The sequence below is a fragment of the Elgaria multicarinata genome, chromosome 3 (genome assembly GCF_023053635.1).
Source record: "Elgaria multicarinata webbii isolate HBS135686 ecotype San Diego chromosome 3, rElgMul1.1.pri, whole genome shotgun sequence".
NCBI lineage: Eukaryota > Metazoa > Chordata > Lepidosauria > Squamata > Anguidae > Elgaria > Elgaria multicarinata.
This window is the reverse complement of record NC_086173.1, coordinates 18790225-18933270: the sequence shown is the minus strand read 5'-3', so window position 1 is coordinate 18933270 and position 143046 is coordinate 18790225. Positions and strand designations below refer to the sequence as shown.

The window sequence follows — 143046 nt, the reverse complement described above, 5'->3', positions numbered from 1 at the left end:
TCCAGCACGAAGTTCCCAAAATGGCCATCCAGATACCTCCACAAAATTCCCTAGCAGGGCAAGAAGGCGATGGCCTGCCCCAGTTGCTTGTTCCCAGCACCGTGTATTTGGAGGTAGATTGTTGCTGAACATGGAGGTTCCATTAAACTATTCCAGCTAACAGCCCACCTATCCTCCATGAAGCAAGCGCATCTCAAGAAAGTAGCAATGAACATTCTTCTAGAGTGACCATATGAAAAGGAAGCCTGGGCTCCTGTATCTTTAACGGTTGTATATAAAAGAGAATTTCAGGAGATGTAATTTGTATGCGTGCAGCACCTGATGAAATCCTGTCTTCATCACAACAGTTAAAGCTTCAGGAGCCCTGCCTTCTTGACCAGATACAAAAGGCTGAGCCTGTGGAAAGGAGGACAGGGGCTCCTGTATCTTTCACAGTTGTAATGAAGAGGGAATTTCACCAGGTGCTGCATGCATACAAATTGCACCTGCTGAAATTCCCTGTTCTATACAACTGTGAAAGATACAGGAGCCCCTGTCCTCCTTTCCACAGGCTCAGCCTACTTCCTTCCAAAAGGTAATCATGCATGGTGTGAGGACGTTCTTCCCTCTTGTCAATCCCGAAGAAGCCACCCAGAAGATTCACTCAAGTTCTAGAATTCAGCTATCGCTCAGTATAGAAATGCAATCAATAGATAAATATTAGGAAAGAAGGTGGAAAACGTCCCTGTCTCTGCTCTTTGCAACAGGATTCCCAGATCGCCACAAGAGAGAAATCATATCTAGAAGGGTTAAAGCAGACATGCAGAACCTCCCCAGCCCTCCCTGGGTACCATTCTAGTCCTCTGGAGTTTCCCATGTAGCCACGCCCCTTTCCCTGGTCCCGCCCCTTTCCCATGACCATTCCCCCATCCCCATTCTAAAAGGCTGAAATGCCTCTTCTAAGGCTTAGTTGCAAGCAGTAAGAGCGTTAACTTAAAAGGTGCTCTTTGGGGGTGCTTTTGGCCCAGCCGCCTTTGCCTTTGACCCCACCCACCACTGGAATGGGACCCCTGAGAGCTTCTCCGAACCTGAACTCAGCCTTCAGGTTGAAAGAGGTCCTCCAACACCCTTGAGTCAGAGCCAGTGAAGTTTAGAATCCTTGATGGTCCCCGCACTCCTCTCCTGCAGAAAGGCCAGTAGCAATGGGGTAGTCTGTCCATTTCAGGTTTGCTCGGTTTCTTGTTTCAGACCCTTTCTGTAGGAGATTGCAAATTTGCCTCCCCCACCCCGCCCCAAAAAAACCCAACCTGTCAGCACAACCATTTGTATGTATTTTCGTGTGCATTTCTGCCTTTATACACACTTTTGAGCGCACTTTTCCTAGCATGTGCCCTTTTTGCATGCAACCTTCTCCCCCATACAATGGGCTTTTGTGCATACGTTCCCACAACATATATAGTTTTGTATGCACTTTTCCTTAATATACATTTATCTGTACACATCCAAAAAGTGTGGATTTCGGTGTGCAAGTGTGCTCCAGTTCGTGTAGAGGGTTGGAAGGTTCAAACTGGATACATTTGTATGAAATCAGAACCCAAAGGAATTCCTCCTTCATCCCTACAGGGCCATGCATGGCACTAGCCAATGCTATTGTTTCCCCATTACATAATTTCCTGTTTTTATAAGGGGCACTGATGGACAGCCAACATGGCACTGCACAGCACAGGCCTGACCTAAGTCTAGGCCAGTTGACAAAACACGGGCGCTCTTTCCGGAGCACCAGTGGAATGATGAACTCGCTGCAAAATCCCATCACCCTCTGCCAGACCTGTTGGCTTGCCCCCTTTGTCCTTCTGGATTTGCTCTTAAGCTTCACAATTTGTATCACAAAGTCAGGAGGAAAAAAACTCAACTGGATAGGACAGCGGCAGCGGGACCGGGGGGGGGGGGAGGCTTTGGGGAGACATCTGCTGTAGATCTGGTGTCAAGGTGCTTTGGGCGAGCTGCAGCGGTTGCGAGTCAACCCCAAAAGGTAGCGACAGCAGGTCGAGAGTTTGGCAAGGGCCTCTCTCTAGGTGGGTTGGTTCCTGCTCTTTGAGGGATTTGCCTTGACAATAGAGAGCCATGATTGCTGGAACCTTATACCAGGAGACAAGGCCTGGGGCTGCCACCCACAGAGGGCCTCTGGAGTGCTATCAGGCAGATGTCCCATTCAACGTGCTCTCAAAGCAATTGGCATGCCTGAGGAACTCAATGCTCACATACTGGTCCCAGGAAGGGACAAAACAGTAAGACACACAGGGACACACGCCCGAGAGGGAATGGTAACAAATTGATACACCTGCACACCAGAGCCACCTCCACATGCATGCAGATGATGCAGCAACTTCACAGCATATAGCCTGAGTATCTGCGCACATCTGTAACCTGCGTAAAAGACGGATAGAGTTGGACGTAGTCCTGCCGCACAGATCCATGTGCCAGGCTGCACACAGATTCCATCGCTGGGACTCTGCTCCATCCCACACGCCTTGGTCTTGCCTGGCCCCCTTCCCTGACCTGAAGCTCTGCACCTCCTCTCCCTCGTACTGGCGATCTCCACCATGGGAGCACCGCTGCGCTCTAGGCCAGGAGGTGGGAGGCGACTGGTAAAGCCGCACCCTCCACATACACGCGCACAAGTGCATACCCAAGAGAAAACATATTGACGTCAGAAATAGCTTAAAAGTTTGGGGGGGAAGCAGAGATCAAGGGAGATGGAGAGCAGACAAGCAGGCAAGAGGAAGGGCTCGGGGTTCACTGACACCTATCCTGAGACAGTCAGCTCCACAGCCGGTAAGTTGGAGAGCCTTTATCTACAGACACCAGAGTCACTGGGAGGGCATCTAGACCGAAGGCAGGTAGGGGAGAATGGAGTAGGTGGGATGACTGAGGTGGTGACCACCCAGTGTGAGAAAAGCAGCAGGAAAGAACATGTCACTGCACCAAGGGTTTTCTGGGTTGGGAATGTTGGAGCCATGTTCTGTTCGCCCAGCTCTGAGAGGGGCATGGAAGCTAACAATTAGCAGCCCACTAAAGCAGCCTTCCCCAAATTGGATGCTTTTAACGGACATGTTGGACTGCAACTCCCATCCCTCCCAGTCAACACCGAGCCATTGGGCATGTCGGGGATAATAGGAGCTGTAGCCCAACACATGTGGAGGCTGCCATGTTAGGGATGGTAGGCGTTATAGTACAACATAACTGGAGGGTGCCGGGTCGGAAATGATGGGAGTTGCAGTCTAACATGTGGAGGGTGCCAAGTTGAGGAAGGAAGGCTGTTCTAAAGCTTTCATGAAGCATTGGAAGACTTTCTTTTGAGAGCCGGTTTTTAACGATCACGATTAAGCGGGCATGCAGTGATTTTGGTTTCTATATTTTGTTGCTCTAAATTGGACATGCTGTCCTCCTTCTTCTTCTTCTTCTTCTTCTTCTTCTTCTTCTTCTTCTTCTTCTTCTTCTTCATCATCATCATCATCAACCACCTTGAGCTTTGGGGAGAAGCCAGATAGATTCCAGGACTGTGTATCTCTTTGTAAGGTGGGAATGAGGTTTGGTAGATATATTAATAACAAGAGAGCTTTTATCCTCCTCTCCTATCTGTCCCTCTGAATGCTGATCGCAAGCCTAGTGCGGACTCTCCAGCGACCCTACGGGCGCAATTCCACAAAACCAGCAGCAGATGGTGCCGCTTACATTTGCCAAGACTTTGCACTCCCCACGGCCCTGTGAGCCATCTCCGCAGGGCCAGGCCTGGGCCTCCTTGGTTCGCCCCGGAAGGGCCTTTCTTCCCTAGTAATGGGAGAGCAGCAGGGCTGCTGAATCCAGGAGTCCTGACTCCTGGGCTCGGTGCTTCGCTCTGACCTTGTTCAGTGTGATTTTGGCCTGGAGCTCCTTTAAGAAGGGAGACTTTGCCACAGCCTTGACAAAAGCAGGGAAGGGGCGGGGGAATTCATGTTCCACATGACAGCGCTTAAAGAAGCCAGAGGACACTGCTGAGGAGTGGGAGATTGAAATAGGCGGGGGGGGGGTCATAATCCCCTGGGGCAGCTTCTCCCAAACACCGGGACGCCCACACATTAATGAGAAAGCCGTTTGGCTTCGATCCTGGGGGCTCGAGTTCCTCCACGGTGGGGTCCCAAATTAATTAGTGTTTCAGGTGAATCCATTGTGCTCCCCTCGCTCTCACGATCTCAGGTTCTCCCAGAGAGTGGGGGCCGGAGCATCATGTTCCCCACGGTTAATCCTAGGGATTGTAGGAGGGAATTGGCGATTGGGGTGCTGGGGAATACTGTTACCATCATGGTGCTACATTTTCGGTAGGGCAGAAAAAGTTCACAATACCTGATGCTGCCAAAGGCTGCTTTTTCAGAAACAAAAATATTGAAAACACTCACAGAAGGGGCAGAACAAGAGAGCCTTCCTGATGAAGGGACAGTTACGGCACAGATTTTGCATACCCAAGTTGGGTAGGCGACCTGTTGTACTCCAGATGTTTTGGACTACAACTCCCATCAGCCCCAGCCGCCATGGCCAGATACAAAAGAGGGCCAAACTCCTGCAGGTATAACTATTGTGATGAGGAGGGAATTTCACCAGGTGCTGCATGCATATGAATGACATCTGCTGAAATTCCCTTTTCTATATAACTGTTAAAGATATAGGAGGAGCCCCGTCCTCCTTTCCATATGGTCACCCTATACTTATATCCTGCCTTTTTTTCCTCTTGCAAAAAAACCAAGGCAGCTTACACTGTTCTCCTCCTCTTCATTTTATCCTCTCAACAACCCTGTGAGGTAGGTTAGTTGAGAGTCCACGACTGGCCCAAAGTCACTCTGAACTTCATGTTCGAATGGGGACTACAGCCCAGGTCTCTCCACTCCAACACTCTAACCAATACTCTACGCCACTTTGAAGCACACGTACACACACACAATGTGACACCTCTGCTCACAATTGCCTTCTCCCATGGCTGCTTTTCTTTTTTTCTTTTTAAAAACAGCTATTCAGGCACAGTTACACATATTGGCTTGCAATATGTAGCAAAAGCCTAAGAGTGCATGCTGGCTGGAGAATACTGGGAGTTGTAGGATTTTTTTTCCTGTCTAAACGTGCATAGGATTGCACCCTAATAGACCAAAAACAAAGGGGCTATGCCTGGGATATCATGGGAGGGTAGGATAAAAACTACCTTCCAAACCCTCTTGTTCCAGGGGCTGAGGCTGCAGTTCTGCATAGAGTCATCCTGGAATATACTGAGGAGCACAGCTGGCCCTGGGTTTGAGAGGGCTCTGGGCAAAGTGCCTTCTGGGTAAGGCCCCTTATGTCAATGGCCTGGCAGTGGCAGCAATGGCACTCCGAGGGTGGCTGGGAGCTGCCATTTTAATTTCCCACAAGGCCTCAGAGTGCCAAATATAGTGCCACTCCACAGCATTGGGGAAATCAAAATGGAGGCTTGCAGACACAGCTGCCTTATGCAGAAGTGCCAGTGGTGGTACATCTGGCTGGGACATTACCAGGTGCTTATGTTGGGCCTGCTGAGGACAACCCAAAAGAACAGTTTAGTGGTTCCTATATCTTAGCCCTCCCCATGTTCCAAAACTGGGAGTCAAGTCTGGCAGCAGCACCCAACATGGTAGGGTAAATGCCAGAAGTCCTGGAAGGGCTCACCACCGCTGAGCGGCTATTGAGACCACCATGGCTACTTCAAGTATACCGAGCAATCCTAGAGCCCTACTCAGGGCAGCCACAGCCAGGCCACCTTTCAAGTCCCTGCTGGGCATCCAGGATGGCCTTGAAGGGATTGCCATGCAGTAGCGTCAAGTGGAGCTCTTGGCTAGCACCACTGTTGGCTGGTGTCATTACCTGGGCAGTCCTGGCCAGTACATGTGAGCTCAGTGGGCCTAACTGAAGCCCATCTCTGTTCACTGGTAAGTGAATGAGTTTCTGCTGGGAAGACCATTGTGAGCAACTTGCCCCAGGAAAAAAATCTGGAGATGGGCCTGACGGGAGTGGTCCATGGGAGGATTCCAGGGTTGTGAAAACAATGTGGGAAACAGCAGCCTTTCTGGCCTAGTCGGCAGGCTGACAGATTTTATAAAGAAGAAAGAAAGAAAAATGGCAGCTCGAGGTGTAGCATTTCATCTGGCTTTGCAAAGTTAATAGCCCAAAATAATATTTAGCCAAGCAGCTTGCCCACAAATAGATATGCTGGTGCTTTTGTGGTCTGAATGGAAAACAAATTGCAGATAATTATTTCGTCAATGGTAGCAGCAGCAAGGAAAAAGTACTGCTGGTGAAGGCTGTCCATTGCCTCCCCCAGAGAACCTTGTACAGATTAAGAGTAGTCTGCCTCAGGACCACTGAGCTGTGAGCATTGATTGGGGGGGGGGGGCAGGGGATTGGTGTGTGTGTGTGTGTGTGTGCAGGCATGAAGCCCTGACCCCCTAAAGCCAACATCACATGCGACCCTTGGGGCCAAAAAGGTTGTGTTTCCATGATTTACAGGGAACATAACCAAAGCCCTATGAAGAAAGACTGAAAGAACTGGGCATGTTTAGCCTGGAGAAGAGAAGATTGAGGGGAGACATGATAGCACTCTTCAAATACTTAAAAGGTTGTCACACAGAGGAGGGCCAGGATCTCTTCTCGATCCTCCCAGAGTGCAGGACACGGAATAACGGGCTCAAGTTAAAGGAAGCCAGATTCCGGCTGGACATCAGGAAAAACTTCCTGACTGTTAGAGCAGTACGACAATGGAATCAGTTACCTAGGGAGGTTGTGGGCTCTCCCACACTAGAGGCATTCAAGAGGGAGCTGGACAACCCTCTGTCAGGGATGCTTTAGGGTGGATTCCTGCATTGAGCAAGGGGTTGGACTCGATGGCCTTGTAGGCCCCTTCCAACTCTGCTATTCTATGATTCTATGATTCTATGACTGTGCACATTCTGCAGTCACATCACGCCAGCACAGAATCAAAAAATCTTATATCGGGCACAGCATTCAGCATCCTAAGAAACAGTTTTCTTTCCCCCATCTCTTTAAAAAATAAAATCAAGTTTCTGGTCCTTAAGGCTGTGCAGGTAGTCCGGAACATTTGTAGACAACAGCTGATGTAAATTCAGAAGGCAGGGGGTGGGGGCTAAATAGGCCTTCCAGTAGTCAATAGGCAAGAATTCAATGCTGTGCATGCATGACCAGAAAAAGCAGAATAAAATATAAGATATAAGCACATTTATGCAAACTGGATTGTTTTATACAATTTATATAGACTGCAGGATTCAACTTTTCTTGATACATTTTTTTTAAGAAAGCACAGAGTACATGCAGAGAACTTGACCACATTAACTGAGGCCTTCCAAGATACAAGCAGGGAAAAGGAGGAGGATTAAAACTAGGGCAGATGGATAAAGGGGATAAAGGGACTTGGATAAAGATTATGGAAATCTCAAGATTTGGATATAGGTAAGTTTGGGGTCAGAACACAGTGGATCTCCTTGTTTTCTTTCAGATGTTGAAGTTTCCCTCTATAAGAAGTTCCCCAATGTACCTGGACTGGCTGGGGGCTCATTGCTCTCTCCCGTTGCCGCTTCCTCCCTGCACACAGCCGCCACCCCTACCCGTCGGCGGCACCGGACTACCTTCAGCCAGGACCAGCTAGACCAGCTGGAGGCAGCATTTGTGAAAAATCATTATCCTGACATTTACTGCCGGGAGGAGCTGGCCAGGGTTACCAAACTCAATGAGGCTCGCATTCAGGTACCTCTTCCATAGAATCCAGAGAACACGTGGCTAATGGTTTTAATTTTTGTAAACCACCCAGAGACCTTCAGCTATTGGGCAGTATAAAAATGCAAGAAAGAAAGAAAGAAAGAAAGAAAGAAGCCATATTGGATACATTAAAAATGGCTTGCACACAGCTATTTCAGAGGAGCTCTATGGGCCATATTCCAGTAGTGGGCGTGGCAAAGGGGGCAGGCCCCCCAATTCCCAGGACATTGTAGCTTAAAGCACTTCCTACCAGTAACTAGGCCTTAAGAGAGGCATTCCAACCTCTTAGAATTGGGGAAATGGCACAACAGCCCAGAACCCACCAAACAATTGATGGTTGGGGGCGGGGGGCGGGGAAGGATATCTGGGGAATCCCAGAGGACTGGATTGGGACCATGGGCCTGAGATTCAACACCTCCCTGCTTTATAGCATCACAGGACAAAGAAATTTTCCCTTTTAGCCAAAATGAGAATCACATTCTTTCCTTTGGTATTTTGGGTTCCATCTGAATTAAATTTCCTGTCAATAAACCAATCTCTTATTAACTACATTAAAGGGCCTATGGATTTGAAGGCTAACATCAACTTACACTTAAATGTTCATGTGTTACTGGTAAAGAAATATATTGGTTTTCCATGAGATACTTAGGAACCTCCAAAGAAGGACGAAAAGGAAAGCCTATTTGGTGTGGAGGCAACCAATGATATTTCCCCCGATTTTTACAAAACTTTTTGCCAAAAAAGCTGAGTCTGCAAAATGCAGGCAGTTTCTAAGCCCCTCACATTTCCCACAATTCAATTCTATCAACCTCAACATACCTACACCCATATAGAAATGAGCAATACCTTCCTTGACACTGCCTTTTGTTGGTTGTGGCCATGATTCCTGTTGTATATTTTTTCGAAACAAAGTATAATTTGTCCAACCCAATACACTGTACAAGTTTATCACCGAATGACCTGCTTTCTGCTGATGTTTGTCTCAGATCCTTCTTGCTGATGGGCATGTTCTTGGTAATCCCATAAGGTTGGGATGGCCAACTTACATATAGGCACTCCTGTTAAAATACCTTGCCCTGGGCCTATCATTCACAATACACATTTTTTCTATCCTTGTCATGACAGGTCTGGTTCCAGAACCGGCGAGCAAAACAACGAAAGCAGGAACGGGCCCTGCCTAAACCAGGCACCCCCAGCGTCTTCTCTGCCTGCCCCATGCCTGCCCCTGCACCCCGACAGTACCAATATCCCCCCACTCTGGGGTCACATCATCACCTGCCCCGCTTCCCTTCCACCTACACCCTGCCACCCCCACCTCCCTCTGGGACTTCTGCCCAGTTTCCTTGTCCTGTGACCCACCACCCTCAAACCTCCCGTACGCATGAAGACTGGTACAGCCCATTGCGTGCCATTGGTTCCCCCACGACTGCTCCACCACCTGCCATGATCTCTCTGAGTCTTGACCCCAGCACCCACTGGAACTGAGAGCTTTTTGTCTGCAGGGGATGGAGAGGATCCAGCAACACAGCACAGGGGATGTGGTCATAAAGCTACCCCAAAATGTACCTCATGTCTTGTTTATTCTATCAGCCCTAGGCATCAGTGTGCCCATATACATCTCTCTGTGCACATACCAGGCTCCCTGCCCCTCTTGACTTTTGTCTTTTATCTTTCTTTTTTAAAATAAAAAAATAACTGGGAGGCTGGCATGCTGCAAAAACGAAATGCTGGCCTCCACTGCCATCTTTTTTGGGTTGAAAAGAGTGTTTTTGTGTTTTGGAGCTCACATGCAATTCTATCTTATACTTAGGATTATGGGACAGTCTCACCACTTTGCTTTCTGGAAAATGAGCGTGAATGGCTGCGCCAACCATGGCAGCCATTTTATGAATGGGCACTCCCCCATGGCAGCCATTTTGTGAGAATGCTCACATCATTCCCTCAAAATTCCAAACATGCTCACCAGCCCTAAAAGGTTCAAGTCACCTGGCATATGGGAAAGATGAAACCACCATCATCCTCAAGGCAACACATGGCTACCTCTGACAGCTACGTCAACTTATCTGCTGAGGAACACCTGCACATTTGCCACAGAATTCCTCTGCTTTTCTCAGAGGATTCTAGACTGTGCACTCCACTCACACAAAATGCTGGCCAAGCAAGTTAGGCCTTATTCACCCCACATGAATAACCTAGAATGCAACCTTGAATAAACCCCAAACTCCTCAGTGTCTGCACAGCAATAGACAATGATGGACAAACTTTCCTGAAAGACAGCTTGCCCACATATCAGTAATGGTGGGCAAGCTGTCTTTCAGGAAAACTTGTCCACCATTGAAGATATTCTCCTTGAATAAGCCCAGATAAGCATCTGAAGAAGCTCAGGGATTTGTGGGAGAACTTTGCATTTGTTTCAGAACAGATGAAAAGCTGAATCAAATAGCGTCTGAAATGAATGCTCAGAGGTACAAATGGATATTTGGGGGAACGGACAACTCCCATTCGTATCATACAGGGCTGGGTAGGGAACACATATCTCCAGCAGCAATGATGGTGGCAGGTGCTGAATTTAACCAGTATTCCTGGTAGCTGCCATTTCTTTTCCTAGAATACCCCAGATGTTGCATCTTTCCAGGGCATTCTGGCAAAAAAAAACCCAAAAGTGTCAGCTGCCTATAGGGGGCACCATTGGTGGGGGGAGATACTTTGTCTTTTTTGACTCAAAATAATGCAATGGCTGGCACAATCGTGAAGGTGATGGGTGACTGCCAGGAATGGCATTTTTAAAGTGTAACACCACTGTTTACCCATGGTGAGGTGGCGGTGCATGTGGGGGGCTTGTGGGCACCATTTTGTATATGCAGCCTCCCTGGTCTGTTTTAAGTTTATGCAAGGGGTATTTAACCCTTGCATAACAACTCAACAACGCCCAAGCTGGGGTTGGTTATGCAACCTGTAACCTGCAGGTGCTATGGCTCATCATGGGTTAAATAACCTACAATTGCTGCATGTTGTCCGAACTTGGTCACTGCCTCAGGGTGATTGTGCCCATCTCCCAGATTTCTGAAAGAGCAACGCTGCCTATGTCAATTTTGGGGGTTTCATTTTTTTAAAAAATGAACAACTTACTGTTTTACAGAATGCTTAATGTCACAATAGATGTGGTTGTTCCTATTACAGCCCAACTGCAACCCATTCAGGATCAACATTGATTATCTGTGGAGGGAAATGATGGAAGAAAAGCAGTACACTGGGATGTTATTTATTTATTTATTTATTACATTTCTATACCGCCCAATAGCCGGAGCTCTCTGGGCGGTTCACAAAAATTAATGTTATGTCTCTCTAGCAACTGCATGCATGCACCTTAAGTGAATGTATGTCCAGATGCATTCACCTACTTAATCAGAGATTACAATCCTAGACATATTTACCTGGGATTAAGTCCCATTACACTCAGTGGGGCTTACTTCTGAGTAGACATGTGCACTATTAACTTGTAGATATTTTGGGGGACAGGGTGTGTAAGAAAATTTGAAGAAGTGTGTTTATGTGTGCATACTAATACAATTTTGCAAAGCCATCCCCAAAAGGCAAATGGGCAGTGTATTTTCCAGGGACAAGTATGAGAAAAGAAGGTGACTGTTGGAATGCATGTATCTGGTCTCATGTGGGCCTGCTTGTAAAAATTGTATAGTGCACACAGATTGCCACTACTTCAGTGGGATGAGATTAATTTTGTTTCTGCTCTACTCTAAAGCAGCAAACATTTTTAAACTGGTGCCACCAGTCGTTGTCCCCAGCATAAATAAATACAGCATATAACAGATGGAGAAGACTCTTCAGTGATGGGTAACAGTATGGGGAAGGGGGTGGGGGCTCAAACAGAGGTCCTTGGTGCGAGATTAAGGGATGCTGACTACACAAAAACATTCCTGTAACACGTCTGTGTTATATTTTTATTAGCTGGGCAGTTCTGCCATCTCCACTCTGAGAGAAGATAAAGCCTTTTCCAAGCTGTCAGGGGTGGGCAACTTGTGGCCCTCCAGATGTTTGAGCCTATAGCTCCCATGATCCCTCACTATTGGCTATGCTGGCTATGGCTGCTGAGAGTCACAGGCCAAACCATCTGGAGGGCCACAAGTTGCCTGCCTACCCATATAAGTCTGCTACAGCAAACAAAAAAGTCTTGTGGCATCTTAAAGTATTACGCCGCAATCTCATGCATGTTTACTCAGACATGGTTCCCACTGTGTTCAATGAGGTTTTCTCTTTTATGTACATTTACTTAGAAAAAAAACTCAGTGGAACTTGCTTCCAGGTAAACACGCAAAAGGTTGAATTTACGGGGATGCAGTCCTAAACTCATTGAGCAAGGCGGGGTTTTTCAAGTAGGGCTAACTTGTAAGGGCCAAAAGATATTGCTTTGAATCTGTGTCCAGCAGCCACGGCTTTTTTTTTTTACTCTTGAGTAGGCACAATGGGTGCCATCGGGGAGGTTAAGAGCCCACCCTCACTACTCTAGGGTTCTAACCTAGATCGGGGGTGGGGGTGGGGCTGCACTTACTCGAAAGTAATGAAAAAGGCGGGCTGATTTAAAATGATGTCTGTTTTGGACCCAAGCAAATGTGCGTAGCTTCGGGCAGTATGGCACCTCAAGGGAGATGGGGGCGTGTGGCGACCCCCTCCCCCCCCCCCCCGCAGCATGGATGGGACAAATACATAGGAAAGTGTCAGAAGTCAAGTAACATGCACGTTTACTCAGAAGTAATTCATTGTGTCCAATGAGGCTTCCTGCCTATTATGAGTGAACTCGGTGGATGGGGCTTATTTTTGAGTACACACGAATAGGATCACGTTGCTGGCAGAGGCTCCCTTTCGTTGCCGTGCTTTGAAATAATGGTGCCATTATTTGATTTTTAAGTATACTGGAAAGGCAGATGTTTATCTGTTCAACAGCCCCCTTTCCATTTTTCTAGCCGAATACGCACTTCTCTTTCCGTTGTTTCCTACTGATTGCTCAACAATTACGTCCTCTCATTTCGCGTGGTCTGGCAAAACGTGCAGTTTGACTAGGGAGCCAAATGCATTACTTGGAAGGGACAGGAGCACTGGATTTCCAAACTTCTTTGTAAGTCTCTTAAAAACAAAAGCAAATTAAAAACACTCCCGCCAAATTCCTGCTTTTAACTTCTGTTTTGTCTTCCTTCCTATACCCAGTTCAGCCTAAGTATCCTTCCTCCCTTTTTGGGCTCCCGACATTTTTTCTTTCTTTCCCCTGAACTCTCCTCCCGCCACATTTTCCCCTTTCTTCCAACTGCCAAGGAAGGAGGGCGAGCTGAGCTGTGATCATTTCGAAGGACTGCAATGGAAGGGAGGCTCTACTGTTTCATTTACATTCCCCCTCCTCCTCCTCCTCCTCCTCTCCTCCTCCTCCTCCTCCATATGCATTTCCACCTCTCCAGCGCTGCGTGCACAGAAATCCAATCGCAACCGGAAGCGATGGCTGCATGGAACATGTTTTAAATATATATTTCTCTTTGTGAGAAACCGGCGATGGAGGAGGAGGCGGAAGCCTGCATGAGCGCGGGGAGGACCCGGATGCTACACATCTTTTTGGAGGGAGAAAGTTGAATAAATACCCGGATGCCCCAGTGAACGTTTTAGCTTCCCAGAGCCGCTAGTATTGAGGGACGCATGCGTACTACCCTATGCCCATAGAAAGGCACAGCGGATCTCACGTGATCACATGCGGTGGGCGGGCCTCTATATAAGCGTCGCGCGGGCGGTACCTCGGCCGCATTTTCAGCTGCTCCAGCCCTGAAAAGATCTATTAGTAAGTTAGAAATGCTGGTCTAAGGTTGTTGTTTTTTTGTTATGGTGGTGGTGATGAAGGGTTCTTTGAATCTTCTCGTTAAGTCTCGTGCGAAAGAGATGGTGGCTGCTGTTCTTTCATAGTGCCGGGGGAGGGGGGAAGGAAGGAAGGGAGCATGAGTGCACCGACGCGCCTTTAAAGCGCACGCGCGTTCTTAGAGCGGCCTTCAGAGTGAGTGGTGTGCGCATGCGGGCGAAGATCCGAATTGTTTCTCAAGCTGCGAAAGGACACGGGCGGGTAGTGCGCATGTGTAGTGGAGTGTCCGTAGTGCGTTGGGTGGGGGCGGGGAGAAAGAAAGCGGCGGCGGGGTGTGTGAAACGCTTCTGTCGGGCGCGCGGGAAAAAATCCTCGCGTAGGGTGCGAGGCCACTCAGTCGCTGCCGCCGCCATCTTTGGCTCTCCAGATGCCCCTCTTGTATGAGCTGGGGGTTAACAAGATGGCGCTTGAGGCGGGGAAATGGAGGCTGGCCTCGAGGCGGAAAGGAAGAAGCGCGCCTTCCTTTTCTCCCCCCTTCCTCCATGCCCGCCGTGGCCCTTGCACTGACCCCCCCTCCCCGGGGGAACTGGTAGTTTTGCCTTTCTTCCTAGTTAAGGTAGGAAGCGGGGTGGGGGCGTGTCTCCTCCAAGGCGACATGACTCAAAGCATGTAAGTGGCCTGCAGGAAGTACTTCAGCAGCGCCTTTGTGCTGGGACAGGCTTTCCTGGCGGCTTGGAAGAATAAACTAACATCCAGACCAGAGGTTCTCATTCTAAGGGGGATGCTCATGTGAGTTTCAGAGCCATGTTATAAACATTGATTCAGGTTGTGCAGTGTAGCATCCAGTGAAGGATGAGTACTCCATAGAGAAATGATCTGAGCAGTACTGAAAGTAACAGTGAACCTTTTAAGGATGTGCAGCCTTGAAAAAGTGTTACGAATTTGATGTACTGGGCTGTCTTAAACTAGACTTTCTAATTCCCCTTTTCTCATGGCTTCATAATTGAATAATTCAACACTATACATCCTATTTCTGATCTGTGCTACTTGTGTGTTTCTATTCTATAGACTCCTAAACTCTATCATGTCTTCTGAAGAAGGAAAACTGTTTGTTGGGGGGCTAAACTTTGATACTGATGAGCAAGGCTTGGAGCAGCATTTCAGTTCTTTTGGTCCTATTTCTGAAGGTAAGCATCTTTGACTAGTTGAGGGAAGGGAGTTGCTTTGGGGATCAATGTAAAGAGTTGGGTAATGGACTCCCCTTTTTCTTGTGTTTCTAGTTGTAGTGATCAAAGACAAAGAGACGCAGAGATCAAGAGGCTTTGGCTTTATCACCTTTGCCAATCCGGAACATGCATCAGATGCCATGAGAGCCATGAATGGGGAGGTGAGAAACTTCAGAATAGCCACACAATCATGTGGTTTATTTTTGCTCATTGTTACGACTGTTTCAAGCACATAATACAAACCAATAACGTTTAAAATCTATTTAGATATATCTTGTTTTTAAAGTGTTTTCTGAACAAGAATTACTTAGGCAAGGTAATTTTGCTTACTTACAATGCTCAGCCTAGTAGGCTTTTGAGGAGGAGTATTTTAGGGTATGTATGTGTCACCTAAATGCATGTGTGCTCACTAGGGTTGGCTTCTGAAGAGTTGGGTGATAAAGTGCCATCAGCCTGACCAAAGTATTACTGAACAGAGACAGCTACATTGGTCAAAGGCAAAACTGATATGGGGCTTCATTCCATGGTCCCAACTGAACTGCCTCTCTGGGGTTGCTGATGGTTCACATTAGTCCCCCTTGGGCTATGTCTTACCTGGCTATGTCTTTACCATTACCTCCATCCCTTAAACATTTGGCTTTTCTCCTGTTTCTTTCTGAAGCCTTTTGCTGGTCTGAGCACTTTCCAGTGTACTTTCAAGGGGCTGATAGTGCAGCCTTTCCCAATCCTGAGGCCTTTCAGATCTTTTGAACTTCAATTACCATTCACTTTTGCTAGCATGTTGGAAAGTCTGCTCTAGGCTGCATTTCCACCCAACCGTCACATTTCAGACAAGCTGTTTCAGGTTGTGTGCCACCTGCCTTTTCAGGATGAAGTCAGATCACCACCCATGGGTCTCTATGGGGATGGAGAACAGAAGAAGTAGCCAAGTATTAAGGAACTCTGGGGCTCTGTAGCGGGTGTTCAAATTTCAAGCAGTTGAAACTAGTTAAATACCTTGATTTCCTATTATGTTAAAGATCAGGGTTGGTGTGATTGTAATGGCTTGAAAATTAGTTTGTGACAGTTTAACCAGGAGACAGTAATAATTAAACTTCTTGTTCATTATTAGTCTGTAGATGGGCGCCAAATCAGAGTTGACCATGCAGGGAAATCTTCCCGTGGATCCAGAGGAGGCTACTTCGGAGGCAGGGGGCGAGGCCGTGGCTATTCCCGAGGTGAGTGTAAGGAGGTGGTGACAAATAATTACAAACATTGATCTAATGGAGGAAGGGGTGGGTTTCTGGTGGTTTAGCTGTCACTGAAACATCTTTCTCCACTGCAGGTGGTGGAGACAGAAGCTATGGGGGACGCTATGACAACCGAAGTGGAGGCTACAGTGGTTCTCGGGACTACAGCAGGTAATTGTGGTGGTGGTGTGCTCTGCTTTACAGTTCAATTTCAGTGAGCAGTTGTAAAACACAAGTGCTTTGTTTTCAGAAGTCAGGGAGGCTATAATGACCGCTACTCTTCAGGAGGCTCTTACAGAGACAACTATGACAACTGAGGTAAGTAGGTCTTGGGGAAAGGATTAAAAATGCTGCCTTGTCAATACGCCCTTACACTTTCAGTGTTCCGACTTATACTGGGTAACGGCAGAAACTACAGCTCCCTACTGAGTTGTTAGTATCAAAGTTGGTTTTTTTTGCGTATCTGCCATTGACTCAAATCAAAATGTTGCAGGTCTCCATTCACATTACTGATAAATAACTTAAATGCATGTTGGACCTTAAAGAGCTCTTTTTAACTTCAATTTGCAAAGTTGTCAAGAGTGCTAACTGGGGGAGGGCCTGAGATTCCTAGCAACACTAATCTAAAAAGTCTAGGAGTGGTGAATTGCTGCAACATGTCCATATGCTTGTGCCTTTATGATTGTACCTGCTTCTTGTCCTCAGCTCACACCGAGTAAAAATCCTTCCTGAATCAAGATCGTCCTTCCAATGGCCGTATTTATAAAGATTTTTGGAGCTTCGCTGAATCTTGTTTAGTTACCTACCTGTATCTTCCCCTATATAGCTTTTGTCACATGCAGCCTGAAAGCTTCCTCTGCAAGATGGCCTGTTTAGACTTTGCTCAAGAGTTGGTTTTTTTCAAGAGTTGGTTTTTAAGCATTTTTGAAATCGGTTTTATTTGTCTTGCTTTCTCAATCTAAGGTTTCTTTTAACTTGACACATGGGGCCCTACAACTTAAAATTGCTGGAAGCTGATCAAACTTTTTCAGAAAAGTGCAATGCACTTAAAGTTGAACTCTTAGCATAGCAAGGGAGGGTGACAAAAGACAAACCACCTTGGTATTACTAAAGAGTTAAATGATTCACGTTGGTCATTAGTAAAAAGCTATTTTACTGTAAAGTACACCCAGAAGTCGAATTAAACGCTTTGAGAGGTTCTTGAAAATGTTTGTTTATATTGTCCTTTTTTTACTGGAAGAAACATGCATAATTCAATTGACATTGTATTTGAAGTGGATAAGGAAGTTCCTGTACTGAGTTTTTGGCTTTACGAAGCTCATTAAAATCCCAACTGAAACAATTCTCTGCTCTTGACGTTTGACATCATATTGCACCGCACAACCTAGATAGCTTAGTGGCAAGTAAGCAAAAAGCATTTTGGGCCTCACCTTGGGTAAATTGCCCAAGTAATGAATTTGATATACACCAATACTTCAAAAAGTTGATGTGAAATGAAAACATTAGGAAAACCTGGCAACACAGGGCAGATAAATTGCAAACATTGTCTGCTCTTTAAACTAGTTGGTTAAGAGGTATCCTAGCATGACTTAACACAATCTGTAGAAGCATCTTGATGGTCATGTATCTTAAGTAAGCTTATAGCAAATGACTCATGGATTCTAAATGGAAACCATCAAATATAACCCAAGTGTGCATCAGCCAATGTTTCTCATTCCTTAGAATGTTTGGAGATGTCAGCATCAACATTACAGTGCTATCCTGGGGAAACTAATCTTTACTCATGTGGGTAGGGGCTGAAACAATTTCACAGCCCAGGGAGTGATGGTGGTGAAATAGCTCTGGAATCTTACGTTAGGTGGAGTTCCTCAATGCAGTAATAACCTGAAAACCTTGGGTTTTATGGCTTGCCCATGAAATTGTGAATTCTGTAACTGAGCCTTGATTTCTAAAGGCAAATCACCATTTTGTGTTTGGGAGTTTACCATAGAGGAACGAGACACAGGATGCTAAGCCCAAAGTTGTGCAGTAGGTAACACTTAGTAATGTGTCAACTCCTAAACCTTTAAATAATGAATAACCTTCCAGGCCTGGTGCCTCTTTTTGCAATTGGAATACACTGTAGTATTGCTGTTGGTAGGGAGGAAGACATGGGAAAGAACCTGCCTCACTTGTACAAATACTTGTAAAAGGATGTTTCCTACTTGGTTTGGAAAAAAAATGGTTTTGTTAGACGAGTTGGTGGAGAAGGAAGCACTTGAAATTGGGGGGCCTGAGGCTTTGTTCAGGGTTAAGGCTGAAATGATGGTGCCTAGATGGGCCTACCTGTAGTTAGATCTGTCCTGTTCTTACACTGTGAGAATTCTCTGCTAGCGTGTGGAAGCCAGTGTCCTTGGAGACCCCGAAGTGTGTTGTGCCTCCTTCAGTGCGATCCATGTGAGACGAAAGCTGCTCTTGGCTAGTTCATTTGTGGAAATAGTCCTGTATTTCGAGGTAACTCTTTTGCTCATGTCTGCATCTTCTCTCCCACAGAGCTCCATTCTTGTGGCTACAGCAAACCACTGATTCTTGCTGCTTTTGACAAGCTTACTGGGCAAATCTGGGGTCTCCTTGGACCCCAGGAGAACTTGGACTGAATCTGTTATGTTTTTATTCTTGGGGGGAGGGCCTGCCTGGCTCATGCGACTTGAGATCCTGCTTTCAAAAAATGGGGAAGGCAGTCAAGCTAAACAATACTCAGATTCATCCAGCTGCCTCTGCTGTCAGTTTTGTCCATTACTTTGTAATCGTGCCTTGTGTAGATCTCGGACTGTTACTTGGGAAGGTCTTTCCCAGTACAGCATGGTTTGGGTGTGTGGGAGGCTTTTGTTCCCACTTCATAAAGCAACTTTTCCGTTTCTTAGTATGGTTTTGGACAAGGATCTAAATGTGGGAGAAAAATTTGATCATTAACTTGGGGAATCTCCTGAGGGCAAGGTGAACAACATCATCTAGTCCTGGAGTGTCCTGTTAGGCCAGTATAATCTGAATATAAAGAGAATTTGAATGAACTTGTCTTAAGTGATACTGACTTCTTTTTGGCAGGTGAGAAATGATCGTGGTGGCTATTCTGTCCTGATCCTGCGGTGAAGTTCTAGAATAGGATGTGAGTGCTTCAGTTGGGATCCTGAATCCATGCTATGAAGTAAGCAGGTTTTCTCCCTCTCAAAATAATAAGTCTCATTCAGTCACCCTTAGCATGAGTCCCAATACAGCTTAAGCAGATAATTCCCATGTGGGTGGCAGGATAAGGGCCTTGAAGGTAAATTGGTTTCAGTAACCATGGGCACAGCAGAACTTCCCTATAGTTTCTTGGTAGTTGGTTCCCTATACCACTTGAAAGTAAGTGGCCCATCTTCCATATGATGCGTCTGGTGCACTAACAGATGTAACAATTTGGGAGCTTGTCACAGGCAAATGTTTTTTATAAAAATCACTCTGTATAACAAGGAATAGTGTGGGGAAAATAAATTTAAGATCCCTACAACTAGAAACTGTTACACCACTGTGCTCGCATCTGACGGGGGCAGCCTGTATAATGACTGACTAGCAGTTCCTTTTTTTCAGGGTTTCCTATAACTGCTGAAATATGTGACAAGGGGGCAAGAGGAAGGTGCCTTTTGACGAGACAGCTCAGCTGCCCTGACAGGTTTGTTTAAAGAAAATTGTGTGTAGATGTAACTGAAGGGGGTGGGGGAGATTGAGTTTAGGCAAGACTTTTGCACAAAAGTCCTCAGAACAAACTATATTTATAGTTAACTTGCTTTGCGCTTAACCAATGCCTTAATTCGGTATGCTAACTTAGTTTTTTGCATTCCATATCAGGTTGGTTGCACTACTGGAATTGACTTCTGTCAGAACTGACGCAACACCGTGGCAGCATAGCAGAGCGGTTTTGGACTGCCATTGAGTTGTGCTTGCAATGCTGTCGAAATATAAGCACTTATCAGATGGAAGAGCACCCAACAGCTTGCTGAACTTTGATAATTGTAGATGCTCATTTATGTCTTCCAGCACCTTCTGAAACTCTGAGAAGTGGGGTGGAGAATCATAGCTTGGGTATATATGTACCATGCTGGGATTTAAAACACGTTATTAAGCCTGCAATATGAAGAATACTGCAGTAGGCAAAGGTGTATAAAAATCTTAAACAGTGACTGCTTTAAAACCATAAGAAATGCAACTTCTGAAATATGATATTCTGCATGCCCCACGGCATTTCAAACTAAAGCTGTGAAGCTAGTATAGCTTCTAATAAAACTGATGGAAAAGTCGCTGACTTAGTGTTGTATTCTACTTGTTTTCATCAGCATGGCACAATCTTAGCACACAACCTCAGGGAAGGAAATAATGCACATTCTAAGATGGTAGGAATAACTGCTTTCACCTACAAGGAATTAACTTTTGGTTAGAGGTGATAGTTTGCAGTAAAATAGTGTCTATAACAAAATGTGAGGCTGGAGTTCTGATAGGCACAAAACAAAAGGCTTGTGATACTTTGAAAAATTAACAAATTCTGACACATGAAGTGTTAATGTCAAAATTGGCAGATTTAAATGAACATTCCCATCTACTAGTGGCCCTAAGTGGATCTAAAGGGCCTGTTCAGATGACACGTCAGGCTCTGGTTAACACTACCACAAGCTGTGCTGTCAACACTTTATGCCACGGTTAGAGTCGCTAACCCTGCTGCAGACGGTCGGACTGGTTAGTGAGCAGGGTTTATGCGCAAGACATCTTAAACTCTGCTGCTTAACCAAAAGCCTTAACCAGCAGGGCTTAAAAGTTTTCTGAACAGGCCCATTGAGTCCTAAATGCAAAGCCCTTGGCAGAAATGGCCTATTTCCTCATTCTGCAGCTTCAATACAAGAGGTACAGAACATATTTAATGGCAAAAGTAAATGTTTCCTGGCTTTATAAGCATGCCTCACATGAGTAAAGTTTAATAAGTTGTTACATGTCTTATTTTCTACTCATGAATGTGAAGGATCTTTAAAGTAAGCTACCCTTTTGCTTACTTATCACTGCAATAGTCCCTGTTGGTATCAAAAGCTAGAACATAAAATTGAGGATTTCCAGACTGCCATTCTCAGAGCCCTGTTAACAGATTTTAACTATGCTTCATTGAAAATCAAATGGGAGGAAAGAGTAGTAGTACACAAGTATCTTGCTTTCAGATAAAGAACTTTGTTTTATCAGTAAACTCCATTTACAGCTCTTGTGATCTCCATCTACTTTTCCATAATATCTTTGCTTTGGAAGTAGCTAAGCTTTGGGCCTGAGAGAGTACAGATAGGTTCTGTTCATTTCTTTTGTGGGGAGGGTTGTAAAATATAAATCCAGCATGTAAAGTTTCGTAAGTTATGTGAGAAGCACTTCGTCTTTTGAACAGAGGGTCACCAAAAGGTTTCACCTGTTGATAGCATTTATTAGGAGCTTTTGTTGAAGTTTTGTTCTATAATACTTAAAACTTTAAGAGTTCAGGTTGCAGTTCACACATCTATCTGACACACTTCAGTATATCATGATCCCTTAAATTTAGCTTTGATCCTTACTATTCTGCTACCTGACTGAATTTAATGCAAAAACATTTAGACGGCTTGAGTCAACTGCCTCTGAAACAATACATCACATGAAGAGGACAAAGAATGATGTAGTAAATGTATGTTTAAAAGATCAATTACCTGCAAGATCTCTGCAGTAATTTTATTCGCACATAAAGTGAGTGTTCTGTAATAGTTTACAAGGATATAATCCAAAGCATGGAGGAGGAAGGCCCTGCCGTTACTTTTGATGCCTTACATAATATTGCAGTCTAATCCATGCAGTGAGGGTGTTCGAACATGAAGATAGTTTCAATTTCTATGTATAACTAGCATATTTTTTTCAAGAACCTTGTGTTAAGCAGGAACTTTCACTGCTGCTTCCTGAGTGCAAGCTGAAATTTTCATTAAAAAAATGCAAGCTTTTGAGGGGTGGGTGAGTTATTCAAAACCCTGACTGAGTTTTGAATAACTTGAAAACGTGCTCACTTTTTAAGTCAGCTACCCTAGGAGTGCTATAGATCGCAATTCTAAAAGGCTCATCTGTGAGCAATGCACCAAGTACCTTACATGCAAACAATGGAAAGACCTACCTTTCTGCATTTAAGTAAGCATGACTACTTTCGTTTAACCCTCTTGCAAAGTCAAGTCACAATTCATAAAAGTGGAGAACAAGCTGCTACTGAGCCGAGTTCGGGCCTGGCACATGGCTGTTTGCTTTGATTCTCCTGGGACAGTTGGGATTCTTGAATCCAGGAGGGCAGAGCGTTGTTGTGCCTTTAGAACAGAAAGGAAGCGCTCTGGAAGCCTTTCCCCACATGGCGGGGGATCGAGGGGACTCTGAAACCAGCCATGGAATCTGGGGCGCCTTCCACGCAGGCCGATGCGTTTCACCAAACCCAAATGGGAAGGAAGCCCGGGCGAGGGAGAATGGCCAGACCGCGTAGATAGAAGATGCCCCGGATTCCATGGCTGGCTTCACCTCCTCGGATTCCCATCTGTGTTCGTGAAACGTGTAGGCCTGCTCCAACGCGTGCTGGCGCGGAAGCCCGTCTCGGCGGGATCAACACAGTGACTACTCGCAAGTCAGCGTCGATAGGAGCGCAGCTTTTGTCGGTTGTCTTTGAAATAGACTAAGGTGGTGGGGGAGGGGAGCACGCTGAGAGAAAGGAGGCCCGGGAAGATGAATGGGGATGGCGGCGAGGCGCAAGCGGCCCCCGCCCCTGCTCGCCTCTGACGGGAGGGGGATGGGCGTGGCCGCTATTGTGACTCACCCCCGCCCTTTGCCCCTCCAGCCAATCCCCGGTCCGAAGCCGCGTGGTGGGCGTGGCTTAAGCGCAGCCTCGCTTTCATTCTCCTCGCTCGTCTCTCTCTTGCCGCCATCGCGATACCCTCTTGCCTCAGTGGCTAACGGCTCTCCGCGCATCTCCTGCTCCAAGACCGGTTTCGGTGAGTGCTTTTGCTCCCAGGCTGCCCAGCCCGTTGCAGGAGTGTCGGGGAGGAATGCTGGGCTGACTAGAGCAGAGAAGTCTTAGGGCGGAAAGGTTCTTTTTACCCGGGAACGGTGGAGGAGGAAGGGGGAGAAGGGAGAGACGCTACACAAAATGGCGGTTGCGGTGGCCCATAAAGAACGAGCGCGCTCTGCGCGCATGCGCTAGTTTTAAAAAACCCCGTTTTTTCCGTCTCCTCCGTAACGGATAGTGTGTCCTCGGTGGATGGAACCGGGATGGGCAGGGAGAAACTGCCCTTAAGGATGGGGAAAGTTAGAAGAACAGATTAGTCGTTGTACTCCTTAATAGCAGAATAATGCGGGGGCGGGAGAGGAGGAACCCTCTACTTACTGCGCGTGCGCAAGGACTGTTCGCTAAGCGCGGGACGGCAGCGGGGCTGTTTTTGCGCATGTCCGTTTTTGTTCCCCTCTGAAGAACGTGAGACGCGCTGCGCTCGCCTTCCCGCATTCTGTTCAGACCACGTGCTCGCGGCCATTTTACTTGGGGGAGGAGGAAGAGAATTCGTTCGGGGAGGGTGGCAAGCTCCCTTTTCCTGTTCGTTTTCTTAAGCCATCAGGCTGTAACAATACTTTCTCCTAGTAGGCCCTTATCTTGGAAACATAGGATACAGTTTATTTCATTATGGTCATGAATTAAGGGTCCAGGTGGTTTAAATGTTCGCACACGGCTAAGTTTGTAATAGGTGATGCTCATCTGTTAGATAAAAGCTTAGGTTCTTGTGCTCATGTTACCAAAACTATTGGCCTTATACCCGCAAAACTTTATAGTCTAAAGTACTTTTCCCCAACCTGGTAACCTCTAGGTGTGTTGGACTACAACTCCCAGCATCCTCCAGCCATGTTTGGTAGGGGATGCTGGAAGTTGTAGTCCCAGTATATCTGAAGGGTAAGAGGTTGGGGAAGCGCTATCTAAAGATTGTGGCTTAAGTTGAGTTCATTGGATATGTAGCCCAATCCTGTGGTTGTTTTACTTGAAAGTAAATCTCACTGATACTTGTAATACCTATTTCAGCTAAATACACATAGGATTTTAGTTCCCCCCTCTAATATGGAATAATAAATACTTTGCAATTGTGGGGTTTAACAAAATGCTTCTTGAAATGAATCCATCAGTATAAAATAGGCTATAAACCTAAATGAATAACGAACTCATACACAAAAAATGATGTATAAGAGTGGGATCTTAAAACTGCAGTTCAGATTATTGCACTATGGTTGCAGAGGGTTGCATCCGTTCTTAAGATGAGAGAAATCTGACATAATGGATGTGGTTCCTTGAACAGACCCTCAGTTTTCTGAAACAAGCTTTGGAGAAAACGGGGGAGCCAATGCTTCCCAGGACCTACTTTCTGCAGAACCAAATCCCAAGGTCTATCTAGTACCTTATCAGATGTAAGTGAGGGAGACCTTCAGGTAGTCACTCTTGATCAGGTGAGGCAGGCATCCTCTATCTTCACAGTGTGATTAGCACAAAGAAGAATATCCTTGACCAATAAAGTTAACTACACAATTGAAGTTAATTCACTCTTCCTTGATTATAGCTACTGGCTCATGAATATATGGCCATCCTCTCAGTCAACATTACCTAGTTGTTTCTAGAAGGATTAAGAGAGGCTTATTGCTGTGTGTGTTGAATCTCCAATAAAACGCAACTCTACATCATAAGGAGACAGCCCCATACCATAGAAGGCACTGACCACAACTTGGAAGTTTGACTTGCTATGTTGAGGATGTTCTTTCCCTGAAGGGTGAGAGATGGACGCAGCCTTGAAAATCCATTAAAGTTACGAGCCACAACTCTGCATATGTGGATTTTCGAAACATTTTAAAAGTAATCTCATGCCTTGAAAAATTAGGGCATGAAAGCAGTTTCTCTGGATTTACAGTATTAAGAAAGGAAACACCAAAAGGGGGGTGGGAGGGAATAGCATTCCTTCTTTGTTTAGTGGTGCTTATTCCTGGCAAAGTGTGCACAGTTTTACAGTTAGGCTACAGTTCTGTGCACATTTAATTTGGGAGGAAGATCTACTGAAAACAATACTTCTTAAGTATACATGCATGTAAGGCTACATTCCTCTGCGTGCTCTGTTGGAATATGCACGATTTAACTCTTGAGGTTTTCTTCCAAGTAAACCTTTATAGGAAAAGGGGATAAGCTTGGAAATAAGCTGCATCCAAAAAGATTTTTTCAGCCTGTTGCGTCTGAAGTAATACATAGTTGTAAATACAAAAAAACAAACAGCTTAATCTTCTAGATTCCACATGTGCCTGCCTCAGGACATGCAGGAGAAAGTAAACATGATAAGTTTAGTAATAGTTTGTAATACAAAACTAGCACAAATAATTATGGACTTCAATTAGGTGTGAAATACACAGATAGTAAAACAAAGCAAGAGGTTTCAGGCACAAACATAAACCCCTGCCTGGGTGCTGGAAGCCAACAGGATATGTGGGTAATTCTTAAAAAGCCCTTTCCAGAAGAACTGGAAAGGGAAGATTTAGCCCCAGTCAACTTGGCTTTGCACCACATTATTCAGTGATTTAACCTAGTAGGGCAAAAAGAAAGAAACTGGTGTGTAAAAGCTGTTAGATGTTCTAGTGAAAAATCTGTTAATCCTTTATTTTGCTAGGAAATGAAAATGGGCTATTAGGTATACCTTGTTTGTCTCTAATGCAGCCTGTGGTCCTTTATTTCTAGCCCTGTACTTGCCATACCTAAATAAATGGTCATTTATCTACAGATCACCTGAACAATGGCATCAGATGAGGGAAAGCTCTTCATTGGAGGACTCAGTTTTGACACCAATGAGCAGAATCTGGAGCAGTTGTTCTCCCCCTATGGAGATATTGCAGAAGGTGAGGAAAGATGGCAGACTTGCTAACATTACAACTTCTAGAAGCCAGTTGGTTGGTTTTAGGGGTTTGTGATTGCACACAATCACATGTATTAAACTAGATAGAATACTAGCAACCATGCTATAACCAGAATGCCACAGGGCTTCTCAGTTCTGGGTCAAGGCATTATTCTTGCATCCACCTTCTCTTTGGGGCAGAAAGGAGTCTGCAATAGGATCTTAGAAACCTTTCTTGCATATTGTGCAATGGGGAACCATAGTTGTTTGCAAGTGAGGTTTATATGCTCATTCATGTTCCTGCACATGCAAAATGAGTGTGAGGGAGAAGGTTTTAGCTTAGCTTTCCGAGACATGCTAATTTTGAATGCACTGGAGTTGTTTCTGTTGCTGTTAACATGAGGGAGTATTTGATGTACCTGCCTGGCATTGTGCAGCATATTTTGCTATGCACAATATGTGTTACATGTACTGCTTTCTCCAAAGTGTGATAAAAGTATGCGTTCTATTATGGTGTATTATGATGCAGTCAATTGACACGCTACGACTTGCTCATCTTATTTTGTTTTAATACATACCTAATTATCTGAAAATGCAAAGCATACCAATTAGTCCCGTAACTCATTCTAAAAGTAGTCCCTCTGTACCCTGCCTAACCACACCAAATACATCCAAACAGCTATCTAAATACTCACGATAGTTGCCCGCTCCTATTCTGCTTGCTCGCTACCTTCTAACCCACTTCTCTTCCTTTTTGTTAATCTATCTTTAACGGTAGAATTGTTTGAGAACATCTAGAAGACCATTACCTTTATGTGCGGGGGGGGCTGGTTGATACAAGCTCCCTTACCTATAGTTTTGCATAATTTCTGAATGGAGCCTTATTCATTAAAACGTTTTGCTCTAACGCATTTTTTATTTATAGTTAGTGAAAAGAGATGGAAGGTGACAGAGTGGATTTGAATTGAACCAGTCCTAAATTATAGCTGGCTGCACCTCCCTCATTTTCAAACTTATGATTTTATTTGAAAACCTACAAACTCATATGTATTGATCTTAGTTGGGAGTTCCATGCTTTTATATTATGAAAGACTGACCTTTATTATTATTGCCTTTTTTTCCTCCAAGGAGCCCAAGGCGGCGTACATAATCCTCCTCCTCTCCATTTAATCCTCACAACAACAACCCTGTGAGGTGGGTTGGGCTGAGAGTCTGTGACTGGCCCAAAGTCACCCAGTAAGCTTCCATGACCGAGTGGGGACTAGAACCCAGATCTCCTGACTTCCAGTCCAACACTCTAGCCATTACACCACACTGGCTCTCCTTGAGCCTTCCTGGAAGCAAACTCTTCTAATTGAGTAACAACTATAAAGAAAGAACAAGGGGACAGGAGCAGGCAGAAGAAACATCATGGCCTGCTCCTGTTGGACACTTCCCCCACCCCCACAGGGCAAACTGTCATCTTGGCCCTGTGGGGAAGAAGAAAGAACAAGGGGACAGGAGCAGGCAGAAGAAACATCATGGCCTGCTCCTGTTGGACTCTTCCCCCACCCCCACAGGGCAAATTGTCATCTTGGCCCTGTGGGGAAGAAGAAAGAGCAAGGGGACAGGAGCAGGCAGAAGAAACATCATGGCCTGCTCCTGTTGGACTCTTCGCCCACCCCCACAGGGCAAACTGTCATCTTGGCCCTGTGGGGAAGAAGAAAGAGCAAGGGGACAGGAGTAGGCAGAAGAAACATCATGGCCTGCTCCTGTTGGACTCTTCCCCCACCCCCACAGGGCAAACTGTCATCTTGGCCCTGTGGGGAAGAAGAAAGAGCAAGGGGACAGGAGCAGGCAGAAGAAACATCATGGCCTGCTCCTGTTGGACTCTCTCTCTCTCTCCTCCCCCTGCCCCCCTCTCTTCCTCCTGAACTCCTGTTCCTTGTGTGTCATGTCTTTATTAGACTGTAAGCCTGAGGGCAGGGACTGTCTTTTTTGCTAAGTGTAAGCCGCTCTGAGAGCCTTTTTTGGCTGAGGAGCGGGGTATAAATATGATAAATAAATAAAAATAAAATAAACTATATATGCATTAATAATAATATCTTATTTATTCCAAAGTAGACAGTAGGGTCCATTTTCCTTAAATGGAACACTTAATTCTTGCATCTTGTTTCCAAGATGCACCTGAGTAGTTATAGTAGCCCTTCAAATTGTCTGGCTGATACTTAAGTTGGGGACTAGAGAAAGGGACCAGTGTCTTCTCACCTGTATGTAACTAGTGGTGGCATGAAGATTTGTGATCTAAACTTGACACCTTTTTTATCTCCAGTGGTTGTGGTGAAAGACAGGGAGACTCAGCGGTCCAGGGGGTTTGGCTTTATTACCTATTGCCGTCCTGAAGATGCCAAGGATGCCATGAGAGCCATGAATGGAGAAGTGAGTATTTTAGGTGATGCTCACAGAGATGCTTAACATGTATTTTATGCTTTGTTCCATCCATCTCCTTCACAACTGTTAAGAGTTTGGAGAGTTGCTAGTTCTGATCTTCCACCTCGAAATCTTGTATCTGTCTCCACTCTCTTTATGGGTTCTGTTGTATTGCCTGTAGTTCACAATGAGTACCAAGCTACCTAAATCCTTCATCCTAGTTTATAGCTCCTGGAATACTGAAGTGATCTTCTGTAGAGGGGCTTCCTGATGTCTCTTCAGAGTTCAGAAGCATAAGAAAGAAAGCTATATAGATAACTATAGAACTGCAGCCTAAATGTTTTGAGAGAGGCCTGTGAATAGCTTTGACTTAGTGGGGAAGATTGGTTCAAGGAGAAAATGTAGGACCTTGCAGAAAAGCCAGAAGTTGGATTTCTTGCCCTGGGTATTGCGCAGCGTACGACAGAGGAGGAGTTTGTTCTGCTTTTCTAGTTGCATACATAATCAAACCTTTGTTGGTATGCTAGGAGGACTTCTGTTGCTTTTTTCCTTGATAGTAGGTGAAAGTGTATGATCATTCCCGTAATCTTGGTTAGTTAAAAGCTCTAACTCTAACTTTCTCTTGTTCTTCCCCCAAGTCTGTGGATGGGCGTCAAATCAGAGTTGACCAAGCTGGAAAATCTTCCCGTGGCTCTTCTGGAGGCAGAGGACGTGGACGTGGATTCTCTAGAGGTGAGTTCTACCATGGCATGTGCTGCTTACTGCTAACTGCTCAGTTGTATGAGAGCAATCAGGCTTAATAAACCCTTGTATCTTTACCGTAGGAGGTGGAGGATATGGAGGTGGACGTTATGACAACAGAAGCGGTGGCTATGGTGGATCTAGAGACTATTATGGCAGCAGGTAAGCCCAGCAGAAGGAGGTGTGGCCTTGATAGTTGGGGTAGAGAGAATATTGATGGTGGGTGGTTTGTTTGTTTTTAACTGCTCTCTTAGTGTTAGCAGCATACTGTTGTTTGTGGATAGTAAGGTATGTTCAGCAAATATATACGTAGTATGACTCAGTTAAATAAAGCATAGTGGGTATAGACTTGCCTATAGTTACTGCTCACCCCATGGTGAATGTCAAATTACAAGATCCTTTGTGCATTTTGGTTGTCTTGACCTTTTTTTGTGGGGAGGGCAAGGAGTGATACTTGGAATTGCACTTTCCAACTGGCTTCTCTGCCCTTAAGGAATGCAAAAAATAAATAAATAGCATGAGCACTGTTTAGGTTGATACTATGATTATGCCATTTTATGATGCATAGTGGAATGGGTGCATGAATATGTTACTTTGCATATTGCAATATAAAAATATATAGCAGCATTTCTGTACATGGAACATTACGAAGAGCAGGTTTGACAGGTGCCCATCCCAAGATTCTTGCAATCTAAAAGAGGAACAGGGAATCAAGGAGATGGAGTTAGGAGGGTCAAAACGGGAAGATTATGACTCCATTTCAATTTCACATACATTGGCTTGGTTACAATATAACTTATAATTGAATATAACTTGTATAAACAAGAGCAAGATGACAAAGTTGGGGCTCCTCAAAAGATGTACCAAGTTACCTTCGAATCAGCTGAGTGTAGTGAATTCTGTTGCTTCACCCCATCTAATATAAACTGATGTGAGGATCTGCATAGCCTGCACAACATTAATGAAGGCCTCTGAGAAGCAATAAAGTAATTACAGTTTTGCTATTCTATAGTATATTGTACACACACCACTATCGCACATGTGGTAAAGTGATGAGTGAATGACCTGTCCAAAACTGGCATAGCTAGTGTATGTTCATAGCAAATAGGGATGAGGTTTACAGAGGATAAATTCTGCCCTGCATTTTGACATAATGTATAAAAACTTGAGTGTTGGCCAACAGTGGTCTAAATCAATCTTCTGTGCTTTTTGCCTCCAGGAATCAGGGAGGCTATGGAGACCGTTACTCTGGGAGCTCCTACAGAGACAACTATGATAACTAGGTAAGTATGTGCCTTTAAAAGGCCCCAGTGGGTTTAAGCACCATCTGCTCCTCAAATGTGGCAGCGCACACAGTCCTCTAACCACATAATCTGACTGTGCCAGCAGATCTCCTGGCATCAACAGCGGTCTAGCATAAATGTGGAGAACCAGCCTGCTGCTGGAGTAATGCAAAATGGGACAGTTAAACCCATCCACAAAACTTTTTTTTAAAGGGACACTGTTGGGCCTGCCTATAAAAATCATGACCACGGCCTTTACGCACGGGAACTTTCTCTGAACCGTAAGTTTGTGGGAAATTTAACCCCTGCATTCCTAATAGGGTCTTGCCTTTTAAACAAAAACAAAAGTATGTACAGATATCCACTCATTGTCAGATAATGTCTTAGAAGAATGAAAATACAGGAAGCTCAGCGTTCCTCCCCACCCCCCCACCCCATCCCTGCCCTCTCTCTGAGGTTAGTTCACAGCATCATCTCCAAAGGCTGCAAACACACTGTCCTGGGCCGGGAGGAGGGAAACTATTTTAGTTGAATGTACCAGTGTTCTTCAGTGTGCTTTACGGTTTATACCTGCTTCTTGTCCTCAGCTTGCACCGAGCATAAATCCTTCCTGAATCAAGATCGTCCTTCCAATGGCCGTATTTATAAAGATTTTTGGAGCTTCGCTGAATCTTGTTTAGTTCTCTACCTGTATCTTCCCTTTTTTGTAGTCTTATCACAAGCAGCCCAACAGCTTCTGCTACAGAATGGCCTGTTAGAGCTTTCTGGAGGAAAACATTTTAATTTGCCTTTTTTTTACAGGTGTGTCTAAGCATTTTGAATACATACTTTTATTGCTTTCCCCCCGGATTTCTTTTAACAAGCAAAGATGGGGGGTTCTGACCTATATTTCACCTATAATTCCCCAGAGTCTGAGCAAGGTGTGAAGATCCTCCTTGTTTTTATAAATGCATTAATACCTTGTAGTTTTGTAAAAGTCCCATGGTGTAGCGAGGAAGGGGTATGGTGGAAGGCAAACCCCCTTGATTACAAAGGGAGACTCGTGTGTTTGATCTTCAGAAATCAGAATTTATACTGTATGATGTACCTAGAACTGAAGCTTGCAGAACTTGCAAGTTGTTCTTGAAAAACCGTTTGTTTATATTTTTTTTTAAACTGGAAGACTCACATGTAACTCGATATTGTACTAAAAGTGGTTAAGGAATTCCTGTATTCAGTTCTTTGGCTTCACGAAGCCTATTAAATGCCCTTCTGAAAATGAATTCTGTTCGTGACATTTTAACGCTTCAACTATCTGCTGCCAATCTAAGGCCACAATATCTGGCACACATTTTAAGCAGCTGCATGGGTATTTAATCAACAGAAATATCCTTGAAGAGGAGGCATGGAGGGATTCCAGTGCATGGTTAGGTAGGCTAAAACACAAGCATTCATATTTGGATGCTTTCATATGGATACTAAAGTGGGTTTCAAGCTTTGTACCTAGAGGAAATCCTTTCCATATTGAATTGTCTGCCATAAAGCCTATTGTGTATTGCAGAGGTATTCCAGGTTGCACACCCAGGACACCAGCATGGCCTTTTGGGCCTCAGTTTTCACCCTGTGGAACTCTGTGCACCCCTGAATATACCCAAGAATGCCCTATGGATACACACTGATAATGCAGGGGAGATCAGTAGCAGCGGGCAAATTATCTTCAGGAGAAAAATGTTGCCATCGCTGTTCTTCTCACTGAGAAACACCCGATGAGCTTCCAACAAGCTCAAGTTCCTCAAAGCATATTATGACAATCATACACAAGTGGAGCGATGTGCATGCCACAAAAGTACAGAAATGGCTCAAATAGTACTAGCTAGCTGCACAGCATAGCTTCCTGAAAATACCAGATAGGTTTTTTAAAAGACAACAAGTCTTTAGCTTTATGGTTGTCAAAATATGCTTGGATGTATGGTAATTCCTGCTGAAATCTCTAGAGGCCCATGGTTCAGTAGTTTGGGTATGATTTCAGTGCTTTGCAGAGCTTGTCCTTCCCTGTGACTAGCAAAACTAAAATTATGCAATATAGTAACTATTGCACAATTAGACATAAGAACGTTCGCTGACTTCATCAATACGCATGGTTGATACTGGTTGTTCAGTATTCAGCTGTTTTTCACACAGTTGGAGGGGAAGGGAGCACACAACCCTCTGGAGGCTCAAGACTGACCAACCTGCTCATGTCACATTACAATAACACTTGTTTTGTGATGATCTTGGGGAAGTCTTGTGTGGTTTATAAAAGAGACAAGTGGGCTGCAGAGCCAATCCGTCCTTAATAAGGACTTTTGCTATGGCGTCAAGTGTTCTGTTCTTGCCTACTCTGCTGCTGGCTGAGCACTTGCTGAACTGATGGTGCCTGAGGCAGGCAGTGCCTCCTGCATCTCTCAGCCTTCTGCTGCTTTAGGCAACTTCTGCAGCTGCCATAAACCAATTTCCCAGAATTGGGTGGCGCTTTGGACATTGACCTGCTTCACATGTAATCGGTTTTTTTTCGCAACCCATGATCAGTTCTTGCTGCAAACTCAGACTGCAGCGTAGCTAAGGGGCTAAACAACCCAGCAGTGAACCCATGGTTGGGTTGGGTTAACTGCTGGGTGCAGCCCCTAAACAACCTAACATTCTGAGTTTGGACAAAACAAACGGTTCATGGGTTGCTAAACCAATTGTGGAATAAAGTGGAAAAGGAGGGTGGCCATGAGGCCCAATAGTCCATCAGTTTTTAAACCAATGGATTTTTACAGCAAAAAGCCTCTGTGTGTCTTTTAAAGGTTGTAAGACACTTATCACCATTCATGAACACGTATCCCAGGATGGCTTACAATACAATTTAAAATCAAAAACTATTTTTAAAAAATCCAATCAATGAAGTAATATAACAGAGTAAAAGTTAATATTTACAACTGAGCTCATTACAGTGCCTGATTGCTTTCTGGTTCCTCCGTATTCAGGCAGGATAAGATGACAAATGCATGAATTAAGCCTAAAGAATCTGAAGGGTGTTGTGTGGTATACATGACTAAATGAAGTATTTTTTGTGGATGTGAGAACACAATAAAACCATTTCAAAATATTGTCAAGGAAATCGGGGCTGCTGTATGTATAATACCATGCAGGTCTTGGAATGCAAATGGTAACCACACAGTCAATAATTAAAGATTTAAAAATCCACTCGACTTGTTTGGCTGACGATTTGGATGGAAGCTGCTGCGTGTTTACCGTTTTCGCCAGGGTGAGAGTAACTTAATTTTCAAGAGTCCAGAACGTCTTGTAAATGTATTGAGCGGCACAGGAGTGTGCTTAAAGATGCATTGACATACAATGCAACTTTTGTGTTTTCAAGTTACTTAGGTGGCTACTATAGGCTTAGCAAGGCACTGCTTTCCTGTGCTTCCACTATTTCAAAGATCAAGGTGCTGCCAACCTTTACCTCTGATCCTGTTTATGGGGCAGAGGAATACAATATCCTTCTCTTGGAGGGAACCTGGACACAATATTTAATATGGAATAACTAACAAGAAATTGGGGTTCATCTAGAAGGCTCAATTGGCAAAATATACCATGAATACTGAGCCAGAATTGTAACATGGCTTTATTTGGCAGGTGGAAGGGCACCTCTGGATCCTGGAAGTGAGTTTACCTCAAGGCTGGATTTGGGAACAGACTTTCCCTTTGGGTACCTCTGGAGCTTCTGTCTTGTGCGTATGTTAATGTGGTCATTCTCGAATATCAGGGTTAGGGCATCTAATAAAATTAGGCTGGGTGAGAGTACTAATTCCGTAACGCAGGAATGTGTTACACGACTCTTGCCAACTAACAAGAAGGGTAAGTCTTTCTAGGCAGGATGTGGGGGAGGGGGGTGGTATTTGATTATGTTGGTGGCTGCTATTAAGTTGCCCCATGGGTTACATGAAGAAAGCAGAGCCATCAATCACATCTCTGCAAGTTGATACACATGTAAGTCTCCAGCTGATGTCAAGATGAAACAAACGTTGCCAACCAGTGCTCAGGCAGTAAGTAAAAAGGGCTGCAACCTTTAATTGATTGGAGGTGGTTTTAAGATTTTTTATCTTGACAGCAGACTTTTAAAAAATTATTTGTAATAACTTAGTGCCTGCCATCTGAAGTATTTATATTTAAAAAGGGCATTCCCCCTTCATCTAAGGTAGTACCTGCTGTAGTATCTATGTTCACCATCTAAAAGCACTTTCATAATAAATTGAAACCAATTTGATTTTCAGTTTTTCAAATCAGGTGGAAACCACAGCATAAAGCAGAATTATTTCTCAGTATGTGCACAAGCAACAGCTGCTGAGGAAATGCTTAGCCACAATAAAACATCCCAACTAGCAAATGATTTACTCCTAATGACAAATTCCTAACTCTTCCACAGAGCTGGATAACAGTACCCCCACCAGCCTCTAGTGCGGCCTCCACTGAAATTTTGTAGTACAGCAGCATGCTGAATTTCAGCAGCAAGCAATAATGGAGGCTTAAAGGGGACAAATTTAACTTGAAAATAGGCTAAGTATATCCCTTTTAAATGGTTGTGATTTCTGTTAAATTTCCCGTCAAGATGTGTGTGGGGTTTTTTGGCCACTAACATGCTCCCGGCAGCATCAGGAGCAGAACCCTCAGGAGGGGTCCACTGGGTGGGAAGTCAGCCTTGGTCCTGCCAAAGCTGCAACCCCTTGCTCTAGGAAGGCCTCTTTAGCCCCAACCCATCCTATAGAAATACTACCTTTAGTTAACAATGACCTATTGAGTGGGAATTGAGGAGGACAGTTTACCAATTGCTGCTCTTTGTGTATTATTTCTCCTGTCCTGATTGGTTACATTCTACATTCTAAGTGTTCTGAAACTTCTTCCAAACTTTTTACAGACTGCTTCCATTGGATCTTGTTAGGAAGCCAGAACACTTAATACCAGCATGCAGCCAAGTGAGCAGCTATTGCTTGATAGTCCCACTCCATCGTAAAGGCCCTCTGTTGTCACACGTATTTTTTTACTGAGTATAGCCCCTATTTTCTGACAAAACTGTTCCCTATTTTTGCCTTTTGAGCATGCGTGCCTGACTTGTTAGTGTTATCATTCTTAAGGTTTCAAGTTTCTTCCCAGTCTTTCTCGAACTTTTAAGAGGGTGGGATGAGTCTTGTTCCCAAAGTACAAACACTAATATGCCATGCAGTTCACAACCTGCCATTTCACACAATAGTGAGGCTGATTTTGAACTGTTGATAAAAGATAGGTAGGTAGGGAAATGGAGTTTCCCTACTACTATAAGCGAACGAACAATCAGCCTTCTACAGGTACCCCAGAAGCATTTTTAAGTTAGGCTCAAAGCAGTCCAATATTAAAATTTAAATTAAGAATCTCAACTGTGCTGAGAAGACGCCATTTGCTAAAATTCTAGAATGGCAGAAGAACTAGAAGTCAGGGCTCGGCCTCTTCACTCACAATCTCAACTCCTTTTTTCCCCTCCACACATTAGCTCTTAGCTCAATTCTGCTCCGTTCTTCCCTCCTCAGCAAAGTTCTGCTCCCAAGGTGCAGCATGCAAGACATGGCAATCAGTTGTTGGATCCTAGAAAACAAGCTGCACTTTTCCAGAGCTGCATCAGCCCCCAGCATCTTTGTGGACCTATTGGGCCTCCAGCAGGGCCCACCACTGATGCATGCCCTGGCCCACCTTTAAAAAAAAAATCATGGCCAGTTTGAACAGCTCTGGGGTAGCTGGTTCCAACCACCATTTAATTTTTCACAATACCCCCAAGGTGACGTTCTGGGGCATTGTGGGTAGGGTGGTCACTTATGAACTGCCAAGAAAGAGGGCAGGACTTTGCATAAAATTCGTATGTGCTGAATTATCTGTATATGCAAATTTAGAAATTGCTATAATTTAAATAGAAGTACAGTATGTCTCACCGTAATATGGATGACTATGACCAGGAGAGCTGTCTGTTCTGCCCTCTGGTCAGGTGCCAACTTGATGGTTGCGGTTCTTAATCTTTAAACCAGAACTGGACCAGACAGCCCTTCAAACAGAGAACACCTTCAAGTAAAGATGGACAGAGGACTGTCCATCCTAAGCGGGATATTAAAATGGCAGCTAGATGGTCCAGCCATCCAGCACTGCCACATGCCAGAGCCCAGTGACAGGGGAGGGGGCCCACCAGTGGGCACTTTGCCCAGGGCCTCCTCAAACGTGGAGCAAGCCCTTTCACCTTAACTTCTTTATCAATTAGTGTGGACTCCCAAGATATGGGGCTTTTGTTCTGTTTTTTCCTAATCAGCCCGCCCCCCCCCCCCATCTGCAAGGGTTCTAGACCCCTTTGACCCTTCCCTCTCTTTCAGGGTCCCTGCTGTCTTAGCTTTTAAAACAGTCTAGGAGATGTTATCGCAGAGTAAATTAATACTGTTAGAGCAGGCAGACTAGAACGTTCAGGATTGGAATTGGAGTGAGGAATGGGACAATGATCTTTGGTATGAGAATAAGAAATGTTGGGGTGGGGGCAGCTCTCTTTCAGGCAAAGAAGTTCATCGTCTCTGCTAATGGAATTGGTTTCTCTCTTCTTTTTTCCTCCCAGCATGGCAGATCTCCCAGGATTACTTTTCTGTGGAGGAGACTGAGTGCCTGCTCTACCATGAGGCAGAGCAAGGTTGTTGCCTCGGGCAGCAGATGCTGGGAGGCAGCAGCAGTGGGTTGGAGGACAGAGCTGTGAGTCACATGGCCTGTTCCGTGGCTCCCCCAACTGCCCTCCAGTGTGGCAGAAGACGCTACCGCACTTTCAGTATTGAAGAAAACTGCCAGTCCAGTCAGTTTCTGTACATGGAAGGGCAGGGGACACCATCTTGTCTTTTGCCTCAGGCAATAAAATGTGGACCGGCACTAAGGGGAGAGTGCTGGAGACTAGGTGTGCTTGTGAAAATATTTTCCTTACCAATCTAGCTTTCCCCATCAGTTTTGGATAGGGCAACACTCCCCCTGAAAGGCTGTGTTCGCAGTTTGGGGGTGCTCCTGGATGCATCGCTCCAAATGACAGCCCAGATAGATGTGACAGCCAGGAGGGTCTACTATCAGCTTCGGCTGATACGCCAGCTGCGCCCCTTCTTAGAGTCAGAAGACTTAAAGACAGTGCACACGCTGGTAACCTCAAGGCTTGACTTCTGCAATGCGCTCTATATAGGGCTACCATTGCACCTAGTTCGGAAACTTCAACTAGTTCAAAATATGGCAGCCAGGTTGGTCACCAGTACATCTAGGGGTGAGCATATTACCCCAACATTAAAATCACTCCACTGGCTGCCAATTAGTTTCCGGGCAAAGTACAAAGTGTTGGTCATTACCTTTAAAGCCCTAAATGGTTTGGGTCCAGGTTACCTGCGGGATCGCCTTCTCCCATACAGTCCTCCCCGCACACTCAGGTCCTCTGGGGTGAACTTACTTCAGTCAGCTGACGTCAGTTTCCAAGAGGACCTTTTCTTCTGTCACCCCCAGATTGTGGAACAGCCTGCCGGAGGAGATTCATCAAATTAATTCTGTGTGATTTTAAGGCAGCTTTAAAGACTAGCCTTTTCCGGCAGGCCTATCCAGATCAATGTAAAATCAAGAATTTTTAAGATGTATTGATTCCTGTTCTAATGTTGTTCCCCATCTCGATCCAAAGGGAGAGGTGGGTAAGAAATAAAGAAATTATTATTATTATTATTATTATTATTATTATTATTATAAGTGGTAGCAGTAGCACAGAGTCTGATGCTAGCACCACGGAAAAATGAATGCAGGCCTACAAATTTTTGATAATTTCACTGCCATAGTGTTTCACGGCAATGTTTAACTGCCATAGCTTCCAAATAATTAGGAACCCAGAAACACTTACAAAATTGCCTGGGCCTTTAATAGAAAAGATTACCAAAGCGGCTTTGTGAGAGAAGAACATGATAGTTCCAGCTTTCAAATTGGTATAAAAATGTAATGTGTAAGAAGTGTGCATGTGTGTAGGTCACCCAACATAATATGCAGGCCAATCATAACCAGGTTTACTCACAAGTTTGTGGTAGCTAAATCCTCTTATGTTATGAGATCTGACGGGAAGGCTCTTCTTTTTGTCCTGGCTGGAAGGCATGAGAGAGCCTTCTATGTGACCACACCTAAATTGTGGGACTGTTTTCCCTATTATTATGTACAATGAGGTGGCCGCCTTGGGCAGCTGATTTGGAATGTCACAAAATGGAAGCAATTTGTTAGTTCTTGAAGTTATTATTGTGGAATTTTTATTGCCAGGGAGGAGGAGAAATGCTTGTGGACGTATGTGTGTTTTGCCTCAGGTGCTAAAATAACTTATCTGCCATGTGGGTTGTAGTTTAATCTGTTTTTAGAGACTATTGTTTCTGTGACTTTAAAATATGATGCAAGTCACCCTGAGTGTTGGTTTTAAACATTAGATGGGTGAGATATAAATTGTCTAAAATAAAATATTTTCTAAAAAAAAAAATGTCAAAGAAGCAGAAAAGACGAGAGAAGGAAATGAATACATTTTTTAAAAGATGAGGCCAAAAGGTCAAGCAAGGCATAAGATAGGTATGTCAGATTACTTTGCAGAAGACAAAAGAATTCTAGAATCAATGACATTAGTGCTCTGTGTATTTATTTATTAGATCTGGATCTCACTTTTTGGCCAGAGCTTTCAAAGTAGGGATGTGCACAGACCCCCCGATCCTCTTCGCTCCTGATCCGCAAATTGCGGATCGGGCCCGCCCCACCCCGCCTCGATCCGCCTAGGGTCCGCTCCGCTCCGGCTCCAAATTGGAGCCCCGCAGCGGCGGGGAGTGGCGCCAGGTAAGGCCCTCCTCCCCCTTACCTGTGTCCGTCATGGCCCAGCCCAGCTTTGCTAGAGTCCGTGGCTCAACCAGGAACTGTAGGCCCTGATTGCAGCCTACACTTCCTGGTTGAGCCGCAGGCTTTAGCTGGCGACAGGCCGCGACAGATGCAGGTAAGACCCCCCCCCCTCCTCCTTACCTGGCTCTGCGGCGGCAAGGTAAGGTAAACCCCTCTCCCTCCTCCCCCTTACCTGTGTTCGTCGGCGGACCTGTGGCTGCAATTGCGGCCTGGTCTTCCTGTTTGAGTCCTTGGGCTCAGTTGAAGCAGCCGCAGGACCGCGGACAGACGCAGGTAAGACCCCCCTCCCCCTTGCCCCCTTACCTGGCTCTGCCGCCATCACCACATGGGCGGCAGCGACAGCGGCAGAGCGAAGTAATCCCCCTTACCTTTTTTGCGGAGCTATGGATTGAGGTGAAGGATCCGCTTTCACCTCAAAATGCTCCGCAACGTTCCGCTGCTCCCCCGCTCCTCTTCGCCTCCGCCTTAAGGGGAAGCGAAGCCCCCCAATCCGCTTCTGCTTCTCCAGTCCGAGAAGAGGCGGAGCACATCCCTACTTCAAGGTGTCTCTCAATGTTCGTAAAATACAACAGCTCTGTTAAAAAAACTTACATCTTTAAAAAAAAAAAACACCCAAAAGCCCTACTCTCTCTCAGGAGAGTACTTATTGATGGGGTTTGCACAATCTCAGAGAGGGAAAAAAGCCACGGTGGCCTATTCCACCACCACCTGCATGCCCATGGCTTGTTTCAGGGTGGTTTGTAAATGACCCCAGCCAGCCATTCTCGATGGCTTCAGACATCATAACAACCCAAGCCCAATGATGGTAATTAGACAGCAAAGTGTGGCTTATTTTCCGTCTAATCGTGCAAACCTGGCCATTTTCTCTGATCTTGGGTGTGAAGGGGAAACAGTAGAGAGGGCGACTCTGAGGAGCAGGTAGCTGATGATATATTTGCCTGCATCCCTCCTTCCCTTGGTCCTCTCTCACACTCGGTCTCAAATGGGTATTGTGGGATGGGAGGAGGAACAGGGCTGTGATGATATTAACTGTTTTCACAATATCATACCTAGAATTAATGCCTGTAAGTAGGGAGAGCCGATCCCCACCCAAACCCATGAGTGTTCACTCCTCAGTCTGTACAGTCTCTACGTTCTTATTTCAGCGGGTTCCATTCCCCCCTCCCTTGGTTTCCATTCCTTCCCCATGCCCAACAGCCAGCCAGCATTCAGAGTCGTAATGGGGTTGTTTTGGGGGGTATGCCCCATCCTCTAGGGATTTTTTCTTCTTTTTTCTTTTCTTTTTCTTATTTTGAGTGGGGTACTTATGAGAACCTTGAGATTCCCCAAACCTGCTCATATTTCATATGCCACTGCTGGCATCCGGCCCCCGACATCCTCATCTGGAGTAACGCTTCAGCCCTAGGGTGGAAAAAGGTCCCTCACCCTTGGTATGTCGGATCTGACAAAGTGGGCTTTGGCTGGCCCACAATAAGCTTATGGCACTACCTCCATTTGGCATTGCACAACTCTGCTATGGCCCAGCAGAAAGAGATTCAGTCCGGCATGATTTCACCTCTACAGGAGTCTGCCTCCCCCTTATGGCAATACCTTGCTACTGCAACTCCACCGCAGTAGCTACTTACCCTATTTCTTCGATTCTAAGACACACTTTTCCCCCCATATAAACATCTCTAAAAATGGGGTGCGTCTTAGAATCGCGGGTGTGTCTTAGGGTTTTTTTCCCCTGTTGGTGGTACTGAAATTATTGTGTGTCTTACAATCAAAGAAATACAGTATTAAAACATTTCTATCCAGCCCTATATCAGTGGGATTTTAGGGCGGCGTACAGATAAAATCAATTCAAACAGTATAAAACCATAAATAATGTATACAGCTAAAAATATATTAAACTATTAACAAGTTAAAACCAGTAGAAAAATTAAAAACAGTTTAAAACTATGGGCAGCTTTTAGGCAAATTTAGCCTTTAAAGGCTTTGATAAAAAAGTCCCATTTTAACTTGGCACCGGAACGAGGCGAAAATCAGCCCCAGTCGGGCCTCGAAGGGGAGGGCATTCCACAACTAGGGTGCCACAACAAGCCCTCTCTCATGTCCCACCATAGCTTTACATAGGTTGAGGACCCTGCCACATTGTGTTTTGTCATGCTTCGTAATGGCATCTCCTTCACTGCAAACTGTATTCATCTGTAGTTCTCAGCTTTGTTCACATCACGACCACTCTGAAATAGTTGCACAAAATCATTGCAATAGCCTGTCAGTCCACCACCTTCCCACCCTACCCCCACCCCCATTCACAACAATTGTATTAAAAATGGGTTGTCCTATTGATGAGAAGAGCTCTTTCTGTGTGTATTGCTCAGAGGTGGGCAGCTTGTGGCCCTGCAGTTATCTTGACCTACATTTCTCATGTTCTCTCATCACTGGCTATGCTGGCTAGAGCTGATGGGAGTTGTAGGCCAATGCACCCAGAGGGCCACAAATTGTCCACCCTCAGTGCTGAAACTAATTTTGCCCTCCAGAATGTTTTGCCTGTAAATAGACATCTGGGAGCAGATTGTTACTTTGTGTCTTCCTCTAGATGTGCATGATAAATGCAAGTGCCTGATTGTCAGGTGCTTGAATCTTTACCAAAGTATAATGGACATTATGTGCCATGGGAAAATTAAAAGCAACTGCTAGGGTGAATTACTATGTATACTGTCAGCTGGTAGCCACTATTCCTTCAAGCTACAGGAGATGGGAAGGACATCAGCCCTGCTGAAACACCAGTTCCTTTGGGCTCCCCCTCTCCCTGAAGTGTTTCCTACTGGCATTATAAGGACTACCATTTTAATTTTAAAGAACTGGTGCTTGTGTTTGCTTTTTTTGATCTTCCCTCACCATGGTATTCCCCCCCACACACATTTTGGGGTTATAGCTTTTAGATCATACACCTCCAGGTAGGGACTGTCTTGTTTTATTGATAGTGTGGGAGTGTCTTTTGGCTGAAGAATGGGGTGAAAATGCTTTCAAGAAATAAAGTAGCAACAAGGTTTTGGATCAGTGGGCGAATCAACAATTGAATAACTGCATCAGCAGTTCATTATGAAAAAAGGCAACGATGTACAAGGGTAGTTTTCACACTGGACCAGCAATTATTCAGTAAAATATACAAAGGGGGGAACAAGAGAGAAGGCCAATATTGGAAGGTGGCAGTGGTGGAAGAAGCTGCTACCAAATAAGGAGACAGGAGGGTGATGGATGCTTTACTTAGCTGTACCACTGCTTTTTCTGGAAAGAATTTGTTATTATTTGTTGGTCACCAGTACATCTAGGGGTGAGCATATTACCCCAACATTAAAGTTACTCCACTGGCTGCCAATTAGTTTCCGGGCAAAGTACAAAGTTTTGGTCATTACCTTTAAAGCCCTAAATGGTTTGGGTCCAGGTTACCTGCAGGATCGCCTTCTCCCATACAGTCCGCCCCGCACACTCAGGTCCTCTGGGGTGAACTTACTTCAGTTAGCTAAAACTAGACTGACATCAGTTTCCCAGAGGACCTTTTCTTCTATCGTCCCCAGATTGTGGAATGGCCTGCCAGAGGAGATTTGTAAAATTAACACTCTGTGTGATTTTAAGGCAGCTTTAAAGACTAGCCTTTTCCGGCAGGCCTATCCAGATCAATGTTAAATCAAGAATTTTTAAGATGTATTGATTCTGTACTAATGTTGTTCCCCGCCTCGATCCAAAGGGAGAGGCGGGTAAGAAATAAATAAATTATTATGATTATTATTATTATGATTATGATTATTAAAACCTTAGGTTTAGGGATCAAAAGAAGGGGTGAAAAGATGCAGATGATGGCAGTAAAATTTAGCTTCCCTGCCATGGATGTGTATTGCGAAAAGGTGCAGCCTGCAGGAAGGGGATTGTGTGCATATCTGCCATGTGGGTTAATGGGTGGCAAAATACCTAGGATGGGTTTTCCAGGGCTTTTTGCATGGTGCTTTCCCTCAACAGAGCTCTAAAAAGGTCAATCGGTGGGGATCACTCTCATACACTGTACTAAGGGCAGACAGCTGGTATGTGCTTGCTGCTTTTTTTGCCCTTTATATCCAAGTCCCTGCTTGGTATCCCTGACAAAATTTAATTTTTAAAGTCAAGGTGCTAGGGAGATACTCAAGTTGGCCGCTCCATAACGAAGTGGCACAACTCCTGGGGCTGCATTTGGCCCAGGGTGACCCAGTTGCTGACCCCCTACTGGTACCAACTGCCCTGTGTGAAGGATTCCAGGCCGGTGTAGCCTGCTCCCTGGACTGTCCTCTCACTAGGCCCAACTACCACCATCTGTGCAAAACATCTGAGCCAATAAAAGAATCACGTGCCATAAACGGTGTCAAGACACAGCAAGCACATGCATGCCCTGGCTGATCAATTGCATTTCTGAAGTACAAGATGGTGAAGTAATGCATGGATTGGCAACTAGGGATGGGTGAGAATTTCATTAATTTTTTTTTAGATATATATATAAGAACTTGACCAAATTCACAAAGTTCTTCATAAATGGGATCGAAAGAACTTGAGATTTTAAAAAAAATGTGGGAGGAAATGAAGCCAGCAGATTCATCCATCCAGGCAGAGGGTTTTGAGTGCTGAGCTCTTAAAAGTCTGGCTTTGAATCCCTGTGTATTCAACTACGTTTGTGATGTTGAATTAAGGCTGCCACCTCTTTTTTCTGACAGGCTCCTCATTGTTAACAGCTACATGACAGGCAGGTACAACATGGTCTTGCCCATGCTGGGAATAGCTGTACCTGTTGAATTTGGCTGCATGGAGGTGGGTGAGCATTTTGTTCAGTTTGTTGTTTGATAAGAACTTTCCAAATTTCACACTTTTCTTCATGAACAGGACAGAAGGAACTTGAGATCAGAAAAAAACATTTGAAGGTGGGAGAAAGCGCAAGTGACTGATTCGTCCATCCCTATTGAAAGCCTACAGCTACAACTGGCAGAAGGAGCAGGAGGATGTAGCACTCCTGATCAGGAATGGATAGACCAAGGGCTTGGTAATGGCTCAAGGGTTCAGGTCTCCAGTGCAGCACTGCCACCAATGCCCTGGCTCCACACCTGCACAAGCTGCAGCCCACCAAGGCAAATGCAGGCAGGCAGAGAGTAAACACAGGAGGCCTATCAAGCCCCTGATAGATTTCTGTACATGACTTTTTGGTATGGATGGCCTTAAGTGCATTTAACTCTTGAAGCTACTTTGGTAGCCAAAGTGGTTTTGGTTTTGAAACTGCAGGACCAAGGGAACTGTAGGAGCAAGTGAACCAGCTCCTCTTCACCCTCCCCACACACCCAACTCTAGCCTACCCTTCCTCATTCCCTATCATCCAAATGCTACCACCCATTCACAGATGCAGCTACACCCAAACCAACCTCTCTCTTCCTTCCTCCTTTTCTTCTGGTTTTAAATCTTGACCACATCCAGGATCCAGGCAACACTATACATCAAGGACTGGCATCCCTGTGTATTCATTTAACCAAAGCAGATTACAGAGCTACATAAATACATGCATTATTTGAGCATTTCTTTTTCTGACCAAATTCTCAATTTAGCTTCCTTTCCTCAGCTTGAGTGTGATAATTCTTCCACACCTGCCTCAGAGATTGGCTTATTTTCTCAGGCTCCTAATAGATGTTACAGCAAATATCTGCCTGCATTTCCCCCCAGAAAGGTTTCTTTGGGGATTTTTGCAGGAAGAAGGAAAAGAACAGATCTGTATAGTCTGCAGCCTACCTAAAGACAGTCACCTCATGCTGCAAACTTAATCATTCAAAATGGAGAGTCATAAACATGCAGTTCAACTATAAGCCTTTCCATCTGGGCAAAATTGAAGTGCTGCAACACATCAGTTCATAGGCACTGGGCTCTGTTCCCTCTCACTGGACTGGATGTATGCTGCAGTGTTATGCCAGTGTAGAAAAGCCACAGATGCTGGTAATGGCTAGGAACCATAGCTCAGTCCTAAGCACATGCTTTGCATGCAGCAAAGTCCCTGTTTCAATCCCATAAGGAGAGCCATGCTGGATCAGACCAAGGGTCCACCTTGTCCATCCCTGTTGTATCCAGTTAAAAAACAGATTAGGAAGCAGCTGTTGGAAACATCTGCCTTGCCTGAGGCCCTGGAAGAACACCACCAGTTAGAATGGTCAATACTTTGACTAGGGCAGGATCTACACTACTGCTTTTCAATGGTTTTGACAACTGTTTGGGCCCAGGACACAATCCATATACCATTTTTCAAAGTGTTATATCCTGCTTGGTGTAGATCTGGGTTAGGTGTTGCTTGCTATATATCAGGGGCAGAAAGCACAGGTGGAAGCAAAGACATCCTAGAAGCCAGAGGGGTTTCAGAAGGAGGGTGGTTTTTTTAGTTTGGGAAGGGGGCTTCAATACTCTACATTGTTCCTGTTCCTTTCTATGATGAGCAAAATAAATTGTTAGCTAGTAAATATTAAAGAATAAAATTACACATGTATTTTTTAAAAAAGCTCTGCTTAGTTTGCCTAATTTGTAAGGGTCACGGAATCTAATTTTCCTTTGCAAAATTCTGAGTTTCATTCTTTTTCATACATAGCCTTCTTAGTATCCCCACCTTTGAGTCCTCTCCAAATAAGTCCATTTCATTCACTCACAATTTCTCTTCTGTTGAAATTCATCCTACAACCATTTGTACTCAGGAGCAGAAAACAAAGAGATCAAATGACAGCAAGAAGACCAAAAAAAATGTTGTGTTATGTATTAATTTTATTAGTCTCTAACTTTTAGAAACATCTCAACATGAAAACTGTTTTGGAGACATATATTGGACTAGGCTGTCTCTGGTGCTTGTTTTTTTTTTCTTTTCTTTTTTTAATAATAATTTTTATTTGTTTTCTACACTATATAAACATACAACATTACAATAATAAGAAGAAGAAGAAAAAGAAAAACATCAAACAACTGCTACATACATATTGAATAAATGTTGAGTACATATATGTTGAATAAGTATTACCTATACATTATCCTACTACAACATCATCATTCTTAACATAAACGTGCACCCCCCACCTCGGGATCTATTCCTGAGTCCAAAATCTGATCGTTTCTTCTGCTGGCAGTTTCCCACTTCCCTTAGTAAACACGAATATTAGGAACTGTTTCCAGATTCCTCCAAACTCATTTATTTTAGTTACGCCTTTTCTCCACTTAATATTACATGTCAGTTTATCATTAATGGCTATATCCCATACTTCTTTATACCATTCTTCAATAAGGTATTCCCCTTGAATCTTCCAGTTCCTAGCTACCATCAATCGTGCTGCAACCAGCAAACTCGATATCAGCTCTATAGTTTCTTTTCCACACTTTATATCTTCAAATAGTGACAGCAATGCAATCTTTGGTGTTTGTTCTATTTTCATTCCCACTATTTCTTCAATTTCTGAAAACACCATCTTCCATAATCTTTGTACATATTTGCATTGCCACCACATATGTAAATACGTTCCTTTTTCCCCACAACCTCTCCAACAATTTGCTGAATGCTGATCATTTATCTTATTCAATCTAATCGGGGTTAGGTACCACCTCCACAAAATTTTTAAATAGTTCTCCTTTATTCTCACTGATAAACTTCTCAACACTCTTTGTTTCCATAGTCCCTCCCAACTCTGTCGCCCTATTTGTACCTTCAAATCTGACTCCCATACCATTTTCTCTGAGTTCTCTCTAAACTCCTTTTCTAACAATATTTTATATATTTCACTCATTAACCCTTTTAAAACTATACTACCTCCTTTACCTTTTTCCTTATTTACTATTAACTCTTCAAACTTCGTCATCTTTCTACAAACTCTATTATCTTTAATCCACTTTTTATTCCATTGTTCTAATTGCCCATATTCTAACCAAGATAATTTTTTCTCCTTTAACAATTTTTCCATATCCTCTCTTGTTTTTATATCTCTTAACCAATCCTTTAGTTTCATTTTGCTTTTCTCTTTTAATATTTTACATAATCTACCCTTCAGATCCTCTGGGAAATTCTTTAACATTATTATCGGTGCTAAGGGAGAGTTACTCGGAAGCAGCTTTCCTTTAAATTTACTCCAAATTTCCCATTGAGTCCTCAGGAGTGGATTATCTATACTTCCAACCCACTTTCTCCCTCCATCTTTAAAAAAGACATTATCCAAACTCATCTCTACGTTACTTAAAGTTTTTTCTTCCATCCAATATAAATCTCCTACTCCTATAATTGCTTCTACAATATGTCTTAATCTATTTGCTGCGTAGTATAATTTTATATTTGGGAGACCCAATCCACCCTTTTTTTGGCTTAGATACCAATTATTTTTATTCACTCTTGCTCTCTTTTCTCCATTACAATATTTATTAATAATATTTTGCCAACTTTTTATCTCAGTTTCTGATATTTTTATTGGTAACATCCTAAACACAAAATTAATTTTAGCTAAAATCTTCATTTTTATTAAGGCTATTCTTCCAAACCAAGATAAATTTAATCTTTTATATTTCTCCAATTTCTCTAATACCTCTTTCTTTAACCTCGTTAAATTCTCCTTTTCAAGATTCTCTAAATTTTTTGTAATTTTAATTCCCAAATATTTAATCTCCTCCTTAACTCTCATTTCTATTCCCTTATGTTCCCATTCCTTTTCTTCCTTCTTAGTATAATTAAACAACATCATCTCTGATTTAGACCAATTTATTCTTAACCCTGTAATTTCTTCAAATTCCCTCAACTGATATTTAATTCTTTCTATTTTTCTTATTGGGTTCTTAATGGTCAATAAAGTATCATCCGCAAACATGTTTAACTTTATTTCCCTTACCTCTCCAATTCCTTCTAACTCTTCATCCTCCCTTAGTGCCTTCGCCAATACTTCCATAACCATTACAAACAGGACCGGCGAGAGCGGACATCCTTGTCTTGTACCTCTGGCTAGTCGTATCTTTTCAGTGAGTCCATCGTTTTCCACCACTACAGCTGAATTTTGGGAATATAACTGTTCTATTATGTTTTTAAATTTATTTCCAAATCCCAATTTATCTACAATAATCTTTAATGCCTGCCAGCTCACACAATCAAAGGCCTTAAAAATATCCAATGCCATAATTCCTGCCTTGATATTTGATTTTTTTATTACATTTATTACATTTAAAACTCTTCCCACTAAACTATGCATCTGCCTTCCTGCCACAAATCCACATTGATCTTCTCCTATATATTCTGATATAAATTTATTTAACCGTTTAGCCATAATAGATGAGAAAATTTTGGCATCCTGATTTATTAACGAGATAGGTCTATAAGAATCAGGACTAGTCAGGTCTTTATCTGGTTTTGGAATTAGAATTATCAATGAGTGTTCCCATGTTTCAGGTATCTTTTCTCCTAATAATATCATATTATAAAGTTTCAATAACTTTGGAACTAAAAATTCTTTGAAAACTTTATAATATTCTGGTCCTAAACCATCTGCTCCCGGTGATTTACCAACTTTCAAATTATCAATAACATCTTCAACTTCTCTTTGAGTTATTACCTTCTCCATTAACTCTTTATATTCTGGTTTTATTCCATTCTTTATAAACCTTCCAATATATTCCTCCACCTTTTCTTGTTGTATTTCTTTACCCTTATATAGTTCCTGATAAAATGCCTGGAAAATTTTTATTTTATCTTTCATTATATGACAATAATTCCCTCGATTATCCTTCAATACTTCTATCCCATTCCTCCCTTTTTCTTTTTGTGTGAGCCTGGCAAGTCTCTGGTGCTTGTTAGTTACACAAACTTTGGGATGGCCTCAGAGACATGAGGTTAAGCTAATGATCTACCCACCCATTCTCAGCCACCGTCTCTCCTAGATGGTTTTCAGACCCAGTTGCTTCCAGGGCTGCTGGACTAACAACCTGCAACCTCCAACATTCCCTTGGCACTGTTCCCTGCAGCCAACCCTGCAGAGAAAGAAAAGGTTGTGGGGAAAACCCTTAAAACTCTCATCTGCTGCAGAAGGAACAAAAGCATTCCTTGAGGGGTAGCTGCCCTTGCATATGTTCCTTAGACACAGCTCTTCTTAAATCTCAACACCTATTGCTGAGGCAAAGGAGAGGCCATCGCGTAGCTCAATACCCAACCCTACCCTTCGCTCACGTTTGCTGAGATAGCAGAAACAGTGGAAAGTATCAAGCAGGCCTTTCAACACAACTATCCTTCACTGCCCTTTCCTAGCACTCCGCTTAACATGGTTCATGTTGACTTGCAATTCCAATGCTCATCAAACCCTTTTAATTAGGGAGGCCCTGGTCTCCAGCATCCCAAAGTCTGAGATTCAAAGACAAGGCCTCATGACGTCACATTGAATGGCAGTGCTAAAAGTACTGGTACGAGAGCAATGCTATTATTATTATTATTATTATTATTATTATTATTATTATTATTATTATTATTTCCCACCTTTTTCCCCAGGAAGGGCTACTGACAGACCATTGGATGCTGCGGACCCTCGGCAGCAGAAATAGAGGTCCACCCATGGAAATCTCCCCACCCCCCAAATGGCAGTGGAACTTTCCACTGGCTGGCACTGGCTGTCAATGGTGGGATTGAAAATGGGGTGGTTTGAGGGCTTGTTCACCAAACTGCCTCAAACCACCAGAAATGGACATCATACATTCTCTTCGTATTCAAGGCAATGGGAGGGGGAAGGCAACCCCACAACATACATTGCACCCTGGCCAGTGAAAGCCAGCTGGATTTAAGAACAGATGGTTCTTCCACCATTCCTTCCCCCAACCGCAACTTAGGTTTATAGTAACTTACACCACATTGTACGTGAATGTATATCCCTAGCCCAACTGGACACAAGCATAATGAATTTAGCCATTTAAAGTACTAGTTTTTAAAAACATAGTATTTAACCATGTTGTTGTTTTTAAAAAATAATGCTAATACCTAAGTTAAGCCACAGCAACTTAAAGTTTGGACAATTTTCTCTCCCCCTTGCTTTTTGCATAACACAAAATCAAAACAGAAAATGAAAATCAGATATGAGCTGCTTTTTGTATTCAAGAAAATGGTGCTAGTTTTTTCAGAAACTTAAATTTGAAAAAACTGTGTCAAGTTTTAATATCTTTTACCACTAATTTGTAACTTTCTATTACGAAAAAAACCCAGCAAGAAATTATTATTACTGAAAACGTGGCTGCCTCCACCCAACTTCCCTTGGTAAAGGTGTCCAGTTGGGTCTACAGTGTGGGTACAAAGAATAGAAAAACAGAAGACAAAATCAGCAGCTGAGTGTTTCAGAGAATTTTTTCTAAGTAAACATTCTGTCCTCTGTCCCTCAGTTACTTTTATATAGAATGTTAGGAATAAAAACTATTTCCCTCCTCATTCCCATTGGTGAACAATAGAGCTACAATAATAATGATAGTGATGAGAATAGCAGTATTACTACTACTATTAATATTACTACTAGTAATATTACTACTGCAATGTGAAAAACTGGTGCAGTCCAGCCTTCCTTATGGGTTTTCTGCAGTGCTTTCAAGCAATGACATTTCCCAGATTCTGGTGTGGTCCTAGGGGCCCCATTTTTTCCTAAATAGGGCAACAATACCCTTCTGCACACCAAGTATGGCTGGTGCACCAGCGGTAGTAAGAAGCCCACTGTTGTGTTTTTCAAAAAGTACTGTATATTGAGCACTGTCAGCAGTATCCTCTCAAAAAAATATCTTGTCCTTTGATAGTGTTATTCACTGTTGCTGAAGAAAGCAAGTAATCTCAAAATGTGAAATTCCACATCAGATAATAGCCAGCTGGGCAGTTTTACATGTTCATTGTTTCATCGACAGCCAAAGAATGAAGACAAATTCAGCAGCAGAGACTTTCAAAGACCGTTTACTATCCTCTACTTTCACACAGTCCTCCCAGATAAGCTGATATTTTCAAAAAAATGTTTCGTTCTGGTGTCAATATAGAGTTTCAACCAGGCACTCCTTCACAAATTCACCTTTTGAATGAGGCCACAGTCTCCCTGCAAAAGGATCACTAACCAACTCCTTAACTGGCTTGCAAATACATGAATGAATAAGTTTATTACGGTATGACAACCAGCACTCCAATCAAACACCATACAATTTAACACATTTAACACATTACATTACATTACAGATGTGGTACGTGAATATTATTATTGTCTCGCCACCTTACGGCATGAGATGGCTGCAGCACAAAATCTTGCCACTTTTACAGTAACTTGAGTGTTCATACCTGAGAAAAGATAATCTAAACACACTTTGTCTGTTCTACCTGGGAATTTTTTTATAAGTGGAGTTATTAAGGAGACTCTGAGGTCTTTATACAGGTGGCAGTAAAGTAAAACATGGGCTATTGTCTCAACATCCCCTGACCCACATGGACATTGCCGTTCACTGTAAGGGATTTTTTTAAATCTACCCTCCAGCAATGCTGAAGGTAGAACATTAAATCTGGCTAACGTAAAAGCTCTTCTGAGCCTCGGAACGGTCAAGTTTATCAGGAACATGGCAATTGTTGGAGAACTACTATTTTCCCTGAATCCCGGGTTCAGGCTAGCTCGACTCAATTGGTCTTGAAAGTCTATATCTTGAATTCTTTGGGCAATATCCATTTTCGCTTTCTCATATCCTAGGTTCAGGACTGCATCCATGGAGTAGCCCAGGGATTGCAACTTCCTATTCAAAGTATCCTTCCACCTTGAATTGAAAGTGTCTGTTAGAGTAAGCGGAGCTAAACCCACAGGGACAAACAGTAATTTTAACCAGAGATGGAACTTACGTATCCATATACGAGCCTCTAATGAGATCTGGCCTGCCTCCAGCCTTACAATTGCATTTTGAAGGCAGGACGGGACTGCAAGTATTGCCCTCAGAAACTTAGTTTGTACAGCCTCCAGAGGGGCCAGGTTTTCATAGACACAAATCTCTGAACCATACAGCATTTGAGCTAAAACCTTAGCAACAAAAACTTGGAGAACAGAGGGAATATGCTGCCCACCTTTGTTGTAGAAAAAGGAGAGGAGTGCCTTAATGCTCCTCTGCACATTAGCGATTGCATTTTTAGATTGAATCCTCCACGTTCCTGATGAATGAAATATTATTCCCAGATATTTGTACGAAGCCACCTGTTCGATTTGGTGTTCATTTAGTTGCCATTTATATTTTAATCTCCTTCTGGAAAAAACTACAACCTTTGTTTTGTCATAATTAATCTGCAGTAGTTCACTTTCACAGTAACCCTTCAAGGCCCTCAGCAATCTCCTCAAACCTGACTTGGTCAATGACAACAGCACCGCATCGTCCGCATAGAGCAAAATCGATAAGGGTCTATTTGATATACTAGGTGGTTGTGCTCTTTGGTCCGCTAGACATTCTACCAGGGAATTAATGTAAAAATTAAACAGAGTGGGAGCTAATACACAGCCCTGTTTCACACCCATCGTGGTAGTGATAGACCGGGACATAAGACCAGCACTGTTACATCTCACCTGGAGCCTAGTGTTTTCATATAGACTGCGAATAAGAATCAGCAGTCGACGGTCAATGTTAGTGCCCTCTAACTTTTCCCACAATCTGTCCCTAGATATCAGATCGAATGCAGATCTAAAATCAATAAAGGCAGTATAAAGTGCACCCCCCGGGGGAGTTGAGTATTTGCCTACTAAATGCTGAAGAATAAGTCCCTGATCTGCCGTGGAGCGCCCACCCCTAAACCCAGCCTGTTCACTCTTTATTATATTTTCCTGTTCCAGCCAATCACTCAACTTTTCCAGTAAATGGCTAGCATACAACTTGCTTATAACACTTAGGAGGCTAATGGGTCTATAATTCCCAGGGTCTTCTCTTCTCCCTTTTTTGTAAATTGGGATAATGGTAGCCAAGCCCCAGTCATCTGGAATTCGTGCTGATTGGTCAATATTTGTAAAAAGGGCTGCCAGCGCAGGTGCCCACCAGTTTATGTTAGATTTAAATATTTCCGGTGGGAGGTTATCACTTACCCACTTTGAGTCTGTTTATAAGGCACTTTATTTCCAGGACAGATACGGGTGGCCATTCTGGGAAATTATTAATATGTATCTGCTTAATCTGACGGCAGGACTGGCGAGCTCCCACTAGATTGTAAAAGTGGTGCTCCCAGATGTCGGGGGGGGGGGGATATGGGACTCAATGTTTATAGGAGCATTTGGATATCCCCTTGCAACCAACCTCCAGAAAGTGGTTGTATCCTTTTCCCTGGATGCTGTTATTAAGTCACTCCATGCCTCCCTTTGTGCTTTGGCCTTTTTTGCCTTTATTAGTTTTTTATATCCCCTTTTTAGCTCAAACCATTCATGGGGAATTGCTGTCAAATGCATTTCCCTATATTCTTTGTACTTTTTGACCAAGGATTTTTTCATAATTACACAATCCTTATCAAACCAACGCTTAGAAGTACACTGGGAGAAAGATGTTTTTGGTGGGGGCTTTTGCGTTAAAAGGTTTTGAAGGGTCAAGATCAAACCCTTATAGGCTTCATGCATGGAGTCCACAGAGTTTGCTGTTAACAGTGTGTTACGATAATTTAGAGAGATTTCAGAGTATAGTAATTCCTTCATCTCTTTCTCAAGCCTAGATGTCCATCTAACACGGGAAGCTCTTATTTCAAAGTCCCCGATTTGCATGAGGTTTTGTTCTGCATGGATTCTTTGGTTGCCATAGTTTAAAAATAGGACCAGGGGTAGGTGATCACTTTCTATGCATCTTTCCACTACACACTTGGTCACTGCCCAAAATAGATCAGAGGAAACAATGAAATAGTCAATTGCAGAAGCTCCTAAGCCTGATAGAAAAGTAAATTCTCCATTTTTGTCACCATGCGCCCTCCCATTAACAATATACAAATCTAGCCTATTTAGCATTTGCATGAGGCATAACCCCGCGAAGTTGCATCCCTTGTCTTTGGAATGTCTAACTGGGAATTTTAAAATCTCTTCACTTATAGGCGGGGGTATATGAAAATACGAGTATATAGCCTCCTCACTTTGTCCCGTTCTAGCATTTAAATCGCCTGCCATTAAAATGGAGGCTTCAGGATACAGAGCAATATTAGTTGACATATATTCTTCTAATCTGCACCAGATTTCCTTTACCAATTTCTTTTGACGCTGAGGGGGAAGATACACATTTATAATAAATAAACTTGCCCACTTAGCTTTTACAATCAGGGCGTTTGCAAGCCCAGGGAGAGGATCAAGAGTGATGAACTTAGCTTCAATACTTAAATTTACCAAAAGTAAGAGACCCCCTTTAGGCCGACCCCCTTTTTTGCTTAGTTCTGCATCTAGTAGATATGCTGCAAAGCCGTCCAACGCAATAACATCCGTGGCCCATGTCTCTTGCAGCAAAATTATATCATGTTTTTTTATAAATTTTAAGAAGGAAGGATCTGCCACTTTTCCCTTCCATCCAGAGATGTTCCATGAAAGTATCTTCAAGTGAGCTCTAGCGAGGTCTGCTCTCTGTCAATCTCTACTTGATGAATGTTCAGTACCTGGTTGCTTTTGGCAGAGCTCTCCGTTGTTCACAGCGTTTGAAAGTCTCTGCCAGGTATCCTTTGGATGTTGATGTTCTATAACATCCAAAGGTGCTTTCAGAGTGCTCACATTTGAGATCACTGGGCAAAGTATGCCAGATTTCTTGCTTGGTGGATTGATTTCTTTAGATTCCTTCTCTGGTGATCCGTTTTCTTCCTTATCTAGACATCTCATGTCTAACCAGGTCAGATGCTTTAATGTCCCAGGTGCTACAGCAGCTTGGACTGGGCGTACTTTCTTCTCATTTTTGCTTGACCCTGTGTTTTTGGGAGGTTGGTGTATTTCTGCGCATAACTGGAACTTGGGGGTCCTTTTCTTTGATTGACATGAATCCTCCTTTATTATTCGACATGCCTTCGCAGTATCCAAATCAGTCAAACTTGCAGAACTAAGCAAATGAACTGTGTCAAGTTCATTTTCCATGTGGTCTCCCCGTTTGGTGTGGTTACAGCCTTTTGCCTTCGCTTGTAAAGTTGTTAAATGCCCTTTAAGGCCTTCCAGCCTTAGTATAATTTCATTTTGTTCTACTAGTGGGAGTGCAGAGAAAGAGTCCAATAACATTTTCTCTTCTTCGATTAGAACAGTCTTATCCCCTGGGGTTAACGTTTGTGCTTTAGGTTCGGTTTGTTTCTCCTTTTTGTATTCAGGCAACACACTACTTTTATGCCTTAGAGTGGGCACTTCCCCGGAGTTAAGATCAATTAGATTCCCCACAGGGATCTCTATTCTGATTGAGTTATTTTTTGGATATAAATATGAACCCAATGTTAAATCCTGCAGTGGAGCTTGGTTCTCAAAGAATCTTGACATTAAAATCTCTCTAGATTTAAGTGCATTTTTACATTTGAGAACTAATTTAACACTGTTCCAATCTCTAAAAGTGATAACAGCACGTGCAGAAATATAGTTGTAGAATAAATATTCCACCTGAACTATTTTGTCTATAGTAAGTAAGTCTGGAGAAGTCACATTCAAAATTTCTAGAAGATGTAGTTTGCGTTCAGTTTGTGTAAGTAGACCAGTAGGTTTAGGATAATTTAACATCACCAATTTTTGGCGGTTTAATACTAACGACCACTTTTTATTATTTGGGGAGTTCTTTGATTTTTGTTTAGATTGCATACATACGCTGTCCCAAGGGTCCAATTGTTCTGATGCCTCGACTAGTGTTTGGACAGTAACTAGAGGCGAAACAGCTGCCTCTTTCAAGAGAGATTTGTCCTTCGTATTGTTTGATTCCTTTGATGATGATCCCTGTTTAGTTTGATTCTTGGTCCTTATTTTCATTTTTTTACTTGGTGGAGAGTCCAGTAGTTTGCATAACCTTTCAAGATCCTTTTTATTATAACGGTGTATCTTTGGGGTCTTTTTATTTTTACTTTTCTTTGCTTGAACTACATTTTTCTTCTTTTCTACTTTCTTCTGTTTCTCACCCTTCTTCAATGTGAAATTACTTTTCGGTGCTAAGTTTTTATTACAGGCTTTCCCTAAACCCACATCTTCTAGTTTAGGGTCTGTTTTTATGAACGTTTCCACAATGGTGGTTAGAAGATTGTTGCATTCAGATATGAAATTTTTAATTAATTCTATCTCTCTCATTATTATATAAAGCCCACCTTCTATTGTTAGGCTTTCTTTTCTTATCTGTTATTGTGCAGCAAACAACTTATTTATTTCCCCCTCTAAAGACATTGATTTCATTTCAATTTTTAACTTCTCCATTTGATCTTTCATCGCCTCATTTATTTCCTTTAACTCTGGGTCTTCTAACTCAGCGATCTCAGGGGAATATATTGGATTTTGCAGGGTCAAATTTTCGAACCTTAAGTGCCCTTGTGCAAGGCCTTTAGGCAGCGGCTCCATAATGGGTGTTTCCCGTTCTCCCTCTAATCCTTTTATTTCTGCTGTACAATCGGGTAAAGAGTTCAAGGACTCGGTCATTTCTTCTCTTGTCTCCTTATATTTTTTCTTCGTCCCACTAGGGATACAAAACTGTGTGATTTGTGTTTGTTTGGTACGTTTACATACCCTTTGGACAAGGGGAGAGACTGGCACCATCCCCTGGCTTCTATAGATACTTCTTGTAGAAACCATTTTAATAAAAAGGAAATACCCAGCACACAGTTCCTCATGTAATACTAAAAGCAGGGGGACTCACTTCTTTTGCTCCCAAAGATTGATATTTTCTACATTAGTCCCACAAATATTCTGAACAGGAGACTTATTGTAATGCTGGTGGATAATTTCAACCTCCTTTATAACAATCAAGAGGAGGGAATAGAAGGGAATAGGTCAAAGCACAAGAGGTAGCCAATTCAATATCCTTTGGAATGCGAAGTCAACCACAGGCTTTGTCAGAACAGCCGTAATTGTTCAGTGCTTGATTAGTAGAGGAGATCAAAAACAACTGCGAGATATTTAGGCTCAATGTGAAGCAATTAAGCAATTAAACAGTTAAGTGCAACGCATTAAATATATAGCCAACTTGCTGGTTAAAATCGAAGGTTAAAAATTCGAGTTAAAAAATAAAAATTTAAAAAGTTAAAAAGTTTTTTTTAAAAAAATAGAGAACCAAGAATTAAAAGGCAAAGTATTAAAAGCAAAAGGCAAAAACTTCCAGGATCAGCAGCAGCTAGCCCTTCAAATTCCTTTCAACCAGAGGCATCAAGATAAAAATTATTTATACACGTTAAAAACAACAACGGTTTATCTCAGTTTTCAGTGGGAGTTGCTCAGGGTAACAAGTCCCTGAGATAAAGTAGTTGAGAGTACATAAGGTGGGAAGAAAAAGAAAATACGTGCACAAAAAGAATTTTAGTAAGCAAAATCACGGAGCTCACTCAAACCCAACCGGCTCCGGCACGATGTGGACAATCCTCCCTCAGCTGTTACAGCATCTTCTCTTTCGGTGTTATGAAAATGTGTTCCTGGTCACCCACATTTTTCCCCCAGTGTTGCTATTTTTTCATCATGCACCTAAGGACGTACTGAAATGTTGTTTCAGTTTATTAAACATTAAAACCTGCCCCATTCACAGACCCAAATGCAAATGCTTTTTTTCTGGCAAAGCATGCATATTCCTACGATTGTGATTGTGTTCGCAAGATGTAGCTGAGGGAAAGAAGCACTTGGGGGGAAAACATCACACGTTTTCATGTTCTAGCCAAGGACACATTTGGCTGAACACTTTAAAAAAATGCATAGCCAAATGAACACTTCCTGTTAGAACAAAAAGCTCACAATCAGGAATCCAAGCCTTGAGGTGGAACTTGGGAGAGCTTTGAGAAATTTGAGCCTCAGATTCTCCCATATCTATACACGCACTTAATCTTGACACAGTTTGACAAATTTAAGTTTCTGAAAAAACTAACACCATTTTCTTGAATACAAAAAGCAGCTCATATCTGATTTTCATTTTCCGTTTTGATTTTGTGTTATGCAAAAAGAAAGGGAGAGAAAATTGTCCAAACTTTAAGTTGCTGTGGCTTAACTTAGGTATTAGCATTATTTTTTAAAAACAACAACATGGTTAAATACTATGTTTTTAAAAACTAGTACTTTAAATGGCTAAATTCATTATGCTTGTGTCCAGTTGGGCTAGGGATATACATTCACGTACAATGTGGTGTAAGTTACTATAAACCTAAGTTGCGGTTGGGGGAAGGAATGGTGGAAGAACCATCTGTTCTTAAATCCAGCTGGCTTTCACTGGCCAGGGTGCAATGTATGTTGTGGGGTTGCCTTCCCCCTCCCATTGCCTTGAATACGAAGAGAATGTATGATGTCCATTTCTGGTGGTTTGAGGCAGTTTGGTGAACAAGCCCTCAAACTTAATCTTTTTTCTTGTGATTTGTATTGTAATGACTTCCTACATTAGCTTTCCCCATAATAGCAACTGATTCTCCACAGATGAGGCAAATTGGCTTGCTTTTTATATCTGCCAAAAATTAAATACATCACTTGTCTGTTGCTTGTTAAAAGGACAACCCCCAGTATCAACTTTTTTTTTTTTTTTTAAAAAGCCATTCTGAGTATTCTAAGGCAGGCAAATATGATGAGCCAGCTGATATTATTCTCTAGTAAGATGTATTATCACAGCTCAAGAACACCTCTCAAGCAGGCAAGAGTATTATTTATTTATTTATTTATTACATTTCTATACCGCCCAATAGCCGGAGCTCTCTGGGCGGTTCACAAAAATTAAAACCATTCAAAGTATAAAACAACAGTATAAAACCATAATATAAAATACAATATAAAAGCTCAACCAGATAAAAACAGCAGCAATGCAAAATTACAAATTTAAAACCGTTATTTAAAATTTATAGATTGTTAAAATGTTGGGAGAATAAAAAGGTCTTCACCTGGTGTCTAAAAGCATATAATGTAGGTGCCAAGCGAACCTCCTTAGGGAGCTCATTCCACAGCCGGGGTGCCACAGCAGGGAAGGCCCTCCTCCTGGTAGCCACCTGCCTCACTTCCTTTGGATAATATGCTTCTAACAGTCCACCACACCTCAAGAACCTCCCAATACCATGCATCAAAAAGTAGCCATGAACGAATAGGACCTTTGCACCAAACTTCACCTTAGAAACAGAAAAGGCAAGGAGTGCCACTCCAGTAAGGACCAAAAATCCACCCATCAAAAAAAATAAATCCTGGAGAACACCAAAGAGCAATTCAGGAGAACAAAGAGGTCTAAAAACTGAAGACCACCAAGGTATACCAGAAATGCAAAAAGAGAACTGGAAAATACTGAAATGCTTTCTCTGAGTGCTTGGTGGGACCTGCTGGAAGGTATAGAGCCTTTTTCTGCCTAAAAATGCTTATGATTGTGTCCCTAGTTGTCTGTTCCCCCTAACCCAAAAACCTCCAAATGCTGTAGCTTTTCCTCTTACTGAATCATCAACCAACACTTTACTTATGAGATAAATGCTGAATATTTTAAATCAGCTATAATAAACCAAATACTTCCTTGGCTTAATTAACAGGTCATTCACTTCATTTTCAGACGTTTTGATAGAAGAACAACACCAGTTTTACAAAGGAAATTTTTTATTTAGATTTTTTTTTAATTCAAAAAGATGGAATTAGTTTCAGTCAAACCTTAGAAGGGTAAGCAATCCTAAATTCAACACAGTGGTTTCAAGAAGCCTGGCACTGGTCTACATGAAGTTTAATTTTCTAACCCAGGCTTTTGTTTGAATTCATATTGTTCTCACCTTCCTATCTCCATAGAACCTAAAATTCTTGCCTAACATTTTCCATTCAACAGCACCTTAGATCATTGCTGCAAAGGGAGACAGGGACTGAGGTATCTCGTTGTTTCACAGACTACACCAAGCTTCACAAAAGAGAGGCTAGCCTGTTCTTTGCTTTCGAAATGGGAATCAAGGCTCATATTCATATTAGCAACTAGATCCTACCTAATTTCAGCTCTCCTTCCCCACTTCTCTACTAGATTAACTTCAGAACTGGATTCAGAGCTTGTCAGGAGGAGACAGCCGAGACCAACCTTGGTTCGCAAGGTGAGAACCAAAATGGTTAACTCTTGTCAAGCTCCCACAAAGAAAAGCTTTAATGCTGATCAGGAAAAATGGGAAAACTCTGTAGAGAGAGCCTCTGCTTAGCAGAAAAATAAGCTGTATATCCACAGAATATCCATAAAATGTGTCAAACATTTGCTAACAGTTATCTTTTCCGAAGGAATGATGATACACTTAGTCTGCCTGGCTTGTAAAGGACTGGCTGCTGCTAACAGCCTGACCAGGATTTTGAGCAAGAGCTGCATTCTATGGGGCCACCACTACTGCTGGATATTGAAGATCTTGGTTAGTAGAGAACTGTTTGACTGGGATTTCTGCTGGATCTTAGCAGCCCGGGCCAGCTGCTGCTTGAGACGCTTGTTCCCTTTGCTGATCTGGATTTCATCCTCAGTACGGCGCTGGACAAAGCCCCAGCTCTTTTCTTCCTGTTCTTTCTGTCTGCCTTTCTCTGAAAAACGCTTGCTCTTCTCCACATTCTGCAGATAGAAATTAGTCTCACGCTTGGCCTGTGAAACTTCAGCACGCATACGCTGCTGCCGCACTTGCCGTTCATACGCTAGCCGCTCACTTAGGTGAGTCCATTTGAAGCGGTGCAGGTACTGGGAACAAAAGGCAAGGAAGCTTTTCTTAAAATACATTATAGCTTAATTGTCTAAAAGGTCTGATAAATCATGCAAATCAGCAGTGGCCAACTCCTATATTCTCAGAAGCCAAATTCTCTAAACATTAATCTAGGGGCCAGAACTCTCACACAGTTGGTCAGACTATTATTAGGTTGGCATCACCTAGCAGTAAACTCTACAGCAAGGGTGGGGAACGTGACCTAATTTCATAATCCTGCTGAAAGCAAAAAGTTCAGATCTCAGGCAAGAGAGATCTTTCTCTCTTCCTGCAGCCTCACTGGGTGAGAATTAAGAGGGAGGGAGGGAGGGAGAGAAAGGCTGGCCGGCCAGCCGGCCTACTACTAGCTTGGTCCCCAACAGATTAACTATAAAGGAATGTAGCCCTTGACAAACACACACAAAAAGGGTTTCCATCCTTGCTTTACACTGGATCACATGAATGTGGTTGGTGTGTGAAGTCATCAAAAGAAGTGAGAACAAGGTTGAGAAATGAATGTGCTTCCCAAAAGATCCCCTGAAGAGGCCATTTGGCAGCAGCCCATTGCTATTCCAAAACGTACCCAATTTTGCAGTGCAACATTTACATAGGGATTCAGTATTACTTTTCCTTAGAAGTGAAACAGTGAATGAAATACTTAATCACAACTTGACTCAATTTGCTAGGATTACTACATGCTGGATAAATGTTACTCTGAGGGACAATTCTGGCCCATGGGCCACCATTTGACTATTCCTGACCTATTTCCAATCCACTGCATTTTGAGCAAGGGTATTACACCAAACCACACTTGCAGAGGTGTCTGTCTAATGCATGTATAATTTAGTAAAGCAATTTCTCTTGCACCATATAGCATGAACGGGGGGGGGGGGGGGGGGGGGGGCTTCACAAACCGAAGTCAGAGTCCAACCAGCCAGGGGAAGAGAGATTTGGTACCATCTGAAGCCCCAGTATAAAGTCTTCAATGTCTATTCCTTCCTAGGGCCAATAAGTAAATTTTGGATTTACTATATAAGAGCAACTAGATTAGGAGTGGGTGACAAGAGAATCCCCCCAAAAATGTATTCCTTGGAGCAGCCTGCAACACACACCTTCATATTCCACAGGTCATAATGGAAGTGGCTTTTCCTGCGTACACCCATGGGTGTATTGTGCAAACTGGCAGCTACCAGCTTTGCCACACGCTTATCCCGAAACTCCACCCAGCCTTCAGTGAAGTTCTTGGCATTGCTACCAGCTTTCTTCTTTTTCTTTCGTATAAATCGCTCTGAGGGATACAGAGAGAGAGATGGGTCACATGCTATGTAGAGCTGGATTAGAACCTGAGATCAAACCCCAGTTCAGTTAGTCACCCAGGCACTGGTTTATGGATGCATTATTGCAACTCAGTTGCAGTTTTTCCATATGTAAAATCAGGCTATCCGTAACTTACTCTACCATACTAAATAAATACTACTACTATTACTAAACTGAAGGCACAATCCTATGCATGTCTGGACAAAAAAAAGTCCTATAACTCCCCAGCCAGACTTTTTTCTGTCTATACATACATAGGATTGCGCCCTAACTTAGTTGTTAAGATAAGAACGGAGTAAAATGTCAACTGGAAATCTATACTATAACTCAATGAGACCATCTGAATCTTCCTGTCCTTCAGCTGCCTCTCCTTTGCAGATGATGATGATGATTTCTTACCCACCTCTCCATTCTGATTGAGGCAGGGAACAACAGTAAATATAAAATACATAAAACTGAATCAAAACATAATATACATTGTAAAAACATCCTAAAATCATTTTTAAAACAAGTGTCAGATCTAAGGAGGAACTGCATCCAACACAGTATTTTTCTTTGCAGCTTTTTACCTGACATTTATCCTATCTGGTCCTATGTAACACATATACAAACACACATTCTCACATACATGTGCCCACCTCTGACTAATGCACACATGCAGGCTCACCTTCAGGCTGCAGGAAAATGCGTCCCACCTCGCCATGGAGACTAAGTATGTTACGGACATGTGGAGGCCGGAAGCGAGGAGGGATGTGACCAAGGTAAATTATGCCAGGCACAACCTTTCTGGAGCCATCTTGACTAGATGAATCCAACTGTGCATCACCTTCTGCTTCTTTGTTCTCTGTCACTGGCCCTGCTCCTCCCTCGTCACCATCCATTACCATGTCTTCACGCTCTGGTGTCAGCTGATGCTGCTCTACATCATTCTCAGCCATCGTTGCTCTTACTGTTAATACTGGACAATGTATACGAAAAAGGGCGCAGCTAGAAGTCTGCTTTCTTCCTGTAATAAAAACTGTGAAAAACAGAGCTCAGGATTCTCAAGGGAGGAAAATGCCTGCCTTTATACCCACACCATATCCTCATTGCTAATCCAGCCACTCATGATACACCGTACTTGAAAGTTATACTACACCATCTCCCATTGCCCACAGGTGGCCAACCCACAAGACAGATGCCACAAGTGCCACAGACAGGATTTATGACACATCTGGTCAAGGCCAGAAAAGCTTCTGTGCCTTGCTGTGGTAAAGAATTAAGAGCCACTCTCCAATCTGCCTCCTCTATACCAATACGTGTACTCACTGTCTTAGCAAACCATAGGCAATGCCACCACAAAGCATGGAAAGAGAATTAATATTTAGTATGGTGCACACTAAAAGTGGCAGTCCCCCACCCCATGCTAGTCTTGAATTTCTAGCTTGCCTGCCAAAAGGGTTGGCAACTATTATTATGGGCTAGATGCCTCAGCCAGCACTCATCCATCCCCATCATGACAGCCCTCCAAGAACTTACTCCATATTGCAATTCTTCTCCCAGACTCACCACCTAATATGTATGTCCCAGTCGCCCCTTCCCCTATTTAGATACGGCTGTCCTTTGTGGTATGCAAGTGGTCATCTAAAAGCCCATTTTCCGCCCTCCTTCCTTCCTTCCTCTCACCTCGAGCACACTATCCTAGGAAGCCCTCTAAGCCTCAAACCGCCACGCCACTCCTCCAGCTTCCCGCCCGCAAAACCCTCCACGTCTCTCGGCGACACCCTGCCCAGCAGAGCACTTCGTGCCCCCTTGCCCCCACCCCGTTCTCAATCTCCTCCACATCCCTCCACCACAAGCCCGTCCTCCATTACTCCATTCCAGCCACCCCCGTCCGCCCGTCCCTTCCTCACTCAAAGGAGCTTCTTCCACTCAACGTCCTCGCCGAACTTTCCTCAGGCAGAACGCGGCGCACGACACCCTCACTAACGGCTAGCGTCGCAAAAGGAGGCAAGACTCCCCCCTTCCAACATAGAGTTAGAAAAATTTAAGAGTGACACAGAGCCCCAACTTACCGTAAAAATGGAAAGTCTGCGTACAAAAACTTCGGAGTGGAAAACCGGTTCAATTACAGACCGGAAGTGACGGTTACGATCGTGATAATAAGCCACTCTCTCATTAGAAAAAAAGAAAGTCTATGGTCACTCCAATTCTGTTGTGATTGGTTGTGGGGAGGAGGCTGTTGCGGCTGCTGCTGCGGCTGCTTTGTAGTCAGAGACTGGCTGAAAGGAGGCGGGGCCTCAATAACGCGTGACGAAACAGGAGGCAGGACTAGAGTTCCAGGGGCCGAGGAGGCTGAGGTAGAACAGCCAATCGCTAGCTGGCCGCTGAGGGAGCGCGAGGGCTTAACGGCTCTGAGGGTAGCCAACCTTTTGCACACGTGGTGTCGCCGCCCTCTTCTGAGGCAAGAGAAAGTAAAAGTCTCTATCAGTTCGTTGGTTGTTTCATGACATGTGAACCTGAAAACTTGGGTTTATGAGTTAAACAACCCAGAGTAAGTTAACCCAACAATTGCCCTGGTTTAACTCAAACAACACAGAGTTTCTGGGTTTGCACATCATGAAACAACCCAGGAACAGAGTATTCCTGGGGTTATTAATTCAAAGTGGAAATGAGTACTGAGTCATGTGCTCTGCTCATTCCCGCAATTCCTGGGTTAAACCCAGGAATTACTATCATGAAATGTGAACCAGGCCTCCCTATGTGGGTTCACACGCACACACACACAAAACCCATTGCTAAAGACTTTTCTCCTCTTGCTGCAAGCTGTACTAAAGTACTGTACAACTGTTTGTCCTGCACTGGTTTTGAATTAGAGAGTGTTCTTTTGATTCAAATCATACTAAAAAGCATAACTGTATTATTAAACCGACAGTACAAAATATGAAGTAGCATGTGAAATATGTGAGGCATAAGAAATACATTGTGCACTACATTATGCAGAAGGCAACAATCCTATATTCATTTCCCTGGGAGTAAGTCCTATTTCATAAAATGGGGCTTCTTCAGAGTAACATGTTTAAGACTGCACTGTTAATATTCATATTAATGGATTTACTTGCATTCACACTTGAAACAAGATACAACTTATTAATTTAATCATTTTGTTGTATTACTGAATTATTTGAATGGAATTGGTGAAACAGACAATGTAGAAATCTTAAGCAACTTGTTGATCATAGCAAGAACACTCACACCCAACTCTTTGAAAGAAGAGTAGTGCTCCACTGATCAAGGACTGTCCTTTGTTGTTTCAGAACATGGGGACTTTGCCATATGGTGAGATTGACATTCAAGCTCTAGAGAACCTGACAATGCAAAATAAGTGTATTGAGAGATGGACAGTCCTTGTATCTTGGAACAATAGATTCACTGATAATGTTTGATTCAATTATTTATTGTTCGTAATATGATAGCGACTTTGTTGCATTTTGTATCGGTCGATTTCAGTGTGTCTTTGTATGCAAATAAACATGGGCAGGGGAGAGAGAATAAAACAAATTTATTTATTTAAACTCCAAAATGTAAATCCAGGTTTTCAACCAGGTAACTTCCAAAGCAGCCTTCACTCAGATAGCTATATTTTACAGAAAGGGCATGGGGCTGAAACTTCAAGAAATGCGACTCTTCACTTAACAAATATTTTGAAAGGCATCCCCAGAATTTCAATAATCAAAATAAGGACAGTGATTCATCAGGAACTGGTAACAGAAAACAAGGATTATTCATCATCATCATCAGTTTATTGTGCTAGCCGAAGGCCATGACAAATACATCCATAGAAAAGCATACAACTATAAAAGTACACAACAGTTTAAAATAGCCAAGAGAACCATACAGACAAGCTTAAATTTACTGTGACTAAAGCTCTCATTTCGCTCAGCACTTTGAGTCTCCGTGGCAGTTTATAGCAATTTTATCAAGTTCTCTCTTCCTAATCTTTTTCGCTGCCAGTGCAAACAGGGCCACTTTATGAGTGACATAACTGTTGGTATCCCTAAGGAGGAAGAGAACTGTTTCTGCTTGGGCATTCATGCCTCCATATGTCAGCAGCGGTTTCAGGAGTCTCTCTCTTGGGTCCCTATACAGAGGGCAAGTTAACATATAGTGTGCTATGTCTTCCACTTGTTGTTGACCACAGATACATAATCTCGATTCAAATGGTACCTTGTGGTAGCGTCCATCCAGCACTGCAGTTGGCATCACTTGAAACCTCAATTCAATGAAAGCATTTCTCAGGGGCAGTGGCCTCAGTTTGGACAGATAACATGTGTTATAGTGTTCTGTTCTTAGAAGAGGGAACCACCGAGAGAATTTAGAATTTTTAATAAGTTGCAGGTCCCTCCTGGAATCTACCCAAAAACACCAATCCCTTAGTTGCTTCTTATCCATGCTTAGAGCAAACTTCAATTCAGGGAGATGATAACTATACAAGAGCTTTTGGAATATTACTGTCCAATAACAATTGTTATCCATTTCTAGAAAACACTTGGTAGGAAGACGCTCATTTTGCAAGATGGTGATTCGTTTAAAATATTTTAGCTGCGCACTCTCAATTCTTGCCCTAACTGAAGGACTACCAGCTTCTGTGCGCAAAAAAGCTGCAGGGGTACCAGATGGAAGAGAGAAAAGTTTTCGAAGGAAGTTGTTCTGCACAATCTCCAAGGCTTCGGTTGTGGTGTTGTCAGACCCCCAGATTTCAGATCCATAAAGCAGCTGTGGTATTACTTTGGTGTTAAAGATTTTTAGGGCAGGTTCGATCAACTGTCCCCCTTTATTATAATAAAACTTCATTAGAGCCCCTATAGTTTTTTGTGCTTTCAATTTCGCTGCCTCCCTATGCCCTTTCCACTAGAGGGACTCACTAAAGAGAATACCCAGATATCTAAATGAGCGAACCTGGTCAATGACCTGTTGGTCCAAAGTCCATTTGTGTGTAGGTCTGCGGCTGCCGAAGACCATTATCTTTGTCTTAGTATAGTTTATTGCCAGGTTTTCAGATTTGCAATAAGAGCTGAGAGTACCTAAAAGCTTTTTCAGGCCCAAACGCACGAGAGAGATTAGTGCTATGTCGTCTGCGTACATTAGAGTAAAGATCTTTCTGTTCATGATTACTGGGGAAGGGGAGTTTACTTGGGCTAACTGTGACACTAGGTCGTTAACATAGATGTTAAAGAGGGAAGGGGCCAGGAGATATCCTTGTTTAACTCCCCGGGTTGTTTTAAAAGATTCTGTTAGAAAGCCATTTAGGCCAACTCTAACCCTCATTTCAGTGTTACTATATAGCTCTTTTATCAGCATCAATAGTCTACGGTCAATATTGGTGTTTTGTAGTTTTTCCCATAATCTACTTCTATTTATTGAATCAAAGGCGGCTGAAAAATCAATAAAGGCTACATATAGATGACTCTTGATATTCTTGGTATATTTCCTGATGATGTAACAAGGATTATTCCATTTAAATTGTGACTATTATCCCAATGTTCCTCTTCTCCAATGTTCTTCCTTTCCCTCTCAGATTCCAACCTGGCATCCTATTGACTGAGGCCAAGTTCTATCAGGGCATTACATTCCCTGTCAAGTTTGATCTGAATTTATATCGGAAGAGAACAGAAGTGTAGGAAGGGATGACTCATTAATTGGCTAAATAACAAATTTCTGCAAGCGGTATGGAACACTCAATTAAGCTATGTAAGACCCCTGATTTACCACACCACAGGGTTTCCAAACATCTTGCAGAGATACCTTGTTTCTTTCTTTAGTAATAAAACTAATTTTTAAAGCCTCTACAGGCTTCTCTCTACAAGGTTTTTATTGTAACCTTGTGATTTACGGTAGTTTGCACATCCTTTACATGATGTCAACTTTCCGAGCCTCTCCTGTGTTTTCTAACCATTATCATGGCTTTTTTCTTAATAGGGAAAATGCAGTATTTAATTTTAATCATGCTCCAGCGGCTGGTGTTTTTCTGCAGTTCTTTATGCAGCACCATCTAGTGGCTAGATGCAGCACCATCTAGTGGCTATATAATGAAACATAGAACTTGCAGAGAAAGGAAGCCCCACTATCACAAAAAAGCATGTGTAAAGGATCCAAGCTTAATGCTGCAAAGAATCCAAAAGCAGAAACCCTGGTAAAACTGCAGGATAAAAGTCTGGTGTAGAGAAGCCATACAACTCCACAGAGGGGAAATCCCTTGTCAGTGCAACAGACAGCTCATATCTACTGAAACTCAACACATATTCCGGCTTCATAATATCTCTTATTTGCTACTGCACCCTTTTATAACCACATGAAAGGACCATTCTCAGGCCTCCAGTTTCTACTTTTGGGTAACATTAACTTAATTGTCAAATAGCTTGGGCTGACACACAAAGGTCCCAAGCTTAGAATAAGATCTCATATGTTAAACACAAATAATTGAAAAATAAATGGAGACGAGAATGCAAGACCTGAAAGCCTTGCTCATGGATGCCAAGTGCTTGAAGATCTAGGGCAAGCTTGTATGGGATTTTTTTTTAACTAAAAATGTGAGTAAATGGAGTGTGGAAGAGAATCTTTGAAGCAGGATCAAGAAACTACAGAGGTCCTCATTAAATGCAGCCCTGGTGTGACACTGTTGGATCAGATATGCCTATAAATAGCACCAGTCAAGGGGCTGTATGAAAGAAGCTTCAGGGGGGGAAATTACTCAGGTTTCTGAAGCAAAAATTGGACAACAAAAATGAAAAGATTTTGCAGCAGCTTCAGACAATGAATTGCCCCTGGGCTAATCTCGGTGGTTTTTCTCTGTGTGCAGTGCAATTAAATTAGCATATTAATGAAATCATACCAATCAAAATGATTCTGCCTTTGAGATCACCTGTATTCCCAGCGATGTGAAGTATAACAAGTGAAAGAACTGTTGCATACAAATGAGTCATGGAGAAGAGTCAGGACCGGTTCACTTACTTCTGAGGTCATCAAAATGATCCCCTTGACCCCGTAGTGGAGAAATTCAATCAAGAGACAGATTGGGGACAGGAAAAAAAATCCATGGCAAAAAGCAATATGGAACATCAAAGGCAAGGGTAAGAAAGGATGAATGCAAATGTAGTTACTCATACTTTCAAGCAGAGAATATTGCCATTTCTCTTACCATGTGAAAACTGGCAAGGAAGCAACAATGTTGCAGAATTGTTAAAATTTATATAGGGTGGTCCAATGCAAAAGAGGACAGGGCTGCTGCACCATTGATAGTTGTGTATTGTTGTTGTTGTTCACATCATCATCATCTCTTTTCTCACTCATGGCAGTTTTTCTAGACAGACATGATGGGCTTTGCTAGGTCATGCTGTCTTTTACTGGTTCAGGAATTTCCTGACAATTGAGTATATTTTAAGTATGACTGCTTTTTGGATGTTGGTGTGGATGTATTTTGGTTGGCCCAGTTTCTGAAGGTTTTCCGTATAGTTTTTGGATGTGATGCTGGTAACTGATGTGACTAATGGAATAACTGTGACCATTTCCTATTGCCATAGTTCTTTAACTTCCATGGCCAGTGGTGTATATTTTTTTCTCTTTTCCGCTTCCTTTTCTACAACATTTTTGTCATTAGGTGTTGCTATGTCAATGAGGTACTTGGGTTTTCCTTTTTTTGTCTATAACTGTTATGTCTGATTGGTTGCAAGGTATTGTCTTGTCTGTATGAACTGTTCTGCCCCAGTATGTTTTATGATCTGCATTTTCCGATATTGTTTTGGGTGAGTATGTATAGTATGGTGTAGTTGTTTGATGAAGCTGAATTTGATGGCCAGTTGTTGGTGAATTATTTCTGCAGCTATATTGTGTCTGTCCATATAGTCCATTCCTGCCAGAATTTTACATCCTCCTGTTTCATGGTCTATTGTTTCTTGGAATTGATGTCATTTCCTACATGAATCTTTTGTTACACTGTTATGTTTTATGAATTATTTTTGGTAGTTCTTGGCTGCTATGATGATGATTTTAAATGTATATGCCACTTTCTAGTGTAAAAAAGAAGTCTTGAAGCAGGGGGTTGGACTCGATGGCCTTGTAGGCCCCTTCCAACTCTGCTATTCTATGATTCTATGAACTAAAACACACACAAACAGACAGAAATCTAACAGAAAAATATAAATATAACAGAAAAAACAAAATCAATATAAGTCATAACAGAATAATAGAAATATGAATAAACACCATAAAAGTATAATTTAAAAACAGTAGAAGAGGAAATTTCAGCAGGTATAGTTTGCTTGGCAAGCTACACAGTTATTAAAGGTCCAGGAGCCTGCCCTGTTTTACAACTGGCTGCCCTATGTAAATCATCATATATTAACAATAGCATGTGTTTAAGGAAGAATTCCCACACCCAGGAACTCATTTCACTCTCGCTAGGTGGAGCTAGTTAACCAGTTTTCCATCCCCATTGTCTGCACTTTCTAAGTACTGAAATAAGACAGGAGACCAGGCCCAGCTGCGCTGCATATTAATAGCACCATAGTACTTCAAGACTCAAGCAGGGACTCAGGCAACAGCAATTAAGAGGAAATCAAGGTGAAGAAATGCATATGTTGTGTGTGGTTCAACTACACATTAACAAAGATTCTCTTGCTCTGATGGGAGCTCAGGAAGGGCGCACAGAAGGGCATGGAGGTCCCAGGGAATTTCAAGACTTGGCTGCAAGCCCATTACTATGAGGGGGAAATGATGCTAAATTGTAGATCATTGCTTGAATATGTTTTTTGCATACTTGTTTCCCTATCGCTATCTGGAGTGCTCAGATCTTGTGACCTCTTGTGAGATTTACTGGAATCAATGGGAAACAGCGTTAGAACAAAATCCATGTTTGTGTAGTACCTTTATTTAAGACCACCAAAACTTTTGGTTGACCTAATGAAGGTATTAAAAGGATTTTGTAAGGTAATGGTCAACATGGCTACCTTTCTTGTTTGTTTGTTTTCGTGTTGGAACAAAATAAGCAACATTCTGAACAGTCAGCTACTGACCCCGGCCCTGTTCTAGAACAGACAGAGGACTTGTTGTTTGAGAAACCAGAGTAGAGTGGGCCTCCCTACGTGACATGGGGGTTGTCTATATGTGAGCAAAACCCTCACTGTGGCTGCGGATCTGTGCAGCATCAGTTATAAGACATAGGTGCAGCTTCACAGCCACTGCAGGGCTTTCCCACGAAGCTGTGGATTGAAAAAGTTGGGGACTTACCATGACTGGTTCAATTTGAGCAACGTCAGTACAGCTCTTCCACCATCTGACATTGATCCAGGGCCAGTCTGGCGCAAATCGGGGGTGGCCCTTGGTGGAAGGCAATGGGCCACCAGGAAGAGGGCAGGAGGTGGCTCTGGTACCCAGATGGCCACCGGAAACCCCATGCTTCCTCCTCAGTGTCGTGATTACCCGATACCACCCCAGAAGAGTAAAACCGCAGGGGCTTCAGAGGGAGACAGCCCCAACCAATCATGTACATTGATGGTGCTATATAAATAAATAAATAAATAAATAATAATAACCTGGCGCCGTGAAGACAGCCTCATGCTCTGACAAAACACATCCCAGAGTTCCTTATTTTCTGCCTATGTATAGGCAGCAGGAGGGAGGGACAAGCACTATAATAATTAAGAACATTGAGATCCCAGGGCCAGTGAGAGCCAGTGCTGCTGACAAGCTGGCTGGGAAATGCTGAAGTTGTGTGACTTTTTTCTGTCTAACCATGCATAGGATTGTGCCCTAAATGAGTTAGGTTTCTGGTTTCCAAAGTGCATTGAAGAATTGACACCAGTAACAAGGGAGAGGAGACAGTGGCCTTAGCTAGACCGGGCTTTATCCCGGGGCGATCCCTGGGATCGTAGCTGTGCATCCACATGATGCACAGGGGATCCCGGGATCAGGGAGGGATGATCCCTCCCTTGCCCCGGGATCTTGACCTCAACTTTAGGCCCATTTTTTCCACGGTCTCAGTCTGAGCCCGAGATCGTGGAACGTGTGGCCGGGCGTCGCAGATTGTCCCAGCTCCTTGCGGTTCCTCACAAGGAGCAAGGACCCGCGCACGGGGCGCAGAGCTCCTCAGGAGCTCTGTGCCCATTGGGGATGGGGTGGGGGGAGCTGGGGGATTTTTTTTAAAAAAAAAATCCCGACCTTTGAGCGCATGAGTATTCGTGCGCTCCTGTCGCTTTAGAAAGCAAAACAAAATGGCAGGCACAATGCCTCTCCCTCTGAGGCCGTCATGCGCCATGTGTGAACAGAGGGGGAGATCTTGCAGTAAAAATATCGTGGAATCTTCACCCCTCCGTCGCGCTAGACTGCTAGGTCTAGCTTAGGTCCACGCCTAAAATGATGTTTTCATTTCTGATTGAGTATTGTACGTTCAGGCCATAGTGCCATGTCTGTCTATACATGCAAACCAGGCAGCCATAAAGCAAAGGGAATTAAAAGAAGGTAAAGGACATCAGTCAGTCCTCCAACTTAGGGTGACCAACTGTCAGGATTTCCCGGGATTTGTCCTGGTTTTTGTTCTTTCCATGGTGTCAGGGGGGATTTTCTATAATTTTCAATAATGTCCTGGAATGACACACCTTCCCCTTTAAGGCTGCCATTAGCATGGCAGGAGGGAATGACATGCTTTCTTGAGGCATATCATTCCCCCACCCCGAGCTCCAATTGAGGTCTTAAAGGGGAAAGTGGGTCATTCGTGGACATTATAGAAAAGGCCCCAACTGGAGTGGATGGTGGTGGTGCAGAATGAAATCCTTTCCCCTCCTCCACTCCAATCGGGTTCTTTAAGGTGGCGGGGGAATAACATACTTTCTGCAGGACTCAGAAAGCTACTTCCCCACACACACACTAGGTGTCCTCTTTTTTGGTTTCCCAAATATGGTCACCCTACTCCAACTTTGAAAATAGACAGGGGCTTCCTTGGCCAATGCTGAAAGACAGAAATGACACTTGGGCACTGCTTTTCCCATTTGTTTTCAAAAAAGGTACAAGATGTAAAAATAAGACCCATGAAGGAGGGGCAGTGATTAGGCTTGGAAGTCAGGGTTTTACCTTTTATTCTGGAAAACACTTCTAATTTGGCATGGCCAGGTGAAGAGACTTTGGCACCTGAGGTGGAATGGTGACCTCATAATTAAACAAAATATATCAATAAATTAATGGCACCCAAAGTACTCACCTGAGGTGCCAGCCTCTCTTTGTCTCATGGTATGATCATGCCTGGAATTTGGTGGGTTAAAATAAAGTTCTAGAACATTCTCAGGGGCTGTCTTCACGGCGCTGGATTGATGCCACCTCCCTCCGAAACACCGCAGCTTCCTTCTCCCAGGGTGACATCAGATACCCTTACCATGTTTCCTTCCATATCTGATTGGCAGGCATACTTGTGTGCCACCTTCAAAATACATTTAAAATAGAAATTGTCACAAAAATGCACGGTTGGGCTTTCTCTGTATACTGAAGCATCTTGATTACCAAATTCTTTGCTCCTCAATCACACAGAGAACAAAAATCCAATAAGTAAGTGGGGGAAAGGGCATTACTTGAGGACATGGCCCCCAGCTATATGGAGGCGCTTTGGCACCAGGAGGCGCCTTGCATCCGCATTTGCCTTCCTTCCCGCAGGTTGCACGAGAAGGAAAGCAAATGCGATTTTTCGTGGAGGTTGCCCGGTCCTCCGCATATTCAGACTCTTTAAAAAAATTTTTTTTAAAGGAACTGGGCGGGGGGGAGGAAAGGAACAGGACCGTCCCTCCCCCTTTTTAAAATTTAAACAGCCAAATCTGCACAGCTCCACATGGGGGTTACCCAGTCCTCCCAAATAGGTTGGAGGTTGCCTGGTCCTCCCAAATTTATATTTATTTTTGTGGAGTTCTACAGATTCAGAACATAAATAAAAAGAGGGGAGGAATAGCACTGTTCCTCTCCCCACACCCCCATTTTAATGGGTTTTTAAAAAATGTTTTTTGGCTTTTTTACAACTGCGGAGCTGCCTCCGCTGCCAAAAAAGTTAGGGTAAATGCCCGACTTTTTTGGAGCAAATTTTCCAGGATTTGCCCCTGGATGGCTTCACATTTCCGGCTGCTTCATCTGTCCGAAGATGCAAAAATGCACATTTTCAGCACAGTAAACAGCTGTATGGACAACCCCAATGGTCACATTTTCTACCTGAAATATAAGATAGATGCAATATATTACAAATGTGGGTAATATATACAGTATTCTTACATATACAGTTTGTAAATAAGTATACAAAACACTTTCTCCTTGCTGATACACCACCTAAAACCCTTCCAAAAAAATCCAACGGTGCAGAAGCCTCCACTATATAGAAAATAAAGAAAACAATAACAATAATCGTGTCCAATGTGTCAGCACTAAAGTCTCAATAACATGTTACCAAACAGCATATGGGAAAAATATTTTTGTAGTATAAGTACAGAATTCTATCCCCACACACATTCACTAAACAGGGCGACTAAATAAACATTCACAATTCTAGGTGTCTAAATAATTCTAGGCGTCTAAATAAGCGTCTAAATAATTCTACGCATCTAAATAAAACAGGTGTCCGGTACAATTCCTGTTTTGAGGAGTCTTCATCAGTTGGACGCTTGTTCATAGAAGGAGCCGTGGCTGTGTGTTTGGGGTGGAGCCTTCCAACATTGTCACCTTGTAGTTTTCATGTTTAGATCAGCCACATTTACAAACTGTGTATGTAAGAATACTGTATATATTACCCACATTTGTAATAAATTGCATCTAATATTTCACGTGTGAGTCTTTGTGGTTGAGTGCTCAGCACCCCAATTGTGTTTTTGCTATTTCTACCACAGCCTTCTATTTTCTCTACTACACATTTTCTACCTACCAGAAGGGGCATAGAATCATAGAATAGCAGAGTTGGAAGGGGCCTACAAGGCCATCAAGTCAAGACAGAAGGAAGGGAAATGGGAGGACACAAGGGCAGTGAAAAAGTCTCAATGGGGCTAACTTCTGAGTAGACCTGCTAAGGACTGCACTCTACCTATATTAGGTTTCAGACGGAGAAATCTGCCCCCCTTCAACGCGTTGCGTTTTGAAGCAATGAAACACAAATCTGATGGCACTCCTATCACCTCCAGGAAGTTTTCAGTGCAAATGCTATAGGTCAGCTTGCTGGGTAAATCGACTTCAAATAGCCACTGACCTGCTGTAGTAGTGTTGACGTTTGAGAACGAATAATAATGCTCTGTTTATACAGCACTTCACATACATTCTCTCCATAATCCTTACAACTGCCTTGTAAAGTAAGTCACTATTATTATCCCATCAGGCTGAGCCATGGTGCTGTGTCTAAGGCCACCTAGTAAGTTCGTAGCTGCAGAATTATTTAAAGCAGAGACACTCACAGCACCTATATTACAGCAATGTTCAGTTAAATCCATTCCCAGCTGGATATAGAATTGAATCTGATCAAGTTAAAGGAAGATCTGAGATACAGATCTCTTCCAAAGAGGAAGGGGAATCTTGTTGATTAGTAGAGGAGAAAACTCTCTCTGTTAGAACAATAAGCGCTAGGTTTTGTTCCAACTTCTCGGGTTGGACTGCAATTCCCATCATTCGCAGCCAGCATGGCCATTGGCATCCCACTCCGCCTCCAACACAGCTGAGGTTTACCTATATATTCTTTATCCCTCTTTGTGGCTGCTCAGTTGCATCCCGTTATTTATATGATGCATTCGCCAACTTGCAGCCACAATGTGCTATGATCCGTGAAACTGCACTTTTTTGATGTGTCATTTTACCATGACTTTTTACATTGCTCCGATGTCACCACGGTCGTTTGTTGTCTGTCAGTGGTGGCTTCAGTACAGATTAAGAGAGTGGGCATAGTTAGGGGCAGATCCCGGTGCAAGTAGGCGTGGAAATGTAGGGCAGGGGGTAGACTTAACAAGCCTAGTAATGGCCACCATGCCAATAGTAAAGTCTGGGGAACAAAAGTAAGGGCAGTTACGATGAATATCACATAAATTCAATGAACTGTAGCAGTGCAGATGCGCTACTACAGGCTTTCAAAGGTGTGCAGAGTTGCCAGGAATTCACAACAAAAAAAAGTTTACACGGTTTCTGGTCCCTTGATATTTGCTGCCTATTACCAGTGACTGAGAGCTTCATCCCACGTACCTGTTTCCCTCAAATTATCCCCTACAGTGCTAAGCTGTCACCACTGTTGTTGTTGCTACCAGGCGGCTAGATCCTTTGCATACCAGGAAATGGGCTTAAGGGGGGAAATGTAAAAAAAATCATAAAAAATCAATGGATGACCCAATCCAATTCAAATTTGGTATGCTTAAAGCTCTCCCGAATATCTATTAGTGTGCCAATTTTGATGTCTTTATCTTTTAAAGCTTACGCAGATGTAAGCATTTGTTTAATTTTTCTTCAAATCCTGCTCCTGCGCTCCAGTGGCCGCTCAGAAAACAACAAATGATACGCTCGAAAACTAGTAGCAAAATATTGCACTTCTTTTGGTTTAGAAGCGCAATTAAAGCAGGATGCATGGGAGCACTTCACAATAAAAGCAGATTATAAGCTGGAAAACTTCAGAGTCCTTTGCACGCAATTCGCAGTGATTGCACAGTATAACACCAGTGTGATAAAGCTCTGATAACAGTGCTGCTCTTTTTCCTGGTGGGATAGCCCATGCATGCTCCTGCCATATAACCCTATCAATGCTGCTTCGCAGCAGCAATGCTGCAGGGTTTGAAGGGAATGAGTAGGCAAAGCGGCGTTGTACAGACAGCCCCCTAGAGGGCACCAGATTGGGGAAGGCTGTTCTAGGACTATGACTTTCAGCTTGTGTTCCAGAGAACTCTGGAGTTTCTCAATGAAACGATCAATAATAGTAGACAAATTCCCCAAACTGCTTGCTCACGACTACTGACCTTCCGCTGCAATTCCCAGCTGCAGGGAGCAGTGGCTGTATTTCAGAACACAACCTCAGTTCATACACGGTGTTGGGGAAGTACAACAGGTCTGGCCAGTGTCCTACATGAACTGTGAACATCCTAGAACATGCCCCAGAATCCTCTGCAATGTACAGGATTCTGTAGCAAATATTCAAGGGTTTCTCAGCAGACAAGTGAATGTTGAAAAAGTGTTTCCTGAGGGTTGAAAGTTGGGAGCCACTGCTCTAAGGAAGAGGCATTACTCCTGCTACTAACAGTGAAGGCAGGAAATTGGAATTATCTATTATGTGTAACCAAGGGAGTGTTTGTGGTGTGGAGACATCACATTTCTGCTTCCAGACATTATCCAGTGAGCATGTGGATAAATCTCGCACTGCCTCAGTTTCCCCTCTGCTTTAATAGGGAGATAATTATATTTATCAACCCCATTAGTGCTGATGAAGATCATCTTAACATCTTTGAACTGAAGAGGCCAGAGGATTAACATTATACTGGAATTCTCCCTCCTTGCTCTCTGAGATGCCATAATCCTGTGTGACATCCCGGCGGGTTATGGCGGGAAATGGCTGCGATGGGACATGGGATTATGTCTGGTGAAACCACAAAGAAAGCCGACGCTGGGAGGAGATGGTGTGTCAGAGAAAATCGTCTTAGTGGCAGAAACTATCCATTGAGAAGGGGGAGTGAGGAAAGTGGTCCCTGCAAACAAGGAATCTAGGCTGATCCGTATATTTTTCAGAAAGATGTGTATGTGCCTTCCACATTAGCAGCCCTCATTCAACCTTATTATGAGGACACCTTTTACCACATTTATTTATTTATTACATTTCTATACCGCCCAATAGCCGGAGCTCTCTGGGCGGTTCACAAAAATTAAAAACATTCAAAGTATAAAACAACAGTATAAAACCATAATATAAAATACAATATAAAAGCTCAACCAGATAAAAACAGCAGCAATGCAAAATTACGAATTTAAAACACCTAGTTAAAATTTATTTAAAGACTGTTAAAATGCTGGGAGAATAAAAAGGTGTTCACATGGCGTCTAAAAGCATATAATGTAGGTGCCAAGTGAACCTCCTTAGGGAGCTCATTCCACAGCCGGGGTGCCACAGCAGAGAAGGTCCTCCATATCTCCCTCTGATGTGTAGACTGATAAAATCCTCCTTCCCACTTAGCAGGATGTTAGAGATGACCTAGCCTACTCTAGTGAGGAGAAGACAAGGGGGAGCAGAGCACCTAAGCTGTTCAAACTATGAGCAAGTCTGGAAGGTAAAGGTCCAGGAGTATCATCTGACCCACTCTGTCCTATCACTGTGAAGAAGCTTCCTCCCTGGTCTGGCTGGTGACCTGGTCCCCCTGTGGTTTCTTCTCCTCATCATAGCTGGACAATAATGCTGTGGGCTCAGGTCTTAACCCCTCACGTTCCCAAAGATCTGAACCATGGGCCCAACTTGCTGAAGCCAACTTATGTCTCCCAAAACAAGTTTAATGCAGCTATCGAGCCAGAGAGGAACGATCTAGTAGTGGAGGGGCCTCTACTAAAGCCATCTTGATTGAATCGACCCAAAATGTTTGTCTAAGCTGGCATTCATCACTTGAGTTGCCTCACATCAGTCTGACAGGCACCATGCAAGTACCTTATACCCCAGCTAATGCATTTGCTGTGATTATTCCAGATAGATAAAAGAGATGAACTCGTTTCATGGGGAACGGAAGGTTCAATAATATTTTTTTGCAGTTTTAGCTAAAGATCTTTTTTTTTAAAAAAAAGGAATAATAGATGGCTGCAATTAGTCCTGCGATTGGGATGTGTTTGTGCGCATAATTTCCCCTCCTCTCCCGCGCAACCCTATTGAGTCTAATTCCAGGCTCTCTCTTTTTTAATCCAGGCCCCCCGCCCTGGTATCAGTAAGCGAGACAGCTGTCTCTTCCCGTGCTAATACAGTCAAATCCCTTCCCAAACTCCCCGGTTGCTGGCAAAGCCAAGCTTGCAACCCCGTTCGCAGCAAATATTAATTATGTCGAGCTGGGTAAACAGTTGGCCTTTTATTGTAATTAAGCGGGATGATTTAATTGGGAAAAAAGGTGAAGGGAGGGAAGAGAAGAAAATTCAGACAAGCCAGGGTGACCCAAGGTCTCCTGAGAGCCGTGTCATCAGTGCAGAGGTAGGTGTGTGTGTGTGTGTGTGTGTGTGTGTGTGTGTGTGTGTGTGTGTGTGTTAGGCTAGACATCTTGATCATTCAAACTTTGAAGTCAGTGCAGCACAAGTCACAAGCACAAGTATGCTGGGCTGTTGCCCAAGGGAAAATATTGGCTATAACCTTCTAGAATAACCTTCCCCAATCTGGTACCCTCCAGTTCTTTTGGACCTCATCTTCCATCAGCCCCAGCCACCATGACCAAAGGTCAGGAATGCTGGGAGTTGTAGTCCAAAACATCTGGAGGACATCTGGTTGGGAACAATAGAGGGCTATCATGCTTTTCTATCCTTAATACATCTTGCTCCTCTCTCTCTTCAATATAGAACTCAAAGTCTGTTTTTCTATTTCTTTATTCATTAACTTTTTATACTGTATTTTGTATTTGTGTTTTTACACTGTTGGTTGTTTTATCATGGTTTTAATTTTTGTGAACCGCCCAGAGAGCTTCAGCTGTTGGGCGGTATAAAAATGTAATAAATAAATAAATAAATAAATAAATAAATAAAAAACTTAAAAATCCATCCATTGGTTTTCCCATCTGCCCATCCTGACAATCCTCTTCTGGAAAGAACCATGAGGCCGTCCACCATGCCTCTGTTTCCTGATAACATGATCCCTTTGGGACACAGTATCCAAACCAAATTTTTAGAAAACATGCTTTGGTATTTTTGGTCATATGCTGTCCCAGTCCCATAGGGGATTCTTGTATCTCCTGCCCTGTCCTTGCTGACAGCACTGTCTAATAACCACCTAAAGAATGATTGTTATGGACATTTGCCTTGGGGTGGGTGGGAAGACGCTGCTTGTCAGGATGTCCGGGACAGTTAAGCTTTTGCTGTGGGATTTCTTGCAATAAAGAAGTCTCACCGATTTGGCAGTCCCTTGTCAGTTTGCTAAGAACATACTATCTGGTTTCCCAGCCCCTCAAGTAAGTGCATGTTCTAGCAAACTGACAGGGGATACCCAAATCAGTAAGGTTTCTTTATTGCAAGAAATCCCACAGTGAACGCTTACCTATCCCTGACACTGCCTTAGGCTGAGGCAGATCACTGGTCCATCTAAACTCATATTGTCTGCTCTGATTGGCAGCAGTGTCTCAGACAAGAGAGCTCATGAGATTATTTAGACTGGAAATGCCAGCACCCTACTTGATACAAGGTGGGAAGGCAAAGAGAGCAATGGATTGGCCCAGACAGCTTCGTAGGGGTTCGAATTGGCCAGAACTGATGGTCATTGACACCTGCCCGATAAGGTGGGAAGTAGGATTGAGTTTTCAAGGCGGATTGCAGCAGCTGGATGTGGATAAACCAGGGCTGAGTAGAATAGAAGCACATCCTACTTCATTTATTTATTTAGGGCACAATCCTATGCATGTTTAGGCAGAATCATAGAATCGTAGGATAGTAGTAGAGTTGGAAGGGGCCTCTAAGGCCATCGAGTCTAACCCCCTGCTCAATGCAGGAATCCACCTCAAAACATCCCTGACAGATGGCTGTCCAGCTGCCTCTTGAAGGCCTCTAGTGTGGGAGAGCCCACAACCTCCCTAGGTAACTGGTTCCATTGCCGTATTGCTTTAACAGTCAGGAAGTTTTTCCTGATGTCCAGCTGGAATCTGGCTTCCATGTCCTGCACTGTGGGATGATCGAGAAGAGATCCTGGTCCTCTGTGTGGTTGGCTGGGAAATGCTGGGAGTTGTAGGACGTTTTCACTGTTAAATCATGCATAGGATTGTACCCTTAATCACTTTATACTAGTGTAAAGTCCATGTCACCACGGGTGCTAGTAGTCCTGTTCCTTTCCCACTTTTCTTTTGCCCCTCAGTCTTCTCACCTAGCCAGGATACTGCAATATGTCTTTTCTACAGCCGGGGGCGGGGGGAATTGTTCCCTCCAAATTACACCTTCTCCTGACTCTTTTTCAGTGTTCACTTGTAAGGCTACAGGCAAGGGCTGTCTTCTTTTACTGATTGATCGTAAACTGCTCCTGGAGCCTTTTTAAACTAAGGTGCAGGATAAAAATAATACTTTAAATACATAAAATAAGTAACTATTGGCAGGAAACGGGGTCAGGCTGGAATGGAGGATCCTGGAAAAAGACATCATTCAAATTCTGAACAGGAGGAGCACTCCACACGTTGATGTCTTGCCGGTCCTCACTTGTCTACTAGAATTGGTAAGGCTACAGTCCCCTCTGCGTGCATCCTTGAGAGCAAGTCCCATTGAAAACAATGTTTTCTTGCTTCCAAGTAAACGGATGGGATTGGGCTGTACGTGTGCCATTTGAAATAATACATAAAGTCAACTCTGGGACAAGGATTGAGATATAGATGGATGAATAGATAATTAGAAATATTTTTTAATACCAGGCAGATTCTAGCCCTGGAACGGATCCCATCCAGCCCCTGTTTTAAGTGATGAATTAATGCAATTGCTTCCACCACCACCCTCTTTGAGTTACATGACATCCCGAGCAGCTGGCATTAGTGTCACGTAATTCACAAATTGGGAGAGGAGAGCTGCTGAACTGTGGCAGAGAATCTTCACTGGACCCCATAAAACAGACAAGACCCACGACATTAGCAAACAGCATGGAGTGATGCTCCACACTTCTGCCGAGCCAGGAGAAAAAAGAGGGACACCTCCACACCTCAAGAGCATTGCTGTATTCTTTTTCAGGGTTGATGTGGAATCACTCACCTGGTGTATCGCTCAGGTGACATGTCCTAAATCTGCCTCCTGGTTAGTCTGACCCTATGAAAAGGAGGACAGGGCTCCTGTAACAGTTGTATGGAAAAGGGAATTTCAGCAGGTGTCATTTGTATGCATGCAGCACCTGGTGAAATTCCCTCTTCATCACAACAGTTAAAGCTGCAGGAGCTCTTCTAGAGTGACTAGATACAACAGAGGGCAGGGCTCCTGGTCACCTGAGTTTCATATGTGTCAGAACTCCTACCCCCAGCAATTGTTTTCAGGGATGGTTCAGGCCTGGAAGTAAGAATGAAGTAAGAATACAGATGAAAGTGCTTCTGAGCAGATGCAGAGTGCATTTTCCTCACTACAGAGTAGCTCCAGTGTGTCCCCGCACACCATGGATTGGGGCAAGGCCTTGCCTTTACCCTCTCAGACTTGAGTTTTCTAGAAAATAAATGCTGCATTAAATGCTTCACCTGCTGATTTGTGAAGCTGCAGTTAAAGACACAAGAGCAAGCCAATTCCCCCCCCCCGATCACTTGGCAACCTTACCATAAACTAAGGGTGCTTCCAGACGGAGGGCTCCAAGCGCTTCCTCCATTGTGCAACTATTTCACCTTCAATAACAGACTTTCCTGCAGTAAGAGAAAGAGAAAGAAGCAGCAGTGAGAAAACAAGGGAGGAGTATAACTGGATGATGACAATGATGTCTGGACCCCCTGTCAAATCACCTGAATGAGGCAGGGCAATTGCCCAATAAAAGCCTTCTCTGGAAGCCTCATGAATCAGACCAATGCAGGACCAGTGAAATCAGTCCTTGTGTTTCTCCCAGTCCACTTCGTAGGGGTGGATCCTTATCACCTTTTCTATTTTTCCTTTCATAAAACAGACTGGCATGTTGGTCTCCAGCAGGCAACCTTCGTCATCTCACAGCAGAGAGCAAAACTCAAAGGCCACAGGCCAGAGGGGGAGAGCGCGCGCACGGAAGAATAGGTTCCAAAGCCATCAGCTGCATCTTTCCTTAATCAACTCTCCCTTGCCCAGGGCACCTCAAGCGAAAACACTTAGGAAAAGAGAGAGAGAGAGAGAGAGAGAGAGAGAGAGAGAGAGAGAGATGGACCACAACAGAAATCAGAGGGTCAGGAGAACAGAGGGGTCAGGGGGAGATCTCTCTTTACTCACCACTTCCGAGCTAAGTGTGTGCAGACCACTGATTCCTTTTGCTTTGTGTGCCTTACAAGGATGGCTTATCCTCATACCATGGCCAAGTGTCCTACTTTACAGAGGACAGTCCTCTATCTGAAGGTGTCCTCTATTTGATGGCCTGCCCAGTCCAAATCCTGTTTAAAGATAAAGAACTACAAGCAAGGGAAGCAAGGAGGAGCCTTGGAGTTGCCCATACACAGTGAGCACCTGGACAGGAGAGTGAGCAAAGCACACAGGTCACCTGGCCCCAGTCTTTCTCCATTCTGGTGAGATGTATGGTGGTTTTATTTAAATCCTAGTTATTATGTCTAAATTTGCATTTATACATCTACATTAGCATATGCAAAGGTCATGCACGTTGCTGTTCTGGGTTTTTTTGGGGTGTGTGTGTGATGCTTTCCCTCTTTTTAGGCAATGCATAAGTGGTCACCCTACATTAGGGTGACCATATGAAAAGGAGGACAGGGCTCCTGTGTCTTTAACAGTTGTATAGAAAAGGGAATTTCAGCAGGTGTCATTTGTATGCATGTAGCATCTGGTGGAAATTCCCTCTTCATCACAACAGTTAAAGCTGCAGGAGCCCTGCCCTCTTTTGTATCTGGTCACTCTAGTATAGCTCCTGCAGCTTTAACTGTTGTGATAAGAGGGAATTTCACCAGGTGCTGCATGCATGCAAATGACACCTGCTGAAATTCCCTTTTCAATACAACTGTTAAAGATACAGGAGCCCCGTCCTCCTTTTCACATGGTCCCCCTACCCTACATCCCATGCCCACCCCTGCAGTCCTTAAAAATGCAACCTATGAGCCCCAAACCTTTCCCCTTTAAGACCCATGGGGAGCCTGGGGAGCTTTGAAAAAAAACCGAGGTACCATGAGAGTCTTCTCATGACCCCAGTGGTACCATCGTGGTAGGACTTTGGGGCCCCACTCAGCAGAATGAGTAGGAGGGGCCCCAGACACAGCGGGGCTGTCTTACAACATTTTGAAGTAAGTGGGGTAATACACAGTACCATCCAAAGAGGGGGCCTGTAAAAGTATTAAGACCAGAGTCTAAAAGGACCTAACTGCCCCAGTGCAAGAACCCAGTGACCCTCTTTCCTAGTGCACTTTTAGTTATTTAATGTGCAATGTGCCTTATGGTCCTTATCTTTATTATCCTCATAATATTGTTGTTGTTGTTGTTGTTGTTGTTAATCATCATTATCATTTAATTAGAAAGCACCATAACTGTATGTAAATCATCATCATCATCATCATCATCCTTCAGAAACCAAAATATATCCACACCAACATCCAGAAACAGTCATAATTAAGACATGCTCAGTTGTCAGGAAATTCCTGAATCTGTAAAAGACAGCATGACTTGGCAAAGCCCATCTAGAAAAACCGCCATGAGTGAGAAAGACATAAAATAATAATAATAATAATAATAATAATAATAATAATAATAATAATAATAATAATTTTATTTCTATACTACCCAATAGGTGAAGCTATCTGGGTGGTTCACAAAAATTACAAACCACAAAGACAACATAATAAAACATAGTTTTATTATCTGTATTTTATTACTGTTGAAATAGAGGCTGAAAGAAAATTGACTTGCCTAAGGGACAAGGCCGTTCAAAGAGTCCTTGGTTGGGCAGTGTGGGCAGCAAGTTGAACTCATCTCTTCCAGAACCTTCTCTGGTTTTTCTCTCTACTAAACCAGTGATGGGCAGAAAGTAGATCTCTGGATGTTTTGCACTTCAACTCCCAACATTCTTGACCATTGGCCAGGCTGGAAGGACCTTCTGGGAGTTAAAAGTCCAAAACACCTGGCAATCTGCCTTCTGCCCACAGTTCTTATGGACCGTTTTCATAATGGAGAGATGTAAACAGTGGAGTCCTCTAAAGACCTGCATGAGGACCAGTGCTTTTTGATTTGCTCATATATCAATTGGAATTAGGGCTCAGCAAGTAGGTGGCCATATTTTCAGATGATGCCAAATTATTCAGGGTGGTAAAAACAAAAACGGCATTGTGAAGGGCTCCAAAAGGATCTGTCCAGACCGAAGGAATAGTCAACAAAATAGAAAGTGTAGATCAGTTTGAGTAAGTGATGGAGACTGGGGCAAAAGAATCCTAACTTCACGTATACACTGATGGGATCTGAGCTGGTTGTGACTGACCAACCAAGAAAGAGATCTTGGGGTTGTGGTGAGTTGTTGATCCAGTAAAGCCATAAAAAGGGCAAATTTCATGTTAGAGCTCATTAGGAAAGGGATCAAAAAATAAAACTCCTAATATCGTAACGCTTTTATACAAAACTATGGTGCGGCCACACTTGGAATACTGTTCTAGTAGCTTCACCTCAGAAAGGATACTGCAGAGTTGGAAAAGGGACAGAAAAGGGCAACCAAAAGGACCAAGGGGCTGGAACACCTCCACTATGAGGAAAAAAAGGTCCTTTGAAGATTTTAAGTTTAAGAAAAAGGTGAGAAAGAGCGGACATGTATAAAATTATGTATGGCGTAGAGGAAGTGGATAGGAAGGAGTTTCCCTCCTTCTATCATAATACTGGAACCGAGGTTATCCCATGAAGCTGAATGGTGGGAAATTCAGGACAGACAAAAGGAAGTACTTCATACACTTCTGATGTCTGAAAAGCAAACAACACTTGTTGCATTATACTAAATTTCCTGAAAAACAATCTACATGTAGCCCTAAATGAGTTGGGACCTGTTTTCTTTCATTAAATATATATTTTTGGCATTCCTTGTGGTCATTCTCTGTTTGTTGGCTCCTCTGCTTGGCCTGCTGCCCACAATGAGCCTCTGAGCAACCAGATATTTGGATCCCCATCTTGAAAACGTGCTTTGTTATTCTACACTTAAAAGGGGGGAAGCAACATCGAAAACACTCCGCATGTTGTGTGGCCTTCGGTGCCCATTTTTTGTGCATTCCAAAGGGCAGGTACCTTTGCTGCTCCACCCTAGTGACACTGCTGGAAATGGATCCGGAGGAACAAGTAGGGTTCAATTGGCCAGAGCGAGCTGATTTGCCGGGCGGCACGTGCCGAAGAAGACCCCCGCCCCCGGGAAGGTGTGTGTGTGCACCTGTTCCCAGGACTCATGCCAAGCCGCGCATCCTTTGGGGCAGCAAATGGGGGAGGAGGTGATGCAGAAAGAAAGCAGGGAAGGGGGGTGAGAAAGAGAGAGGGGGTGGGAACAACTAGCAAAGCATGGAATGAGCGAAAGCAGATCTGTGTCTCTCTCTCTCATAGTTAATGCATGGGGAGGGGGGATTCTCTGTCCCGGCCTCCCCCCCCCCTCCTCCCACTTGCACTCCAATCCTCTCCAAAGCCGGGTGCATTAAAGCGCGAGGATTTTCCGAGCGGATTTCCCTGCTCGCCGCTTCGCTGCCATCTCTAATTCCATCGGGCGCCCAGCGGCTGAGCAGACGGGGCGCCAAGCGCCCCACCCCCCGCTTCTCCCCGGCACTGGCCCGGGGACACAGCAGGCGCGCCAGGGGGAGACGGAGATGCCGGCCAGAGACACCGGCGAGTCCCAGATATCCCAAGGGAAGGCGGCAGAGCCGAGGGACACCGGGATCAGGTAAGCCGGAGAGGGAGAGGGAGAGAGAGGTGCACGGGGAAGGAAGGGGTTGCTCCAGGTAATGGGGAAGTCACATACAAAGGGGGAGAATTGGACGCAAGAGGAGAGTGCCTCTGAGCATTTGCAGAGCGCTTTCCACCTTGCCCCACGGGGTTATAGTAGAAGAGCAGCCCGCGACCAGATGCGCAGGAGGACGGTGGCGCTTCCTTCCTAGGCAGAGATATGCTGGGGGGGGGGGGGTCTTCCAATACGCCCGGAGAAACGCCACCCCTGCGAACTGGAAGCCCCATGCCCACCCTGACGTGCGCTGCGGGGACGCTCTGCCACGATTTGGCGATGGGGGAGGCGGCGATGCACTCTGCACCTGCTCATATAGGTCGACTTCATATAAATCTCGGTAGTAAAAATGGGTGCTGGGCAAGTGCTGAGCCTTGGCATAAGTTGATTTACACCCCCACCCCACCCTCAGGATGAGGCTCCTGTTCCTTAAATCATTGTAAAGAAGGAGGTGAGTGTTTTGTTTTTGGCTTGTCGTGCAAAATGGAGAAAAGCTGCCCTTGCTGGAGTTCCCTCTTCTGCACCACCCTTAAAGATACAGGAGCCCTGCCTGGCTTTGCCTCTGACCACCTGCAGGGCTGGCAAGGGAATGGGTCTATAATTTTGCTAGCCTGGAAGATCTGGAGGCAAGGGCTGGGTGGGGGGAATGACACACCTGAGTTGACTCTTCTGGAGTCTGGGAGGTATGGATAGTTGTGGTGGTGACATACAGTGCTGCGAGGATTTGAAGAAACCATTCAGGGCGGCGGAGCAGACAGTCCCCTGAGAGCACAATCCAGTGACATGTGTTAGCAACACTTGAGAACAATATTTTAGGACTAAAACCATACTAATATTATATCACTATTAACCCCAAAACTCCCAAAACGACGTCCGGAACAGAATGGGATGGCCGGAACGGCCACTAGGGAACGAGCGATACCAACCAAACTCACAAGTCATGCATAACTAAATGGCAGGGATGCAATAAGCCCCAAAAGTTGCCCCGAAACCACGTTCAGACACCCGTTCCGGGCAAAAACGCGTATTGCGCAAAATGGGCCGTAACGGCAGCTTCCCAATGAGGAAAGTCAACCAAACTCACCAGATGCACATGACAAGGTGGGACAAATATAGAAAGCTCCAAAAGTTGCCCCAAAACCACGTTCAGATACCCGTTCCGGGCAAAAACGCGTACTGCGCAAAATGGGCCGTAACGACAGCTTCCCAATGAGATAAGTGAACCAAACTCACCAGATGCACATGACCAGGTGGGACAAATATAGAAAGCTCCAAAAGTTGCCCCCAAACCACGTTCAGATACCCGTTCCGGGCAAAAACGCGTATTGCGCAAAACGGGCCGTAACGGCAGCTTCCCAACGAGGAACGTAAACCAAACTCACCAGATGCACATGACAAGGTGGGACAAATATAGAAAGCTCCAAAAGTTGCCCCAAAACCACGTTCAGATACCCGTTCCGGGCAAAAGTCTGTGTTGCGCAAAACGGGCCATAAAAGCAGCTTCCCAATGAGGAAAGTCAACCAAACTCACCAGATGCACATAACTAGGTGGGGCAAATATAGAAAGCTCCAAAAGTTGCCCCGAAAAAACGTTCAGATACCCGTTCCGGGGGGAAACGCGTATTGCGCAAAACAGGCCGTAACGGCAGCTTCCCAATGAGGAAAGTAAACCAAACTCCCCAGATGCACATAACTAGGTGGGACAAATATAGAAAGCTCCAAACGTTGCCCCGAAACCACGTTCAGATACCCGTTCCGGGCAAAAAACGCGTACTGCGCAAAACCAGCCGTAACAGCAGCTTCCCAATGAGATAAGTGAACCAAACTCACCAGATGCACATGACAAGGTGGGACAAATATAGAAAGCTCCAAAAGTTGCCCCGAAACCACGTTCAGACACCCGTTCCTGGCAAAAACGCGTATTGCGCAAAACGGGCCGTAACGACAGCTTCCCAATGAGGTAAGTGAACCAAACTTTTTGTATGTCTCTTTGCTCATGTGCTATGCAGTGGCTCACCTGCCCCTTTCCCAGCAGACATGTACGGCAGTGGATTGCAAATGAACTTCTCAAGCACAAATCATTTCTTCCACAGCTAAGTTTAATGCATAGACAGCAGCAGAGAATAAAGAAGCAAATAAATCAGAGAGAAATTAAGCAATTCAATAGTCCTGTTTCTAGAAAATCACCAAAAGGAGCATTCTCTACAATCCAGTTCTTGTCTTCAGCAATACAACAGCATTACACTTCACCTTGGTCTTTGTGCTTAATGGGTGATCAGTGCAAGAGACCCAAGGAGGACACCATGGTTCTGTGCGAGGGAGCCTGTCAGGACTGGCACCATCTCTCTTGCCTTGAGATAAATCAAGCTTCTTGTGGTATATTCAAATGTCCAAAGTGTTTTGAGAAATGAATAATCTACACTGTAGGCAAAAATTTATGTTAACAGGTGCTATATGTTAGCATTTACACACACAGAGAGAGACAGAGAGAGAGAGAGTATATAGATATTATGTACATTGTTTTTGTTCTTACCGTTTGTGGTTATTTTTCTTGTATTCATGTTTTCATAAAGAATATGACTAAAGAAGCGTATATGTTAATAAAGCTTCAGAACATCACAGCCAATGACAATGGGTTATACTGAATCAAACAAATGGTCAACCTAGCTCCCTCTTATTCACATGGGGCTAACCTATTCAAGACACCTAACATACAATTAAAAATTGTGTGATTGGCTTTTAAAAATAAATTCCATGTTTGGGGAGGGGAGGGGTACCTGTCAAGATTGTGGAATGTGGGCATTAATGCTTTGTCTCCTGGTGTGATAAGGGTGACCAGATGACCCGGAAAACCCGGGAGAACTCTGGAAAAACGGAGATCTCCAGGGCAACCGGGACTGGCACCCAATTTCCTGGGGGAAAGGGCTGAGGGGGAAGGCCTCCATCAGCCCTGGAAGGGGTTGGGGGCCGCGTTTTTGGACTTCCTGGAATGCAGCCTCCAGTACTCCCATGGCAATCCTCAAAAGACCTGGGCTTTTTTGACAGAACATTTATATCCCACCCGCCACCCAGAAACGCATGGGGAACTACAATGGTCTTTCCCAATTTTGTAATAACCCTGTGGGATAGGTTAGGTTGAAAGATGTGAATAGCCACAGGTCATTGTAAGCTTCATGATGGAATGAGACAGTCCAACCCCAACAATGCCATCATAGACTGATATTTTAAGCACACTACCAAAACACATGACAACTATGGGCTTCTGTAGGAAAACATCTTTGCAGAACTTCACTCTGGATTCTGAGAAAGTTTATTAAATGTTCCAGTTAGTACAATGAAAGTAGTTTATTTGATTGCATTCACACACATAGAAGTTGCCTTTCGAGGCAATTTCCCGACAATAGATAGTGCCTCATTTTCCTCACCCATAATTTTCTTTTCCAGCTAATTTTGGGAATATGAACTATGGCCCGGAATGGGTAACAGAACCTGACTTTCATGGAAATTTCAGAGGTTATTATATCTGTCCCATCTAGTAATGTGCTTCTGGTGAGTTTGGTTGACTTACCTCATTGGGAAGCTGCCGTTACGGCTCATTTTGGTCAATACAGACTTTTGCCCGGAACGGGTATCTGAACGTGGTTTCGGGGCAACTTTTGGAGCTTTTTACATCTGTCCCACCTAGTAATGCGCATCTGGTGAGTTTGGTTGACTTACCACATTGGAAAGCTGCTGTTATGGCCCGTTTTGAGCAATATGGGTTTTTGCCTGGAATGGGTATTGGAACCTGGCTTCGGGGCAACATTTGGAGCTTTTTATATGTGTCCCATCTAGTAATGTGTGTCTGGTGAGTTTGGTTGACTTACCTCATTGGGAAGCTGTCGTTACGACCCGTTTTGCGCAATTCAGACTTTTGCCTGCAACGGATATCAGAACGTGGTTTGGGGGCAACTTTTGCAGTTTTTAATATGTGTCCCACCTAGTAATGTGCGTCTGGTGAGTTTGGTTGACTTACCTCATTGGGAAGTTATCGTTACGGTCTGTTTTGAGCAATACGGGCTTTTGCCCAGAACGGTTATCTGAACGTGGTTTCGGGGCAACTTTTGGAGCTTTCTATATTTGTCCCACCTAGTTATGTGCATCCGGTGAGTTTGGTTGACTTTCCTTGTTGGGAAGCTGCCGTTACGGCCCGTTTTGCGCAATACGCGTTTTTGCCCGGAACAGTTATCTGAACGTGGTTTGGGGGCAACTTTTGGAGCTTTCTATATTTGTCCCACCTAGTTATGTGCATCCGGTGAGTTTGGTTGACTTTCCTTGTTGGGAAGCTGCCGTTACGGCCCATTTTGCGCAATACTCGTTTTTGCCTGGAACGGTGTCTGAACGTGGTTTGGGGGCAACTTTTGGAGCTTTCTATATTTGTCCCACCTTGTCATGTGCATCTGGTGAGTTTGGTTCACCTATCTCATTGGGAAGCTGCCGTTATGGCCCGTTTTGTGCAATACGCGTTTTTGCCCGGAACGGGTATCTGAACGTGGTTTGGGGGCAACTTTTGGAGCTTTCTATATTTGTCCCACCTTGTCATGTGCATCTGGTGAGTTTGGTTCACTTACCTCATTGGGAAGCTGCCGTTACGGCCCATTTTGCGCAATACGCGTTTTCCCCCGGAACGGGTATCTGAACGTGGTTTTGGGGCAACTTTTGGAGCTTTCTATATTTGTCCCACCTTGTCATGTGCATCTGGTGAGTTTGGTTGACTTTCCTCATTGGGAAGCTGCCGTTACGGCCCATTTTGCGCAATACACGTTTCCCCCCGGAACGGGTATCTGAACGTGGTTTTGGGGCAACTTTTGGAGCTTTCTATATTTGTCCCACCTTGTCATGTGCATCTGGTGAGTTTGGTTCACTTACCTCATTGGGAAGGTGCCGTTACGGCCCATTTTGCGCAATACACGTTTTTGCCCGGAACAGGTATCTGAACGTGGTTTTGGGGCAACTTTTGGAGCTTTCTATATTTGTCCTACCTTGTCATGTGCATCTGGTGAGTTTAGTTCACTTATCTCATTGGGAAGCTGCCGTTACGGCCCATTTTGCGCAATATGCGTTTTTGCCCGGAACGGGTATCTGAACGTGGTTTCGGGGCAACTTTTGGAGCTTTCTATATTTGTCCCACCTTGTCATGTGCATCTGGTGATTTTGGTTCACTTTCCTCATTGGGAAGCTGCCATTACGGCCCGTTTTGCGCAATACACTTTTTTGCCCGGAACGGGTATCTGAACGTGGTTTCGGGGCAACTTTTGGAGCTTTCTATATTTGTCCCACTTTGTCATGTGTATCCGGTGAGTTTGGTTCACTTACCTCATTGGGAAGGTGCCGTTACGGCCCATTTTGCACAATACACGTTTTTGCCCGGAACGGTTATCTGAACGTGGTTTCGGGGGAACTTTTGGAGCTTTCTATATTTGTCCCACCTTGTCATGTACATCTGGTGAGTTTGGTTCACTTACCTCATTGGGAAGCTGCCGTTACGGCCCATTTTGCGCAATACACGTTTCCCCCCGGAACGGGTATCTGAACGTGGTTTCGGGGCAACTTTGGGAGCTTTCTATATTTGTCCCACCTGGTCATGTGCATCTGGTGAGTTTGGTTCACTCAACTCATTGGGAAGGTGCCGTTACGGCCCATTTTGCGCAATACGCGTTTTTGCCCGGAACAGGTATCTGAACGTGGTTTTGGGGCAACTTTTGGAGCTTTCTATATTTGTCCCACCTTGTCATGTGCATCTGGTGAGTTTGGTTCACTTACCTCATTGGGAAGCTGCCATTACGGCCCATTTTGCGCAATACACTTTTTTGCCCGGAATGGGTAACTGAACGTGGTTTCGGGGCAACTTTTGGAGCTTTCTATATTTGTCCCACGTTGTCATGTGCATCTGGTGAGTTTGGTTCACTTATCTCTTTGGGAAGCTGCCGTTACGGCCCTTTTTGCGCAATACACGTTTTTGCCCGGAACGAGTATCTGAACGTGGTTTGGGGGCAACTTTTGGAGCTTTCTGTATTTGTCCCACCTTGTCATGTGCATCTGGTGAGTTTGGTTCACTTATCTCATTGGGAAGCTGCCGTTATGGCCCGTTTTGCGCAATACGCGTTTTTGCCCGGAACGGGTAACTGAACGTGGTTTTGGGGCAACTTTTGGAGCTTTCTATATTTGTCCCACCTAGTTATGTGCATCTGGTGAGTTTGGTTCACTTATCTCATTGGGAAGCTGCCGTTACTGCCTATTTTGCGCAATACGCGTTTTTGCCCGGAACGGGTATCTGAACGTGGTTTCGGGGCAACTTTTGTGGCTTATTGCATCCCTGCCATTTAGTTATGCATGTCTGGTGAGTTTGGTTGATATCACTCGTTCCCTAGTGGCCGTTCCGGCCATCCCATTCTGTTCCGGACGTCGTTTTGGGAGTTCTGGGGTTAATAGTGATATAATATTGGTATGGTTTTAGTCTTAAAATATTGTTCTCAAGTGTTGCTAACACATGCCACTGTTTTTGGTATGGTTTTTTAATATAATGGGGCTGTTCCGGCCTGTTCCGTTCCGTTCTGGCTTTTACACCGTCCCACAATCCACCCCAGCAGTGCTCTTGGGCAGCTCTGGTTCCTCCACTGAGGCTTGTGCAGAAGAACGTCCCCGTGGATTGTGCCCAAAGAAAACGAGTATGGATATACGAAGTCAGAGCTTCTCAGCTGAGGTTGCAGCACGACTGATGGTAGCTAGGAACTGGAAGGTCCAAGGGGAATATACTATTGAGGAATGGTACAAAGAAGTATGGGACATAGCCATTAATGATAAACTGACATGTAATATTAAGTGGAGAAAAGGCGTAACTAAAATAAATGAGTTCGAAGGAATTTGGAAACAGTTCCTAGTGTTTGTGTTTACTAAGGGAAGTGGGAAACCACCAGCAGAAGAAACGATTAGATTTTGGACTCAAGAATGATCCCGAGGTGGGGGGTGCACTTTTATGTTAAGAACGAAGATGTTGTAGTATGATAAGGTATATGTAATAGTTTTTGATATTTGTACTCAACAATCATTCAATATGTATGCAGCAGATATTTGATGTTTTTCTTTTTCTTATTGTGTTTTGTTTCAGTTATATTTTGGTAATGTTTATCTATGTTTATATAGTGTTGAAAATGAATAAAAATTTAATAAAAAAAAAAAAAAGAGCTTCTCAGCTGCCAGGTAGTGGGCTCCTAGTGGTAGCCATCAAAAGGCATTGTGCTGCTATGCCGTCTTTTCTAGATAGTTTTGTGTTTCTGGTAAGTAAAAGAGAGAAAAGAAGCGGTGAGAAAAGAATGGGAGGGCTGCAAGTCAAAACTGCCATCATCCGGAACCCTCTGTAAAAGCCAGTGTGGTGTAGTGGCTAGAGCGTCGGACTGGGAGCTGGGAATTCTGGGTTCTAGTCCCCACTCAGCCATGGAAGTTCACTGGGTGACTTTGGGCCAGGCACAGACTCTCACCCCAACCCACCTCCCAGGGTTGTTGTTGTGAGGATAAAAATGGAGAGGAGGAGGATTACATGCAGCCTTGGATTTCTGGGTTTTTTGTTTTTTGTTTTTTGCTTCTTTTTAAATTTTGTTTTAACTGTTTTATTCTGTTTTTATTTTCATTTTACCTTGTACACCGCTCCAAAATTTTTCAATGGGGAGTGGTATATAAATATTCTAAATAAATAAATAAATAAATGCTGCTTTGGGTTCCCTGGAGGAAAAAAGGCAGGATATAAATGCAATAAATAAATAAATATTTAAACACTAAAAGCCTTGTCACAAAGCACCCAGAGGCTGAGCCCCACATCTGGATCCATTTCAAACCAATGCCTGTTTCACCAGGATGCAGCCAAGAGCAAAGCTTGTCTTTCTCTGTCACTACGACCCCCGCCTATTGTATAATTCAAGTAGGTGGGACAAGGGAGCTATGGATCAGTTCTCCCACTACACAGATGGGCAAACTGAGTGGCAGAGAGGAATTTCTTCAGCAGCACCCATAGAGGTGCCATTCTGAATTTGAATGTACAAGTTGGTACAGGAATGAAAGATTACCTGTCTTGAAACATCTGAACCAGGGCAGCAAGACGGAAAAGAAGGAGCCAATCGGTCTGAACTGGGCCAGCAGGGCTCATAAGAAACTAGCCCATCCAGGGGAATTGAGTGGGAGAAGCCATCTCTTTGGTAGCTGGCCCCAAGGAAACATGGCCAGCCCACTTACACAACAGAAGCATGCTAGACTAGATGGGCCTTTGGTCTGATCCAGCACAGCTTTTCTTAAGTTTTTAGGAAAGGTTAGAGCAGCCTTCCCCAACCTGGTGCCCTCCAAAAGTTCTGCACTTCAACTCCCATCAGCCCTGGAGACCATAGCCAACAGTCAGGAATGCTGGGAGTTGTAGTCCAAAACATCTGAAGGGTACCAGAATGGGAAAAGTTGGGTTAGAGCAAGGAGAGGTGGAAAATACACACAATGGCCCAATTCAGAGCGCTGGTTTTGACCTTTAAACCCCTAAAGAGTTACTTGAAGGGCTACCTTTACCCATATCAGCCTGCCTGTGCTTTGAAGATCAGAAAAGGAGGCTTTTCTCATTTGCCCATCCATGGGAGCAATCAGGTGGGTGATCACAGGGTGACCCCTTCTCTGCAGCGGCCCTACACCTTTGGAACAAGCTCCCATTAGAGATCTGCTCTGCACCATCCTTGCAGGCTTTTAAGAAGGCCTTGAGAACATCTTATTTTACCATGGCCTTCTAGTGATACAACTGCTGCTGTTGTTGCTGGTTTTATTGTTGGCTTTTCTTGTTTTGAATTGCTATTTTATGGTATTCATGTTTTATTGCTTTTAGGATTTTAACTGTTTTTATGTATTTTATTGTTGTAAACTGCCTTCCGACGCCTTCTGCCCTGAAAGGTGTTCAAGAAATGATGTTTGTCACTGCTGCTGCCCTATGGCGCAGTAGAGCACATGTGGGCTCAGGGACTTCCCTGGTCACAGCATTCTACCAATGATGATGTCCAGAGATTTGCCCTTCATGGACAGCAGCTGGGTGCACTTCCTTGGGTGTTCGGGCACCCAGGGGTTCCACGCTAACAGACCCATGGAGGGTTTAAAATCAGCCGCGGTGGAGGGCAGAATGCACCAGAAGAAGTCAAAGGACATAAACTGTTCTTCTTTGATGTCAAAGCGTGCCAGAGGATATTGAACATCATCTCTAGAACCGAAGAAGTGCAAGAGTTGCTCTTTGGGGTATAGGAAGGGAGGCACGGTTTGGTCTTGGTGCCGTCTGTTGGCTAAAGGAGATTGTTTTGGCATTATATCTCGAAAGGAGAGGTTCTCAAACTGAGGTTTGTGGTCCATGGACTCTATTTAGGTGGCCCAGTGAAAAGTTGCAGAACAGTTGAGAACATCTGTCCTTGGCCTGGCAGCTGGTTTGTTTGTTTTCTGACCACTGAGATTGAGGCTGTTTTGACCAAGCCCGGATTATCAAACAAGTCAACAAGGGCCTGGTCCAGGGTCCATGATTTTCATAATATGGCACTACTGCAGTCTACTAATTTTCCACTAAAAATGTATTCGTTACAAGGGCCTTTCTCAGCGGCCTGGCAGAGGGCCCATGATTTTCATAATAAGCAATGTGTTTGACAATAATTATGGTAAAAAGTGAATAATTTACATTATTAAAATATAAGATATGTATGTACTTTGGTTTGCAGAAAAAGAAATATTAAGTGATCCACCAAGACCCTCCTCAAGTAGTCTGCGGAAAAGAAAGTTTGACAGCTGCTGCTCTAAAGGATCCAGTCCTCATTGTGGGCTGAAGTGTATTCTCTTGCGCTCTTTTTATTCTGACACAAAGGCCATGTTCTCAGTGGAAATGCTTCTGTTTGGACTATACCACTTCACTCTGCAGATGGGGGCTCAATGACTGAATGTTCCTCCAGACATAAAAATGTTCCTTTCAAATAGAAAATTTACATGCCAAGAAGAAACATGCTAGTGGTGTGTTGGTTTTTTTTGTTTTATGTTAAGGGAATCATTTCTTTTTTATACGAAGTATTCAATCGTGTGATCCCCCACCTGCAATGTTAAGTGTTACAGTCCAGATACAGGCTTACCAACTCAATGAGAACTAGGCCAAAGAGACTGGAGGCTAAAAGATGTTATCTTTCGCATCTCCTGGCCAAGTTGCTAGATCTCAGGGTTTGATTTCAGGATTTCGGCCTCCTTCTCGGGATCCCCAGTTTTTATCTGTGAACCACTTTGAGATTTGTCATGAAGAGCAGGATAGAAATGTAATGCATAAATAAGAAGCAAGATCTCAGGGTAAGGGGCCAGAATCAAGGAGGCTGGCTATTTCTGACTTGGCTGAGAGCTTTTGCTATGAGCTCCACCTCACTATCCACCAAGCTCTACCTCTGACCTTCCAGTCACAGTTAGTTTCTGCCCCTAACACCCCCTGCCCCTTCAGGTAGTGCTAGGCTCTGCTGCTACTCCACTAGACTCCACCCCTAGCTTGTAGGGCCTAGAATCCAGGCTCCACCTCTTCTCTGAGTCTGCACATCAGGTGTGCTGGCAACCCCTAAACAATGGGGCAGCTTGCAGGCAGATCAGGTGATCGGAGGAGCCAATAAGGCCTTTTATGGCCATATAAAATTGCTTGTATCTAGCTCAGGCTCTTCAATCAGAGCAATGTATCATTCAGGGCAGGGTGAGCTGTTACAGGCTGCCTGGAAGTCCTGCCTAGACTTGCTGAAATGCCGCCATGCTATCCAGCCTCCTGTCTTGACCTCCCAGCTACAATATGTCTTCCATACCAATGCAAGATGGAGGTCTGAATCAAGCCAGATAACGCAAGGAAGCTTTCACCCAGGAGGTTCCTGGAGACTGAAAGGTCCAAAACCCCACCCTTTGGGGTGCCTGCACCCAATTCTGGATCAACCAGCCTGGGCCAGTGTAAACCCCTTCTACATTCAACCATCAAGACAGGAAGGGCTGCAGCACACTGGTAGAGGGCATGTTTTGCATACAGGAAGTCCTGGGTTCAAATACAGCATCTCTAGTTGGGCTGGGGAATTCCCTGACCTGAAGTCCCTAGGCTGGGGGGTGGGGGAACTGGGACGGATATTTGCCCTTGGGATTTCCACATACCCCCATGCTGCAGGATGCACTCTGTGGGTTCTGCACAGTAATAATAGCTCGGGTTGCCCTAGAAAATAAAATGTCTTTCTGTAGCACTAAAATGCTATTGGGGGGGGCATATGGCCCGTGGCCAGAGTGTTGCTCACCCCTGGTGTAGGCAATACTGAGCTAGCTGGACCAAGGGTCTGCGTTGGTATAAGGCAAGTTCTTCCTATATTCTGAAGTAGACCACAGTGGAGGCTGGTGGCTCTGATTCTCATGGGGCTGTGAATCCATCCTGGGTTTCAGTAAGAACCAGCCAGAACTGTAAAGGAGCTATGCAAGGTGCGTAACCCTATCCCCAAAATAAGTTCAGCACCTTGGATAGCTTCTATAGAGTTCTAGATGGTTCTGTCCAAAACCCAGAATGGATCCACAGCCCCGCTGAAATCGGAGCCACCAGCCTTCGCTGAAGTAGACCAGGTGAGGCGGGCAGTTGGTCTTGTCCAGACTCAGTGTGAGATAATGAGGTCAGTTCTAGTGTAAAAGGCCAGGGAAAGGGCTATCAGGGTGGGGTGGGGTGGGATAGGATGGTGTGTCTCCAAGCAGGCTCTCAAGCACTGGTTTCCGTTCCCCTTCCGCTGACTACCATGGCTGCCCTGAGGATCTGACCTTGTCATGGCACACACACACACACACACACACACACACCGCCACACATTCTGGCCTTCCAGCCTGTGTAACCAGTCCTTTCTCCTCTTAATCCTGTTTAGGAGGAAGGGACCCTCCATTTCATACCCTGCCCCCAAGCTGATCCCCACTGGCACATCGCCTCCTGACGGCCTCTAATGCACTGAGCTATTATCCCAGCGGCCCTGGCTTTGGTACCAATCCCCTTTCACCGCAGAGGGAGGCGCATCACTTTCAGCTTTAATCGGCTGCATTTCAGCTACTGCCAGAGCCACAGAGGGAGGTAAATAAATCACACACACAGCACTCAAAAATCACAACGTGGTATTTATGCTCTTCAGCCTCAGCAGCTAACCACAATCCTTTCTCTCATTTCCTGTTCCCAACCAGCGGTATTCTTCGTAACCTATTCTCCCCCTTTCTCTACCTTCACCTGTCGCCTTCTGCATTCCAGAAACCAGGGCTTGTACCTTTTCATTCAGCTGCACAACAGATACACAATCTGGGTGCCCGGGACTGGATTCTGAATTTTTCATGCAGGAAAACCCAGCTTCCTTTAAGAAACAACAACAAAACTTCTAGTCCTTAAGGCTTCAGAGGAAAGCACAACATATGTAGCAAATCCTGATGACAGCTTAAACATCTATCTCAGAGGAGTTCAGCAGGACTTCCTTTCGATGGTCAGGTTCAGCACTCTGAACAGCTCTTTGCCCCCACCCCACCCTGCTTTTCCTTGCTCCTCCAGACTACTTGCTGCACACACACCCTCATATCTATTTCCTGTTTCCTTCACCTCCGTCCTTGTAAAAATATTCCAGATTCTTAGGAAACCTGTCCCTTCTAAGCAAATAGATTGTGTAAATAAGCAACTGTATGTAGCTCTGTTCAATTTGTACACTCTGTGTTGTGAATGGTGACATTTTATTTTAGGGGCTGGGAGAGGGTAGGGTGAAGACAGATGCCCTGGTACTCATGGCAACATTCCTCCTTTGGGGATGCTTCAGGCCATTTAGATCTAGCCCTCCATGCTCTAACAATGGGAAGAGGTGAGCTGATCCAGCGATCAGTGGGAGCTGTCAGACAGATGGGGACATAGCAAGTTCAGGATGTCATAGAATCATAGAATAGTAGAGTTGGAAGGGGCCTAAAAGGCCATCGAGTCCAACCCCCTGCTCAATGCAGGAATCCACCCTACTGCATACTTGACAGATGTTTGTCCAGCTGCCTCTTGAATGCCTCTAGTGTGGGAGAGCCCACAACCTCCCTAGGTAAAACTCCAGACATCCTTATAGGGCTATAGGATCACTCAGCAAAGAAAGATGCAGCAGGTGAGGTGGGGGGGGGGGGGGCTGAGCAGCTGAATGGCAGAAAAAGTGAAGATGTGGAAGGAGGAAGTCAAACTGTTTATTCTGAAAACAAGACGTAACATTTTTGGAGCCACAGGCTTGCTCTACAGCAGGGATAGTCAGACTTTCAGGCTTGTGACTGTTTGTTTTAGAACCCCGGGATCTTCCAACTGGATGCAGAATGACAATGAAAGAATTCTCAGACCAGGAATTTCTTTTGAGTACCAGATTGAACAGCGTTCACAGTCCTTCCACACAGACATCTGTTACTCCCAGATTTTCTTCATTTCAGTTGTATAATTTAGGGGATCCTTTTGATGCTGCCGTTGTTAAACACAACTGGGAGTCAGAAATCCTTGTCAATCACCCACAGATCAATATTCTGCCCACCTCTGCTCTAGAATTGCCTTCACTGTAATCAGTTCACAAACCTTCTCCAGAAAAAAAAAACCCAACCAAAACACTGGTCCTGCAAAACAGAAGCTGGCTGTGCCCAGTGCTGATTGGCAAACCCCAGGGACGTCACCAAGAAAACTTAACTGCCCAAATCACAAAGCTGTTTTGCTGTTTTTAAAGAAATTCCTTTTTAAATCGAATAAGGAGTCAAATGAACAAATAATGAAGGCATTCATATTCATTTCATGCTTAACCTTTTCCCCCCTTCCTTTTTGGCTTTTAAAAGCAGATGGAGCACCTGAAGCTTGGAGTGGGGGCAAGATTGATGACTGAGGCAGCATCTAGTTTGCTGGTATGCACATTTGCCATTTCAGAGTCAACCTATGAGGAAGTTACGCTCAATCCTACATAGTTCAGGGACACATGGACCTAGTTTGCACAATCACCACAGCACACCATGGGTTGCACTTGCAGCGTGTCATAGCCCCCATTTTGAGTATGGAAGCCATGGCGGGCAAGTGCTGTAATTTCTCATGTCATGCGAACCTGGGCACTGTGGGCAATGTGAGGGTTATACAACCATAAGATAACCCTAGAAGAACCTTTCCATAATGTAAGATGCCCAAGTTCACACAACACAACAACCCACGGTGCCTGCCCACCATGGCTTGCATATTCAAAATGAGGGCTGGCGCACACCACAAAGCCTTACAGTTCTGTCATTCTGGTGTCGCTTGGCTTGATGTAGTCATAGTCATGGTCAGTTCATTTATACTATTATTTATTATTTATTTAATAAATTTATATGCCACTTACCATATCTAAAGATATCTCCAAACAGCTTACAGAATCAGAAATTAAAACACATCATAATAAATATACAAACTCATTCATTAAAATGTTTTAAATATTAAATCTTAGAAGCACAATTATTAATACACAAACTAACTGAGTAGTGCAATCATTCAGGAAAGCCTGAGCTAAAGAGATGGATCTTTTACAGGCACCTAAAACATGACATAGTTTACATGTATTTTCCACAGATATTTTCTACAAAAATAGATCACTCAAAAGTGAATTACAGAAAATAAACAATTTAAATCATGATGACCATATGGAAAGGAGGACAGAGCTCCTGTATCATTAATAGTTGTATAGAAAAGGGAATTTCAGCAGGTGTCATTTGTATGGTTAAAGCTGAAGCACCTGGTTAAAGCTGAAGGAGACCTGTCGAGAATGACCAGATACAAAATTCCCTTTTCTATACAACCGTTAAAGATACAGGAGCCCTGTCCTCCCTTCCATATAGTCACTCTAATTTAAATACACTGATAGCACAATATCCGTAATGCAAAATAGAAATTATAATATACTGCAATGTAACAAAGTGTTTTCAGATGAGGTTTTTATCATGCCTCATTCACAGAATTTTACGCAGCGTACAGACCTTACTATCTTCCTCTTGTAACCTTCCCGGGTTTTCCCACTGCTTCTTCTGTTTTTTCCCCTTACCGTGGAAAACTCATGAAGAACTGCATCAGACGGGGGGAAATCGTGGTTCCCTACCAATGCTTCTCCGCTCCCGCTCTTATCCCGTGATACTTCCTCTTTGTACCTAGAGAAGAAAGAGGAAATACACAAAGACCACATGGCCCATTCAGGGGCCATTTTTATCATGCCACTTTTCCTGCACACAGCAGGAAATGGCGGCACAAAAAAAGTCAGGCCATAGCTAGACCTAAGGTTTATCCCTGGATCGTCCATGGGTCAAACCTGTTCATCTAGGTGACACACAGGGGATCCAGTGCTCAGGCAGGGGCGAACCCTGGATGATCCCAGGATAAACCTTAGGTCTAGCTGTGGCCTCAGATTAAAAGGGGTCTGTTTTGTGGCGGAAAACAGGAAAGGAGCAGGAAGCATGCGGGAGGCGGGCAGGAGGCGTCTAAAGGACATGCGAACATCCATAAGTGGGCAGTAGTGAGTATGCGCTAAAACACTCATCTGATGTAAGGCATTAAAGTCTGAATGGCTGCACAATGCCTTCTAATGGTGAGCACTAGGACCTCTCCACCCATTGATAGTTCAGCAATTAGCAATCATTATTACGAGAATGAATAATAAAATACCTAACCAAGATCATGCTAGCAAGCAAATCAAACTGTATATGTGATCAAGAGAATTTTATCATGTATAAAGTGCAGATGTGTAGTAAAAAGTGTAATAAAATGATCATCTGTAACTACCCTGAAGTGTTGAAGAACTGGGGTTTGGAGGGAAGGAGCAGACATGGTCCTGGGTTACTCAATGAAGCAAAAAAGAAAAGAAAAGAGGCAAAGCCTCAAAACGGAACCCCCAAAATAGAGATTTTGTCTAAATAGGAAAAGTGCTTTCTTTTGTCCCTGAAGAAGGTCTTCACTGGAACACATTGGACCTTTTGCTATTTTATAAGGACCTTTTACTATTTTTATACAATTCCTTTTTGCAGCACCATTTTGACGGTTAGCCGCTCCCTTTTTCCTTCCCTGTATTTGCTGGTATCCCCTTTTCTCCATTCAGTGTCCTGTGAGCCAGCCTGTTCAGTGAACATGTATCCCACACAACCACATATTTTAGGCTTGGCAATACCAGAAGAAACCTTGCTATGAGGTAAGGTGAAGTCGCTGCCTCAGGTGTGGGCCCATTAAGCAGAAAAGAAGATAAACGTGTTGACTGAGGGGGGCGTTAAATGAATGGGACAGTTGTGCAAGAGCATGGTCATTTCAGTGGGGCCTGTGCAGGAGACCTTCCTGGTAGATTCTGCCGCATTTTAATTATGAGAAAGAAGTAGCATTTGGATTTTCCACCTAAGGAACCAAAGTGTCCTGGCCTGATCCCACAGCGTAGTGGGACCAAGGACGCTGATGTGATCTGCCACACACACACAATGAATTTTCTCAGCAATGCTACATAATTGTGAGCTATCTCCATTGTAATGCAAAGTATTTTGGAGTGGCCTCATCTTGAATGGGCAGTTAAGACCCTTTAGCTTTGCAAGACTAGAAATGGTTTGTTGATATGAAATGACACAGATGCCTGCATTTTTGGACTCTCCTTGGAGACGTGGCTAAAGGATACTGTCACGATGAGCCCCTGAACTTCAAAATGTACTGCATGACCTTTCGCGTGATTCTCCTACAAGTGACTTTTCAGTGCCAATTGCGCATTATCTCATCTTCACGTAGTCCATAGGGGGTGGTTAACATCCAGTTTGGCCGGGGGGGGGGGGGCATCCTTGTATACATAGAAATAACCGTGTTGCTGTTCAGCACGTGTTTTTAAAATGGCTAAATGAGTTCTCCTGTGCATGGATTTTACTGGAGAAGAATACGCAAGCTCCAAAGAATTTGGAGCCAGTGTGGAGTAGTGGCTAAAGCGTCGGACTGGGAGTCAGGAGATCCAGGTTATAGTCCCCACTTGGCCATGGGAACCCACTGGGTGACTTTGGGCCAGTCACAGACTCTCAGCCCAACCCACCTCACAGGGTTGTTATGAGGATAAAAATGGGGAGGAGGATGATTATGTATGCTGCCTTGGGTTCCTTGGAGGAAAAAAGGTGGGATATAAATGTAATAATAATAATAATTAATAATAATAATTTGGGTGGGTGTGTTAAAAATTACATGAAACTTGGAAGTGGCGGGTGTGTGTGTGTGTACTGTGGAGCTTATCAGCAACTGCATGATAAAAAAAAATCCAATAAATGTGCCCATGAAAATCACACAACTGTATTCCTCACTGCAATTGAGGAATAGAGTAAAACCTTTTTTGTACTTTTTATAATGCATTTTAATAAGATTAATTTTTGTGAACCGTCGAGAGAGCTTTGGCTATAGGGCAATATAGAAATGTAACACATGAAATTGCCATAGCAATGATTGAGGGAAGTAATGCATTTTCTGAAGCACGAAAAATGTCTGGGACGTGGGATACCACTGTAAGAACCGCATTTTCTGAAGGGAGGACTTGTGAACCCACTAATGGGAAATCAATGTGCTTTTATTGTCCAAATCTCTGATCAGGTGGAAAGACCTTCAGTCTTCTTCCTTCCCCAGACGCCAGGTTTATTTTATTTCACCATGGAGCTCTGCCTTGCCTCAAAGGTCCTACGGCAGGTTATACAACCTTGTCAGCAACTGCACAATCAAAATAAATGGATTTATTTATTTACTTATAGCATTGACACCGTGCCATTTGCTGCAAGCAGCTTCAACGTGGCTCAGACTGATAGTGAAAATAGTAAAACACCATCTTGAAATAAAAAGCAGCAGAACCAACAGATTTTTTTAAAAAAAGGTGTACAATTAAAAAGGATTTGTGAAAGACCATTCAAAGCATGAAAGTATGGTTCATTTTCTCCAAGGGAGCTCACAATCTATTCATTGCCATCTTTACTCTCCGTCTCTCAAAATTTGTTCCCTTCCTCTTACAGAGAATCATCAGCATTCTCTTTATTTAGCCCCATTGAACCTCAGGCCTGCCTGAGGGCCAAATCCAGCCCTCCAGAGCTCCCCAGAAGCCCTGCCCACTGGCTCTTCCTCTTAAGCAGAGATCATTTGGTGGGTTCTCAGCTTTTGTGCAGTTTTTTCCCTTTTCTAAAAAGTTTCAACGCCTCTCCTGAGACGCAATCGCCAGCATTAAGAACTTTAAGCGAAAATGTGCTGGCATTTTTGGGTGTTTGGGGACCTGCTCCCTTTGCCTTCGGGGCCATCCAGCACTGAAAAGTGGCCCCCAAGTGCTTCTCTGAAATTAAATTTGGCCCTCGGGATGAAAGAGGTTCTGCACCCGCGCTTTATCACCTCACTATCGAACGCTTCTCATTTTCCCCAGGCGTGGTTGCCCTCACGTGGTATGCTTGAGCTGGGCGAGCGATCACACACTTCCACGGGTGGCCCACATTTATTTATTTATTTTTATTTTATTACATTTATATACCGCCCACAGCTGAAGCTCTCTGGACGGTTCAAAAAAGCTGCCCATAGGAATTGTGCACACGATACAAGTGGTGTCATGCCCTCACTAGCGGAAGCCTCCTCAGAGGAAGAAGTAGACCCTCCATAAACTAGGGGGCTACTATACCAGGTGCTGGCACGAGACCAGGAGGACCCTGGGTCTTCAGGGGAGACGGCTCCAGGTCCTTTCCTGTCATGGGGAGGGGACTCTGGCTCTGGAGCAGACCCCTGACCTCCAGGAGCATTCTCACCTCAAGCGACAAGGCAGTAGGCCTCCTGTAAGAAGGAGAGCTACTGTTACAACAATGGTCTCCTCAGGAGAAAATGGCTCCTGGCCAGAGAGCTCTAATGGACAGCAGCTGAGCCTGTGTGGGGCTCAGCAGCCTTGATGATTAAAAGCCTTCAGTCAGAGCTTGCTCATGGCTGGAAATAACATCTCACCAGCTTTTCCTGCTTTGTTTCCTGACCCTGACTTGTAACTGAATTCCTGTGTTACAACCTTGGACACCAGCTGGACTGTGCTACTGGACTGTATATGTATTAGACTGCCTGACTGTGCTTTGGCCATTTGCCTGTTGGACCACTCCTACTTTGCCTGAACTCCCCTGAACAGAAATCTGTTTGCTGGAACACTGGCCCCGGTTATATTACTTGGCCTTGTGGTCAGCCCTATAACTGGGACTGCTACAGCCAATGCAGGGTGGGTGGCAGAGTCCACAAGGCAAATAATGCCAAAGACCTTTTCTGTTTCTGATTCCTCTACTGCTTCTTATGTACACCAAAACAGGAATATGGGAAAATGGCTTACGAAACTGGCAGGGTTGGGAAGGTATATTTAGCTGTTCTTCTACTACCCCCACTTTAGGGTGGCCAGGACTCCTGGGATTCAGATCCTTAGACTCTGGTGTAGAGGCTAAGAGCTTTTCTACAAAAAGCTGTTAATCTGTTGCATCTACTTTTGGTTTTGTAGCAGAACTGAGATCTGAGCACTACACAAGGAGCATTTACTTTTCTGCTACATAACCTCTAGGTGGCACTGTGTTACAGCAGAATAGCACAAATGCACACGTGAAAAAAGTGTTTTCTTTCCCTTTTACAATTAAATACTGCATTTTCTCTGCTCTAAAAAGCTAACCCAAATTGTGCTTTGGACACAGAAGCAAAACTGGGGAATCATAAAGTCATATAAAGAACCTGTAAACAACCACGAGTAAGGAATGACAAGCGCACAATAAATGCCTCATGTAGAAAAATTCTAAATGCTCTAAATTCTCAGCTTAGGGGATACTGTATCTTTTTCAAAGAGATCTCAAGCTTCTCTTTTTAGCTCCAGAGCAGAAATATCCAATGCTGAATGATTACCCTTCCTTCCCCCCACCTACATGGGTTTTCAGATTTCTTACAAGTGGGACCTCCAACAGAAGTTGTAGTGTTGAGTTTGCCTGTCCATGGTTCCAGATAGACAGCCATGGTTTCCCCCCAAACATTTCATTCCCCCTATCCCTGATTTTCCATCCACCCTGCCTTCTAACTCTCAGTTAGCATTCTGTGACCACTAAGTATCCCTGTTCTCAGTGGTTTGAGTTTGGAGGTTCTAAAGACTTTTTTTAAACTTCTGCAAGCCTTAGGATCCCAAGTTTGTGTATGCCTCCTTTTATATGTAGGTGCTTCTATTTTACTTATCATTTATTTAATCAGTTTATACACTGTTTACCTAGGGTGACCATATGGAATGGAGGACAGGGCTCCTGTATCTTTAAAAGTTGTATAGAAAAAGGAATTTCAGCAGGTGTCATTTGTTTGCATGCAACTTCTGATGAAATTCCCTCTTCTTCAGAACAGTTAAAGCTGCAGGGGCCCTGCCCTCTTGACCAGATACAAAAGAGGGCAGGGATCCTGCAGCTTTAACTGTTGTGATGAAGAGGGAATTTCACCAGGGTCTGCATGCATACAAATGACTCCTGCTGAAATTCCCTTTTCTATACAACTGTTAGAGATACAGGAGCCCTGTCCTCCTTTTCATAGGGTCACTCTAGCTTACCGTCTCTAAAAATAGATCTCTAAGAGGTTTGCAAGTCGAATGTTAAAATGCATCATCATAAAGACAAAAGTCATCTGATCTAAACTTAATAAATAAAACAAAGTGAATCAGATGAAACATTTAAAACACTAAACTCTAAACACAAGAGTGAGCAAACAAACTGTGCGGCACAAGCAGTTTTGCCTTCCTAAGGATGCCCATTGGGAGAACGAGTTCCCTATTGGTATATTTATTTTATTTATTTATTACATTTATATCCCGCCTTTTTTCCTCCGAGGAACCCAAGGCAGTGTACATAATCCTCCTCTCCATTTTATCCTCACAACCACAACCCTGTGAGGTAGGTTGGGCTGAGAATCAGACTGGCCCAAAGTCACCCAGTGAGCTTCCATGGCCAAGTGGGGACTAGAACCCAGATCTAACGATTCCCAATCCAATACTTTAACCACTACACCACGTTGGTGCTGGTGTTCACCTCACATTCTCTTCCCCCCACAGAGTGAAAGAGACGCCAAGATTGGAAGAAAATTCTGGGAGAGGGGGAGTAGTTTCGAAAGGGGAGAGAAGACTGGAAGTGAGCCTGGTGGTCCCAATCCATGTTGCCCCTTTGAAGCTGCTGTTTGCTCTGGAAGGAAAGCTTCCACGGCTGCCTTAGAGCTCCTGTTCTCCCACTCCCATCAATGCTGGGTGCTTCCAGGCGGAGCGATCCTAGCTTTACCAGTCTGAAGCTGTTGTGTAACGAGAGTGGGTGGGTTTTTCTTTTCCCCTTAATGGATCTTTCGTGTTAAGAAAAGAGACGGAAGAAGTGGTGGAAAATCATGACGGGGTGGTGGTGGTGGGGGGTTTACAAGCGGAACACCAGGATATCTGGAACCCTTGCAAAACTCCATGGATGAGGCAGAGCACTGGCAGGATGGAACCCTTGTCTGGCATCACCCACTCGCTTGTCTTCTTTCTCTTACCCTCACTCGCCTTACCAGCCAACAGTAATCAGCCCTTTTCTTGCTGATGCTTTTCAAGAACTGAGAACTTTTCTACACCAGGCTGTTAATCTGCTACATCTGTTTCCAGTTTAGCTAAAGAACTGAGAGCTGAGCTCTACACAAAGAGCTTTTCCTTTCCTGCTACATAACCTCTAGGTGACGCTGTGTTTTAGCAGAATATCACAATTACACAAGTAGGAAAATACCTTTCTTTTGCTTTCAGAGATAATACTCCATTTTCCCCACTCAAAAAAATACCAGGGAAAGTGCCCCTAAAAATAGAAGCAAAATTGGAAGATCATGTTATCTAAAGAAGCCATGAGTAGTAAGGAATCATGAGTGCACAATAAATGCCTTATGTGAGAATGAATGACCCAGCTTGATATAAATAAAGACAGATAAATGGACAATCGGGTATAGAGAGAGTGGAACGGAAGGGAGAGGAAAAGAAAAAGTTGAGAAAGAAAATACAGAAAGGGCCAAAGATGACAAACAGTCAGCACTCTCTCTCCTGTAATGTGGTTGCTCTTTTTTTGAAGTGGTTTTAATTGCTGTGGTTAAATTATATTTGAGGGTTGCTGTATTTTTAATATCTGTCCTCTCTCATGTTTTCGGGTTTTATGACGGCATTACTGTATTTTCTGCTTTTGTCAAAATTGTTACCTTGTTAGCTACCTTAGGCTCCTTGAGGGAAAGCAGGGTATAAATGTGATAAATAAGATGTGGAGAGAGAAGGATGGAGAGAGGAAGAAAATGGATTCTTTGAATGATGGAGGAATGGATCGGACTTCTCTGGGACTGCTAGGAACTGCACAGCCCCTCCCGGTGGCCTCATTTCCTCCCAAAGCGGTGGCGTTTCTCTACCTCCCACCAGGATAGATCTGGCTGTACTCTCCTTTCCGCCCTGGACATGTCAGTCTGAAGCGGCTGAGACAGTGCCCTTGCGTGTCTTGGGTCAGGTACTAGGAAAAGCATTTAGAAAAACAGTTCCTTACTACATACGCACTCAGCCTTTTCACCCTTTCTCTCTCCCTCCCTCCCCCTCTCTCTCTCTGTCCCCCTTCCCTCATTTTAAGCTTTTTGCTGACCCAGAGACGCCACCCCCACCATCTTTCTTAGCTGAGGAGGTGGTGGGGACTCCATATCCTCTGGCCAAGGGCAGCACTGAACTGTGAGAGTGAGTCTGGACTGGCTCTGGATGGGAGACATGCAGAGGCTCTGCTAAGGCAGGGTTTGGAGACCAGGGCGGGACCTACACTACTGCTTTATAACAGTATTGAAGGGCACTGACAATTGTTGGGGCCCAGGACACATTCCATGTACCGTTTTCAAACCACTTTCATGGTGTTACATCCTGCTTGGTGTAGATCTGGCCCAGTTATTGCAATGAAGGAAAGACACAGGCAGCATTTCCATGCCTGAGGTGAGCGTTCAAAGGGCCTTTCCCCCTTCCATGAATGAATAGGGGGCACAATCTGTGGGAAAGTTCTTCTGCACAAGACGCCATGCTGAGTGCAACTCGGGTACATTGAAATGGGGTCTGCGCAAGAGAACATCTCCCAGTCAGCCCTTTTCACATAAAACAGGGCTGGAGAATGCCACAAAAATAATAATCCATGGGCCCATTTTTGTGCAAAAAATATTTTGGGGGAAGAAGGGCTCCCACCATCAAAGCTGGAGTGGGGGCTTGGCAGCAGACGAGATAGATTCTGCCACCAAGTCCCCTGAGATTCCAGGCAGAGGGAGAAGAAGCGGGAGCAGCCAATGCACTGTGGATTGCGTGCCAAATCTTCTGTCGGGAGCACAAACCACACACTCTGGGTTGTTTGCAAAACAACCCACAATGCGTGGCTAGTCACCCACAATGGGTTGGCGTGTGGTGCAAACACGCCCATTGTGTCTGAACCCATTCCTGCAAACAAACCATAGTTTGTTAATTAACTATGAGCCACAAACAGAAGCCATGGTTTGTTGTCGGCTTATGACACCTGGCTTGTTTAAACCGTGGCTTTTTGTGATGTCTGAACCCAGAACCATGGCTTGTTTCTAGCTTGTCTGTGCTGCTGTCTCCCCTGAAATAAAGGTACTCAGCAAGAGCCGCTGAAAATGAAAAGAGGCAGGAGAGAAACAAACTAGAAATAGGGGAAACAAGTTGAAGTTTGTTTGCTTGTCTGCAAGACAATTCATATCTAGAGCAAAGAAATCATGGTTAACATAAACCATGGCTTAGTGTTATGTGTGAATGCAGCCAATGTATAATAACTTATGGAATTTGTTCCCCCATGATGTGTTGTTTTAAACTAGATCCAGATGAGGGTAGTTCTCATAGTGGCTAGTAGCCACAAGTGCTGGGTCCCGTCTTCAGGGCACCAAATTGGTGCTGCCTCCCTCCAAAACCCCTGCAGTTTTACTCACTTGTGGTGGCATTGGGTAATCCTGATGCTGAGGAGGGAGCTTGGGGTTTCCAGTGGCCATCCAGGTTCTGAAGCTGCCCCCTGCCCTCTTCCTGGTGGAAGGCGACCAATCACCGGTTGCCTTCCACCAGGACAGCCCCCCGGATTGGCCCTGGAGCGATGTCAGATGGTGGAAGAGCCATACTGACCTGGCTTCCAATGAAAAAGTTGGAGTACGTCCCTGACTTTTTCAATGTGCAGCTTCTCAGGAAAGTCCTGTTGTGGCTACGAACCTGTGGCTACGTCATATTAACTGACACAGCATATATTTGCAGCCACTGTGGGGCTTTCCCCATGTGTAGATGACCCCCACCCCTGGAAAAAGAATCTCCATTCTCAGAGGAGATATCTCTGACTTCTTCTGTGTGCTGAGGACAAGTGACAACTCTATCTTACTCTGCTTTTCAGTTCCCTGGGGACTCCTATTTTGCTGCCTATTTGGAGAGAAAAAATGTGATTCACATATGCATGTTTATCACATCAAGTGATGAACATGCATGTGTGAATGGGCTATCCCAGATCTAACACTAGAGGTCGAACCTTCATATGTCCTCACATGGGGTCTAACACAGAGCTTTTCCAGTAAAGTTGCTTCCCACATCTAGCTGCTGGCTATCACTTCTGAAATGTACCATATGAACCAGGCCTGCCAGATCATTGCTAAGCCATTAACTCAGACTGGCAATCCTTGGAGGGTGCTGGAATGAGGCCCTGTCCTCGCTCCCTTTCTAAGACCCCTTTCTTCCTTTCGCAGACCATAAGCATCACAGGATCCCAGACAGACAACGCGCCATGGACCCTGCCAACTTCCCACGATTCTGCTTATGGTCACTGTGGGCCTTGGGATATGGACCGGGTTGGGTATGTGGCCAAGCCGCCACCCAACCTCACTCAATCAAGATAGAAGGGGACATCACCCTCGGAGGGCTGTTCCCTGTGCACTCCCGCGGCCCATCTGGGGTGCCATGCGGGGAAGTGAAGAAGGAGAAGGGGATCCACCGAATGGAGGCCATGCTTTATGCGCTGGATCAGATCAACAGTGACCCCGACCTGCTCCCCAACATGACGCTGGGGGCCCGCATCCTGGACACCTGCTCTCGCGACACTTATGCTTTGGAGCAGTCACTGACTTTCGTCCAGGCGCTGATCCAGAAGGACACTTCCGACGTGCGCTGCTCCAATGGCGAGCCGCCCATCATTGCCAAGCCGGAGCGCGTGGTGGCCGTCATCGGGGCCTCGGCCAGCTCCGTCTCCATCATGGTGGCCAATGTGCTTCGCCTCTTTGCCGTAAGTGGAGGGGCAGGGCTTTAAAGCAGTGTTTCTCAGGAAAGAAGGCGGAACAGTGGGAAGGTGGGGTGAGTGGGTGTCTTAATGGTTCTCTGCTCAGGACTGCTGTCTGGAGAGGTGCTACCGGAAAGGCTGCCTGTTCATTGATCTAAATATGTACTCACAGAGTCAAAGCCAGCTTTGGATTAATATGTTAGGGCACTTAAGAGCAGTTATGGAGGAAAGAATGAGATGTCAAATTAAAAGTATGGATTGCATTGCTTTGTAGGAAAAAGTGGTGGATTTGCCAATAAGCGTGACAAAAGTTAAAAGTTAATGCCAGGCTGTAGACTTTGAGCCCTCTGTCATTATTGGCTGTAATCGATCTGGCTTTAAAAACACTCACAATCTTAATGCATGGGGGGCGTGTTAATTAATGAATTCATGGGGAGGGGATGGAGCACTTTGGGCTAATTCCCAGTCAAAATCTCCTATGTTGTTGTTTTATCTGCTATCTTGTGGGGAAGGCAAATTTTAATGGGAAATAGTTGAGCATCCCTTACGCCCACCACAACTTCCTCGATCAAATTTGGAGTCTCTCTTATAGCTAAATAAAAAAACATCATGAGACAGTCTATACGTTCCACTAATTGCAACTACTTTGGCCCTTCGTTGCAGGTCACTATCTGTATATGATGGATGAAGAAGAGAAAAAGAGAGAGAGAGAAAAGGATAGCTAAAAATGGCTAGGAATTGATGGGCCTGTTCAGACAACACACTAAGCCGTGGTTAGGCCACTAACTCTTTTGCAGCAAATGGTTAGTGAGCGTGTTTAAACCGTGGTTATGTAGCCACCATGGTTAGGAATGGTTCACGCAACATGCTAAGCTATAATGTTTAATGCAAAATGCTTAACCACTGTGGCTTAGTGTATTGTCTGAACAGAGTTGATGTATCCTTGGAAAAGGATGTGTTTTGTGAGTGCAGACATGCCAAATGCCATCTGGAATTTGGGTGCTTGAGAATTTAGCATTCACAGTTTTCAAAAACTTCGTAGTCCTCATATTTGTGAAGATGCATTTAGTAACTCAGGATGAAAGCTTCTACATAGGTTTGGTGAATGTCCTGCTCCTCTCCAATATCTTCTCCACCCCTTTATACCCTTACTGCCCCCCACGCACATTAATGTACTACACTGTCATACACACAGTTAGGGTAGTTAAAGAGGACTAAAAGAACCTTCAGAACTTATATGTGAAAAGATGCCAGAGGGGGTGTGTGTGTGTGAATGAGTGTGAGAAAAAGAGAATGAATGAATGAATGAATGAATGTTCACTGTATTATCCAGCAATGATAGAACAAGAAGCAATGCAGCAGTGAGTCTTTCCAAATATTTGCTACTAGGTGCACATTTTTCTCAGTTGCCTCCCAGATCAATGGGTGCGTAGAATAGCCCAGTTATGACAGCTTGCTAGAATCCCCTTTATCTGGTCAGTGAAGATGAGACCAGGCTTTCTGGGCAAAAGGATTCCATCCCTGTGTACCTGTCAGCTGTAGCATGAGCTGTATCAGGGAATGTTTCTCTCTGGATGATGCCCATATATTGGCAAAGAAACAGGCCAGTGTATCTACACTGCCTGAAGCCTTTAGAGATGTCTGTTGCTGGAAAACCTGGCTCTTTTTTGGCTCGACGGAGTTCAACAGCGTATATGACTCACTTTGCCTCTGCAAGTCAAGCAGCTGGCTATTCCATGAACTTTTTTTGCACATTGTCTGTATGTGTGTGTGGGGGGGTGTATCCTTCAATTTATGCAATTTGCGCAAATTTCTGAACAATTTGAGCAAATTGTGGCCGAATTTGTGTGAATTATGCCCGAGTTTAAGCAAATTCGGCCGTAATTAGGGCAAAGTGCTCAGAAAGTTGCATAGATTGCAGGACCCTTCCCCCATGAAATAATAACAGTGCAAAACTCCCAGAAAATCCACAAATTGGCCTGACCCACTGCAGATTGCCACAGTGGGAACCAAAACAAAGTCCAGGAGGGCCAAGACTAGGAAAACCCATCGAATACCCCCCTCCTCACACAGAAATAGATTTCTTTGACATCTCTAAATGGCATAGAGTAGAGGATGCATCCAACATAGCTTAATTTTTCAAGCCATCCTGCAGCCCAATGATAGAGATCATTTAGCTCAGTGCAGGATCTGCAATGCAGGATGCAGCTACAGAAGCTGCCCATCCAGCTTCTGTTTAAATACCTCCAGTGGAGAACCAACCCCCTTCCGAGGCAGGCTGCCCCACTGTCGAACAAGAATGCCCCAGCCCACTGTTTGGGGCTCACCATTCAGACAAGCTTACTAATTATAAATGCATTTCACAGTGGAGGAAAGGGGAGGCCATTGAATGGAATTCCCTTTTGAAGTTGTCAAGAAAGGCTGCGTTGTGCTTCTCCCCCCCAGCCTCATCCCACATGGAACTTCTCAGTTTACTGACACTTTTTTGATAATCAATCATAGAGAAGATTTCACAGAATCATAGAATCATAGGATAGTAGAGTTGGAAGGGGCCTATAAGGCCACCGAGTCCAACCCCCTGCTCAATGCAGGAATCCACCTTAAAGCAGGGTGAGCCAGGATTCTATTCTATTCTATATATTAAAAAAATGTATCCAACACCTTCCACCCAAATGGGTCCTCGGAGCACCTTGCCACAAATACGGGCGGGTGGGGGGAAATAAATTGGATATAAATCAGTAATAGTCTAGCAGCAAGAGTGCACAAACCAAAAGAGTTGCAGTAGAAGGGAAAAAAGATTTCCAGCTGGACATCAGGAAAAACTTCCTGACTGTTAGAGCAGTACGACAATGGAACCAGTTACCTGGGGAGGTTGTGGGCTCTCCCACACTAGAGGCCTTCAAGAGGCAGCTGGACAACCATCTGTCAGGGATGCTTTAGGGTAGATTCCTGCATTGAGCAGGGGATTGAACTCGATGGCCTTGTAGGCCCCTTCCAACTCTGCTATTCTATGATTCTATAAGAAGAATTAGCTCAGCTAAGTAGAAAGGAAAGGATGAAATCTCATAGGAACCTGCCTTATGCTGAGTCAGACCTTGGTCCATCCAGCTCAGAATGGTCTGCACTGACTAGCAGCATCTCTCTGGGATTTCGGGCAAGATCTTCCAGCCCTACCAGGAGACGTTGGGGATTGAGCCTGGGACCTTCTACCTGCAAAGCAGGTGCTCTGCCACTGTGTCACAGTGCCTCCCAAAGCTGAGTGAAGGGTTAACACCCTTTTCGCTGGTAGAGCTCCTGTGCCTTTAGCTATTGAGGCAGAAAATCAGCGGGCAAAGTACCTCCCTGCATGATGGGGGAAGACTGAGCCTGCTGAATACCTGTGTAACCCTGTCACACAGGAGAGACAAGGAGGCAACCCTCAGTGAGCACTTGGCCGCAATTCAGCTGCACACCTGACCTTTCAACTATACTTATCTGGAAGTCTCCGGGATGGTGTTGGGGGCAGGCAGGGGCGGTAGTCAGGGTCAGCTGATCTGCAGGACAGATGGCATTTCCCCCCCCCCCCCACACACACACACACATGCCAGATTTGGCAGAGGTTCTTAGCAGCTGCCAGGGCAGGGGGTGATAAAGGAGAAGGGCTGAAGAGGGAAAATGGGCCTAGGAGAAAAGGTGAAAGAGCTGCAGGTCAGATAAGCAGAGTGGGGGTGAGAGGAGGCTATGGTGAGAGGGGGTTGGGGGAGATTTCGGAGTGGAGGGCCAGGCCTTGTGGAGGGTGCTACGACTAGATCCTGTCAACACCCCTTATGAGAAGTTTACAGCTTGATCCTATGAGTTCAAGGGAGCTTGCTCCCAAGTAAGTGTGCATAGGATCGCAGCCTTAGTCACCTCAAACAAGGGACTTTCTATACAAGCTCAAAGCCCCATGGTTTTTGCTAATAGGTGCTGTGTCAGTTATACGATGCAGCCGCAGATTCACAGCCACTGTTGGGCTTTTCCATGAAGCTGCGCAGTTTAAAAGTCAGGGACTTACCCCAACTTTTGAATCCGGGGAGGGGGGATGTCCTGGGAGGTTGGTGGTTGGCATTGGTCGCTGGAAGCCAGGAAGAAGGCAGGGGCAGCTCTAGTACCTGGATGACTGCTGAAAACTCGTGCTCACTCCTTGGTGTGGGGATTATTAAGAGCAACCCCGCAGGAGCGAAACCGCAGAGTTTAGGGGAAACATTGTGCCAATGCAGCACCATCAAGGCAATCCTCAGGTAATGCTCATGCCAAGAAAAAAACCCCAAACTCCTGCCTCATTTCTCACCTGTGAAGAATCTAGCCAGGCCAAGTGGCCTTCCTTTCTCTTTGCCCCTCAGAGAGAGAGAGAGAGAGAGAGGGCTGTGCCATACGTATTGCTTCATAGCCACATGCACACCTGTCTGAGCAGTGAGAAATTTCAGGGGTTCCAACACTGACTTGAATTCAATTTCATTATAGGGAGGTCACTGGAAACTTTCTGGGATATAAGATGTATTTGCACATATCTACAAACTGAGCATTAGATGAGGGCTCACAGCATTAGCACTCCCAACAGATTTCTGCTCCCCATCAGATCTCTAGGGGAATCCGGCGTAACACAGGATTTCCTGCAGAGAACCCAGTCAGCTCTCTGACTTCTTTTTCAATCCAGTTCCTCCAGCACAGACCTTGCGACAGAGCCTAACCTCACTCAACCCCTCCCCTTGTCTGGTGGGGGAAAGAAAGATGTCCTCCCTCTGCCCATCACCTGTGCCTTCTTGGGCCACCCTCGCTCCTTTTGAAACACAGCACTGGAATGTGACCGCATCAACTGCCCTTTGTCAGGTCTTCGGAGATGTTGCCTCAAGGCACCCACAGGGATAGCTCTGCTTACAGGAATCCTAAAAATCAAAGATGACATAGTTGGAGGGATGCTGAATCCCTTTGAAATCATAGGCTATAGGCTGTAAGGGACTCCTGACAGGCCTTTCAAACTAACTGCAAATCCATAACAGCGTATTTATCAACCTTCCCTCCTTCAATTAGTAAAGTAGGTATCCCATGTGTAGACTAAACCTGGGTGCTAAGACACAGGAACGGAAAGTCCTGGTTTGCACAACATGAGGGTAGTTAATAAGCCATGGTGGCTTGTTAACCATCTCATGTGTGCCAGTTGCCTGCTGGATGGATGGGCATAATTACCCATCAGCAGTATGATTTGTTGTGATGTCCGAATCCAGCAAGAGTGAATGGTTGGGGTGTTTAACAAACCATTAATGGGGATTCCGGCATTGAGCGGGGGGTTGGACTCGATGGCCTTATAGGCCCCTCCCAACTCTGCTATTCTATGATTCTACCCAGAACGCAATGGTTTGTTAACCACCCACCTTCGATTCAGCACCCAACTTTAGTCTATACATGGGGCATCTGCTTTACTAGTTGGGGTGGGTGGGTTGTTAAAAGATATTGCTGGCTGGAGCATACGGGGCGTCATAGGGCTTTTTTCCTGTCTAAACATACAAAGCATTGTGCCCTTAGCCATATCTCCATAAAATACCCAGAGTGATGTGATCTGAGTTAATTACTATGAAATAGGTACCTCCTGCACACAATGACTAATGTGTAAAGTCATATGAAGTCACCTCTATTCTATTTTAATTTCCAAAATATGGGGGACAGCTGTCATTGCTTCATCATCCCAGCAGTCCATGACGCAATCTAAAATCTGTTTTTCACCTAGCAGGATCTAATTTAATGAAGGCTTCATTCCTATCACCACTTACCAAGGAGTAAGCCCCTTCTCTGAACTCAGTGGGACTTGACCTCTGAGGAAAAACGTGTGTAATTGCGCAGTAAGCCTGCCAACACCTCCACCTGAAGGCTGTTACAAACGGCAGACAATTGAGTGCCAAGGTCATGCCCAGCTTTTTCTCTCTCCTGTTTTGTTTAATGTCCTGCCCAATGAAGGATTCTGGAGAACTTGAAAGCATGCTCAGTATTTGTTGACATTGTGGCTGGACCCTAATAAATGTTAAACCCTATTGTGGTTTTTGGACAATGATGCTCAGGGCTAAACTAGACGCGATGTTGACTGGGTTTGCACAACACACCAACTACACTCTGTTGCTGAGTGTGGGTTTTTGTTGAACCATGGGTAAGCGTGTTGTCTAAACCCAGGACATTTTCCACAGCACGGCTTGCTAACCATGCAGTGTGGCTTATTTTTTTCGAACAAGAGAACCCACGGTTTGTTGTTGGGTTGTTAACAAAACAAAACATCTGGAGGGCCTGGTTTAACTATTAACAAACACATTTGAGCAACGTATTTATATTATTATTAGAAGAAAAACTCTTGAAACATCTGCTTCACTCATGCATTGAAAAAGTTGTGGGAGGGGGTAGAATGGACCTGTCACCGTACTCTCTCTCCCCACACTTTTTCTCTTTCTTTCTCGTTCTCATTCACATGCGCGTGCTCACGCACACACAAGAATTATGGGCACAGCAGTGCAGGAACAAGATGTTAAGCATTCTTGAATTTTCCCTCAGCAGCTGACAATGCAACAGAGAGGTGTTTGGGGGCCTCTTGGGAGGCCAACAGGCCCTGGGAAACCAACCTGCCTGCCTCTCCTGCTTTCTTACAATCTCTGAATTCCCCGGCATATCCAGAAATTCATGAATGCAAGGAAATCCTGAAGGGAACCCAGTCAACGACAACACAGGCACACAAGGGGAGAGCCACAGATGTAAACCTGCCTGCCTTGTACACATTCTGCCACACAGACCTAGCTCAACACTCCCGCTTGCACACGTGCAGCTGCAGCCTGGCATGTTCCTCCCCCCCCCCCGCTTCCCCAGCCTCAGCTGTTCCTGACTGGAGCTGCTGCTCATTTCGCTAAAAAAACCCTAATCCCCATCACTAATCGCTTTAATGGGGCTTCTCACAGACCCAGCAAGGGCTGCAAACAGAGAGATGCTGTGGAAAGAGAAATGGGACAATTTGGTTCTTCCTACAGATCTAGGGGAAGAAGTGTGGGTTGGGGGGGGGACTTGCTTTCTAGGCAGAGGAGGGCAGATTGGGATCCAGGATTTCCTCTGGGAAAGTGGGTTCTGGCTAGGGGGGAAACAAGAATCCTGGGATCTCTCCCAAACACTGGGAGAGGATCAAGGAGATACGAATCAGGCAGCATTGGGAAACAGCCAAGACAACTAGCTCAGTCCTCCTGGCCTCTGTTTCCTCTCCCAGCTTCTGTGAATAGGAGACCCTCATGCAGCCCCCAAAATTACAGTGCTGCATAAAGCAGCAGTCTAACTCCTGACTTCCCTGTCCTATTTAGCACTCCTTTTAGCGTACACACACAACATCACTATGATACAGGCCAGATGTTGTCATCCTACTGTCCTCCAAATGTCTTGGATTTCAACTTCCATCATTCCCAGCTTGCATGGTCAATGTTCAGGAATGCTGGGAGGTGTAATCCAAAACATCTGGAAGGTACTGGGTTGGGGAAAACTGAAGTAGTTTTTGGGTGTGAGAGAAAGGCAAGAGTTGCCCAAGGCTGTTCGCTGAGCCTCAGCATGGAGCGGGGATTTGAACTTGTTTCCCTCATCTAAACCCAACACTCAGTCCACTTCCATCCTAGCGGCCCCATCAGCAGTCATATGCTTAGGGTGGCCTTCTCAGACCTGCTGGGCCCTGCACAGAGCATCACTGCCTGATTCCATGCTAGGACTCTGAGGCATTGTTTTTCCACAATCAGTTGGAAGAGGAATTAAAATAGTCATCGCACAGGGCATTTATTAATATATGGCATTATATAATATGGGAGCACCCTTTCCTCATGGCCAAGATCTTTCCATAGTATTTACTCACAAGTAAGTCCTATCAGCAAATCTCCCCTCAGTGTTAATTAGTAGCTTCTTTTTTCAGTTTCTGGCCATTTTATTGCTGCTTGTTCAGCATAGCTGGAAGCATAATGATGGGGGGGGGGTTTGCATTTATATCTTGCCTTTTTTCCTTCAAGGAACCCAAGGCAGTGTACATAATCCTCCTCCTCTCCATTTTATCCTCACAACAACCCTGTGAGGTAGGCTGGGCGGAGAGTCCGTGCCTGGCCCAAAGTCACCAGTGGGTTTCCATGGCCAAGTGGGGACTAGAATCTGGATCTCCCAACTCCCAGTCCAACACCTTAGCCCAGAACTTTCCGAACTCTTCATGTTGGTGACACACTTTTTAGACATGCATCATTTTGCGACACAGTAATTCAGTTTTACTAGCAAACCGGAGGTTAAACTAACCCCTTATAAGAGATACAGACACATGCATAAATTGTAATAACAAAATGTATGGGGACACAACATATCTCATGAAAACCTTTCATTTATATTTTTTAAAAATATATGATTTGCAAGATAATAACATACATTTCCAAGACTTTTCACATTGAACCAATTTTGTCGAGCTGCGACTGAGCGGCGGTCGAGACGGTGTTCTATCAAAAAACTGGACCCATGGAATTTCTCAAATGTGTCACTTCAGGTGCAGCCGCGTCACCGGAAGTGACACGGAATCAGTTGTTTCGACCTGATTATGCAGACTGCGCATGCGCAGTACCTGTATGTTCCCTTAACCGTGGTGTGCATACACGGATAGGACGGAAGGGGAATATACTAGTGCACCATATTAATCGGCACCTTTGCTGCATAAAAATGCATGCAAGTTGGTATTGCTTATTTCACATAGACTCAGAGGTTTCTCGTTATGTTTGCGTGACACACTTACACACTGCAGCTGACACACTAACGTGTTGCGACACACAGTTTGGAAAGCTCTGCTTTAGCCACTACACCACACTGGCTCTTACCCTTCAGTCAGTCAGTTTCTCTTCACTGTGGTGGGGGGATGGGGGCGGGGCGCTTTAATTACTGACTTCCTAAGCATTCTTTTCCTCTCTTTTTTTTATAGCAAAATAACTATTTCTCACCAGTTAGGGGTGCAAGGACTTCTTTTAGTCTGAGGGCTCAATTCCACTTCAGAGAAGCTCTCAAGGCTGCAGACCTGTGGTGTTGTTGGAGGAGGAGCTAAAGGCAAAAGGGGGAAGGCCAAAATAGCTGCATATTTTAGCTTAAAGTTCTAACTGCCAGTAACTAAGCCACCCTCAGGAGACATATTTCAACCTTTTAAAATGGGGGGGGGGGGGGTTTGCACAAAAGCCAGGAAATTGCCAAAGCACCTTTTGGGGCTGGCTGGGGGCATCTTTCATTTCGGACTGGGGAAAGGGGTGTGTGTGTGTGTGTGTGTGTGTGTGTGTATGAATAGGATGAGCAGAGCAATTTGCTGTAGGTTTACTCAGAAGTAATTCCATTGGGCTCCTTGTAAGCATGCATAGGATTGCAACATTAACTGTTGTACTTCTGTGTGGTCAAATATTTATTTATTTATTTATTTATTTATCATACTTATACCCCGCTCCTCAGCCAAAAAAGGCTCTCGGAGCGGCTTACACTTAGCAAAAAAGACAGTCCCTGCCCTCAGGCTTACAATCTAATAAGGACATGACACAAAAGGAAAAGGAGTCAAGGAGGGAGGGAGGGAGGAGAGAGAGAGAGAGAGAGAGAGAGTCCAGCAGGAGCAGGCCCCGATGTTACTTCTGCCTGCTCCTGTCCCCTCGGTCCTTCTTCTTCCCCACAGGGCCAAGATGGCAGTTTGCCCTGTGGGGGGGGGGGAAGAGTCCAGCAGGAACAGGCCCCGATGTTACTTCTGCCTGCTCCTGTCCCCTCGGTCCTTCTTCTTCCCCACAGGGCCAAGATGGCAGTTTGCCCTGTGGGTGGGGGGGAAGAGTCCAGCAGGTTATGTGGACTGGCTTTAGCGTTCAGACTCTTTCTCCTCTTTGTACTCAGTTTCTTGGGTGAATTACTTGTCCTTTGACTAGCCAGGCCTCCACGGCGGTCATTATATGGTTAGCCACATCCTCTTTGGTAGCCATTTTGTGTTGGTGCCCACAGGGGGTTCTCACATTCCTGAATGTGCCCACAGGGCCAAAAAGTTTGTGTACCCCTACAATAGAGGGTCAAGTGATCTCTCCGGCTTGAAGTACCTTTTATCATCTTTGGCTGATATGGCCCCAGTTACCCATGCTCTGGTAACTTCGCGTTTGTTACCCTGAACAACCTAGCAATAAACCATAGGTTTTCAAGGTGGCTTGTTCAAGAAAAATAAGCCACACTACGTGTTTAGCAAGCCACCCTGCAGAAAATGTTCTGGGTTCAGACAGCACGCTAACTCACGGTTCAACAAACAATCCACAGTTCAGCAACAACCCACACTCAACCACTGAGTGTGGATTAGCATATCATGTGAACTGAGCCATTGCTACCTGAACCCTGAGATCCTCTTCAGAGGCCCTGCTCGAGACATCCCTGCCAAGTGAAGCCAGCTGGCTACTAGAATGAGGGTCTTTTCTGTGGTGGCACCCTGGGTGTGGAATGGCCCTACACAGAGAGGCTCACCTGGTCATTTCAGTGCCTGGTGAAGACATTTTGATTATTCCAAGCGTTTTGGAATGTATGGTCCTAATTTTTAATCCACAGGTTATCTGTCCTGTATTTTTTGCTATGCTGGAAAACTGGCTTGCCTACAATGCTTGCTTTACCATTATTGCATTTTATTATGTTATGTTTGTGAAACACCCAGAGAACATTTTGATTAGGTGGCCTAGATAAATGCCACAAATAAATAAAATAAATAAATACAATAGCTCTGTCCCTATCAAGAGGTCACCATGGCTCAGGCCCCCGGGGTCCCAACGTCCCCCCTCTCCTGACAGCTCCAATAAACCCCAATTATTATTACTTATTACATTTATATCCCACTTTTTTTCTTCCTTAAGGAACCCAAGGCAGCATATATAATCCTCCAATTGTCGCTTCACAGCAGTCCAACAGCTACATTGACCATTATTAGTTAAACGGCTGCAATTTGACATTTAGATTGGGTCAGCGATATGTTCAGTGCTAAAAAAAACCAGGCATGGAAAGGATAGAGCCCCTGCCCTGAAGGCCTTACAATCTCTGCACAATAAGAAGAGAACAAAGGTGAAGAGGAGGGACAGGACTCGGTTAAGGGATGGGAAAGGCTCAGAGACAGGTGAGCCACTGGCAGTCCAGAAAAATCCTTACAGAAGGAAGCAGGTATTGTGGAAGGGTCAGAATGGGGGTGCAGAACCTCTTTCAGCAGTTTCAGAGAAGCTCTCGGGGGGGCCGCATCCCAGTGGTGGGAGTGGGAAAAGGAAAACGGGGTGGGGCAAAACTGCCTCTTTTAGCTTAAAGCTTTTACTGCCTATAACTAAGCCTTAGGAAAGACTTTTCAAGGTTTTAGAATTAGGGGTGGGGGTGGGAACTCATGCAAAAATTGGGGAAACAACTAACAATCAATGCTTGAAGCGAAGAGGGTGGGGCTTTCTACGGAACCCCAGAGGGCCAGATTCTGATCCTGGGCCTGAGTCTCTGCAACTGTGGGTTAAGGAAGGAAAGGATAGGATGTTTCAGGCCTAGTGGAAGGTCTGTAGTGTAACTAGCACAGGACAACACACCAGCATCTAACGGGTTATTTTCTCCCCACCCTACAGATCCCCCAAATCAGCTATGCCTCCACTGCGCCCGAGCTCAGTGACAGCAATCGCTACGACTATTTCTCACGCGTGGTGCCTCCCGACTCCTACCAGGCCCAAGCCATGGTGGACATTGTCAAAGCGCTGGGCTGGAATTACGTCTCCACCCTGGCCTCCGAGGGCAACTACGGCGAGAGTGGCGTGGACGCCTTTGTGCAGATCTCCCGCGAGGCTGGTGAGGGAGGGGCTGCCACACGGGTGAGGCTGAGGCTGTCAGCAGCAGCCCCGTGATCTCACATGGGTGGAGGTCGCTTGCGGTCCCTCGGTGCTCAGCCAAAGGCACTCTGTACATAATCAGAGGCCAGAACTTCTTCTGGCAGCCTGCAAGCTGGAGAACATGTAGCCTACAGCATGTAGGGCCTGGGTTCCGAGGCCAAATGCCTGTGGGTGCATGTAACCTTGAAATTCTGGAGTGGCTGCGCATTGAACTGATGCAGCGGGGGCCCAGCATGCTGTTTGGGCATCACACCATGAGATGTGGGGTAAAGGTTGCACGGCCTCCCAGCCATGTTCCCCAGCAACTGGTGTACATAGGCTTACCGCCTCTGATACTGGAAGTAGTACATAGCCATCTGGACTAGTAGCCTTCTCCTCCAGGAATTTATCCAACCCCCTTTTAAAGCCATCCAAATTGGTGGCCATCGCCACATCCTGAGGCAGTGAATTCCATAGTTTAACTATGCGCTCTGTGAAGAAGTACTTCCTTTTTTCTGTCCTATTTAAAGCATTCGTTTCTTGTGTTCCTCAGCCTAAAAGGCTCCCCAGGTGGCTTATATACAGTCCATAAAAGGACAAATCCAGCACACAGGCTTATAAAGTTATAAAGACATGACACAAAAGGAAAAAGGGATGAGGAGGGAAGAGAATATATCATGTAGTTTGGCCCGCAGTGACACCTGATAAGCTTCCAAGGGGTGCCATCACTGCTGTAGAGCACCAGCAGAGTTTGGGAGGTTTCGAAGAGGTTTGAAAGTCATCATAGGGACATAGGAAGCTGCTTGCCTTACACCAGGTCAGACTTTTTGTCTCTCGAGGGCCCTGTCTGCACACCGTTCCGAAGGCGCCCCGAAGCCCCTTGAGGTCGCCCCGAAAACGCTTGTGTAGCACGGACCTTAATCGTCCCCAGAAGAGGAGGAGGAGGAGGCGTGCTTTGGCAGCTCAGACTGCGGGCAGGCTGCTCCAGGCTCCATTTCCCTTTAGCCAGCAGGCCCTGCGAGAGCTCCCAGCAGCGGGGCTGGGTCATGGGAGGGAAGAGAGCGGACGGGCGAGGAAAGGGGAGGGCGCCTGCCACGCCCCCGGGACCACGCAGGGGCCACCGCCCCTTTCTTCGCCCGTCCGCTCTCTTCCCTCCCACGACCCAGCCCTGCTGCTGGGAGCTCTCGCAGGGCCTGCTGGCTAAAGGGAAACGGAGCCTGGAGCAGCCCGCCCACAGTCTGCGCTGCCGAAGGACACCTCCTCCGCCTCCTCTTCTGGGGACGATTAAGGTACGTACTACACGAGCGTTTTCGGGGCGCCCTCAAGGGGCTTCGGGGAGCCTTCAGAACGGTGTGTAGACAGGGCCCAGGCCAGCGCTCCTTGTCTGACTGGTGGCGCTCTCCAAGGTCCTGAGCAGAGAGACTTCTTTCCCATCTTCTGCTTCCTAAGCCTTTTAAAATGGGAGATGCCCGGGACTGAACCTGATACCTTCTGCCTATGATATGCTGCCAAGCCATGGTTTCTCCCTAAAGCTCCCTTGTTTCTGTCAGGAGGAGTCTGTATTGCCCAGTCCATCAAGATCCCACGAGAACCCAAACCGGGCGAGTTCGACAAACTGATCAAGAGGCTGATGGAGACCCCCAACGCCCGCGGCATCATCATCTTCGCCAACGAGGATGACATAAAGTGAGTACGCCTTCAGCTGCAATCCCCAAAGAATGCCAGGGTTAGGCAGCCTGGGGCCCTCCAGAGGCCTGGAACTACAGCTCCCATCTTCCCCAGCCATTGGCTGTCCTGGCTGGGGCTGATGTCCAGCTCGACATCAGGAAAAACTTCCTGACTGTTAGAGCAGTACAACCTAGGGAGGTTGTGGGCTCTCCCACACTAGAGGCCTTCAAGAGGCAGCTGGACAACCATCTGTCAGGGATGCTTTAGGGTGGATTCCTGCATTGAGCAGGGGGTTTAGACTCGATGGCCTTGTAGGCACCTTCCAACTCTGCTATTCTATGATGGGAGTTGTAGTCCAAAACATCTGAAGGGCACCAGGTTGCCCACTCCTATGGGTTGAGTGAGAGAGACTTAATTCATGTTTCTGCTGTGCTCCTTCTACAGGCGAGTGCTAGAAGCTGCACGCCACGCCAACTTGACCGGGCAGTTCCTGTGGGTGGGTTCTGACAGTTGGGGCGCCAAGATCTCTCCCATTCTGAAGCAAGAGGAGGTGGCTGAAGGAGCTGTCACCATCTTGCCCAAACGGGCCTCGATTGAAGGTAACAAGGGACGTAGGGGGAGGGAGGGAGGAAGAGAGAGAGAAAGGGAGCACCACACCCTTCTTGGAAAATGGGACCTCAACTGAACCACTATTCTTCCTGTTCATTTCTCTCTCAAGCTCACTTGCTTAATCGTAAGCTTAATTTGTAGAGACAATCCACTCTTAAACACTGATCTGTAAGTGCCCTGGTTGCGAATGTGAGAGGGTGTTAAAGGCCATAAAGTGGTAACTAATCCATTTTAAGTGGATCCGGGTGTCCATGACTTAATACACTCAGAGCACAATCCAATGCATGTTGAGACAGAAAAATGCCTACAACTCCCAGCATCCCCCAGCCAGCAGCCTTAAATCAATGTTTTCATAGCCATGTGGGCTAAAGAATGGTACAAGGGAAGATTCTCCCCCACGCTTTTACTGCATGCCTATGGGCGGAGAAGGGATTTCAATCTGCTAACGTTTGGGTACATTGGACAAAGGGGGGGGGGTTATTCTAGATTCATATTCCTATATAATGAGATCTTCAAACAGAACGGCAAAGGATCTTGGTAGGGACAGTAGAGCGAAGTGCAGGAACGCTGTAATGGGTTTCCACGCCCTGTATAGAAACAGAATCTGATGAGTTGAATTGCTGCTTTGTTTAACTGATGGAAGCTTATATGATGGGCAGAAATCAAAAGCTGCCAGAGTCCCCATGCTCCACTTACTGATTTCTTAATGCATTTATAGTCTGCCTTGAAATTAAAAATAATTCAGGGGCAGCCTGATATGAAAATATTGAAGACATAAAACTGTTGTTCCTGTAAAAAGAAAAAGAAAAAAGGCTACCTTTCTTATGAGGTGAAAAACTAAACATCTGAGGGCAGCAACAATAAATTTGAACATTTGTGCTGCGGGAAGACAAGGCAGATGGAAGGTGAGATCCTGGGAAAGGATGAAAAATTTAGTATGAGACAAAGCTCATCAGGAGTTAGTCTTGCAATGTGTTATCATGTTATCAGAGGCCAGGCCCATTTTTAAAATGAAGGAAGGGTCCCTGAGCATGTGCAGAATGCCCTTGCCGCACCACCAGGTAATGACAGTGAATAATGGCAGCCATTCCAGTGACCAGCTGCCAAGAAGCACACTGCTTCTGTGGAGAGAGGGCATTCTGAGAGGTGCAGTTTGACCTGCAGGACTTAGAAAAGTTTCACCCAATTGACATTTCTACATAATGTTTAGAAATATAAAGGAGGAGGTCATTGATCACCTTAGCCCCGACATACCTGGGATAAAATAGGGGGGATTCTAAGGCAGAGGGCCTGCTTTCCTGGCAGCCTTGACACACACACATGATAAGGCTGCCAACTGACTAGAAAAAAACAGCCCGGCCCGCTCCTATACCTTTAACAGCAGCATGATCTGTAGAAACCTGCAGGTGAGCTTTTTTCTGCTTGGAAATAATATTATCAGCAGCCGATTTCTCTAGATCAAGCTGCTGTTAAAAAGGCAGAGCTAGAGAAGCTGGCAAAAAGTTGGCAGTGCCATGGAAGGCGTTGACCTACCTTGCTCACTCACCAGTCCTCTTTTTCCCCTTCTCTCATGGAGGTTTTGACCAATACTTCACCACCCGCTCCTTGGAGAACAATCGGCGCAACATCTGGTTTGCCGAGTTCTGGGAGGAAGACTTCAAATGTAAACTGACCCGTCCAGGGTTGCAGCCCGATGAGGCGGCACGGAAGTGTACTGGTATGGATGCGCCAGCTGTGGAAAGGGGTGGGAGGAGTTCAAAACAAGAAGGGAGGATACACGGAACGGCTGTAGACAACTACGCATTGCGACTGGTGCCTCCCGCCCAGGCAGGGCCGGCCCTACCATTAGGCAGGGTGAGGCCGCTGCCTCAGGTGGCAGATTCTGAACAGATAGAGCTCTATGTGCCACATGACCTGCCCTGCACTCCCTTAAGCCACCCGGCTGTTCTCAAGTTCGATGGGGGATCCTGTCCTCTCACCAGTGTGGAAATAAATGGCAACTCCTAGTCCGGTTGGCTTTTGTACATGAAATTGTGGGGAGAGGGGGAGGGTAGAGGAGCCATCTTGAACTTTGCCTCAGGCAGGAAATGTTTGGGGTCAGCCCTGCACCCTGGCTGTAGGGAGGTTTGGGGAGGAAGTAGTGGTGGGGAACTATTATCAGGGAGTGGCAGGACCTGGATTCCTTCCCTGGCTCCATGGGGAACGGAAGAGATGAGACTCTCGAGTTTCTCCGCTTGGCAGGATGGAAAGAAGCAGGGCTACCCGCATCTCCAAGTGCTGTGTTCCGCCCAGAGTCTCCAAATCCACCCTCTTCCTTGCTGCAGCCCTGCCTTTTGATTCAAAGGCTCTTGGTTGACAAAGAAAAAGAAAAAGGGCCTATGGTGGGAGGAGCGATGGCTCTGTGGTAGAGCACCTGCGTTGCATGCAGAAGGTCGCAGGTTCGATCCCTGGCTTCTCCAGGTAGGGCAGGAAAATTTCCTGTCTGAAACCTTGGAGAGCCCATTGCTGCCAGTCAGTGTCAACAATACTGGGCTAGATGGACCAAGGGTCTGACTCTGTAAAATAGTCAAAGCTTCTTATATTCTTATATTCCTAAGACACAGGGCTATTCCCACATTGAATCCAGTTTGTTTTCCTTGGATTTTCATGACTGCCACAAACTTCCCCGATTCTTCCCACCCGTGTTCTCTCCTGTTCGTCTGAGTTGCTTGCAAGTGAATCTCTGTGTGTTGTTGCTTAACAAAAAGTAGAAGATCATCGGATGGGGGGGAATCGCATTTCCCTACCCTTGCTTTGCCTCCTGCTTCCATCCCACACAATAGGGACGAACAGCTTCGTCTTTCTTCACATGGGGATGAAAGAGGAAGCAAGTAATGACCACGTGGCCCATTCACTGGGCAGTTTTATGGCACAACCTCTCCTGCACATGGCAGGAAATAGCGCCAATTAGAGTTACAGCCAGAAGAATCGGATTTTCGAGGTGGTATTTTGAAGAGGGAAAAACAACAGAAGGAGTGGGAGACGCATAGGAGGAATGCAGCATCATCAAAATGTCCGGAGAAGATCCGTGAGTGGCCAGTCACGAACGTGCCATAAAGCGCTCATCTGATGAGGCCCAGAAAAAGAAAAAATGATAGTACATTTTGCTCAGCCTACACGCAACAGCAGCTGAGATTGATCCATGTGTCGTATCCTCTGCCTAAATTGTATGCCTTTAAACAAAAACAAAAAAGATTAGATCAATGCATTAAGGCAGCCTCACAAGGAAATCCAACAGAAGTCAGTAGCAGATCAAAAATTGTAGGAGCCAACCCACTCACACATGCATATTAGCTATCTGTGGCCTGAATGGGAGGGGGGTCTAAAGCAGGGTTGCAAAACATCAAACCTGGGGGCCACAACCAGCCCTCTGGGAGTCTCCAAAACATAGCAGGGTCGGCACCATGTGAGCCTGTCTGGGGAGAGAATTCCAGATGCAGGGCACCACGGACAAAAATAAGAGAGTGTTTCTTCATGCATTCAGAAGTGTGACATCCCCGCCTGAAGTGTTGTTGTTTTTTACCCCGTTTCTCCCCGCCCCTTTCCCAGGGGATGAGCGGATTGGGCGCGATTCCACCTACGAACAGGAGGGGAAAGTCCAGTTTGTCATCGACGCTGTCTATGCCATGGCCCACGCCTTGCACAACATGCACATGGAGCTCTGCCCAGGCCACATCGGGGTGTGCGACAAGATGGACCCCATTCATGGACGCACCTTGCTGCATTACATCCTGGCTGTCAACTTCAACGGTGAGGCCCGCAGAGAGGTCATCTGGAGGTCTCAGGAAGGGATGTAGAAACCAGCCAAGACTGTTTTTGTTAAGGTTCTCTTAGTTTCACCTTGAAGCTCGGTCTAACTTTTGCCCATTTCTGATGGCGAGTTTTCCGTTCTTTTCTTTGTGAAAATGGCAGTGTACGCATTCAGCTGCATGCAATTTTCTCTTGTTGATTAAAGTGCATTTGTAAGCACTGTTTTAGAAGTATGCATTTTTGGTGCATATCTGCATGTTTTCCCCAGCCATGAACAGCATTGTACGCTCAGGAATATATGAGCTTTGACCAAGGATTATGGTTTTGTTTGAGAGGTGCAAACACGGTATATTCTGGTGATAAACAAACTGAAACAAATTTCTCAGACATCTTTAGTATCACGTTGCTTAGCCCAGCCTCCAACACAAAAGGCAATTTTAAATTTGCGTGCATTTCAAATGAAATGAGGGCAGAATCCTATGAATGTTTAGACAGACAAAGCCCAGCATTAGGAATGCCAGGCGTTGTAGATCTTTTTTTCCCTGTCTAAACATGTGTACGATTGCACCCTAAATAAAGGTAACTTTCCTAGGGCCCTAGCTAGTGTAGGGAAACAGGTACAGCAGCCCAGTACACAGCTCTCTGTGGGGGTACAGAAGTTGATGGCCCTGGCATAGTTTTTCCTTGACTCTTCTGCTCTAGGTTATGGGGGATGGGGGGGTGTTGCAGGTTCAAACACAATAACAAATCATTTATTTATTTTATTATTGCATTTATATCCCACCTTTTTTCCTCCAAGGAACCCAAGGCAGCGTACATAATCCTCCTCCTCCTCCTCTCTATTTTATCCTCACAACAACAACCCTGTGAGGTGGGTTGGGCTGAGAGTGTGTAACTGGCCCAAAGTCACCCAGTGGGTTTCCATGGCCAAGTGGGGACTAGAACCCGGATCTCCTGACTCCCAGTCCGACACTTTAGCCACTCTACCACACTGTCCAAAGACCTCAGTTCTTTGGACGTACAGAACTGGCAAGTTGGGGACAAGGCTAGTCTGAAATCTTCTCCCCAGCATGCTCATTGTGTTTGTGGACAAAGTTTTCATAGTTGGGAAGCCTTCAGAGATATGATTTTCCCTGCCCACCAACCCTTGCAGCTTGAAATGGTAACAGAAGAATGTAAGAATAGCCCTGATGCTGAATCAGACCAAGGGTCAATCTAGTCCAGCATTCTGTTCACACAGTGGCGAACCAGCTGCCCATGGGAAACCCACAAGCAGGACACAAGTGTAACAGCGCCCTCCCACCCATGTTCCCCAGAGATTGGTGTATACAGGCTTACTGCCTCTGATACTGGAGGTAGCATAGAGCCATCAGAGCTAGTAGCCATTCATTCTCTTCCAGGAATTTGTCTAAAGCCCTTTTAAAGCCACCTCAAGAGGGGCTTCAATCTTCCATTAGTAATTCTCCTCTTCTTATAGGCAGTGCTGGGACACCCGTGATGTTCAATGAGAATGGAGATGCGCCTGGCCGCTACGACATTTTCCAGTATCAGCTGACCAACACCACGGCCCCTGGGTACAAGGCCATTGGGCAGTGGACAGAATACCTACGCCTGAATGTGAGTGACACAGCCAAGGGCTAGAAGCTGCCATGGTACCACGAACGGGGTGGGAATTTGGCAGGATATCTGCATCTTTCTGTGCCCATCTCTAGTTTGTCTACCTGCCTGTCCTCCAGCCTGACCACAACACAGATACTTTATGTAAGCACATGATAAAGCAACCTCGCCATTTGCTAAGCCAGCATCAACACATGGCATCCTAAGGCATTTGCCAGGGTTCAAATTTCCCAGGCAGGGGGAGCCCAGCACCAGGCAGCTGAGTCTGAAGATCATAAGAACATAAGAAGAGCCCTGCTGGATCAGACCAAGAGTCCATCTAGTCCAGCATTCTGTTCATGCAGTTGCCAACCAGCTGCCCATGGGAAACCCACAAGCAGGACGTGATTGCAACAGTACCCTCCCAACCATGATCCCCAGCAACTGGTGTACCTAAGCATACTCCTTCTAGCACTGGAGGTAGCATACAGTCATCAGGGTAGTAGCCACTGCTAGGCTTATCCTCCATGAATTTATCCAACCCCCTTTTAAAGCCATCCAAATTGGTGGCCATCTGGAACAGTGGAGTCTAGGACATGCCTGCCTTTTTAAAATTCCACAATTCCCCAGAACAATGCTATGCAGAGTGCTCTGGACTATTGTAGGAAATTTAAAATGGTGGTCAGGGGCTCCCCAATTTAGGAGGGAGGCCCACCTTACCAAAGCCCCCTCAAGCCCTGCCTACACATCTGTGCTTACTTGGCACAACCCAACTCCCCCTTCAACTAAAGCAGGGGAGGGGTCACACCTCTTTCAGCCTGAGGAACAAAAACAATTTTGGCTGCGTCCCAGTGGTAGGTGGGGCCAAAGGCAAAAGAGGGTGGAGCTAAAAAACACACCAGCAATATCAAAAATATCAGCCTCTTTTAGCTAAAATTTTGCCTAAAGCTCTTTAAGGAGAGGCATTTTTAATTTTTAATTTATTTATTTATTACATTTTTATACCGCCCAATAGCCGAAGCTCTCTGGGCAGTTCACAAAAATTAAAACCATAATAAAACAACCAACAGGTTAAAAGCACAAATACAAAATGCAGTATAAAAAGCACAACCAGGATAAAACCACGCAGAAAAATTGATATAAGATTAAAATACAGAGTTAGAACAGTAAAATTTAAATTTAAGTTAAAATTAAGAGTTAAAATACTGAGAGAATAAAAAGGTCTTCAGCTGGCGACAAAAGGAGTACAGTGTAGGTGCCAGGCGGACCTCTCTGGGGAGCTCATTCCACAACCAGAGTGCCACAGAGGAGAAAGTCCTCCTCCTAGTAGCCACCTGCCTCACTTCCTTTGGCAGGGGCTCACAGAGAAGGGCCCCTGTAGATGATCTTAAGGTCTGGGCAGGTACATATGGGAGGAGGCATTCCTTCAAATAACCTGGCCCCAAACCGTTTAGGGCTTTAAATGTCAATACCAGCACTTTGAATCGGGCCTGGACCTGGACTGGCAGCCAATGAAGTTGTAAAAGGACTGGCATAATGTGATCTCGCCGGCATGTCAACCTCTCAGACTGTGCGAAAGCCAGGAATCCACTGGACCGTTGGCAATTGGGGGAAAGGGGATTGAGCCAGGGGAAGGGGCGTGAGGAACCCTGTTGGGCTGGATTGGGATCCCAGGTGAGCTGAATTTGGCCGGTGCGCCTGACGTTCAACACACACACATACACACACACACCTGGCCTAAAAGTACTTGGTGCTCTCCTAATGGATGCTGATGAATCATTGCAGAGCAAACTCTAAAGCTAAGCCACCACACACACTCCTCACACACGCCAAGTGGTGCCAAATCCAGCCAATGGCAAGATACTATCAGAGACCATCTGCATTCATTCCCCTTGTGCTTTTCCCACAATGGAGTGGAGCTGACAGGTTGCTTATAGAGACCATCCCTTGATTATCATCGAAAGGGAGCACCATCGAGTATTCAGACATCGCAGCCTCATTGTGCGGGCTGTGCTTTGCCACCCAGGTTGTAAAGATAAAAATGGAGTCGCACCCAAGAAGACGGTCCCTAAGCTTAGTATTGGGATCGGGGGATGCAAATGTGATCAATAAAAACAAACGGAAGCACAACTAAAGTTCTCCTGTCCCCCTGGAAATCTTTAGCGCAGTATCTTCCAACAGGTCCACCTTTAAGGAATGCTTTCCCCGGCGACACACATGCCTTATCTGTATCTACTGTGGAGCCCTGTGTGTTGCAAAGAATTTGGGAACATGTGCTAGGATACACTCTATTCACATGAGGCTCTGCCCAGGCCTGTGTTAGCCATGCCTTGCCACCCATGTGAACTGAGAGCCTGGCCTAGATGACACCCGGGGCTCCTCTATAGCTGTGCATTGCAGGGGAAGATCCCTCATGACGGGCAAGCTGTCTTTCTGATCTTCTCATCGATGAACCCCCTGATAACCTTCCAAGAAGCACCTTGGAGGGGCCATAGCTCAGTGGCAGAGCACCTGCTTTGCATGCTGAGGGTCCCAGGTTCAGTCCCCGGCATCTCCAAGCAAGGCTGGAAAAAACTCCTGCCTGAAACCCTATGGCTGCTAGTCAGTGTCGACTATACTGGGCTAAATGGACCAAGGGGCTGCCTCAATTGAAGGCAGCTTCCTACTAGGGCTGTGCACTGCCTCAGGCTGAGTCCCCGAAACCAAGGTGAGGTGGGCTGATTCAGCCCGCCTCGCCTCGGTTCCGAGTCAGTTCTGGGTCAGCCCAAGGTACCCTGAAGCCAAAGCCGATTGGCACCAAAGCTTCGGGGCGCCTCGGACTATTTTAGAGCGGCACTGGGCCACTCTCCCTGCTCACCTGCTGCCATTGCTGCTGCCTCCTCACTCCTGCCACCATCGCCACCGCCACCTCACTCCTTTTGCTGCTGCCACTGCATCACTCCTGCCGTCATCGCCTTCACTGCTGCCACATCTGAAAACCAGGCTGCGATTTTAAGATATTACAGAGGCTCTGATTAGTACCTCTGTGGCCACTGTAGTTTGTGGCTATAGAGGTACTAAACAGTACTGAACAGCAGTGGGGGTGATGGCGGCAGGAGTGAGGAGGAGGAGGAGGTGATGGCAGTGGGGAGAGGGAAGTGAGTCCAAAGGACTCATGGCTGGCCTTGCTGGGTGCCGGCAGCGCAACCGTTACCCAGGGACTTGCAAGGCCGAGTCGCCTCGGGGGGGGGGGGAATCTCACCTCGGCTTCGGCACTGAGGCAAGGTGGGTAACCCCCAAAGCACCCCGAGTCAAATCGGGACTGTTTTGGGGGCTCCGAACTGGCCTCCGAGGCAAATCAGGGGGACCATGCACAGCCCTACTTCCTACGTTCCTGACAGATGACCTGAGCAGCCATAACTCAGTGGTAGAGCCCCTGCTTTGCATACAGAAGGTCCCTGGTTCAATCCCCAGCCTTTCCAGATAGGGATAGGAAGGAATCCTGGCTGAAGCCATAGAAGAGCTGCTGCCAGTCAGTGTCGACAATACTGGGCTAGATAATGTGACCGAGAATAAGGCGGCTTCCTATGTACCTATTCCTTGGAACCGTTGGGAAAGCATTTCCCTATGGCTTCATTCTCTGTCTGTCACAGATTGAGGACATGCAGTGGTCGGGCGGCCAGAAGGAGATCCCCTCTTCAGTGTGCAGCCTTCCATGCAATCCGGGTGAGCGGAAGAAGATGGTGAAGGGTGTGTCTTGCTGCTGGCACTGCGAGCTGTGTGACGGCTACCAGTACCAGCTGGACGAGTTCAACTGCGAGATGTGCCCCTTCGACATGCGGCCCAACCTCAACCGCTCGGCCTGCCGCCCGACGCCCATCGTCAAGCTGGAGTGGAGCTCCCCCTGGGCCGTGCTGCCCATCTTCTTGGCCATCCTGGGCATCCTGGGCACCACCTTCATCGTCATCACCTTCATCCGCTTCAACGACACGCCCATCGTCCGCGCCTCAGGCCGCGAGCTGAGCTATGTCCTGCTGACGGGCATCTTCCTCATCTACTCCATCACTTTCCTGATGATCGCCGAGCCCGGCGTCGGCATCTGCGCCCTGCGCCGTCTCTTCTTGGGCCTGGGCATGGCCATCAGCTACTCAGCTTTGTTGACCAAAACCAACCGCATCTACCGCATCTTCGAGCAGGGCAAGAAGTCCGTCACCCCGCCCAGATTCATCAGCCCCACCTCCCAGCTGGCCATCACCTTCAGCCTCATGTCCGTGCAGGTGGTGGCTGTGGTCATCTGGCTGGGTGTCCAGCCCCCACACAGCATCATCGACTACGAGGAGCAGCGCACGCCCAACCCCGAGTTCGCCCAGGGGGTGCTCAAGTGTGACATGTCGGACCTGTCCATCATCTCCTGCCTCAGCTACAGCATCATCTTGATGGTCACCTGCACCATCTACGCCATCAAGGCCCGCGGGGTGCCCGAGAACTTCAATGAGGCCAAGCCCATCGGCTTCACCATGTACACCACCTGCATCGTCTGGCTGGCCTTCGTGCCCATCTTCTTCGGCACAGCACAGTCCGCGGAGAAGGTGGGAGCGGCCTGGCTGAGGAACGGGGTGTGAAGGGTGGGAGTGGGGGTGTCTGAATCCCCTGTAGATCAGGGGTGGGGAACCTCTGGCCTAGGGCCAGAAGCAGCCCACTCAGGGGCCCAGCCCAGCTCTCTGGGTTTCCCCAGAAGGCCGAGATCCTTTCTGCTGTAGCTATCTCTTTTCCCTCAACCGTCAATCGTTTGGTGGCTGCCCAGCTTTCTTCCCTGTTTTCTCTCCATTCTAAACTATTGACAGGCCTCTCTTAAGGCTTAGTTCCCGCCAGTAAGAGCTTTAAGCTAAAACAGGATGGTACCTATTGTATTTTGGGCCCCACCCCATTTAACTTTGGCCCCTCCCACCACTGGAATGTTGTGGGGGAGCTCAAGACAAAACTGAGTTCAGCCCACAGACTGAAAAAGGACTCCTCACTCCTGTTGGTGATCCTAACGCTTTTATTTACCCTAGTGTAATTGAGTGTGGCCCCAATCTGGACTGGAACCACCATGTGCAGGAGGGGGGCATTAAACTTTTCCACCCAGACACTTTTTTAAAAAAATCCACCCACCCACCCACGTAAGAGGCTAAAGAAAGAAAAACTCCATTCCTGCTAATGGAGAGCTTTTTCTTTCGCCTCCACGAAATGTGCGGGGATGAATTTAAAGGGGGGGAAGTGTTTGGGTGGGCAGGTTTAACCTGCCCTTATCTGTGCGCAATGGTCCTGATCCATATTGGGTCCTCGTATACGTATACTGGAGTAAATAAAAGCATGTAGATCTGGCATCCTCCAGGTGTGTTGGACTGCAACTCCCATCAACAGAGGGCACCGGGGTTGGGCTTTTGCCCTACTGTGATGGTTTTGTATCTGTGAGTATTTTCGTTTATGTGGGGAAGCATCAAAACATCCAGAGTTGCCTGCCTGCCATCTGAAACAGTGAAGTCTAGCAACTGCTGTGTCCCATGGGACTGCCGCTCATCTGTTTTAGCACCAAAGAGGGAGTAGATTTCGATGAACCGCTAAGGAGATGACAGGTGACGGTGGTCCCTTTGGGTGCATCCTGATGAGTCATCGCCAGCACCCTGCCATGTCACTGTCCGACAGTGGTTGCGCCTGGTTCGCTGCACATTTCAAAGGCATTTTGGGAGAGGATTGAGCTGCCATCTGATTGGCTTATTTCGGGCACTCCAAAGGGAGGTTGCCGCTTACTGCTCGCCTAGGGCGAATCACAATTGCCCCATGGGGAGCGTTTGAATAGCAAACTGTACTGTGTTCTGGAAGGCAAGCCATGTGTGTAGGCAGCCAAGCATTGCTGCTGGCTACATGAGATGCTCAGAAGAAACAGTTGGGACTGGCACTGCCCTCTCAGGCCCCTTCCTATGTATATGATAGGTTTGTCTTTTGTGTTAAGAGCTACTGCAAGGCTGCATGTAATCTATAATCTATACCTTAAAAAAAGAAAAAGTGAGACATTGCACTTCCCCAACCAGCTGTCCTCTAGATGTGTTGGACTACAACTCCTATCATCCCCCAGTTAGCATGGCCACTGGCCACGCTGGCTGGGAAATGACGGGAGTCATAGTCCAATGCATATGGACTTGTGGGGGGCCCTTTTAGACAGCTGTATGTATCTATCGTTGCTCTGGGGTTAGACATGTGCCACCACTTTTTATTTTTAGGTGCATGTTGAAGATACATCTGTCTATGCAAGCCTGTTCTGGATATGTAGATACCATATATTCTGTATATATTATATAGTTTTTATGATTTACATATACTGCTTTGAAACCTGTAGATGTAAGCAGTTTAGCAATACTCGTAAATTAAAGGCGGGATTCAAACGCAGTAAGCAAGTGGCATCCTGTCTCGGGCCAGGATGGGAACTTAGGCTGTCTCAAGGTAAGAGAAATACAAAGTTGGATGGATCCGTGAGATGATCCATCCGGGATTCCTTCCAGCTTTGTACTTCTCTTACTTTGACGTGGCCTTCCCCAGATGTCAAAGTCTCATTAGCTCCAGCCAGCATGGTTAATGTGAGGAATGCTGGGATATAGCCCAAAACGTCTGGAGAAGACCAGGTTAGGGAGGGTTGCTTAATATTGTAGCATTTCCTGATTTATTACATCAGAAATTCTAAGAGGGTACTTTGTGGATGAACTACTAAAAGTGCCATGATCAACTAAACACAGCCTTCCCAGACAGTTGTCCCGGACTTCAGCTCCCCTCAGCCCTCAACAAGGGCACATTTGGACAATCGACAGAATCAAGCAGTGAAGCTCTTCTTAGGATTGTCTCACTTCAGGCTGCAGATCTGTCTTAGAAAACTGGTAAGTAGTATCTCAGGAAAGATGACTGTGCTGAATCCTTCTCCCTGACTTGCTAGTTTTCTAGGTGCAGAAAACTAGACTTTTGTCAGTCTAGGGAAGCACTCACAAATCTGCTGCCTGAAATGGAACAGGTCAGAATAAGCTTGACCACTCCCATTTGGAGGGCAGAGAAGATTAAGCCCTCCTGCTTTCGTGGCAAGTGTCATATTTTTCTCCTCTCCAGATCTACATTCAGACTACGACGCTGACCATCTCCATGAGCCTGAGTGCCTCAGTTTCCCTCGGGATGCTCTACGTGCCCAAGGTCTATGTCATCATCTTCCACCCAGAGCAGAACGTGCAGAAACGCAAGCGCAGTTTCAAGGCCGCCGCCACAGCGGTCAACGCCTCTGCAAGGCTCTCGCAGAAAGGCGCCCAGAATGGCGAGAGCAAAGACGAGAAGCCGGACAGTAAGTAGCCACAAAGTAGGTATCGATGCCTTATTTGCTCTATGATGACCCCACCCGACGTGCCTCCAACTGACCTCGGCCTGCCCTGTAAGTACCACTCCACCCTTCCCTTCTGCCACACCGCCCAGAGATCCTCACCACTTCCCTCATTGCCACTGTGCCTTATAGAAATGGAGGGCTTTCAACAGAGTGCAGGCATCTTAGGGCACAATCTTATGCATGTTTAGACAGAGAAAAGTCCTACAACTCCCAGCATGCCCCAGCCAGCCAATTTGGCCCAGAGCCAGGTGGAAAGCAGGTTCCAGTTTCTGGTGCTAGTTGACACAACGCAACAACAAAGAAGAAGATCGTGTCTCTGGGCTTATGCAGAGTGCCTTTCCAGCACTACTGAAAAGCCTCCGGAAGCCTGGATATCCCTGGAACTTGGGGGACAAAGCGATCCAGCTCAGAAAGCAGAAGGTGCAGGCAGCCGTGAGCCCCACACATCTCTGGTTAGAGTTCACCCAATGAAAATGAAGGGGACCTACTGGAAGCGGGATGCCTGGAAGCGTCTGTGTGGCATTCCCAAGCCGTAAGCCAAGGTGACATTCTTTGCCCCGCCTCATTCTCTGCAGCTGCAAACAGCCTGGAAACCCTTCCCACACTGGCCTTTTAGGGGGAAACTGGGATGATGGGGGGGGGGGGAGAAGGGCGTTGGTGGCTGTGGAATATTAATAGCCACCCTCTGGACGAGAAGGCCCCAGAGCAGATGGCGAGGGATCCAGCGCCCTGTGCTGCCGTCACAGGCAAGAGCTTACGCCTGGCCAAGCAATGGTAGCAACAAGGCAAGAGCCAGGAACCTCTTTGCCTCTTCAGGCTACCTCTCTCGCTCTGTCCCGTTAGACCCCACCCACCCCCACTTTCCCCCCACATAAATAAGATCACGGCTCCTATTCATCTGGAATCACCACCACCACCACCAGGGTGGGAGGATCAGAATCTCTGCTCTGCTCACAGGCATTGCATCGAAAGAGTGGCAAGAATCCAGCTTTCTGCCATCCCAATTTATTATTCACTCATTTTAATATATATCTGGCCCATCTGTAAGAACACTGGGAATTCCCCTGCTGGATTAGATCAAGGTACATCTCGTCCAGAATCTGTTCTCGAGAGCAGCCAGCTGGAAGTCCTTGCTTGCTCACAAGCAAGACATGAAGGAGAGGGCCTTTCCCTGTTGCTTGTCTCCAAGGCCTGGAATTCAAGGGTATCCTGCTTTTGAACATGGAGGTTCCATTTATTTACTTTATACATTGTCTTTCTGCCAAGATTGTTTACCTGTCCTGGATCCACTGCCACTCTGTTCCTTGTTTGGCCCCAAGTTCTGGTTATAAGGGTAAAAGAGAACAAAATATCTCTAACCACTTTGTCCATCCTAGTAGGCGTCATCTTACAAACCTCTATCACTTTTCTTCCCACTCTTACTAGCCCTTTTTTTTTCTGAACAAGAGTCCCAAATATGTTAGCCTTTCCTCATAGAGGTACTGCAGCCCTTTAATCATTTAGGCCACTCTTTTCTGCATCTTTTCCAGCTCATAATGTTTTGAGATAGGATGAGTGACTCGAACAGCACAAAGTATTCCATACGTGGCTGCAGCATATTAAGGCATTATAATATTCAGTCACTTTCCTACACATTCCCAGTCTTTTTTTTTTCACTGCCACTGCACATCTGAAAGGCTCAAATAGTGGGGTTGGATCCAGATTTAAGCTTCCCCAGCCCTTCCGTCCCACAGCAGCCCTTCCTGCCCCCCCCCCCAAAGTGCTACACAGAGCTAGGAGTCCCAGCTGAATGGGGTGAACTTTGGGGAGATTCCCAAAATCCAGGCAGATGGATTTTTCACGGGCAGAACCTTTCCTCTCATGAAAGGTCCCTTCCTCTTGCAAAAGGTAGATTCTGTAACCATCCCATATAGTAACTGATCAAGTCACATGTAAAATCCCAGTAACACAATTGAAATACAGCCAATTGACTTAAAAATATATATTAAACCCACCCAACTCACTGTCAGCTTAAATTAGCCCCCCCCTCCAAAAAACTCCATACCAAATGAGAAATACACTCAGCCGAATGTCCCAGCCTGGGTCCCAGCGTGGCCCCTCTCTCCAGCCGCCCCACCTCTCTCTAATACTTTTCCATTTTGTGTCCTTTGCAGGCCTCCCTAAGGTGATGTACATCAGCTACACAGAACTGACAATGGTGCCCACATGACTGACAAGAGGAAGGCCACAACCATGGGGTGGGGGGGAGAAAGCTTTTTTGTGGGTAGGGGGGAACTCAGGGGAACAGTCTGGGATGGGATAGTTTTGGGGAATAAACCTGTATTTTTACAACACCACTCTGATTTTTTTCAGTCCAGCTTCAGTTGCAGATATCTAAGGCATGGGCTGAACACTTCACGGTCCTGTAAATGTTGTACTCCAAGTCCCATCATCCCTGGCCATACTGGCTGGGGACAATGGGAGCTGGAGTTCAACACCTGCAGGGCCACAGGTCCCTCACCCCTGGCCTAGGATTCCCAAGTACAGGCTCCTCTGAGATGAGGGTCTCATGTTTGTCCCCTACCCTCTCCAACAGCAGTCATTGCAATAGAGCAACGTGTGGCCCTCCAGACATTTTGGCCCACAACTCCCATCTTCCCTAGCCAGTATAGCAAATGATGCGGGATGGTGGGAGTTGCAGGACAAACCTTCTGGAGGGCCAGAAGTTGCCCACCCCTGTATGTAGGTTAGATATACGGAAGTGAACAGCAGTAGTTCAGAGAGCTTGGAAGAGAAGTACTTTCACACTGGAGTAAATCCATGACTGGTTTGAAAGGGCAGGTGATGTGAATGCCCTTGCAAAGGTTGGCGCGGGGGGACGGGACCAAGACCTAGACCCCCCTGGAGTGGCTACTTTGCTGTAGAAGGGAACTGCTGCAGGTTGTTGGGGTATCAGAGTTTCAGTGGGCCTCCTTTCCCCCTTCCCCTCATATCGCAAAGATGAATACCTGCAGCAAGTGCCCCGTTAGGGCTGGCCGCCTTGGGTTTGTTTAGAGCAGAAATGCAAAAATATACAGTCGAATCAGACAACTTTGTCCGGTACGGTGGATTTAACTCCTTGCTCAGGGCATTTCCTGAAGCTCTGAGGGTGACTGACAAAGGAAATGAACCTTCCCTATAACTGCCTTGAGGCATCTTCTAAAGTAGCCAGTCTCCCCGTCACCCCCCTGTGCCAGCCCATTGTGCTGCCTGAAGCAGAACCAAAATGGCCCCCTCCGCTGCTGGTTCCCACGTTCTAAGAAGTCTTGCTGCAGCATGGGTCTGCCCCTTCCCTCCATTCATCCCCCCACTCATAGTGCCACCTCGAGTATGGCAGGGCTGGTCCTGAGCCCCCATCACTGTTAACAGACAGGACTGGATTGGCTGCTGGCAGTGAGGCCTACTTTCTTCACCCTCGTCATGTTCTACATGCATAGGGTGACCATATGAAAAGGAGGACAGGGCTCCTGTATCTTTAACAGTA

General features: G+C 45.1%; 5 protein-coding genes across 8 annotated transcripts; 4 read left to right on the top strand and 1 right to left on the bottom strand.

Annotated features, from left to right (window-relative positions):
* The first annotated feature begins 2735 nt into the window (after positions 1 to 2735).
* On the top strand, positions 2736 to 9273 carry LOC134393934 (homeobox protein prophet of Pit-1-like). The gene is made up of 3 exons (XM_063118961.1): positions 2736 to 2814; positions 7529 to 7776; positions 8914 to 9273. The coding sequence occupies exons 1-3, from the start codon at positions 2736 to 2738 to the stop codon at positions 9271 to 9273; spliced, it is 687 nt and encodes a 228-aa protein (XP_062975031.1).
* Positions 9274 to 13558: 4285 nt separating this feature from the next.
* LOC134394248 (RNA-binding protein 3-like) lies at positions 13559 to 17436 on the top strand. 2 transcript variants are annotated; one of them, XM_063119519.1, is made up of 7 exons: positions 13559 to 13624; positions 14708 to 14826; positions 14920 to 15026; positions 15977 to 16082; positions 16190 to 16265; positions 16348 to 16412; positions 16800 to 17436. In XM_063119519.1, exons 2-6 carry the CDS (start codon positions 14724 to 14726, stop codon positions 16409 to 16411), a joined length of 456 nt encoding a protein of 151 aa, XP_062975589.1. In that variant the 5' UTR covers positions 13559 to 13624; positions 14708 to 14723; the 3' UTR covers position 16412; positions 16800 to 17436. The 2 variants fall into 2 exon arrangements, with proteins under 2 accessions (XP_062975589.1, XP_062975588.1); XM_063119518.1 differs by having other exon boundaries at positions 16345 to 16412.
* Positions 17437 to 23016: 5580 nt separating this feature from the next.
* LOC134394238 (cold-inducible RNA-binding protein-like) lies at positions 23017 to 45940 on the top strand. Of its 2 annotated transcripts, none has more exons than XM_063119506.1 (7): positions 23017 to 23125; positions 25928 to 26042; positions 28350 to 28456; positions 29086 to 29179; positions 29272 to 29350; positions 30408 to 30471; positions 44296 to 45940. In XM_063119506.1, the coding sequence occupies exons 2-6, from the start codon at positions 25940 to 25942 to the stop codon at positions 30469 to 30471; spliced, it is 447 nt and encodes a 148-aa protein (XP_062975576.1). In that variant the 5' UTR covers positions 23017 to 23125; positions 25928 to 25939; the 3' UTR covers positions 44296 to 45940. The 2 variants fall into 2 exon arrangements, with proteins under 2 accessions (XP_062975576.1, XP_062975574.1); XM_063119504.1 differs by lacking the exon at positions 44296 to 45940 and adding an exon at positions 31059 to 31733.
* A 14170-nt stretch (positions 45941 to 60110) lies between these two features.
* On the bottom strand, positions 60111 to 64506 carry ABT1 (activator of basal transcription 1). Of its 2 annotated transcripts, none has more exons than XM_063119502.1 (4): positions 64429 to 64506; positions 63204 to 63554; positions 62332 to 62507; positions 60111 to 61218 (listed from the first exon to the last, which is right to left on the bottom strand). In XM_063119502.1, the coding sequence occupies exons 2-4, from the start codon at positions 63472 to 63474 to the stop codon at positions 60880 to 60882; spliced, it is 786 nt and encodes a 261-aa protein (XP_062975572.1). In that variant the 5' UTR covers positions 63475 to 63554; positions 64429 to 64506; the 3' UTR covers positions 60111 to 60879. The 2 variants fall into 2 exon arrangements, with proteins under 2 accessions (XP_062975572.1, XP_062975573.1); XM_063119503.1 differs by having other exon boundaries at positions 63204 to 63542; positions 64429 to 64443.
* Positions 64507 to 87187: 22681 nt separating this feature from the next.
* On the top strand, positions 87188 to 141753 carry LOC134394241 (metabotropic glutamate receptor 6-like). Its single transcript, XM_063119508.1, has 11 exons — positions 87188 to 87239; positions 112111 to 112643; positions 124268 to 124484; positions 126055 to 126190; positions 126617 to 126771; positions 128358 to 128498; positions 130370 to 130570; positions 132048 to 132187; positions 135799 to 136734; positions 139280 to 139505; positions 141698 to 141753. The coding sequence occupies exons 2-11, from the start codon at positions 112149 to 112151 to the stop codon at positions 141751 to 141753; spliced, it is 2703 nt and encodes a 900-aa protein (XP_062975578.1). The 5' UTR covers positions 87188 to 87239; positions 112111 to 112148.
* Positions 141754 to 143046: the final 1293 nt, after the last annotated feature.

Coding starts and splice junctions, on each gene's coding strand:
- ABT1 (XM_063119502.1), bottom strand. CDS start 63,474: ATGGCTGAGAATGATGTAGAGCAGCATCAGCTGACACCAGAGCGTGAA. Junction 62,508..63,203: donor CATTTTCCTGCAGCCTGAAG/GTGAGCCTGCAT, acceptor TGTATCCCTCAG/AGCGATTTATACGAAAGAAA. Junction 61,219..62,331: donor ATGACCTGTGGAATATGAAG/GTGTGTGTTGCA, acceptor TTTTGTTCCCAG/TACCTGCACCGCTTCAAATG.
- LOC134394238 (XM_063119506.1), top strand. CDS start 25,940: ATGGCATCAGATGAGGGAAAGCTCTTCATTGGAGGACTCAGTTTTGAC. Junction 26,043..28,349: donor CTATGGAGATATTGCAGAAG/GTGAGGAAAGAT, acceptor TTTTATCTCCAG/TGGTTGTGGTGAAAGACAGG. Junction 29,180..29,271: donor TGGACGTGGATTCTCTAGAG/GTGAGTTCTACC, acceptor TCTTTACCGTAG/GAGGTGGAGGATATGGAGGT.
- LOC134394248 (XM_063119518.1), top strand. CDS start 14,724: ATGTCTTCTGAAGAAGGAAAACTGTTTGTTGGGGGGCTAAACTTTGAT. Junction 15,027..15,976: donor TGAGAGCCATGAATGGGGAG/GTGAGAAACTTC, acceptor GTTCATTATTAG/TCTGTAGATGGGCGCCAAAT. Junction 16,266..16,344: donor GGTTCTCGGGACTACAGCAG/GTAATTGTGGTG, acceptor CTTTGTTTTCAG/AAGTCAGGGAGGCTATAATG.
- LOC134394241 (XM_063119508.1), top strand. CDS start 112,149: ATGGACCCTGCCAACTTCCCACGATTCTGCTTATGGTCACTGTGGGCC. Junction 132,188..135,798: donor CAGAATACCTACGCCTGAAT/GTGAGTGACACA, acceptor TGTCTGTCACAG/ATTGAGGACATGCAGTGGTC. Junction 139,506..141,697: donor CAAAGACGAGAAGCCGGACA/GTAAGTAGCCAC, acceptor TGTCCTTTGCAG/GCCTCCCTAAGGTGATGTAC.
- LOC134393934 (XM_063118961.1), top strand. CDS start 2,736: ATGGAGAGCAGACAAGCAGGCAAGAGGAAGGGCTCGGGGTTCACTGAC. Junction 2,815..7,528: donor GACAGTCAGCTCCACAGCCG/GTAAGTTGGAGA, acceptor GTTTTCTTTCAG/ATGTTGAAGTTTCCCTCTAT. Junction 7,777..8,913: donor TCAATGAGGCTCGCATTCAG/GTACCTCTTCCA, acceptor TTGTCATGACAG/GTCTGGTTCCAGAACCGGCG.